At 47.3% G+C, this 144179-nt stretch overlaps 4 protein-coding genes, 1 long non-coding RNA gene and 1 pseudogene across 8 annotated transcripts in view; 4 read left to right on the forward strand and 2 right to left on the reverse strand.

The window, feature by feature from the left end:
* The window catches only part of LOC140420595 (uncharacterized), a 5009-nt gene extending 2694 nt beyond the window's left edge, over positions 1-2315 (reverse strand). The window contains exon 1 of one of the 3 annotated variants that reach the window (XM_072504595.1): positions 2184-2315. The gene's annotated coding sequence lies outside the window, so the exon portion shown is untranslated. The other 2 variants (XM_072504594.1, XM_072504596.1) reach the window with 2 other exon arrangements.
* A 28688-nt stretch (positions 2316-31003) lies between these two features.
* LOC140420596 (uncharacterized) lies at positions 31004-74849 on the forward strand. Of its 2 annotated transcripts, XM_072504598.1 has the most exons (3): positions 31004-31119; positions 33375-34793; positions 73359-74849. In XM_072504598.1, exons 2-3 carry the CDS (start codon positions 33739-33741, stop codon positions 74464-74466), a joined length of 2163 nt encoding a protein of 720 aa, XP_072360699.1. In that variant the 5' UTR covers positions 31004-31119; positions 33375-33738; the 3' UTR covers positions 74467-74849. The 2 variants fall into 2 exon arrangements, with proteins under 2 accessions (XP_072360699.1, XP_072360698.1); XM_072504597.1 differs by lacking the exons at positions 31004-31119; positions 73359-74849 and adding an exon at positions 32013-32631 and having other exon boundaries at positions 33375-43753.
* LOC140420602 (josephin-2 pseudogene) lies at positions 50347-50958 on the forward strand (annotated as a pseudogene).
* Positions 74850-89683: 14834 nt separating the features above from the next.
* Positions 89684-96795, forward strand: LOC140420610 (uncharacterized). Its single transcript, XR_011946474.1, has 2 exons — positions 89684-89781; positions 91231-96795. It is a non-coding gene; the product is annotated as an uncharacterized lncRNA (long non-coding RNA).
* Positions 96796-110821: 14026 nt separating this feature from the next.
* Positions 110822-120155, forward strand: LOC140420592 (uncharacterized). Its single transcript, XM_072504591.1, has 2 exons — positions 110822-110894; positions 113645-120155. Exon 2 carries the CDS (start codon positions 114003-114005, stop codon positions 115176-115178), a length of 1176 nt encoding a protein of 391 aa, XP_072360692.1. The 5' UTR covers positions 110822-110894; positions 113645-114002; the 3' UTR covers positions 115179-120155.
* A 22514-nt stretch (positions 120156-142669) lies between these two features.
* The window catches only part of LOC140420594 (uncharacterized), a 10530-nt gene continuing 9020 nt past the window's right edge, over positions 142670-144179 (reverse strand). Inside the window, exon 2 of the mRNA XM_072504593.1 lies at positions 142670-144179. This exon is cut by the window's right edge and continues 6759 nt beyond it. The gene's annotated coding sequence lies outside the window, so the exon portion shown is untranslated.

Consider the following 144179-nt stretch of genomic DNA (forward strand, 5'->3'; position numbering starts at 1 on the left):
GTTTCAAATTAGAAAGGGTATTGGATCCTGTCTTTGAGGCCGAGAGATAGTTTTCATCCCAGGCCTGTAATCATTCGCTTCCACAACTTGAAGATCACCAGAGGGTCCTGGAGACAGTTAAGGTGAGGTGGGACCTGGCTCCATGAGGGAGTGAGGATTTCCTTCTTTTGGCAGCCACACAAACGAAGCATCGAGGCTTCGATGAAGTTTGAAGGGAACTCAAGGCTGCGGGAGTGAATTCTGTCGCTTTATCCTGAGACCCTGTAAATTGTATCCGACAAGTCCGTCAAGTCTTTTGATAATCCGACTACTGCATCAGCCTTCATTAAATCCATGAAGGGTAAGGATTTGGAGGGATGGTTTGCAGCTCGGACTAACTAATCCAGACTCTTTCCTTATCACTGTTTTGTTGTCTGAATTTGTTATCTTTTATCCTGTTGAAGGGAGTTGTTATTCTGTGAGGGCCGATTGAATGTCTTCTTCTCCTCCCTCGAGTGTCCCAGGGACTCATATTATCTTATCTTAGTTATGGTAGATGTGCCGTGTGCTTATTATCCGTCGTCTTTCTTCTATTATCCGAACGTTAATCATGGCAGAACCGAGTGGCGCCATTGCCAACGGGTGGGTGGTGGTGGATGCAGGTTTTCACGGGTGGGTCTAAAATGTGGGAAGGACATTCGATCCCCATTCCCTTGTTGGCCCTTCTTTTCTTCTCCTCAATTTAGAGAAGGTATCCCGAGGGTAATAGTCTGGCAGTGGGGTTAATCCTCCGGGTCCTCAGTCATATTGAGGAATGTCCCCTTGAATCTGTTGTGGTCGTGATTCTTTTGTCTTTTTGTTATTATGGGAGGGTTTATGTGTTGTTGACTTATCCTACTCTGGTACAGACGAGGCTTTTATCCGGGAAAGGAGCAGATTGGGGAGATTTTGGTGCCTTTGGTGTAAAATGAGTTGGAGGAGGGGGTCATGGCGCATACCCGACTGTGGTGTGAAAATATGTTCCTGTTCTCTCTGTCGTCTAGCTAATGGCGGCAGTTAATCTGCAAATTTTCTCAGGGAATGTCAGGGGCATCCAACACCCTATCAGAAGGAAAAAAATCCTCTCCTTTCTTAAGGTGAAAGTCGACATAGCTTTATTGCAGGAATCTCATCAAGCTTAAACTCATTTGGTGCGGCAAGGTGGCACAGTGGTTAGCACAGCTGCCTCACAGCACCAGGGACACAAGTTAAATTCGGGCCTCGAGTGACTGCCTGGGTGGAGTTTGCACCTTCTCCTCATGTCTGCGTGGGTTTTCTATGGCTTCTCCCACAGGGCAAAGATGTGCAAGTTGGGTGGATTGGCCCCTTAGTGTTCAAATAGGTTAGGTAGGGTTACTGGGGGACAGTGACACGGTGGAGTCATGGGCCTAGGTAGGGTCCTCTTTCAAAGGCAGATGCGGAATCGATGGGCTGAATGGCATCCTTCTGCACTGTAGGGATTCTATGATGAGGTACACTGTAAATTGAGGCTGGATCGGTTGGGAAGGATTTTCTTTGCCTCTTTGCCATCAAGTAGCATGGGTGTGGCAATCCTTATTAATAAAAATATCCCTTTTAAGGTTGAAACCTGTACCAAGGACAAAGGAGATGGATATGTGATCATTAGAGGTTTGGTGCATGGAGATGTTGTTTCAATAATGAATGTCTTTGGATGCCCGAACGACTCCCCGGAGTTCATTGCAAAGGCTTTTCTGGATTTTGCTGTTAGCTTCGACTAACTCTTTTGTGGTTGGTCACTTCAACGGCCACATATATCCTCTGGTGGATAAGCTCCTGGTTACCTGGTTACCACCCCCCCCCCCCCCAAAGCTACAAGCTAGGGCGTTGGTCTCGGCTTGTGAGGAGGTGGGTTATGTGGATATTTGGGGAACTTTGCACCCGAGGGGCGGAGATTTTACCTTCTTTCCCGTTCCACAGCAATGTCAGACTAGAATCGCCGACTTCTTCGTGCCGAGAACGACCTGGTGTCCGCTTGCACCACAGGGAACATCATAAGTAAAGCCCACCCCCCCCCCCCCCGGTTTTCTGGAGGTTCTGCTCGAGGGCTCACCCCCAGGACGAGAAGGTGGAGGTTTGATGCCTCCCTGATCAGAGGTACTTCATTCACTGCACATTTTCAGGAAGAGTTTGAGTTCTTCCGTTACCTCGGCCCCTGGTATTTCCCGCTCCAGACGTGTAAAGCTCATGCCGGGGGCGGGGGTGATCATTTCTGTCACTGCTGATGTAAGTTGCAGAATGCTGGAGAACCAGCGGCGTCTGGAGGTTTGTTTGATGAAGGCCCAGGAGGAAGTTTCCGCCGGAGTGAAGCTCAGTCACACAAACCCCGCACTCTGATTGGCTGGAGGACCAGAGTCCTTCCGGTCCCGCAACTCTTCCCATTGGTCAATGCCTCAGCATGAAGTGAGCTCCCCCGCACATGCGCAGCATCCACTCTCCTTTAGACATGCGCAGTCTCAGGCAGGGGGGAGAACACCGAGCGGCTTCCAGCTCTGGTCGGAGCCGTCAGCCGGTTGCCTGGAAACCTTGTCTCGAGGAGGTGTGGAGGGTGGGTGGGTTGAACGGGCGGGGCTCGAACGGGCGGGGCTCCCACGTCTGCGCACTGGAACCCAGTGACGACTCCGCGGAATAGAGTAATTCCTATTGGCTGATTCAGGGAGGGCTCCATTGTGATGTCACAGCGGAAGTGAAGGTAAAACCTCATCCTGTCTCCAACATCTGTGAGTAAAACACTTTATTTTCTCCCCCTTTCCATTTCTTTTCTCATTCTCACCTTCAATTGAAAGGAAGTGAATCCAGGGAGGGTGCAGACTCTGGAAAGCTTGGCCCAGGTCTCTCTCTTTCTCTTAAAGACATTGTGTGGAGATGCCGGCGTTGGACTGGGGTGAGCACAGTAAGAAGCCTTGCAACACCAGGTTAAAGTCCAACAGGTTTGTTCTCACTAGCGCTCCGAAAGCTAGTGATATCGAAAGAAACCTGTTGGACTTGAACCTGGAGTTGTAAGACTTCTTACTGTCTTAAAGACATTGACATCCTTTGCTCCCTCAGCTTGACACATTTATTTATTTGGCTAAAAGAATGGTATGTTTCCTGAAGTTCAGAATTTAAGGGCTGCTTTCCCCAGGATTTGGCTGATAATTAAGGGGTCAGTAAATTAATATCTGACAGAGATATGTCCAGTGTTGTTATTTGGTACATATTAGATATATTGTTTATGGTTCTATAATGAAGTATATTATTATTTCAATAGTGTAATTTTGTGCTGTAGCTACGTTATATATTTATAGTCATCTCTTCCCTCAGAGGGTTGTGATTCTCTGGATTTCTCTTCCAAAGGGACCAGTGGAGTCTGGGGGTCACTGAATGCCGGTGGGGAGGGGTTGAGGGATAAGGCCCCTCATCTTGCTAACTTCCCCTTCGGATGGTTCCCCCTTGGGATTTAAATATTTGGGAATGTCAATGACCCCCCCCTTTCAGACAGCTATATGGGGCCAACTTTCCACAGCTGATGGTGACTATTAGGTGGGACCTTGCCCGGTGGTCGGATCTTTGGATTTCATGGCGAGGGAGGATCGTCTTCATTAAAATGAATGAGTTGCCCGTCAACTGCTAGGGGGGAGGGGAGGGAGTGAGGAGGGGAGGGAGGGAGGAGGGGAGGGAGGGAGGAGGGGAGGGAGGAGGGGAGGGAGGAGGGGAGGGGAGGGAGGAGGGGAGGGGAGGGAGTGGGGAGGGGAGGGAGTGGGGAGGGGAGGGGAGGGAGGAGGGGAGAGGAGGGGAGGGGAGGGAGTGGGGAGGGGAGGGGAGGGAGTGAGGAGGGGAGGGAGTGGGGAGGGGAGGGAGTGGGGAGGGGAGGGGAGGGAGTGGGGAGGGGAGGGAGTGGGGAGGGGAGGGAGTGAGGAGGGGAGGGGAGGGAGTGAGGAGGGGAGGGAGTGAGGAGGGGAGGGAGTGAGGAGGGGAGGGAGTGAGGAGGGGAGGGGAGGGAGTGAGGAGGGGAGGGAGGGAGTGGGGAGGGGAGGGAGTGGGGAGGGGAGGGAGTGAGGAGGGGAGGGAGTGAGGAGGGGAGGGGAGTGAGGAGGGGAGGGGAGGGAGTGAGGAGGGGAGGGGAGGGAGTGAGGAGGGGAGGGAGTGAGGAGGGGAGGGGAGGGAGTGAGGAGAGGTGGGGAGAGGAGGGAGTGAGGAGGGGAGGGAGTGAGGAGGGGAGGGAGTGGGAGGGAGGGGGGGAGGGAGTGGGGAGGGGGTGGGGAGGGGGAGGGAGTGGGGAGGGGGTGGGGAGGGGGAGGGAGTGGGGAGGGGAGGGGGAGGGGGAGGGAGTGAGGGGGGGAGGGAGTGAGGAGGGGAGGGAGTGAGGAGGGGAGGGAGTGAGGAGGGGAGGGGAGGGAGTGGGGAGGGGAGGGAGTGGGGAGGGGAGGGGAGGGGAGGTAGTGAGGAGGGGATGGGAGTGGGGAGAGTGGGGAGGGGAGGGAGTGGGGAGGGGGTGGAGTGGGGAGAGTGGGGAGGGGAGGGAGTGGGGAGAGTGGGGAGGGGAGGGGGTGGGGAGGGGAGGGGAGGGGGAGGGGAGGGGGGTGGGGAGGGGAGGGGAGGGGGTGGGGAGGGGAGGGAGTGAGGATGGGAGTGGGGAGGGGAGGGAGTGGGGAGGGGGTAGAGTGGGGAGAGTGGGGAGGGGAGGGAGTGGGGAGGGGAGGGGTGGGGAGGGGAGGGGAGGGGGTGGGGTGGGAGGGGAGGGAGTGGGGAGGGGAGGGGGTGGGGAGGGAGTGGGGAGGGGAGGGGAGGGAGTGGGGGGGAGGGAGTGGGGGGGAGGGGGGTGGGGGGTGGGGTGGGGAGGGAGGGGGGTGGGGTAGGGAGGGGGGTGGGGTGGGGAGGGAGGGGGGTGGGGTGGGGAGGGAGGGGGGTGGGGTGGGGAGGGAGTGAGGTGGAGAGGGGAGGGAGTGAGGTGGAGAGGGGAGGGAGTGAGGTGGAGAGGGGAGGGAGTGAGGTGGAGAGGGGAGGGAGTGAGGTGGAGAGGGGAGGGAGTGAGGTGGGGGTTGGGTGGGTTTGGGGGTTTTGTGTTGGTTTTATTTTGTAATGTTATAAGAACTTAAGAACTAGGAGCAGGAGTAGGCCATCTGGCCCCTCGAGCCTGCTCCACCATTCAGTGAGATCATGGCTGATCTTTTGTGGACTCAGCTCCACTTTCCTGCCCGAACACCATAACCCTTAATCCCTTTATTCTTCAAAAAACTATCTATCTTTATCTTAAAAACATTTAATGAAGGAGCCTCTACTGCTTCACTGGGCAAGGAATTCCATAGATTCACAACCCTTTGGGTGAAGAAGTTCCTCCTAAATTCAGTCCTAAATCTACTTCCCCTTATTTTGAGGCTATGCCCCCTAGTTCTGCTTTCACCCGCCAGTGGAAACAACCTGCCCGCATCTATCCTATCTATTCCCTTCATAATCTTATATGTTTCTATAAGATCCCCCCCTCATCCTTCTAAATTCCAACGAGTACAGTCCCAGTCTACTCAGCCTCTCCTCATAATCCAACCCCTTCAGCTCTGGGATTAACCTAGTGAATCTCCTCTGCACACCCTCCAGTGCCAGTACGTCCTTTCTCAAGTGAGGAGACCAAAACTGAACACAATACTCCAGATGTGGCCTCACTAACGCCTTATACAATTGCAGCAGAACCACCCTAGTCTTAAACTCCATCCCTCTAGCAATGAAGGACAAAATTCCATTTGCCTTCTTAATCACCTGTTGCACCTGTAAACCAACTTTTTGCGACTCATGCACTAGCACACCCAGGTCTCTCTGCACAGCAGCATGTTTTAATATTTTATCATTTAAATAATAATCCCTTTTGCTGTTATTCCTACCAAAATGGATAACCTCACATTTGTCAACATTGTATTCCATCTGCCAGGCCCTAACCCATTCACTTAGCCTATCCAAATCCCTCTGCAGACTTCCAGTATCCTCTGCACTTTTTGCTTTACCACTTATCTTAGTGTCATCTGCAAACTTGGACACATTGCCCTTGGTCCCCAACTCCAAATCATCTATGTAAATTGTGAAATTGTTATCTGCTGTAAACGTTAAAATGCTAAAATCTGAATAAAAATACTTTTATAAAAAAAATCTATCCACTACTCCAATAATGACCGGACTGAAACACTGGAGACCAACACAAACAGCAGCCCGTCATCTGCACACAGAGTGATCTTGTGCTGCCTCACCCCACCCCCCAGTCCTGATATCCGATGATCAGATCTAATATCCTCCGGCAAGGGCTCAATGGCCAATGCAAACAGCAAGGGAGACAGAGAGCAGCCCTGTCTAGTCCCTCTCTGAAGCTCAAAATTCAACACCCTTAAGCCATTTGTGAGCACCGAATGATCAATGAAAGGTTTCCACCTCCGGGTGAGCGCCTCTGCCGACCCCCACAAAGTGAACGTGACCTTCTCCAGCCGCAGGGATTCTGCCAGGTCGCTCACCCACATTCCCGCTTCCGGCCGCTCCGAGTCCCGCCAGCACAACAAAATCCATCTCCGGGCTATCAGGGAGGCGGAGGCCAAAACATCGGCCTCTCTCCCCACCTGGACTCCCGCATCCCCCGACACACCGAATATCGCCACCTCCGGACCCGGGGCCACCCCCACACCCATAACATCCAAGAACCCCTGCCAGAACCCCTTCAGCAACACCCTGCCCCCTCCCATCCCGTCTCCAGGAACACCTTCACCCATGGGGTCTCCCCGCCTCATACACACACAGACCTCCCCCAGCCCATGCACCCTCTCCCTTCTCCACCTTAGGGAACTCCAACCCATCCAGGAACCGTCTCGACCCCTCCTCCCTGGTCGGGGGCTCCGTCTCGTACAGCCCCCTATAGAAGGCCTCAAATTCCCCATTCATCCCCTCCAGATCCATTACCACATTGCCCCTCTTGTTCCTCACTGTACCAATCTCCCTTGCCACTGCCTGCTTCCTCAGCTGATGGGCCAGCAGCCTGCTCGCCTTTTCCCCACTCATACACTGCCCCTCTGGCCCTCCGCAACTGCCCCGTGGACACCAACCCAAACTCCATCTGGAGCCTCTGCCTCTTCTTTAACAACCTCTCCTCCGGGGCCACCGAGTCCCTGTGATCCACCCTCAGAGTATCCCCTACCAGCCTCGCCCTCTTCCTTCCCGTAACAGCCTCTCCGAACAGGCGCCGGAATATGGCGACTAGGGGCTTTTCAAAGTAACTTCATTTGAAGCCTAATTGTGACAATAAGCGATTTTCATTTTTCATTTCATTTCACGCTCCACCCTCTCCCTATGCACATCGATCGAAATAAACTCCCCCTAACTACTGCCTTAAGTGCCTCCCACAGCGTGATGGCTGTGACCTCCCGCGTGTCGTTCAACTGCACATAGCCCAGTGTGGCAGCCCTCACTTGCTCACACACTCCCTCATTCGCCAACAGCCCCACATCTAACCTCCACTGCGGCCACAATGCTCCCCACCCCAAAAAACAATCTCTTATTAACCAACAGCGCCACCCCCTCGTCTTCATGTCGAACCCCGAGTGGAACCCCTGCCCCACCATCCCCTTCCTCAGCCTCGTCTGATCCCCCAACTTCAGGATCGTCTCCTGCAAGAACACCACGTCCGCCTTCAGGCTCCTCTAATGCGCACAAACATGTGACCGTTTAACCGGCCCATTCAACCCAGCCTTGGGGGGGGGGGGGCGGAAGAGAGAGAGAGAGAGAGAGAGAGAGAGAGAGAGAGAGAGAGAGCTCCCCTGCCAATCAGCCAGATTCCATTTTAAGCCAGCCCCCAGCCCGGGTCACCAGGCCTGCCTTCCGATATCTTCCGCCATAACCCAATCACCACCCCCCTTCCTCCTGGCAACCGCCCACTTCACTCCCGATAACTAGCCCACCCAGCTAGCATGGTGGCCCCCGGCCAAGGCCGCTGACCTCCCTCCGCCCTTACAGTCCACCCCTCCCCCATCCTCTCAGGCACAAACAAAGAGAAACAAAAGGCACGCTCACCATCACTGCTCCCCCATCGAATCCTACGAGGGAGTCGAGGGTTATGGGGAAAAGGCAGGAAAATGGAGAGAAAGCTGAGATGAGGAGGGATTTCTTCACTCGAGGATGTGGTGAAACTTTGGAATTCTCTCCCCCAGAGACCGTGGAGCCTCAGTCATCAAGTATTTTCAAGACAGACACTGATAGGTTTCTCGATATTGAAGAGATCGAGGGAACTGGGGAATAGTTTGGGAAAATGGTGCTGAGGTAGATCAGCCAATTATCTCATTGAATGGTCGAGTAGGCTCGATGGGCTGAATGGCCGACTGTAGCTCCTATTTGTTATGATCTGTGTGTCCTGGACAGGAAGCAGTGAGCATGGATCTGTCAATCAGCCTGAATCAGCATCTTCAGGAGAATTGGGAGGGTGAATATTAGATACGGTAGAGTGAGAATGGAGGGAGAGTGTGTGGGATGGAGATTTACAGCTTTTGGGGAATGAGAGAGGAAAGAATGTTCCATAGAAATTAAAATAATCTGTTCTGAATTTCTATCCTGTACTGATTGTGATGTCTTTTGTAAACTCCTTTTACAGGATGTTAAAAGGACAGAATTTACAGACAGAAATCTCAAACATCACATCTAGATCTGACAGACTCACTCGGTTCATCGGCCATTAAATCTGGAAGGCGAAATGTTTGCCCTGATGGCTTCAAAAGATTTTAACCATCAGTGTGACTGGAAAAGCACCGAGACACGCACACCTTGTGAGAGTGTTCCAGAGCACTGACTGTGGAAAAAGCTTTAACTAGTTACACAGCCTGAAAAAACATTGCACCATTCGCAGCGGGGAGAGACCATACACGTGTTCTGTGTGTCGACGAGGCCTCAACAGATTGTCCAACCTGGAGAGACAGGAGGAGACCCAAAACATGGAGAAACGATGGAAATGTGGGGACTATGGGAAGGGATACAGATCCCCATCAGAGCTGGAAGTTCACCGACGCAGTCACACTGGGGAGAGGCCGTACACCTGCTCTCAGTGTGAGAAGGGATTCACTCAGTTATCCAGCCTGAAAAAACACCAGCGAGTTCACACCGGGGAGAGGCCATTCACCTGCTTTCAGTGTGGGAAGGGATTCAGTGAGTTATCCGACCTGAGGAGACACCAGCGAGTTCACACTGGGGTGAGGCTATTCACCTGCTCTCAGTGTGGAAAGGGATTCACTTGGTTAGAGAACCTGCAGTCACACCAACGAATTCACACTGGGGAGAAGCCATTTACATGCTCTCATTGTGGGAAAGGATTCACTCAGTCAAATTGCCTGCAGACACACCAGCGAATTCACACTGGGGAGAGGCCGTTCACCTGCTCTCAGTGTGGGAAGGGATTCTGTGTTTCCTCGTCCCTGCTGAGACATCAACGAGTTCACAATTGTTTACAGTGATGGATTCTGCTGTTATTGTTTCTGCTTCAATTACATCCAGGACTGCATTTCGTTCTCTCTTCTCTTTCTCTCTCAGGGAATCTGAGACAGGAAAAGTGATGCAACCGTGGCGAACAAGAAAAGTTAAAGATTGCATTAGATCAAAGGAAGAGGCTCATAAAGTGGCCAAAATAGTAGTGAGCCTGAGGATTGGGAACTTGTTTTAGAATTCAGCAAAGGAGGACCAAGAAACTGATAAAGAGAAAATAGAAATAGAGAGCAAACTGGGGGAAAACATGAAAACCGACTGGAAAAGTTCCGATAGGAATGTGAACAGGAAAAGATTCGCAAAGACCAATGTGGGTCCATTCCAGGCAGAGACAGGAGAGTTTATAATGGGGAATAAGGAAATGGCAGAGAAACTAAACAATGTGTGTCTGTCTTCACGGAGGAAGATACAGAAATTGTCCCCAAAACACTAGAGAACCAAGGGACCAGTGAGCACGAGGAACTGAAAGAGATTAGTATTAGTGAGAAAGTAATACTGGAGAAATTAGCGTGGTTGAAAGTTAATAAATCCCCAAAAGCTGCTGCTCTACATCCCAGAGTGTTGAAAGAGGTGGCTGTAGAGATAGTGGATACATTGGTGATCATCTTTCAAAATTCTATAGATTCTGGAATGGTTCCTGCAGATTGGAAGGTGGTAAATGTAACCCCAATATTTAAGGAGGGAGAGAAAACGGGGAACCACAGACCCATCAGCCTGACATCAGTAGTTGGGAAAATGCTACAATCTATTATAAATGATGTGATAACATACGAATTAGGAGCAGGAGTAGGCCACTTGGCCCCTCGAGCCTGCTCCACCATTCAATAAGTTCACGGCTGATCTGATTCAAACCTCAACTCCACAGAGGCCCCTCAGAAAATAAATGTTGGGAGATGGTAATAATATTCTTTATTATAATAATCTTATTATTATTGTCACAAGTAGGCTTACAATAACACTGCAATGAAGTTACTGTGAAAATCCCTTTGTTGCCACACACCGGCGCCTGTTCAGTTACACTGGGAGAATTCAGAATGTCCAATTCACCTAACAGCACATCTTTCAGGACTTGTGGGAGGAAACCGGAGGAAACCCACGCAGACACAACGAGAATGTGCAGGCTACTCACAGACAATGACCCAAGCCCTGAATCAAAGTCGGTTCCTGGTGATGTGAGCAACGGTGCTAACCACTGTGCTACTGTGCCACTTGTAGATGCTACACACTGCTGCCACTGGGTATCAATGGTGGAGATGGTCCAGGGTGATCTCTGGTGTATGGGCCGGGGAGGGCAAGGTTTCGGCAATACACCAAGAGATGAAAGAAGAGGGGGAAGCGCTACCAGAAGAGTTGAAGGGTAAATGGGAGGAGGAGCTGGGGGAGGAGATCGAGGAAGGTTTGTGGGCTGATGCCCTGGGTAGGGTTAATTCCTCCTCCTCATGTGCCAGGCTCAGCCTGATACAATTTAAGATGGTTCACAGAGCGCACTTGACGGGGGTGAGGTTGAGTAGGTTCTTTGGGGTAGAGGACAGATGTGGAAGGTGTTCAGGGAGTCCGGCGAACCATGTCCATATGTTTTGGTCATGCCTGGCGCTGGAGGGGTTCTGGAGAGGAGTGGCGGGAGCAATATCTCAGGTGGTGAAAGTCCGGGTCAAGCCAAGCTGGGGGCTAGCAATATTTGGAGTAGTGGACGAGCCGGGAGTGCAGGAGGCGAAAGAGGCCGGCATTCTGGCCTTTGCGTCCCTAGTAGCCCGGCGAAGGATCTTGCTAATGTGGAAGGAGGCGAAGCCCCCTAGCGTGGAGGCCTGGATAAACAACATGGCTGGGTTCATAAAGCTGGAGAGGATTAAGTTTGCCTTGAGAGGGTCTGCGCAGGGGTTCTACAGGCGGTGGCAACCATTCCTAGACTATCTCGTGGAGCGTTAGAGGAAGGTCGGTCAGCAGCAGCAGCAACCTGGACCGGGGGGGGGGGGGGCGGGGGGGGGATGGGGGATTGCTTGGGGTGATGGATGAGCAGGAGATAACATGAAGGGTGGGGGAAACTGGCACGTGCGGGAGAGAGCCACTGTATAAAGCTATGTAAATATACCATTTTGCCATGTATATTTCTTGCTCAGTGCGATTTCGTGTTATTTTGTTACGGGGGGGGTGGGGGGGGGTGGGGTTGTTGTTTGTAAGGGGAAAAAATTGTGCTGGTAAAAAAGTTTAATAAATATATATATATATATATATATAGATATATTTTAAATGGTGGAGATGATGAATGGGGTGCTGATCATGTGCCTACTTTGTCTTGTATAAAACAAACTCTCCGATTTGAATAAGACTGTCTGATAATCAATCACTTTAAAGAATTGATTAAAACCTAATAAATTTAAATAATCCAGTCCATTTGAAAAAAAGATTGTCTCTTCAAAGATATGTTGTTACAAATTACAGGAGATCTTTGTAGTTGCATTGAATACCTTGACTCCTTACACGGACACCTGGTTGACAAGAGGCATTAATTGGACAAGAGCTGAAATGTTTTTCTGGGAATGAAACTGTTTCTCTTTAACCCGGAATCGACTATGTGAGAGTTAAAGGCCATACCAGGCTAAATTACATTGAATATACAACATAGAAACAGCCCAACCAATCCATGCCAGTGTTTTGACTTCACCTGAGCCTCCTCTCATGCTTTCCCATCTGACTCGATCAGTGTATCCGTCTGTTCATTTCTCCCTCATGTGTTCATCCAGCTTCCCCATAAATATATCAATGTTATTCACCTCCACCAATCCCTGTGGTAGCGAGTTCCACATTCTCACCACTCTCTGGGGAAGAAATTTCTCTTGAATTCCTGATTAGATTATCTCACATTGATAGCCTCTAGTTTTGCTCTTACCCTTACAAGTGAAAACATTCTCCCTGTGTATCAAAATCTTTCATAATTTACAGCCCTCCATTAGCCCCAAAGCTTTGTATTGTGAAGAGAGCAGTGACCCGGCCTATTCATCATCTCCTGATAGGTTTAACCTCTCACACTAAAAATCTGAAGACATAAATGCTTTGTTCGCACTTGAGCTCAGCGCAGTGAGAGCAGGGATGGAGTTACAAGGAGCCTGAGCAAAGCAGATGCACTGAGAATGGGTGGGCTGGTCTGATCTGTGTGAATAAGCTGGTTAATCAGACTGTCCATGATCGGTGACTTTGTGGTCTGGGTAGTGGAGGAGCTCAAGTGTCAATCTTCAATAACCAGATTAATTTGCATTTATACAGCACATTTAATGTAATTAAATTTCCCAAGGTGATTCACAGGGACATTGTAAATCCGGGTTTCACAGATGATTTGTTAAAATTGTCCAAGCTCATGATCATGTGACAGAAAATACTGCTTCTCTCTGTCTCTGCCTCCACACACTCCCTCCCTATTGATTGTAATACTAATTCATCCCACTATCCTCCTCCTGCTTTCCCCCCAATTCTCCTCCCCTGAAGGTGCTGACTCTCGGGTTCAATTGCACTCTCACCTATTGCCCTCCCCAATATGTCACCCAGATGTCTGAAGTTAACAAAACTGTTTTCTAAGGGGGACGTCAGATTCAAACCCAATCGAACCCAGTTACATGTACTTTGTGTCCGGAATGGGGTCCCTGCCCTCCACTCCCACTTTTATCCCAGTCCCAGGGGTTTGGAGATTGGGCTCCGGATGGGTACTGGCGACTGAGTCTCCCATAGTCCCCCATGTCCAAAGGAGAGGAGATGCTGCGCATGCGTAGTGACGGTTATTCCAATTGAGGTCAAAAGGGCATCAATGATCACGTGACATCCGTTGCTTATGTTTTCAGTTGGCCAGAAACCAATGGGAAGTGTTGGAGGACCGGAAGGACTCTGGTCCTTCAACCAATCAGAGTGCGGGCGTTGTGTTAATGACGTTCCAGCTTCATTCAGACTGAAAAGTCCTGCTGTGCGCAACATCTGTGAGTAAAACACTTTCTTTCCCTCCCCCCCCCCCCCCCCCCCTCCCCCCCCTTTCCATTTCTTTTCTCATTCTCACCTTCAATTGGTCACTTGCAGCAACTGAAGGGAAAGGCAGTGAATCCAGGGAGGGTGCAGACTCTGGAAAGCTTGGCCCAGGTCTCTCTCTCTCTTAAAGACATTGACATCCTTTGCTCCCTCAGCTCGACACATTTATTTGACTGGCTAAAAGGATTCATAGAATTTCCAGTGCAGAAGGAGGCCAATTGTCCCATTGAGTCTGCACCGACCCTTGGAAAGACCATCCCACTTTAGCCCACCCCATCCCCGAAACCCAGTAACCTCACCTAAACTTTTTGCACACTAAGGGCCAATCCACCTAACTTGCACATCTTTGCACTGTAGGAGGAAACCGGAACACCCGGAGGAAACCCACGCAGACACGGGGAGAACGTGCTGACTCTGCACAGACAGGAATCGAACCTGGTACCCTGGAGCTGTGAAGCAACTGGCCTAACCACTGTGCTACCTTGCTGCCCCTGATGGTCTCTTTCCTAGTGTTCACAATTAATGGGCTGGTTTCCCCAGGAGATGGCTGACATTTAAGGGACAGTAAATTAATGTTGGATTGAAATATGTGTAGTGTTATATTGTACAGATTAGATATATTATTGGTTCTGTAATAAAGCACATTTATTATTATTTCTAGTTGTGTAATATAGTACTGTACCTACGTTATATATTTCCAGAAGAGAAAATGCTGGAAAATCTCAGCCAGTCTGGCAGCATCTGTAAGGAGAGAAAAGAGCGAATATTTTCCAGCCCAGGTAACCCTTTGTCAAAGGTAAAAAGGATAGAAAGTGGGAGATATTTATACTGTCGGGCGAGGGAAAGACAGATGAGTCAGGACCACAGAAAAAATGGAAAAAGAGTGCTAAAGGGTAGCACAGTGGTTAGCACTGTGGTTTCCCAGCGCCAGGGCCCCAGGTTCAATTCCCGGCTTGGCTCACTGTGCGGAGTCTGCACGTTCTCCCCGTGTCTGTGTGGGTTTTCTCCGGGTGCTCCGGTTCCTTCCCAAAATTCCCAAAAGACGTGCTGTTAGATAATTTGGACATTCTGAATTCTCCCTCTGTGTACCCGAACACATGCCGGAATGTGGCGACTAGGGGCTTTTCACAGTAACTTAATTGCAGTGTTAATGTAATTCTATTTGTGACAATAAAGATTATTAATAAAATAAAGATTATAATGGCAGTCCCCAGAAAGAATAAAAGTGTGAAAGACCAAACAGCAGAGAAACTAAAATCAGAGGGTAAGCTGTGACAGATGCAGATGTGGGGGGAGGGGGCATGGTTGGGAGAGAGACAAAATGAGAAGAAGGGGTGAAGGGGGAAGCAAAGAGGACAAAAGGTAAAGAAAGGGGGGATAAGATAGGGGGAAAGAGTGAGGGGCAAATATATATATGAAGAAAGACAAGAAAGAAATAAAAGGTAATAGACAGTTCAAATGAAATGGAACGAAAACAAATGGGTTGAGGTGGGGGTGAAGTTGTTGAATTTGATGTTGAGACCGAAAGGCTGTAGCGTTCCTAACCGGAAGATGATATGCTGTTCCTCCAGTTTGTGTTGAGCGTCACTGGAACATTGCAACAAGCCAAGGGCAGGCATGGGAGCAGGGTCTTGTGTTAAAATGGCGAGCAGGGACAGCACGATGGCACAGTGGTTAATCACTGCTGCCTCACGGCACCGAGATCCCAGGTTCGATCCCAGCTCTGGATCACTGTCCACGTGGAGTATGCACATTTTCTCCGTGTCTGCTTGGCGTTTGCCCCTACAACCCAAAGATGTGCAGTGTAGGAGGATTGGCACCGTAAAATTGTCCCTGAATTGGAAAAAATGAATTGGGTACTCCAAATTTATATAAATAAATAAAATGGCAAGCAACGGGAAGGTCAGGGTCCTGAATGTGCACAGACCTAAGGTGCTCAGCAAAGCGACCACTATTATCTAGAAGGACAAGAGCAGCAGATACCTGGGAACTCCACAACCTGGAGGTTCCCTTCCAAGTCACTCACCAGACCGACTTGGGAATATATCGCCGTTCCTTCACTGTCGCTGGGGCAACATCCTGGAACTCCCTCCCTAACAGCACAGTGGGTGTGCAAGGAGGCCACTCACCACCACAATCTGAAGGGCAACTAGGGATGGGCGACAAATACTGGCCTAACCAGTGACACCCAAATCCCGTAAATTAATTAAAAAAAAAAAAAAATTCAGAGTACCCAATTCCTTTTCCCCCAAATAAGTGGCAATTTAGCATGGCCAATTCACTGACCCTGCACATCTTTTAGGGTTGTGGAGGTGAGACCCACGCAGACACGGGACAATGTGCAGACTCCACATGGACAGTGACACGGGGCTGGGACCGTCAATGAATTTAAAGACAATGTAGTGAAGCTTTGGAATTCTCTACCCCAGAGGACTGTGGAGCCTCAGTCATCAAGTATTTTCAAGACAGAGATTGACTGGTTTCTCAATATTGAACATATCAAGGGATATGGGGGATAGTGTGGGGAAATGGTGCTGAGGTAGATCGGCCAATGACCCCATTGAATGGTTGAGCAGGCTCGATAGGCTTTCAGGTCGACTGCAGCTCCTGTTTGTTATGATCTCCGTGTCCAGGACAGGAAGCAGTGAGCATGGATCTGTCAATCAGCCTGAATCAGCACCTTCAGGAGAATTGGGAGGGTGAACGAACATTAGATACAGCAGAGTGAGAATGGAGGGAGAGTGTGTGGGATGGAGATTTACAGCTTTTGGGAGAACAAGAGAGAAAAGAATGTTCCAGAGAAACTAGAATTGTCTGTTCTGAATTTCTATCCTGTACTGACAATGATGTCTTTTGTAAACTCCTTTTACAGGATGTTAAAAGGATAGGATTTACAGACAGAAATCTCAAACATCACGTCTAGATCTGACAGTCACTCGATTCATCAGCCATTATCTAGAAGGAGTCATGCCTGCCCAACTTGTTGGCTTCAAAAGATTTTAACCATCAGTGTGACTGGAAAAGCCCCGAGACACACACACACGAGTGAGAGTGTTCCAGAGCACTGACTGTGGAAAGAGCTTTAACCAGTTACACAGCCTGAAAAAACATCGCACCATTCACAGCGGGGAGAGACCGTACACGTGTTCTGTGTGTGTGGTCAAAGCTTCAACTAATAGTCCAACCTAGAGAGACTCGAGGAGACCCAAAATATGGAGAAACAGTGGAAATGTGGGGACTGTGGGAAGGTATGCAGAGCCCCATCTGCGCTGGAGATTCATCGACGCATTCACACTGGGGAGAGACCATTCACCTGCTCTCACTGTGAGAACGGATTCACTCAGTTATCTCATCTGAATTTACATCAGCGAATTCACACTGGGGAGAGGCCGTTCACCTGCTCTCCATGTGGGAAAGGATTCACTCAGTTAATCAACCTGCGGATACATCAGCGAGTTCACTCTGGGGAGAGGCTGTTCACCTGCTCTCCATGTGGGAAGGGATTCGCTCACTTATCCAACCTGCGGAGACACAAGCTTGTTCACACTGGGGAGAAGCCGTTCACCTGCTCTGTGTGTGGGAAGGAATTCACTCAGTTGTCCAGCCTGCAGACACACCAGAGAGTTCACACTGGGGAGAGGCCGTTCACCTCTCAGTGTGGGAAGGGTTTCTGTGTTTCCTCGTCCCTGCTGAGACACCAACAAGTTCACAATTGATTACAGTGATGGATTCTGCTCTTATTGTTCCTGCTTCAATTACACCCAGGACTGCATTTCGTTCTCTCTTCTCTTTCTCTCTCAGGGAATCTGAGACAGGAAAATTGATGCAACTGTGGCGTACAAGAAATATTAAAAATCCATTCGATCAAAGGAAGAGGCTCATAAAGTGGCCAAAATAAGTGTAAGTTTAGGTTTGAGAATTTGTTTCAGCAAAGAAGGATCAATAAACTGATCAAAAGGAAATAGAATGAGAGCAAACTGGCGAGAAACATAAAAACCGACTGGAAAAGCTCCTTTAAGAATGTGAAAAGGAAAAGATTAGCAAAGACCAATGTGGGTCCATTCCAGGCAGAGACAGGAGAGTTTATAATGGGGAATAAGGAAATGACAGAGAAACGAAACAATGTGGTCTGTCTTCACGGAGGAAGATACAGAATTGTCCTAAAAACACTCGAGAACCAAGGGACCAGTGAGCACGAGGGACTAAAAGAGATTAGTATTAATGAGAAAGTAGTACTGGAGAAATTAATGTGGTTGAAAGGTAATAAATCCCAAAAGCTGCTGCTCTCCATCCCAGAGTGTTGAAAGAGGCGGCTGTAGAGATAGTGGATACATTGGTGATCATCTTTCAAAATTCTATAGATTCTGGAATGGTTCCTGCAGATTGGAAGGTGGTAAATGTAACCCCACGATTTAAGGAGGGAGAGAGAAAACGGGGAACCACAGACCCATTAGCCTGACATCAGTAGGAGGGAAAATGCTACAATCTATTATAAAGGATGTGATAACATACAAATTAGGAGCAGGAGTAGGCCACTCGGCCCCTCGAGACTGCTCCACCATTCAATAAGTTCCCAGCTCATCGGATTGTAACCTCAAATCCACATTCCCGCTGACCCACCGATAACCTTTCACCGTCTTGGCAAGAATCTAGCTAGCTCTGCCTTAAAAATATTCACAGACTCTGTTTCCATTGCCCTTTGAGGAAGAGAGTTCCAAAGACTCACGACCCTCGGGAGGGAAAATGTTCTCCTCTGCCTTAAGTGGGCAAGTTATTACTTTTAGCGTGACTCCAATTTCTAGATTCTCCCACAAGATGAAACAAGCTTTCCACATCCACCCTGACAAGGCCCCTCAGGATCTTATACGGTTCAATCAAGTCACCTAAACTCCATCGGACACAAGCCCAGCCTGTCCAATCATTCCTCATAAGACCAGACTCCAATTCCAGGTATGAGTCCAGTAAACCTTCTCTGAACTGCTTCCAACACATTTACATCATTCCTTAAATGAGAGCAATACTGTACACAGTGCTCCAGATGTGGTCTCGCTGATGTCCTGTATAACTGAAGCATAACCTCCCTACTTTTGTATTGAATTACAAAGAACAAAGAAATGCACAGCACAGGAACAGGCCCTTCGGCCCTCCAAGCCCGTGCCGACCATGCTGCCCGACTAAACTACAATCTTCTACACTTCCTGGGTCCGTATCCCTCTATTCCCATCCTATTCATGTATTTGTCAAGATGCCCCTTAAATGTCACTATCGTCCCTGCTTCCACCACCTCCTCCGGTAGCGAGTTCCAGGCACCCACTACCCTCTGCGTAAAAAACTTGCCTCGTACATCTACCCTAAACCTTGCCCCTCTCACCTTTACTCCTAGATCTCTTTGACTTTCAATACTCTTGAGGGTTCTACCATTCACCGTATATTCCCTACCTGCATTAGACCTCCCAAAATGCATTACCTCACATTTGTCCGGATTAAACTCCATCTGCCATCTCTCCGCCCAAGTCTCCAAACAATCTAAATTCTGCTGTATCCTCCGACAGTCCTCATCGCTATCCGCAATTCCACCAACCTTTGTGTCGTCTGCAAACTTACTAATCAGACCAGTTACATTTTCCTCCAAATCATTTATATATACTACAAAGAGCAAAGGTCCCAGCACTGATCCCTGTGGAACACCACTGGTCACAGCCCTCCAATTAGAAAAGCATCCTTCCATTGCTACTCTCTGCCTTCTATGGCCTAGCCAGTTCTGTATCCACCTTGCCAGCTCACCCCTGATCCCGTGTGACTTCACCTTTTGTACTAGTCTACCATGAGGGAACTTGTCAAAGGCCTTACTGAAGTCCATATAGACAACATCCACTGCCCTACCTGCATCAATCATCTTAGTGACCTCCTCTAAAAACTCTATCAAGTTAGTGAGACAAATTCCCCCACAATAAGCAATAACATTCTATTAGCTTTCCTAATTACTTGCTGTACCTGTATACTCGCCTTTTGTGATTTATGCTCTTGGACACCCAGATCCCTCTGAGTCTCAGAGCTCTGCAATCTCTCACCATTTAGATAATAAGATTTTTTATTCTTCTGGCCAACATGGACAAAACATTTTCCCACGTTATTCTCCATTTGGCAGATTTTATTCCACTCGTTTAACATATACCTTTTTAACCTCCTTATGTCCCCTTCACAATTTACTTTCCTACCTATCTTTATATCATTGGAACATAGGAGGAGGAGTTGGCCATTCAGCCCATTGAGCCTGCTCCAATATTCAATACGATCATGGCTGATCATCCACGTCAATGCCTTTTCCGCCACACTATCCCCATATCCATTTGTGTTATTGGTATTTAGAAATCTGTCAGTCTCTGCTTTAAACACACTCAATGACTGAGCTCCCACAGCCCTCTGGGGTAGAGAATTCCAAAGATTCACAACCCTCTGAGTAAAGAAATGTCACCTCCGAGACCAGTCCTAAGTGGCTTCCTCTTTATTTTGAAATTGGGTCCCCTGGTTCCAGACTCTCCAACCAGGGGAAGCATCTCACCTGCACCTACCCTGTCTATTCCTGTCTATTCCTTTATGGGTTTTATAAGTTTCAATGAAATCCCCTCTCATTCTTCAAAATTCTGGAGAAAAGAGGCCCAGGTTCCCCAGTCTCTCTTCATAGGACAGTCCGATCTTGCTCAGAACAAGTCTAGTGAATCTTCATTGCCCTCCCTCTGTGGCAATAATACCTTTCCTAAGGTAAGGGGAGTACAACTGCACACAGTACTCCAGCTGTGGTCTAACCAAGGTTCTATACTATTCATAGAATCATAGAATTTACAGTGCAGAAGGAGGCCATTGGGCCCATCGAGTCTGCACCGGCTCTTGGAAAGAGCACCCTACCCAAGGTCCACACCTCCACCCTATCCCCATAACCCAGTAACCCCACCTTACACTAAGGGCAATTTTGGCCACTATGGCAATTTAGCATAGCCAATCCACCTAACCCGCACATCTTTGGACTGTGGGAGGAAACCGGAGCACCCGGAGGAAACCCATGCACACACGGGGAGGATGTGCAGACTCCGCACAGACAGTGACCCAAGCCGGAATCGAACCTGGGACCCTGGAGCTGTGAAGCATTTGTGTAGCATCCACAATGCTACCGTGCTGCCCCAAAGCAAGTCTTCACTCCTCCCGTACTCAAATCCTCTTGTGATAAAGGCCAACATCCCATTAACCTTCCTAATAACTTGCTGCACCTGCAGGTTATCCTTCGGTGACTTATTGACAGGACGCCCGGGTCCATTCACACCCAGGTCCCTTTACCACTATTCCCACCCATGTTAACAGCACACGAAGCTCAGGTCACACAGAGGGAGACCATTCGGCCGATCGTGCTAATGCCAGATCTGTGAAAGAGCCAATTAATTAATCTCATTGTCAAGAAATGTTCTTTTCTTTTCAAGGACTAGCCCAATTCCCTTTTGAAAGAAATAGTTGAATCTGTTTCTTGCGCCCTTTTCTGAGCACTCCTGATCACAACAACTTGCCTGTGATCAGGATATTGTGTGTTTGGATTTTCATTGCGAATTTCGAAGAGAATATAAATTTTACTCAAAATTAAAGCTCAATCGGGGCAGCACGGTGGCGCAGTGGTTAGCACTGGGACTACGGCGCTGAGGACCCGGGTTCGAATCCCAGCCCTGGGTCACTGTCCGTGTGGAGTTTGCACATTCTACCCATGTCTACCCAAAGATGTGTGGAGTCGGCCATGCTAAATTGCCCCTTAATCGGAAAACAACATTTAAATCTTCATCAATCATTTTGATGAGGGCACCAAGTTTGATGAAAATATTTTTAAAATCCTTTTGTATAGTATCACAGCCCCTCCAAAAGATTTAGATTTTACATTTAGATATATTGTTAGGTGCACTGAGGTACAGTGAAAAATATTGTTCTGCGTACAGTCCAGGCAGATTGTTCCATACAAGAAAAGCATAGGACGTACAATAAATACACAATGTAAATACATAAACATCGGGTGAAGCATAATGAGTGTAGTGCTAAGTGTAGTCATTGTTGTAATGTACAAAACTGTAGGTAGGACTGGGAAATCCATTTAATTTTATAATTCCATCACTTTTGCACCATATTCATGGTTATAAGTAACAAGGTCAAGGAAGCCATTTTAAACTATAACATCTAGCTTCTTACACAGATGATGTAACATTTCTTTATTAATCACTTATTGATTTCATATTAGAAGCCAGTCACCAAACAGTTGATTATTCAATATAATTTATAATTCACGAAACAATGTAATCGATAATATTGCAATGGCTGAATTGTTCTTTTATAAATTAAGATTGTACAAACCCAAATGTTTCTAAACTGCAGAGCTAGCAGAAATCGTTTATCATATTTTGATAAATAGCGGGCTATCATATTCTACCCAAGTCTGGCTCAAGAATAAGCTTATTATTCAACCTGATCAAGATAAGTAAAAAAGAAAGATATTGCCTTCCACAAACTGTCTTTTTAAACCAGTGTATCTTGTATTAACCAAGTGTATGAATTAGATTACTGTATTAATTAGCTACCAGCCAGTAGCAATAATACCTCGGGAGCCTTCATCGAATTGCAACTAATGAAGCCATCATGAATCCGTGGTTATAGTGAAAGACAAAGTTTTATTTGCTGTAATAATGTCAAAGCTTAACTGCTGTGTATGTAAAGAATATGAAATAAAGACAAATGTTCTGGTGAGAGAGGCCTTTAAGATCAGATTAGCCTCAACATTTGAAACTGTATGAATAAGGGATTGTATAGAATCAGATAAAGGGATAGTATGTAACAGTTCTATTCTATTCCTGTCTAAGTTAATGAGAGAATGTGGTGTCAGTAATTGGGGATCCAATTAAATTAATCTAGTGACCAAATTGACGAATGATCATGTTACAACAGGCCCAACTCTGACGTGAGTTAATGGTCACTTTGGGGATAAAAGTAGAGGTTCTGAAGGTCTTCCTTGCTGGCCAAGTACTGAAGATTCCCGAGGTCGAATTCCAAGGAAATTACTATAAAAGAAGGAGCCAGACTCCCGAGGCTGAATTCCACAAGAATTACTGTCAGAGAAGGAGCCAGAGAGGGTTACGCTTCTACAGACTGATCACCCACACGAAGTTGTAAAAGTCAATGTCTTAAAGCTGTTCAGTAAATATTTTTCATTCAATAAACTTTTAAAATTTACTATCCAGAGGATTCTGAATGTGCCTCAATTGGTTAAAGTCTTGTCTGAACCAAAGTGAATTTATTAAATGGTAAGTTGGGGGTGGCTGACATCAATTAAATTCCAGATAACAAGATCAGATAACAGAAATCTTCAGTTTGCATTTCTATTGTGCCTTTCACACCCACAGGACGTCCCAAAGTGGTTTACAGCCAAAGAAGTGCTTTTGAAGTGCAGTCACTGTTGTAATGTAGGAAACACAGCAGCCAATTTACACACAGCAAGATCCCACACACAGCAATGTGATAATGAGCAGATGATCTGTTTTTAGTGATGTTGATTGAGGGATAAATATTGACCGGGACACCGGGGCTAACTCCCCTGCTCTTCTTCAAAATAGTGGCTGTGGGAACTTTTACACCCACCTGAGAGGGGTAGACAGGGCCTCAGTTTAACATCTTATTTGAAAGAAAGCTGTTGTGACAGGGCAGCACTCCCTCAATGCTGGGATGAGGAATGTTGGAACTGGCTTTTGTCCACAGGACCCTAACTGGGAATTAAACGTCTGACTCAGAGGTGATAGTGCTGCCCACTGAGCCAAGGCAGACACTAGTTAGAAAGAAAAAGTTATACTTTAAAACCCTCCACCCGTACTCACTCTTCCATCGGACAGCAGATACAAAAGTTTGAGAGCACGCAAGAACAGTTCAAAACCAGCTTCTTCCCTGCTGTTACCAGACTCCTAAACTACCCACTTGTGGACTGATCTGATTAACACTGCACCCCTGTATGCTTCACCCGATGCTGGTGTTTATGTAGTTACATTGTGTACCTTGTTGCCCTATTATGTATTTTCTTTTCTTTTATTTTCATGTACTTAATGATCTGTTGAGCTGCTCACAGAAAAATACTTTTCACTGTACCTCGGTACACGTGACAATAAACAAATCCAATCCAATCCTTTACCTCCAGTGCCTAAATCTAATACTTAAAGACCCAGTATAAATAATAAATGAATTTGACTGACAATTGTTGAGGTGTTTTAGAGCCACACGTTTTGACTTTCCACTGGCTCCTCTGGAACCTTTCTGTCTATATCTCGTGTCAATGACAGTCAGGCGATGGAGCTGAGGCTCAATTTAGCTGAGAATAATGGGGCCTGTGTCTCAAGTTGGGAAACTGTCACAGTGTGTCGCAGTAATAGGGAGGCAGGAAGGCGCTGAAGGACTGACTGGGAAATGGGCCTCCAACCAATTGTTACATCGGTCACTATTCCGATCCCAGACCAGACCCCAACAGTGGCTGAGATACTGGACCAAAACCCCAATATTTCAGTTTATTTGTGTGACTGTGCGGAATGAATGATTCGCTCCAGGAGTGATTGCATGAAGGAATAGGGCTTGGTTATTTTTAAAATAAAACTTTATTGTGGCTACAATATTAAACATTTTAACTTCACACCCAAAACAACAGCTGACAATTACCCATTTAAACATTACTACTCAATCTCCCCTTAAACAACAGGAAAAGAAAGATACAGCTCTCAATCTGTCTCACTGTGGGAGAATTATGGACCCAGATTTCAACCCATCTCTCCAATTCTTTCACCAAAAACTGCTCTTTAAAGATTTTAAAAATGTCTTTCTGCCTTCCTCGGTTGCACCCAGCAATGACCTCATCTCCCCAAGCTGGAAAACAAATGATCTCTGACGGCTGCCCCAGAGGACTGTGGAAGCTGAGTCATTGAGTGTGTTTAAAGCAGAGGCTGACAGATTTCTAAATCCCAATAACACAAGGGATATGGAGATAGTGTGGGGAAAAGGCATTGAAGTGGTTGATCAGCCATGATCGTATTGAATGGTGGAGCAGGCTCGATGGGCTGAATGGCCAACTCCTGCTCCTATGTTCCAATGGTACAAAGATAGGTAGGAAAGTAAATTGTGAAGGGGGCATAAGGAGACTAAAGTGATTTAGATAGATTAAATGAGTGGGAAAAAAATCTGCCAAACGGTGTATAATAAGGGAAAAATGTGAAATTGTCCATCTTGGTAGAAAGAATTTAAAAAGCTTATGATCGGAATGGTGAGAGATTGCAGAGCTCTGAGATTCAGAGGGATCTGGGTGTCCAAGAGCATGAATCACAAAAGGTGAGTATACAGGCACAGCAAGTAATTAGGAAAGCTAATAGACTGTTATTGTTTATTGTGAGGGGAATTGAATACAAAAGTAGGGAGGTTATGCTTCAGTTATACAGGACATTGGTGAGACCACATCTGGAGCACTGTGTGCAGTATTGCTCTCATTTAAGGAATGATGTAAATGTGTTGGAAGCAGTTCAGAGAAGGTTTACTGGACTCATACCTGGAATTGGAGGCTGGTCTTATGAGGAATGATTGGACAGGCTGGGCTTGTGTCCGATGGAGTTTAGGTGACTTGACTGAACCGTATAAGATCCTGAGGGGCCTTGACAGGGTGGATGTGGAAAGGATATTTCCCTTTGTGGGAGAATCTTGGGGTCACTTTAAAAGTAATAACTTGTCCATTTACTCTCTTGGCTACATCGAGGGCATCTTGAAACCCATCGTACAAGGTACGCCCAGCTTCTGTCGTGACACGACGGACTTCCTACAGAAACTCAGCAACCATGGACCAGTTGAACCAGGAACATTCCTCGTCACAATGGACGTCTCGGCACTCTACACCAGCATCCCCCATGATGACGGCATTGCTGCAACAGCCTCAGTACTCAACACCGACAACTGCCAATCTCCAGACGCAATTCTGCAACTCATCCGCTTCATTCTGGATCACAACGTCTTCACCTTCGACAATAAGTTCTTCATCCAGACGCACGGAACAGCCATGGGGACCAAATTCGCACCCCAATACGCCAACATCTTCATGCACAAGTTTGAACAGGACCTACTCACCGCACAGGACCTCAACCGACGTTATACACCAGATACATTGATGACATTTTTTTCCTTTGGACCCACGGCGAAGAATCACTGAAACGACTACACGATGACATTAATAAGTTCCATCCAACCATCAGACTCACCATGGACTACTCTCCAAAATCAGTTGCATTCTTGGACACACTCGTCTCCATCAAGGACGGTCACCTCAGCACTTTGCTTTACCTCATGATGCTCCACTTCTCCAGCTTCCACCCTAAACACATTAAAGAAGCCATCCCCTATGGACAAGCTCTCCGTATACACAGGATCTGCTCAGACGAGGAGGAGCATAACAGACATCTACAGACGTTGAAAGATGCCCTCGTACGAACGGAATATGGCACTCGACTCATCGATCAACAGTTCCAACGCGCCACAGCGAAAAACCGCGCCGACCTCCTCAGAAGACAAACATGGGACACAACCGACAGAATACCCTTTGTCGTCCAGTACTTCCCCGGAGCGGAGAAACTACGTCATCTTCTTCACAGCCTTCAACACGTCATTGATGACGATGAACATCTTGCCAAGGTCATCCCCACACCACCACTACTTGCCTTCAAACAACCGCGCAACCTCAAACAAACCATTGTTTGCAGCAAACTACCCAGTCTTCAGAACAGTGACCACGACACCACACAACCCTGCCATGGCAATCTCTGCAAGACGTGCCAGATCATCGACAAGGATACCACTATTACACGTGAGAACACCACCCACCAGGTACGCGGTACATACTCGTGCGACTCGGCCAACGTTGTCTACCTCATACGCTGCAGGAAAGGATGTCCCAAAGCGCGGTACATTGGCGAGACGATGCAGACTCTGCGACAACGAATGAACGGACATCGCGCAACAATCACCAGGCAGGAATGTTCCCTTCCAGTCGGGGAACACTTCAGCAGTCAAGGGCATTCAGTCTCTGATCTCCGGGTAAGCGTTCTCCAAGGCGGCCTTCAGGACGCGCGACAACGCAGAATCGCCGAGCAGAAACTTATAGCCAAGTTCCGCACACATGAGTGCGGCCTCAACCAGGACCTGGGATTCATGTCGCATTACATTCATCCCCCACCATCTGGCCTGCGAAATCCTACCAACTGTCCTGGCTTGATACAATTCACACCTCTTTAACCTGGGGTTACCCCCATCTCTGGATCTGTAAAGATTTAATCACCTGCTAATGGTCGCATTCCAAGCATTGTTTGGCATCTTTGAATTTGTCTATATATATGTTTCTGGAACATACCTCTTCATTCTCCTGAGGAAGGAGCAGCGCTCCGAAAGCTAGTGACATCAAAACAAACCTGTTGGACTTTAACCTGGTGTTGTAAGACTTCGTACTGTGCTCACCCCAGTCCAACGCCGGCATCTCCACATCATTGTCCATTTAAGGCAGAGGAGAACTTTTTTCTCGGAGAGTCGTGAGCCTTTGGAACTCTCTTCCTCAAAAGGCAGTGGAAGCAGAGTCTTTGAATATTTTTATGGCAGAGCTGGACAGATTCTTGATAAGCAAGGGGATGAAAGGTTATCGGGGGGTTTCAGGAATGTGGAGTTGAGGTTTCAATCAGATCAGCCGTGAACTTATTGAATGGTGGAGCAGGCTCGAGGGGCCGAGTGGCCTACTCCTGCTCCTAATTCGTATGTTATCACATCCTTCATAATAGATTGTAGCATTTTCCCTCCTACTGATGTCAGGCTAATGGGTCTGTGGTTCCCCGTTTTCTCTCTCTCCTTAAATAGTGGGGATACATTTCCCACCTTCCAACCTGCAGGAACCATTCCAGAATCTATTGAATTTTGAAAGATGATTACCAATGTATCCATTATCCCGACAGCCACATCTTTGGTGTTGAAAGATGACCGGCTCTCCGTGTTATTGACCAGAGGCTGAGTGTGCTGACTCAATATCTGTCAGCTCATGAGGCCGAGCTGCAAACACCATGAAGGGACTCAATGATCCAGAGGAGAGACACCTGAACGTTGAGCAAGATGCCTCCTCAGCAAGCTAAGAATTGAATCCTTGGAAAACCGGCCGAGTGATGTCGGGGACTCCTGGAGGACTTGGAGAACCGAGGGTCAGAGAAAGAACATCTAGTTGTCGGCCAGCCAGAAGGTGTGGAGGGTGAGGCTCCTGTGAGGTTCTTCGAGGACCGGCTGCCACGTTTTCTCCAGCTGAATGTGAAGACTGGGTGTTTCAAATTAGAATGGCCATCGGATCCTGTCTTTGAGGGCGAGGGATATTTTTCATCCCAGGGCTGTAGTCATTCACTTCCACAACTTGAAAGATCGGCAGAAGATCCTGGAGACGGGGACGGTGAGGTGGGACCTGGCTCCATGAGGGAGTGAGGATTTCCTTCTTCCAGGACTTTCCGGCAGCCACACAAACGAAACATCGAGGCTTTGATTAAGTTTGAAGGGAACTCAAGGCTGTGGGAGTGAATTATGTCGCTTTATCCTGTGACCCTGAAAATTATATCCGACAACTCCGGCAAGTCTTTCAATAATCCAACTACTGCCTTGGCCTGCATTCAATCCATGAAGGACAAGGATTGGAGCGATGATTAGCAGCTCAGACTAACTCAGGCTCTAATCCGAACTCTTTCCCTGTTATGGTGTTGTCTGAATTTATTATCTTTTATCCTATTGAAGGGAGTTGTTATTCTGTGAGCGCCGATTAAATGTCTTCTCCTTGAGTGTTACAGTAACTCGTATTATCTTATCTAGGGCCGTGTCTTTCAACTATTATCCGAGCGTTAATCATGGCAGAACCGCGTGGTGCCATTGCCGAAGGGTGGGTGGTGGTGGATGCAGGTCTTCATGGGTGGGTCTAAAATGCGGGAGGGACCTTCGATCCCCATTCCCTTGTTGGCCCTTCTTTTCTTCTCCTCATTTTGGAGAAGATATCCTGAGGGTAATAACAGTCTGGCCGTGGGGTTAATCCTCCAGGTCCTCAGTCTTATTGAGGTATGTCCCCTTGGATCTATTGTGGTGGTGATTCTTTTGTATTTTTGTTATTATGGGAGGGTTTATGTGTTGTTGACTTTATCCTACTCTGGTACAGACGGGGCTTTTATCCGGGAAAGGAGCAGTTTGGGGAAACTTTGGTGCTTCTGGTGTAAAGTGAATTGGAGGAAGGGGGTAATGGTGCACACCCGATTGTGATGTGAAAATCTGTTCCTGTCTCTCTGTCGCCTAACTAATGGCGGCAGTTAATCTGCAAATTTTCCCAGGGAATGTACGGGGCATCCATCATCCTATCAGAAGGAAAAATATCCTCTCCTTTCTTAAGGAGAAAGTCGACATAACCTTAGTGCAGAAAACTCATCTGGATGATGAGGAACAGTTCTGGTCAGCCTATTATAGGAAGGATATTATTAAACTAGAAAGAGTGCAGAAGAGATTTACGAGGTTGCTGCAGGACTTGATGTTCTAAGTTATAAGGAGAAGCTGGATAGGCTGGGACTTTTTTACCTGGAGCGTAGGAGGGTTAGGTGTGATATTATAGAAGTCTATAAAATAATGAGCACAGAGAAGGTATATAGTCGACATCTTTTCCCTAAGGTAGAGGAGTCTAGAACTAGAGGGCATAGGTTTAAGGTGAGAGCAGAGAGATACAAAAGAGACCAGCGGGGAAGTTTCTTCACACAGAGGGTGGTGAGCATCTGGAACGGCTGCCAGAGGCAGTGGGAGAGGCGGGTACAATTTTGTCCTTTCAAAAGCAGTTAGACAGTTACATGGGCAGGGTGGGTATAGAGGGATATGGGCCAAATGCTGGCAAGTGGGGCTAGCTTAGTGATAGAAACTGGCCGGCATGGACAAGCCGGGCCGAAGGGCCTGTTTCCAAGCTGTAAACATCTATGACTCTACCTGGAACAAAAAGAAACCTTGCCTCAAGTTTGTTAAGCTCCAATCACCAGGAGCGAAGGGAGGAGATGGTCTCCCGAAAATCAGGCTTCATCAATTGGCCTCTCGTCTTAGGTTCATAAGGGACTGGGTTAGGATGGGCCCAACATTCATCTGGCTCAATACAGAAGCAGACCAGTCAGGTCTCCCTCGATCCAAAACTGGCACAGGCTGATTATGGAATGCATCTCCATGCAATTTTTAATGTCTATAATTCATTCCGAGTCTGATGCATTGGGTAAAGTATGGGACTCCTATCTCAAATACATACGCTCCAATTTGACTGACTTGCCATGAGTGAATTCAATTTAACTTAGGCCGGGAGTAGGGCACAGTGGTTAATGCTGCTACCTCAGCGCCAGGGACCCAGGTTCAATTCCAGCCTTGGGTGGCTGTCTGTGTGGAGTTTGCACATTCTCCTTGTGTCTTTGTGGGTTTCCTCCGGTTGCTAAATTGCCCCTTTGTGTCCAAGATGTTTAGGTTAGGTGGCTTGACCATGATCAATGCACCGGGTTACGAGGGTAGGATGGGAAGTGGGCTTCAGTGAAGTGTTCTTTCTGAGGCTCACTGCAGACCTGAGGGGTGAATGGCCTTCTGCACGATAGGAGTTCTATGTCATCTATGTTGTGTTATTCATTTTAATTTGTATATGCTGTTAGTCTGTTTGTAATATTTTACAAACTGAATTGTTATCCTCTGTTTTTATATAATCTTACTCTTTTTCCACACTCACTATTTTAACCTGTTAACTGGTTGTTCAATTGATCTGGCATTTCATCTCGAGGCTCTGGTCCTTCAAATACCCTGTTCCAAATTAATTCTGCAATGTGTTGCTTGTATTTATGTTGGCAATGTCTCTTGTTCCATTCTGTGCCCATTTTGCAGCATTTTTTCTGTTACTCTGTTGCATTCGTTGTTTAAAAAATTATTTAAAAATAACAACTTATTAAAAATCTGTCCAACTCATCCGTGAATATATTCAATGAGCCCCACACCCCACTGGTCCCTGTTGAAAATAAATCCAGAGACTAACAAACCTCTGAGGGAAGAGATGACTGGAAATATATAACATAACTACAGTACAATATTACAGGGCTAGAAATAATAATAAATGTACTTTATTACAGAACCATAAATAATATATCTAATCTGTACCATATAACACGAGACATGTCTCTGTCCGGTATTAATTTACTGTCTCCTTAAATGTCAGCCATTGCCTGGAGAAACCAGCCGTTCAATTGTGAACCTTAGGAAAGAGACGCAATCTTCATTCACATAAACACGCGCTGTGAGTGGCTGGTGGACCAGAGTACTTCCGGTCCTCCAATTCGACCCATTGGTCAATACCTCAGCCTGAAGGTCAGGGGGTGGGCTCTACCCCGCACATGCGCAGTCTCCCCACTTCCTTGGACATGCGCAATCTTGGATCGAGGGGGGAGATCACCGAGCGGCTTCTCGCTCTGGCCGGAGCCGGTTGCCTGGAAACCTTGTCTGGGGCAGGTGTGGAGGGAGAACAATTGGTGGGGGTGGGGCTCTCGTGTCCGCGCGCTGGGCCTTCCCGTGTCCGCGCGCCGGGCCTTCCCGTGTCCGCGCCTTCCCGTGTCCGCGCGCCGGGCCTTCCCGTGTCCGCGCGCCGGGCCTTCCCGTGTCCGCGCGCCGGGCCTTCCCGTGTCCGCGCGCCGGGCCTTCCCGTGTCCGCGCGCCGGGCCTTCCTGTGTCCGCGCGCCGGGCCCGCGCACTGGAACCCGGAGATATGTTTGGGGCCTTTCCGCGGATGTGGAAGAATGTGCGGGGGGGGGGGGCGGGGAAGTGCGCACGCGCGGGCTCGCCTGCTGGCGGCTTCGTTTTATTGATTGTTTAGAGCTTTTTGTCTTTGGTGCAGCTGATGTGTTTTTGCATCGTGACTATTGTGTTTTGTGTGTTTACCCTGTCCTCTGCCTTGGTCTCTTGGGCAATGGAACCGCCTTTTGGGGCTGAACTGTGCCCCTCCGGGGAGGGGAGGGGTCTCTCTCGGTGTCGGTGTGTCCTTTCCTGATGGTCGGTGCTGCTCATTCTCTCTCACACACTCTCACAGACCGGCACATGCAGCATTCACTCAGATCCTCCTTCACACACGCCTGCTCTTGCTGACATGCATGTACTGCATCCACACCCATACTTTCCCACACGCACGTTGGGTCCGTTCCCACTGATGGGGGTCTACCGCTGGGAGGGGGGTCGATGGCGGCTTTGTTTTCTTGCTGATTGTTCTGTATTCAGCTTTGTCCTGTTGTATTGTCGAATTGTTAACAAACCAAAAGATCCAAAACTTCCTCCTCCAAAACATCTGGGAGGAAATCAATGTTTAACCCTTTTCTTATTCTCACCTTCAGTTGGTCACTTGCAGCAACTGAAGCAAAAGGAAGTGAATCCAGGGAGGGTGCAGACTCTGCAAAGCTTGGCCCAGGTCTCTCTCTCTTAAAGACATTGCAATGAAATGAAAATCGCTTATTGTCACAAGTAGGCTTCAAATGAAGTTACTGTGAAAAGCCCCTAGTCGCCACATTCCGACGCCTGTTCGGGGAGGCAGTTACAGGAATTGAACCGTGCTGCTGGCCTGCCTTGGTCTGCTTTCAAAGCCAGCGATTTAGCCCTGTGCTAAACAGCCCCTTTGCTCCCATTGACATCCTTTGCTCCCATTGACATCCTTTGCTCCCTCAGCTTGACACATTTATTTGTCTGACTAAAAGGATGGTCTCTTTCCCAATGTTCACAATTAAAGGGCTGGTTTCCCCAGGAGATGGCTGACATTTAAGGGGACAGCAAATTAATATAGGCCACAGATATGTTTAGTGTTATATGGTACATAATAGGTATACTATTTATGGTTCTGCAATAAAATACATTTCTTATTATTTCTAGTTGTATAATATAGTACTGTAGCTATGTTATATATTTCCAGTCATGGAGTCATTACAGCACAGAAGAAATCCATTCAGTAACTCGAGTCCATATCGACTGTACAACAAACCAGTCAGTTCCATCCCCCCGCTATTTCCCCGTTCCCCTGCAAGTTAATTTCCTTCAAATACTGGTCCAATTTTATTTTTAAATCAATATTCGTCTCCACTTCCACCTCCATCGTAGGCAGAAAATTCTTAACCACTCGCTACCAAAATTAAATCCTTCCTCAGGGTGGCACGGTAGCACAGTGGTTAGCACTGTTGCTTCACAGTGCTAGGGACCTGGGTTCAATTCTTGGCTTGGGTCACTATGGAGTCTGCACTTTCTTCCAGTGTCGACCTGGGTTTCCTCTGGTTGTCTCGGTTTCCTCCCATAATTCCCAAAAGACACTTGTTTTGTGAATTGGACATTCTGAATTCTCCCTCGATGTACCTGAACTGGCGCCGGAGTGTGGCGACTAGGGGATTTTCACAGTAACTCCATTGCAGTGTTAATGTAAGCCAATTTGTGACACTAATAAAGATTATTATTAGATCCCCCCCCCCCCCTTTTATCTAATCAAAAGACGCTTGGATGAAGATTTTCACTTCTTCAACAGTGAGCCTGGATCCCTCATGAATCAGCCCCTCAGGAGAATTGGGAGGATGAATATTAGACACAGCAGAGTGAGAATGGAGGGAGAGTGTGTGGTATGGAGATTTACAACATTTGGGGAACGAGTGAGGAAAGAATGTTCCAGAGAAACTAGAATTGTCTGTTCTGAATTTCTGTCCTGGATTGACAGTGATGTCTTTTGTAAACATCTTTTATAGGATATCAGAAGGTTAGAATCTACAGACTGAAATCTCAAACCAAACGTCACATCAAGATCTGGTGGACTCGCTCCATTCGCTGGGACTAGAATATCATAAGCTGTTAAATCTAGAAAAAGAAAATGTTTCTCTGTTCTGACGGCTTCAAAAGATTTTAACCATCAGTGTGACTGGAAAAGCACCGAGACACACACACAGCGAATGAGAGTGTTCCAGAGCACTGACTGGAAAGAGCTTTAACCAGTTACACAGCCTGAAAAAACATCATACCATTCACAGCGGGGAGAGAACATACACGAGTTATGTGTGTGGACGAGGTTTCAACTGATCGTCAAACCTGGAGAAACACGAGGACACCCAAAACATGAAGAAACCCTGGAAATGTGGGGACTGTGGGAACGGATACAGGACTCCATCTGCACTGGAAGCTCATCGACGCAGTCACACTGGGGAGAGGCCATTCACCTGCCCTCAGTGTGGGAAGGGATTCGCTCTGTTGTCCTGCCTGCGGACACACCAGCGAGTTCACACTGGGGAGAGGCCGTTCACCTGCTCTCAGTGTGGGATGGGGTTCACTCAGTTACCCAATCTGCAGACACACCAGCGAGTTCACACTGGGGAGAAGCCATTCACCTGCTCTCAGTGTGGGAAGAGATTCTCTCACTTACCCAATCTGCAGAGACACCAGCAACTTCACACTGGGGAGAGGCCGTTCGCCTGCACTGAGTGTGGGAAGGAATTCATTCAGTTACTCAATCTGAAGACACACCAGCGACTTCACACTGGGGAGAGGCCGTTCGCCTGCACTGTGTGTGGGAAGGGATTCACTCAGTTACCCAATCTGCAGAGACATCAGCGAGTTCACACTGGGGAGAAGCCGTTCACCTGCCCTGAGTGTGGAAAGCGATTCACTCAGTCACCCGATCTGCGGGCACACCAGCGAGTTCACACTGGGGAGAGACCATTCACCTGCTCTCAATGTGGGAAGAGATTCACTCAGTCATCTAGCCTGCTGATTCATCAGCGACGTCACACCGGTGAGAAGCCGTTCAGATGCTCTGTGTGTGGGAAGAATTTCATTCAGTCATCCAGCCTGCTGGTACACCAGCGCATTCACACTGGGGAGAGGCCATTCACCTGCTCTGTGTGTGGGAAGAATTTCATTCAGTCATCCCGCCTGCTGCAACACCAGCGCATTCACACTGGGGAGAGGCCATTCACCTGCTCTGTGTGTGGGAAGGGATTCACTCTATTATCAATCCTGCAGACGCACCAACGAGTTCACACTGGGGAGAGGCCATTCACCTGCTCTGTGTGTGGGAAGGGATTCACTCGATTATCAATCCTGCAGACGCACCAACGAGTTCACACTGGGGAGAGACCGTTCACCTGCACTGTGTGTGGGAAGGGATTCTCTCAGTTATCCCACCAGCAGTCACACCAAAGAGTTCACAGATGATTACACGGGGTCAAATTCAGCTGTCGATGTTGATGTTAATCACATCCAGGAGCAACCATGTTCATTCATATAATTTACAGTGCTGAAGGAGGCCATTCGGCCCATCGAGTCTGCACCGACCCTTGGAAAGGGCACCCCACTTAAACCCACACCTCCACCCTATCCCCATAACCCCACCTCACCTTTTTGGACACTCGGGGCAATTTATCAACCTGCACATCTTTGGACTGTGGGAAGAAACCGGTGCATCCGGAGAAACTCGCACAGATACAGGGAGAACGTGCAGACTCCGCACAGACAGTGACCTAAGCCTGGCTATCATACCTGGGACCCTGGAGCTGTGAAGCAACAGTGCTAATCACGGTGTTACCATGTCGCCCATTCTGACATCCTTCACTCCCTCTTTACACATTTATTTGTCTGGCTAAAAGGATGGTCTCTTTCCTAATGTTCATAATTAAAGGGCTGGTTTCCCAGGAGTTAGTGGACATTTAAGGGAACTATAACTAATATAGGCCAGAAACGTGTCAATTGCTATTTTAATAGAATTTACATTGCAGAAGGAGGCCATTCAGCCCATCGAGTCTGCACTGGCCCTTGGAAAGAGCACCCTACCTACTACCCACACCCTCATCCTATCCCCGTAACCCAGTAACCCCATCCAACCTTTTTTGGACACTAAGGGCAATTTTAGCATGGCCAATCCACCTGACCTGCACATCGTTGGACTGTGGGAGGAAACCGGAGCACCCGGAGGAAATCTACGCAGTCACGGCAAGTGCAAACTCGGTGCAATCAGTGACCCAAGCCGGGAATCAAACCTGGGTCCCTGGAGCTATGAAGCAACTACTATAGAGCCCCCCCCCCCCCCCCCCCACCCGATTAGATGTTTTATGATGTGCATTACAAACGATCTGAACTTTCAAAATACAATAATGTTTTCTTGCTCAAAGCAAAACAGCTTGCGCAGACTTAGAGTTAGAGTAGAAATATGAAAATACGAAATAAAGATAGTAGACAGCTGGGCAAATAGTATAGAGTGATTCTAGAATGGAAAATGTCTGCCAGGCCCCCTACCTTGAAGGAAAATGTTATAAATCTGAGTCCATCTGTTCCTACCCCTGTAACATGCTGATTGGTTTGGGTGAGTTCCCAATATATTTGATTGGATGATTAGTTGTAAATCATCAATATGTAACATAGGTCTGACTGTGTTGCACCTTTGGGTGTTTTCTGTGTGTGGGAATGTAACACTTATCAGGTATTTGCTGACTGCTATACTATTCATATTTTGAACAATGGTAGATTCATGTTAACTATGGTGCTCATTTTGACCTTCAGTAGAAATGTTGCGTTTGCTTCTAGTTAGACTGCAAATGTTTCAAATGAATTCTGTATGCTTTGCAGATTTCTCTGTAAGCTATGTGTTTTTTTTTAATTTTAATGAAACTGATTAAACTCTGTGGTTTAGTAGAGAAACCATTTAAAATGGTTTTTAAACTGGGTTGTATTTAAAACAAAATGGCTAAATCAGTGATCCTTTTACCTATCAGAAATAGCTGGTTTCCTTCAGTCCTCCCTTTGATAGATCGAAAGATTAAGTGAGATGTGTCATAATAAAACAAAAGGAAGGAGAAATACGATAGGATAGGAAAAGTGCAAAGAGGAACTCATTCATATTGTCTTTGATGGTTTCCTTGTTTGAAAACAGCCTTCAACAATAGAGCGGGCAAGCTTTGCATTTCAAGCATTGCAGCAAAAATTCTTTAAAAATTATTATTATTCAATAACAATTAATCAATCAATTGAATTTGATTCTGCTGATTCAGTATTAATCTTTTAGCAATACACTAGTAATTAAGTCAAATAATTGATAGGTTAGTAATGGTTCAAGAATGATATTTTAGTTCCATTTCATTAACTGGTGGTGCAGTGGGATTAATGTGAATCATTCTGATTGGTGGGGCCCTGCATTTCATGAATAGTTGGCTAACGCATTTGATCAACAGGAATGTTACGTAGATGATGAATCCTGCTACACAAAAGAAAAATATTCCCTGTACTATGGACGTTCCTGTGGCTCCCAACCACCCGCAATGTTTCTCCCAGATAGAGATATCTGAGGGTGTGTCAAGCTTTCTGACTTCTTGAATGTGTGCTGCCAGATCTTTAACTTCTTTTGAATTATCTGGAATGAAAGTTCAACACTCCGCACCAATCAGGGCGCAGGTGCCACCTTTTTCGGCTAACACATAGTCAAGTGCCATTCGATTTTGTAATGCCACGGTTCGAATGGCTCGCATTTTGTCAGATTTTATTTGGGCCTCTCACATGAAGGCCAGAGTTATTTGGGAACCCGGGACGCACAGACTGTTGAGTGTTAGCGGTCGCGGAATTTGCCGTGACAAGCCAGGACCGCCACCCTACGGGAGTGCATGATAGGTAAAAGCCTCTGAGCACAGTTGCCTAGTGCACCGGATACGCGATTGATAGATACGACACGGTTAACACATCATGGAAAAGAGAGGCACAAGGCAAAATACTCTGATACAAAAAAACAATGATCAGAGATGGGTGAGATCCCGATGCAGCCCCCGTAGAACAAAGAAACTGGTGGGATAAACAAAAGCGAGATCCGGCAAAAAAAATAAGGCAGGAGTCATCTTAGTTCACCAGTTAGAAGAGCAAATGACAGAAATGAAGTGCGTCCCTGTGCAGCGTTACGCTAATAATGTAAACAACAGATATAAAGCCTTCGCACCGTTAGAAAAACAGGCTAAATTAAAGGAATTGAGCTCTCACTCTCCCACATTCACACCAAATCATTTTAAGCATAGAAATAAAGCGAGAAAAGATAGCGGCAGTACAGATTGTACAAACCGGCAAAAGAATCACAGGAAACTGTTACAATTATGGCTGAGGACTAGGGTAAAGAAAGGGAACTGTAAACATTGCGGGAAATCAGGACACCACAGTCACAGTTGCTGGCATAAGACAGAATTCGGGAAATCTAACTCAATTAGCCCAAAAGATCATGCAGCATTCCTGGAATGGCTCAAGGAGACGGGAAAGAAACAGGCTCCCTGGGGATGGACATTTTAAATTAACTAAAGTTTAGACATGTCAGAAGGGAAAAAAATAAAAATAAAATGAAGTTAAATCCAAAAGGTCAGACCTCGTGGTCATTGAGGAATGAAGAGGGAAGGTACAATGTCCCTTTTGCTCATCCAGAAGCATTGTAACCCAATTAATAAAATGTGGAAGCCGGGTGGATTTCAATAAGACAGCCGGTGGCATAGTAAAAAAAAAAGGGGGGGCAGAAAAGCTCAATAAGCTTTTTGTTCAGAAATATCTGAGAATGACAAATCACCTCCCAAAACAAAAAAAGGGGAGTAATGTAAATACAAGATTATGGTTAGAAACTTAACAAATGGGCTCTTGTCGAGAAGAACTTCAGATCGTTTCAAATTTGCAAGATGGGATTTCCGTTTGAGATTAAGCCATTCAAGCCGTCCAGATAAATTCTGCAGTAATTCAATTCATTTGAGTTTTTAAAAAACTTGTAAGATTTCTTTCAAACACTGGTTAAATAGCGAACATTGAAAATTGAAATCAGTTTAAAGAACAAGAAAGAAATTTGAGTGAAATGAAAGGACAGAATAAATAAAGTTTTAGATCACGTAAAAGACGCAAATGGCATCGTTCCAAGTTCTCCGCCCCCTTAGGTTCCGTACAAAATTTAACAGCAAGCAGTTGATCTGTAAAAACATATATGTCTCTAAGAATAGCTAAAGCCTATAAAATCAATTAGTGGAAATTGACTTAAATGGAATAACATAGATAAAGTTTTATGATGTAGGAGAATGGAGGATCTTGTTCAGTATTTTAATTAAGTGATTGTGAAATTGCTGTCTCTTCAAGAATCTGTAGCCATGAGAAAGGGCTAACAGTTAACTATGATATTTGCGAGCTGTGATAATGTGTGTGTTTGGTTTATGAATGTTCATATATCTCTGCTAAGATTTATCTTCTGAGAAGTAACCTTGAGTTTATAATTTGGAACTTTAGAATAGGAACCATAAGGATTTTTACCTAACTAATTTTGGTTAAAGCACTGAAGTGCTAGGTTTCCTTTGTGAGTGTGGTGATATTTGTGTGTCATCTGACATTGTGATTTAAAGATCATAGTTTGAGTGTAATTAACAAATTTATCTTTTCAAAAGTTAGCATTGACATTTTAAGGGTAATTTTGATACACAAAGAATTTTAATCAGGATATAAAATCACGTGTGTAAGAATAAGAAAATATTAGTTTTATGGTGTTCATTGGAAGTTAGGATAGTTGAAATACATTTGACCAATCCGGTGTTGGATTAGTCCAGCGTTATAACTTCCCTGACACAACGCAGATGTATTAATTCTGAGATTGCAGAATTAAGTGTAAAGGACAGATGGGTTAACAAAATATGTCCATGTTCATGTTTCTTGTTTAAACAAAAGAAGGGTGGTGACAAAATGACGTCTGGCAGAGAACTCTTACTCCACCCCTCTTCAAACCAGCAGAGAATTGACCCGTGCTTTTTAATGCCTGGATTTGGTATGTCACTCTTGCGGGGACCATGAATTGGATTCAATTTGAATTGGTTTTTGGAGCAGGCGAGGAGCTGGATTCAGGGTTTGCCCCTGTCCACACTCTGAGCTCTGGCTTTGTAACTCTGATAAAGCAATTTAAAAAAACAGCTGAAGATGTATTTTTAATTGGAACTTACAAATTTTAAGTTTTGAATTGTCAGATATATTCAGATTAGCTAACCCACTCTGTCCCAAGCAGAATGGATCTTTTGTGTTTTACTTTACAAGTAACTGCAAGTGGAACACGATTTGCAGTAGCTTCAGGAATTTGAGATAGTTGGGTTATAGCAAACTGGCTAACTAAACAGACACGAGCATGTCAGGGTCGGGTTCAAGCCCAACAGAAACAGGCGCGCAACCACGAGGAAAATAGATATGAAAAGATTGTAAAATATGAGAACTACTAACCCCTGGATAACAGACGTGTTCGGCCCATACAGGAACAAGCTTAATACGGACAACACCTAACACCTGGTGACGACCAGGACACTTTTCCTTTAAATTTTCAGATTAAACATCCAAAAAAGCCTGGAACGACAGCGGAGGTTGTGGGGACTCGTGATGACTCTTGAGATCTCAGAACAACTACGAGCAGATAAGAGCGCAGGAAATCATTGATTTCACAACGGAGACAGGATGAACGTAGCTATATGAACTATGGTGCTTTCTATAATTTTATTGAAGGAACATTGATCCCAGCAGCCAGAGACTGGAACAATGGTAGAACTTATTTTAATGCGTGGCTGCAGGTACATTCGGGGAAAGACAGCCGATGCGTATACAAATTGTCACTGTACTTCTCGCAGGTTCAGGTATTGTTTATAATATGAAATAAATATGCATTGTGTTTTAAGTAAGGTTGTTTTGAAGCAGGCTGCCAATGATACGGGTGCCACTAGATTTTGAGGGCATGACAACCTACACAGGGTAAGAAGAGGCATAATCAATGATGCAGTGACTTGACTTAACACAGAAACTTCTATGGTAAAGTCACTAGACATACAAGGGATAAATGCAAAGGTGGAACAAGTTAAAGTAATAAGGAAAGGAATATTAGAGAAACCAGAGAAAGGTCTACCCAGCTTGAGAGAAGATGGCCTGGATATACAATTGAATAGGACAACAGTGTTTGGGACACACACTAAGACAATCAACAATAATTAATAAACTCATCGACCGAGAAACAGAGACAGCTGGAAGGCTCTGACAGGGGCAGCTTGAATAGACAGCCCTCAACTGGCTAAGCTAGCCAAATGACAAGGGACGCTGGACAACTGTACTCTGAAGAGAGTAACCAGAGTATACTCAGCGATCCTCGACTGCAAAATGGACGAGATAACGGGGCTAGAGATGGTCCTGATGATCCCTATCATCACACCGGACTCAGGGCCATTCCCTCTCAACCAACTGGAGAACACTGGAATCGTACGGGCTAACACCTCCCTCAGGTACTATTCACCGAGACCTCTGCTATACGCAGGAATAATATATGGGATCTCCCTCACGGGGTGTAAACAGAAAGCGGACATTAAAGTGTGCCCCGACCCGGTAGGACAGGGAGAGTTGGACGAATGTGGGTTAATCAGAACTCATGGTTGTGCCTTAGAGATTACACCTGTCCCCATGCATTTTAAGTTTACGGAGGAAAAGGAAAATACTGCGTCTCCACCACCATAACCTATCGCTATAACTTTTGTTCTCCTTAGGTCCACCTAGCTACGGCCTAGCAAGGATTATTTGAGTTAGGATTATAAAGAGCCAGAGATGGTCCCACACCTTGCAGAAACTCTGAGGGAACGAAGACTCAAGATCAGCCAATCAGTTAAGCTTTACTACCAGTTAATGAAAAAAATCCATGCTTTGAAAAAAAAATACACGAGGAACTACTTCAGAGTTAAAGTTGGTGGCAGAGAGTGTGGGAGTGTAAGATGAGCTAACTTGCAAACTAGTATGAATAACATCATTTAATTACAGACAGCAGAGTTAGTCAGGGAGGCAGGCATGATTGATATCAAGGCATTAAACGTGACATACATGGGTTCATTTGAGGGGTGATCTTTGAATCACAGGCACGGTGTACGTATGGAACATCAGGGAGGTTACATGACCCAAAGGCCGTATTAAAACCCATCCTGCTGCCCTCATCGAATCATTGTGATCATCTGGGATTCAGTAAACTTCTTCCAGGACCAAAAGGAGGAATTGTTGGGGGACATTTTCTGATACTGGACTATGATATAAATTATAGTTGGCTCTGTAACTACATTTTTGCTCCGATATTACTTTTGAATAGTTCTGCTGAGACAAAAGGTACTCATTGGCTTAGATCCCTGTTCAGAAGAGGCAATTTGTAGGAATAGACCTTGGGCGCGATTCTCCGAAATGGAGGCAGAGTGTTTGCGGCGTCGTGAATGCCGTCGAGGTTCCCGATCCAGGGCCCGATAATGGGCTAGGAGCGGAGCCGCGTCATTTACACGCGCCAGGCCTTGGCGCCGCGTAAAGGCGGCGCCGCATACATGACGCAGCCGGTGCCGCATAACTGGCGTCACCCACGCATGCGTGGTGCCGGCCTCGCTGAGTCCGCCCCGCAAGAAGATGTCAGACGGATCTTGCGGGGCTGCGGAAGAAAGGAGGTCCTCCTTCAGAGAGTCCGGCCCGACGATCGGTGGGCACCGATCGCGGGCCAGACCCCATTTGAGGCCCGCCCCCCCCCGGGTGCAGGATACCCCTCGCCCCCCCCGCAGGCCGCCCCCCCCCAACGTTCCCGCGCTGTTCCCGCCGGCAGCGACCAGGCGCGTCATTCTCTGACCCATCGCCGGGTTGGAGAATCGCCGGGGGCTGCCGTTAATCCCGCCCCCGCCGGTTGCCGAAGTCTCCTGGACCGGATATTCGGCGGGGGCGGGAATCGGGCCGCGCCGCTTGGCGGGCCCCCCCGCTGGATTCTCCGGCCCGGATGGGCCGAAGTCCCGCCGATAAATTGCCTGTCCCGCCGGTGTGGATTAAAACCACCTTTTGAACGGCGGGACAAGGTGGCTTGGGCGGGCTCCAGGGTCCTGGGGAGGGCGCGGGGTGATCTGGCCCCGGGGGGTGCCCCCACAGTGGCCTGGCCCGCGATCGGGGCCCACCGATCCGCGGGCGGGCCTGTGCCGTGGGGGCACTCTTTCCCTTCCGCCTCAGCCACGGTCACCAACATGGCGGAGGCGGAAGAGACTCTCTCCACTGCGCATGCGTGAGAAACTGTCAGCGGCCGCTGATGCTCCCGCGCATGCGCCGCCCCGAGATGTCATTTCCGCGCCAGCTGGCGGGGCAACAATGCCCGTTTCCGCCAGCTGGCAGGGCGGAAATTCTTCCAGCGTCAGCCTAGCCCCTCAATGTTGGGGCTCGGCCCCAAAGATGCAGAGCATTCCGCACCTTTGGGGCGGCGCGATGCCCGTCTGATTGGCGCCATTTTGGGCGCCAGTCGGCGGACATCGCCCCGTTTGGGAGAATTTTGCCCCAGGTGTGGACGGCGCCGGGGGTAACCCGCCGTTTTGGGCATGCCGCTCGGCCCATCCGGGCCTGAGAATAGCAGGGGTGCTGGAGAATCACCATTTTGGGTGTCACGGGCGATTCTCCGGTCTGCGCCGCGCGGAACTCGACGGGGCCATTCTCGTCGCTTGGGAGAATCGCGGGAGGGCGTCAGACTGGCGTCGCGGGAAATGTGGCGACCCAGGCGGTTCTCCCAACTGTCGCGGGAGCGGAGAATCGCGCCCAGTGTATACACAATGTTTACTAATATCAGAAGGGACACAAAATGGCTGTTAGCTAAGATAGCAATACTAAAGACACAAAATGTCTGAACTAGCCACATTCCTGAACAATGGGTTGCAAGCTGTGTAGGCTACCTCATGGGAACTAGACATGGGTATTTCTAGGGAGTATGTTAACAGCCACTGATAACAACTTCAAACAATAGCTCAAGGTCTCCAGCTGCAGACAGATATCTTTATGTTGAGTCTTGAGTGACTTTTGCATGAAGTTAGGGGCGGGTAAGACAACACCCACTTTAACCATATATGTGATAACTGGGATGCCAAGAAAATTGATTGACTGCATGTAATGAATTGTGACGTGAATAGAGTTGATTGATATGTTAATGAGAATGCAACTAATTCCACCCCTTGAATCTGTATATTAACCCAATGCAAACCTTAGCTCAAGTGAGAAAGAGTGCTGCCAAGCTGGGGAGCTTTCAGATCTTTCTCCCAGAGCTCTGATATAATAAACTGCTTCTTTACTCATTCATAAAGGCCTGCGTGTGAATATTTTCACCTCTAACAACTGGGAACTCACTTCAACATATACATATAAGCATATTTACTGATTAGAGTTAACAGAAGAATCTAAGGAAGAGTTTATTTAGATATTGAGTGGCCGTGACCTGGAATTCGTTTTATACAAGGGTGATGGCAGTGGAGTGGATTTACGACTTTAATATGAAATTGGTATTTTAAGTAAATAAACTTGCAGTGGATTGGGGATATCAAGGGGGAATGGAACTGACTGGATTGTCTACAGAGTCAGCATGGACTCCAGTTGCTGAATGCACTCGTTCTGTGTCATCATGACTGGAACTATATAACACAGCCACAGTATATATTACACTGGAAATAATAATAAACATACTTTATTACAGAGTCATAAACAATATACCTAATTTATGCCATATAACAACACTTGACATCATATATTAATTTACTGTCCTCTTAAATATCAGCCCTCGCTTGGGGAAACCAGCCATTTAATTGTGAACATTGGGAAATAAACCAAAGGATGTCAATGTCTTTAGGAGAGAGAGACCTGTTGGTGGGTCGTGCCCTCAGGACCCCTGTGCCATCCATTCTTGTTCCTACACCCGACCATGCTCCAGTACTGCAAAGGATGCGACAGCAGCGTGCTCAGCAGAAGGTGGCACATGACACTCGGGCAACTGATCTTCCTGCCCTGGCGCCTGGAGACAACGTCCGCATCCACCGACCAGAGGATGGCTGGTCAGCAAGTGCCGAAGTTCTCCGCCGCGTGGCTCCCCACTCGTTCCTGGTTCACATGCCTGATGGCTCCATTCGCCTGCTTCCGCGTTCGCTACGTGATCATACACCAGTGCCACGCCCTCCTGTTGTTCCTGATGTCGACTTCGTGGAGCTTCCTGACACCATGCCCATTCCTCTGTCATCTGTGGCCAGGCCCATTCCTCAGCCGGTGGATCCTGACCCACCCTTGAGGCGGTCAACCCGAATTCGTCGCCCACCTACGAGGCTGGACTTATGAGCCTGTTTGAACATTGAACTCACTGACGTATTATGCCACAATGTTAATATGTTTCTCTTTTTGTCGTTACAGGTGTTCGTTTTTGATGTTTGATGATTACGCTTGTTTTGTTTATGGTACAACCTCGTTGCTATGTTGCACCTGACACCTTCCTATGTATATAGTTTAGCCTCATGTACATGTTGTAGATATTGCACACACACATTCAGCTGCACTCAGTACACATCTATATTTATTACCACATAGGCACATATTCTTGTAAAAAAGGAGGGATGTCATGATATTCAAATAAACATCATGGTGCAAACACACATACACACTGATGGACAGATCAACGGACCAATCAACACACACGCAACATCACAGCCAATCACAAGCAAGAGCACGCACTATAAAACGGGGAACACCACAGTTCCCGCTCATTCCAGCAGGAGACAGCTCAGGGCACAGAGCTCACAGCAAGCCACTCAGACATGGGGCAGCACGGTAGCCTTGTGGATAGCACAATTGCTTCACAGCTCCAGGGTCCCAGGTTCGATTCCAGCTTGGGTCACTGTCTGTGCGGAGTCTGCACATCCTCCCCGTGTGTGCGTGGGTTTCCTCCGGGTGCTCCGGTTTCCTCCCACAGTCCAAAGATGTGCAGGTTAGGTGGATTGGCCATGATAAATTGCCCTTAGTGTCCAAAATTGCCCTTGGTGTTGGGTGGGGTTGCTGGGTTATGGGGATAGGGTGGCGGTGTTGACCTTGGGTAGGGTGCTCTTTCCAAGAGCCGGTGCAGACTCGATGGGCCGAATGGCCTCCTTCTGCACTGTAAATTCTATGAAATACACCATGTGCTGAGTGCCTCTTTAAGATAGTGTTAGGGCTGGGTCCACAGGTTAAAGGGTAAAGAACGAACCACAGTCATAAGTTTACAGATGCTGTTATTGATAGTAATAAAACAAAGTTGTACCATCTGCAACCCTGTTGGTTCGTCTGTATAGCGGAACACCCAACACAACACTGTCTCCAACATCTGCGAGTAAAACACTTTCTTTTGTCCCCCTTTGCATTTATTTTCTCATTCTGACCTTCAATTGGTCACTTGCAGCAACTGAAGGGAAAGGAAGTGAATCCAGGGAGGGTGTAGACTCTGGAAAGCTTGGCCCAGGTCTGTCTCTCTCTTAAAGACACGACAACTATAAACCATCCATGAGTCCTGCCCCTGACCAGCCTGTAATATAACAGGGGCCGGTTTAGCTCAAGTTGTTTGGACAGCTGGTTCATGATGCAGAGGGAGGCTTCAATTCCCGGCTGAGGTTATTCATGAAGGCACCAGCTTCTCAACCTTGTATCGTGCCTGAGTTGTGTTGATCCTCAGGTTAAATCACCACCAGTCAGATATACCTCTCAATGGGGAAAGCAGCCTATGGTCATCTGGGACCTTGGCGACTTTACCTTTAATCTAACAATTGAATCCACTCGATATAATCCTCACCCATTCTGAAGCCTCGATTCGGATGCACCAGATAATTCGACTTGATCAAAAGCTTTCTCTGCATCGAAGGAGATCACCAGCCCACCCACTGTGTATTTCTGAAAAGCCTGAATCACATTCAGCAACCGTCCAACATTGTTACTGGAAAACCCAGGCTCCCCCCGCCCCCGCACAATTGTTGGAAGGATGCCTTCTCGCCAAAACTTTAGATAGTAATTTGAAGTCAAGATTTAAAACAGATATTGGCCAACAAGAGGCACACTCCTCTGGATCCTTCAGAATCAAAGAGATAGTAGCCTCCCAAAGAGTCGATGACAGCATCGACTGAGTCAAAAGAGTGACAATACATACCCATCAATGGGTCCAACAACAAATCCTCAAGCCCCCTATAAAACTCACAGCCACAGCCATCCGCTCCTGGTGCTTTACCCAACTGAGCTCCTTCATGGCCTTTGAGACCTCTTCCCTAGAAAGGGGAGCATTAAGAGGCTCACACTGGCTTTCTGAGGCCTCCATAAGCTTCAGGGAAGTGAATAAATGCTCCATATCCAGCAACACTTCACCAGACTTCAGAGACTTTATAATCCTGCATAGAATTCCCCAGATCCCTGTTTATCTCCTCTGTCCTCACAACCCTTCCTCTCTCCCCCCCCCCCCCCCCCCCCCCAAAGCCGCACAGAGGGAATTGTTCCAATGTCGGCCTTTTTCTTTGTCAAACAGGTCATGTATTTGCTCGGTTTATTCCCAAACTCGTACAACGTCTGCCTCGCAAACCTTTCTCGACCTGCTGCATCAATCATTAACCTCCTTCAGCAATAGCTTATTCGAGATCTCCTTGTAATTCTGCTCGGCCTTCGTGAAACAAACCCCCAGACATTGCTGGTTCTTCAGCATCCGAGCATAAACTTTACATGTCTTCCATAAAATGGAGGGGGGAATACCAGGGGTCGGGTTAACCCAAAGGAAGAACTCAAACTCGTTCTTACAATGCTTAGTAAATGAAGTATCTCTTATCAGAGAGGCAGCAAACCTCCACATTCTCGACCTGGGGGTGAACCCTCGAGTAGAATTCCAGAGTAACAGGGGGATGGTCCACAATCGATGGTCACGACGGTGCAAGAGGACACCAGGTGTAGGATCGTCCTTGACATAAAAATGTTGTTGATTCTAGTATGACATTGATTAGAGCTGGAAAGAAGGTAAAATCTCCTCCCCTCAGGTGCAAAGTTCTCCAAACATCCACATAACCCACCTCCTCACAAGTAAAGGCCAATGCCCTGGCTTGTGGCAGCGGGGGGGGGGGGGGGGGTCTTGGTAACCGGGAGCTTATCTACCAGCGGATTTAAGGGACAGTTGAAGTCACCAACCACAAAAGAGTTAGTTGAAGCTAACTCTGCAAAATCCACAAAGGCCTTAGCAATGAACTCCGGGGAGTAATTCGGGGATCCATAAACATTCATTATTGAAACAATATCGCCATGCACCGAACCTCTAATGATCGCATATCTACCTCCTTTGTCCTTGGTGCAGGTTTCAACCTTAAAAGGGATATTTTTATTAATAAGGATTGCCACATCCCTGCTACTGGATGAAAAGGAGATGAAAAAAACCTGTCCCTCCCAATCCCGCCTCAATTTAAAGTGTTCCTCATCATCCAGATGAGTTTCCTGTAATAAAGCTATGTCGACTTTCTCCTTAAGAAAGGAGAGGATAACCATAGATTTGAGCCAGCGAAGTGGGATTGGAAATTTTCGGAGATGGGATTGGAAAGGAATTTGGACACTAAAAGATTTATTTCTTGGGGGTCGTTTTGCAGGATTGAAGGAGCTGGGAGCGAAGTATGGGCTGGAGCAAGGGGAAATATTTAGATATATGCAGATTTGAGACTTTGCCAGAAAGGAGATACAGAGCTTCCCAGTAGAGCCAGCTTCCACATTGCTGGAGGAGGTGCTGACGACAGGGGGACTGGGGAAGGGGTAGTATTGGCGCCTTGTGTATTGATGTTTACCCTATGTATTGTTCTCATGTACGGAATGATCTATCTGAACTGTACACAGAACAATACTTTTCACTGTATCTCGATACACGTGACAATTAACAACTCCAATCCTCACCATTGAGGTGATAGTATTTCCAATCAGTAAGGCTACTCCACCCACTCTGCCATATTCTCCGTCCCTCCTGTAAACTTTATAACCGGTATATTTGGTACCCAGTCCAGACCGTCCTGCTACTTGTGTTTGGAACTGTATTGAGTTCCCCTGAGGCCTTCCCCTCCCCCTCCATTTATTAGTTTAAAGTCCTTCTGACCTCCCTATTTATCCTTTCCACGAGGACACTGGTCCTAGATCGGTTCAGGTGGGGACTGTCCCAACGGTACAGATCCCTCCTGCCCCAATACTGGTGGCAGTGCCCCTGGAACCCCTCTTTCCCGCACCACTCCTTTAGCTACGTGTTTACTTCCGTAATTTTCTCATCCCTGTGCCAAATTTGCACGTGACTCGTGTAATAATCCAGAGATTACATCCTTTGAGGACCTGTTCTTTAATTTTGTTCCTCGTTCCTGATATTCCCAAACAGGTCCTATTTCCGAGTCTTGCCGATGTTGTTTGTCCCAATGTGGACCACAGCAACTGGATCCTCCCCCTCCCTCTCCAATATCCTTTCAAGCCGGTTAGAGATGCCCCTCACCCTGGCACCGGGCAGGCAACACACCATGTGGGACTCTCGGTCCTGCTTCCAAAGGACGTTATCACTTCCCTTAATTATAGAATCATCGACAACTACCACTTCCTCCCCCCACTTGGATGGCCTCCTGTACCAGAGTGCAGTGGTCAGCTAGCTCATCCTTCCTACAGTCACTGCTCCGATACCCTGCCCCTCCGTGTCCGCTCCCTGGAGACTTGGCTGTGAATCCCCGAGATAAGGATTTTGTCCTCACAGCTCCGACACTCCATCCCTCCGAGTCCGCTCCCTGGAGACTAGGTATGGGGAATAGGTATTGGAGACGAGGTATTGGGGAATGAGAGGAAGGAATATTCCATAGAAACTAGAATTCTCTGATCTGAATTTCTATCCTGTACTGAGTGTTGACTTTTGTAAACTCCTTTTACAGATATTACAAGAGGAGGAATTACAGACAGAAATCTCAATGATCACGTCTCAGTCTTACAGAGTCACTCGATACCTTGGGACCTGAGTATTATCGGCCTTTGAACCTCGAAGGAGAAATGTTTGCCCGATCTGTCGGCATCAAAAGATTTTAACCATCAGTGTGACTGGAAAAGCACCGAGACACACACACCCGAGTGAGTGTGTTCCAGGGGACTGACTGTGGAAAGAGTCCAAGTCTCTGTCCTAGAGGAGCTCCCGCCGGTGGCCACTGTCTACGCCGCTTTCAGGGGTTTCCACGTTTTTTTGGTCTCCCCCCACCGATTTTCGGCGGCCTTTGGAGCTGTCCCGGGCGTCCAGCCGGGCCGGTTTCAGAACCGGCGACGAACCCCACGTGAGTGTCTGGCGGCCGGAGCTGAGGTGTCGGGCCCGGGACGCACGCATTTGGAGCAACGGGGGTGGAGCTAAACTGAGGATGAGGCGGCAGGCCCGAAGCCAGGACGCAATGTAGTGGAGATGTTCCACACCGGGTGGCTCCCGCCTAGAGTGTGTTTTTAAGTCGTCGGAAGTCCGGCCCCAGGGGACGTTTTGAGGAATATTTTAAAAAACTATTTTTGAAGAATTTTTTTGTTTTTAGATTGAAGAAAGAAAAATAATAAGTCGTTAAAAGATGCAAAAAGGGCTCTCCGTCCGGGCCTGGGTGGGACTGGCGCATCCTCGGGGTTGGCAGTGACTCACCCGGCGGCCTGTCCTCACTCTCCGGGTGTGGGGATGTCGGAGCCCCCCCCGGGTGTGGGGATGTCGGAGCCCCCTCCGGGTGTGGGGATGTCGGAGCCCTCCCCAGGTGTGGGGATGTCAGAGCCCCCCCCCCGGGTGTGGGGATGTCGGAGCCCCCCCCGGGTGTGGGGATGTCGGAGCCCCCCCGGGTGTGGGGATGTCGGAGCCCCCCCGGGTGTGGGGATGTCGGAGCCCCCCCGGGTGTGGGGATGTCGGAGCCCCCCCGGGTGTGGGGATGTCGGAGCCCCCCCCCTCCGCTGTACCACGAGCGGCAGCGCCTAGAGCTCTGCGCCCTCCACGCCCTCAACAACCTCCTGCAGCAGCCGCTCTTCACCCAGCAGCAGCTGGACGGGCTGAGCGGCCAGCTGGCTCCCGACTCTCTGGTGAATCCACATCGCAGTTTGTTAGGAACCGGGAACTATGATGTCAACGTCCTCATGGCCGCCTTGCTAACTCAAGGCCTCGCTGCGATTTGGTGGGATAAACGCAAGTCGCTCAGCAGCTTGGTGCTGAGCCGGGTCCATGGCTTCATCCTCAACATTCCCTCCAACATGACGCTGGGCTTTGTCTCGCTCCCCATCCAGCGCAAGCACTGGGTGGCAGTCAGGCTAATCAACGGGGCCTACTACAACCTGGACTCCAAACTAAAGGCCCCGGTTCCAATCGGGAATGAGGAGGAACTGAGGAAGTTCCTGCAGGACCAGATTGCCCAGGATCCCTGTGAGCTGCTGCTGGTGGTGCCGAGGGAGGTGGAGGAGGACGGAAGCTGGCTGCTCGCTCCCTGAACGCGAGACACGGGAGATCGGACAGCGGGAGCGGGAGGGGGGAACGTCTCGCCGCCGATAGCGGGCTGACTCAGACCTCCAGCTGTAATGGATGAAGCCAGCGCGTTGGGGAGGTGGAAAAAATAATTGGAAACTCTAAATGTATTTAAAAAAGAACTTGAAATGTTTAAAGAGACAATATCAGCAGGACTGTTATTGAATCATTGCCTCTATCATTTCCTATATTGCTCCATCGTCACATAGTTTAAGTTCATTGATCAGACTGAAACAAACAGGAATGGGGTTTTAATACATAATATTATGCAATGTTGCTTGATGGTACGGTTAGAACTCAGCTCAATTCCTCGAGGTCGCGCTCTCATTGGGAATATCACATCATTAAATAAAAGAATTACAATGTTAGGGGTGAAAATATTCACACAATGACCTGAGTATAAGTAAAAAAAGCAGTTTATTATGTCAGAATTTTGGGAGGGAAGGTCTCAGACTCCACAGCCTGTGACAGCACCTTCTCTCACTTGAGCTAAAGCTCACATGGGATAATATACAGATTCAAGGGGCAGAATTAGTTGTTTTCTCATTTACAGACAATCAATCAACTATATTCACGTCACACTTTTTACATGCAGTCAATCAATTTTCCTGGCATACCCAATTATCACATATATGGTTAAAGTGGGTGTTGTCTTACCCGCCCCTAACTTCATACAGAAGTCATTCAAAACTAACAATGATGTGCCCTGTCTACAGCCTTAGACCTTGAACTTATCAAGGATACATTGCAAGTCTTGTTCTGTGAAGCTGTTATCAGCGGCTGTTGGGACACTCTCTATACATACCCACGCTTGGGTCTCATGAGACAGTTTACAGGGAATGTGGCTTGTTCAGCCATTTTATATCACAAAATAGCTAACAGCCATTTTGTGTCTTTTCTGATGTTAACAGCATTGTGTATACACTATCTATTTCTACAAATTACCTCTTCTAAACAGGTATCTAAGCCAATGAGTACCTTTTGTTTCATCAGAACTATTTAAAAGTAATACGGGAGCACAGATGTAGTTACAGGGCCACCTATAATTTATATCATAGTCCAGTATCACAAAATGCCCTCCAACACTTCCCCCTTTTGGTCATGGAAGATGTTTACAGAACTCCAACCATATTCGGGTGTCCGACCAGCCAGGGTTGGAAACGGGTGCGGAGGCAGATGTTGTAGCCTTCGCCTCGTTGATCGCCCGAAGACGGATCCTGATAGGTTGAAGAGCAACCTCTCCACCCTGTGCCCTGGCGTGGCGGGGGACCTGTTGGAATACTTGACCCTTGAGAAGGTTAAGTTTGAACTGAGGGGAAGGATGGAGGGGTTCTACAATTCATGAGCATTATTCATTATGCATTTTCAAGAACTGGATAAGATCGAACATTAGTTGGGGCGGGTGGGTGGGAGGGTTGGGGGAGGGGGGCTGTGTGTGTTAATGGCGACTATGGGTGATTCCTGATTCCTTTTTGTCATTTGTTTATGTGAACATGCGAGCTAATGTTTGGGGTTTGGTGGGAGGATGGGATCGTTGTTATTGATATGGGGATTGACATATTTGTTACTGATTATTGTTGGGTGTAAATTTGGGAGAAAATGTGAGAAAAGAGGAGAATAAAAAAATATTTTTTTTAAAACTGACTCTCAACATTTTTTTATCACCCAAATGTACTGGGGAGTTAAAATTGGATTGCTGCCAAACTCGTCTTATCTTTGTTTTGGAACAGACTGACCTAAACATGGGTTACTTACTTTCAAACCTATCTCTTAAATCCAAGCGGTTGGAATTTTATTTAAATCAGAGTTTCACATAAGATGAAGTTTAGTTTCCTATCCAAACTAATTATAAACATTTTTTTAGAACTAAACACAAAAAAAAACATCTTATTAGCATCTCAAATAGAACAGTAAATTCATTTGTTACATTTTTAACTATAACTGTTGCTAACTCGCCAGAACAAGGGAGGGGAGAATATATGACTGTAATGTTTAGGGCAGCCTCCCCCTTGGTAATCGCAGGAGGAGCTGTACTTGTCCTTATCTACTTGCTCTGAAAGGCCTTGGTTTAAAGTTTGCAAAAATGCTTTTTCACAGACGGAGTTTTCCTTTGAGACACAAGCCTGTATTTCATTTCCAGCTGAATTGTTTCATTTTATCGCTCAGTTTCCTGTGTCTTCAGGCAGGTAAAGTGACACCAATGCCATTCCTCAGCAAATTTGTGTTCCTTCAGGATTAGTCTTACCCTGTGGGTTTACTAAATGTCTCTCCTTTTCCTTCAATTCCCAATATCTATTGGTTCTGGCCACAGGGAGATGAGGCTCAGTATCCTCGGCCCAAGGGCGATTGGTGATTGTGTTTTATCCACTGGGGCGGCCCCACCCTATCTGCCCAACTGTGTTGCTGCAAACTGCAGCCACCGGCTGGACTGGATTGTCTCATTCCTTTGTCTAATTATTCACTAAATATAGGCTGCTCAGAATTATTACCCCTTTTGTTCTCTAGCCTTCTTCTGACCCATCCACCAGCTTTCCTGTTCCCCAGCCGTAAGGTGTGGGTCCCAACCATCTTTCTGCATTAACTGAGATTGATGTTCCGCTGTGAACCCTGTGATGGAGCTCACGGCTCCTCAATCAGAACCCGGAACATTCTCTTTCTTTTTGTATTCGGCAATATCTATTTATTTATTTTCTGATGCGATGGAGAAAGAAATCTAACAAATAGACGAAGGGAAAGAAAATGCAGTGAACTATGCGGCTTCAACTAGACACTCGAGTGAGCATTGGCCCACTTGCATGGCTTCAACAACCTGTGCAGCTTCAACCAGACGCTCGAGTGAACGTTGGCCCATCTCCACGGCTTCAAATCCGGCAGTCACGTTAGCGTGGCTTCAACCAAAATGGTCCGCCTGCGTTCATTCCCTGGTGCGCGGTTTCAGATAGACACTTGAATGAGTGTCAGTCACGCCTGTGCAGCTTCGTCGACATTGGTCACAGCCAGACATAGTGTTAGAGCTAGGAGGGCCAGGCACGTCGAGGATCATTGAGGGTACTGGGTGCAGGGGTGGGGGGGCACCACGCCACCAGGAGTGGGATAACGTACAGCACAATAAATACCTCTTTGCACAAACATTATGATGCCTCTGTCACTTTCTTCTGCAATGTGGGCTGACCCCTGATCCCTTTGCCCATCTCTCCACGCATCCCCCCTCCCCCCCACCCCCACCACCACCTGATGTGGCACCCACCCACCCTCTGGCCGTGGGCATGTCCCTGAGGCTCTGTCCCATCCCCTGGGTGTGCGGATGCTGCGTGTATGCTCTTGTCCCCCGCAGTGTTCAGGCGCAGTGTCCAGGCATCAAGGTTTGATTGCAATGCTGGGCAATGACTCCCACATGCTACAAGGCCTACCCACCCACGGGAATCCACTTGGCATCTGTGAAGGGCTCACAATTGCCAATTCCCTATCAGCAATAGCCTTCAGCCACACAGCCAGAGGCCTCAGCAGTCGGTGGGGGTTACGGGTGGCGGTTGGGGCAGATGGGCAGGGACAAGGGTTGCCCCCGGAACTGGAACACATGATCCAGGGGTTGGCATGGTGGTGCCCGAGTGGTTGTCACCCCCAGAGTCTCCCCCCGCCGCCCCCCAAATACTGGGGCAGCATGCCCAGTGCCCCCGGGCTCTTTGCCTGTGAGCAAAGATGGCTACTCACCTCCTCGGCTCACCACAAGAATTGTTCTGCCTGGTTCAAGCTTTTCAAAATAAATACTAATCGCCGCCAGTGTGAGCACTTGCTGGGGAGGCCGCTGAATGACGGGAGGCCATTGGATCTGGGGTAGCTCTCGTTAATTGAATGGAAATGGGGCTGAAGAGGTGATCATTGGTTTCTCACCTCGCTACGGCGAGATCCTGATTTCACCAAGGGGAGTGGGCTGGTTGCATCGCAAACTGTTTGGCGCCTGGCACGGATCTCGTTTTTGGCATTTCCCGCTATTCAGTGGCCTCGTTACTCTTGATCGAGAGCGCAACGAGGCCGGCGAATCGGGCCCATAGTCTATAGTGTCAGTCGTGGCTCAGTGGGCAGCTCTCTCACCTCTGAGTCAGAAGGTTGTGGGATCAAATCCCAGTCCAGAGACCTGAGGACAAAAATCACATCCAACATTCCTGGCCCCAGCACTGAGGGAGTGCTGCACTGTCAGAACAGCCTTCTTTCAAATATGATGTGAAACTGAGGCTCTGTCTGCCCCTCTCAGGTGGGTGTAAAAGATCCCACAGCCACTATTTTGAAGAAGAGCAGGGGAGTTATCCCCGGTGTCCCGGTCAATATTTATCCCTCAATCAACATCACTAAAAACACATCATCTGCTCATTATCATTTGCTGTTTGTGGGATCTTTGGACACTGAGGGGCAATTTAGCGTGGCCAATCCATCTAACCTTTGCACAACTTTGGACAGTGGGAGGAAACTGGAGCACCCGGAGGAAACTCATGCAGGCACAGGGAGAACATACAAACTCCACACATGTCTCATTACTTTAGACATGAATACAACAGAACTGTTTCTTACTATCCCTTTATCTGATTCTATATAATCCCTTATTTATGGTTTCAAATGTTGAGGCTAATCAGAGTTTGAAGGCCTCTCTTGCCAGTACATTTATCCTCGTTGCACATTCTTTACAGACACAGAAAGTAAGCATTACAGTTTTACAGCAATTAAAACTGTCTTTTAACATAACAATTGATTCATTAACTGTAACTCAATTAAAGCTCACTACTTATTCAATCATCTATTTCTGACAGATTGCTAACTAATACAGTAATCTTCAATTGATACAGTTGGTTAATACAGGACACAGTAGTTCAAAGACAGTTTTGTAGAATACAATAGCTTACTTTCTTACTAATTTTGATCGGATGGAAAAATGAATCTTATTCTTGAGCCAGATTTTGGCAGTATATGATGACCAGTAGCTTTTCAAAATTTTGGAATTAGTAGTTTAAACAATTTCCACTACTTCAGCAGTTTCTGGAAACATTTTGGTTTATACAGTATTCATTTTTAATTAGAAGTCCACTCATGTACTGGAGTTTAACATGGCTTCCTTGACCTTGTTACTTATAACAGTGCAGATGGATGAAGATGATTTTAAAATTACATTTTGTTACTAAGGCATACCTATCGTTCCCCACATGACAGCAGTGACGACACTTCAAAAGCACTTCACTGGATGTAAAATGTGTGAGGAGATCCTGTGGTCATGAAAGGTGCTATAGAAATGTAATTTCATTTTAGAAATAGTCCCCAGACTTGGACATATCATACTCGGCCCACTCACCATGATCAAGAATAAAGATTGAGTCGTGGTTTTGTGTAACAACCATGCCTTTCACTCCATTTCAAATACCTTGTGAAAAACCAAACACAGGATATTGTGAAATTATTTAATTTAAAACAGAACAAGTTATTCTGATTTGAGATTCACAGTCTGACAATTGTGCAGGAAGTAAATTCAACTATAGCTTTCAAAATGGAACTGGACAGACTCTGGAAAGAAGTATAAACTTTCAGGGTACTGGGATTAATTAGATAGTTCATTCAAAGAGACAGAATGGGAACGATGGGCAGAATGGCCTTCTTCACTCTCTGAAATCCGTTTGCATTTAAAGAAATTGGTAAACATCTGGAGCCCATTCCCTACGATGGGGGTAGAAGCAGAGATGATGGAATGTTTCCAAAAGAAAATTGGATGGGGACCTGAGGGAAATAAAATGACAGGGATAGAACAAGGAGATGGTTAGATCTATAGAGAGCCAGCATGGACTCAATGGGCCCATTGGCCCCATTCCCAACCCTAATTCCGACATAGTCGGGGGCAACTTCCCCCTTTCCCTGGCCTCATTAAAGGTTCTCGTCAAAAGCGGGGCCAGTAGGTCTATATATTTCCTATAAAATTCCACCGGGAACCCATCCGGTCCCGGGGCCTTCCCCGCCTGCATGCTCCCAATCCCCTTTACCACCTCCTCCACATCAATCTGTGCTCCCAGTCCCGTCCTCTCCTGCTCCTCCACCTTCGGGAATTCCAGCTGATCCAGGAAATGCATCATTCCCTCCTTCCCTTCCGGGGGCTGAGCCTTATACAACCGCTCATAGAATGTCTTAAACACCCCATTCACTTTCTCCGCTCCCCGTTCCATTTCTCCCTCCTCATCCCTCACCCCACCTATCTCCCTCGCCGCTCCCCTCTTCCTCAATTGTTGGGCCAGTAACCGACTCGCCTTCTCTCCATACTCATACTGCACTCCCTGTGCCCTCCTCCACTGTGCCTCTACCTTACCCGTGGTCAGCAGGTCAAATTCCACATGTAACCTTTGTCTTTCCCTGTACAGTCCCTCCTCCGGTGCCTCTGCATATTGCCTGTCCATCCTCAGAAGTTCTCTCAGCAATCGCTCCCTTTCTTTACTCTCTTGCTTCCCTTTATGTGCCCTTATGGATATCAGTTCCCCTCTGACCACCGCCTTCAACGCCTCCCAGACCACTCCCACCTGAACCTCTCCATTGTCATTAACTCCAAGTACCTTTCGATACACCCCCTCACCCTTAGACATATCCCCTCATCCGCCAACAGGCCCATATCCATTCTCCAGAGTGGGTGCTGTTCCTTTTCCTCTCCTACCTCCAGATCTACCCAGTGTGGAGCGTGGTCCGAGATGGCTATGGCCGTGTACTCTGTCCCTGTCACCTTCGGAATCAGTGCCCTTCCCAGGACAAAAAAGTCTATCCGTGAATATACCTTGTGAACATGGGAGAAGAATGAGAACTCCTTACTGCTCGGTCTGATAAATCTCCAAGGGTCTACTCCTCCCATCTGCTCCATGAAGTCCTTCAGCACCTTGAAGGGCTGCCGGCCTCTTCCCGGTCCTGGACCTCGACCGGTCCAGCCCTGGATCAAGCACTGTATTGAAATCTCCCCCCATTACCAACTTTCCCGCCTCCAGGTCCGGGATACGCCCCAACATACGCATCATGAAGTTTGCATCATCCCAGTTCGGGGCGTACACGTTCGCCAGAACCACCGCCTCCCCTTGCAGTCTGCCACTCACCATCACGTATCTACCCCCATGTCCGCCACTATGGTCTTTGCCTCAAACAGTACCCATTTCCCCACTAAAATAGCCACCCCCCTATTCTTCGCATCCAAACCCGAATGAAACACCTGTCCCACCCATCCTTTGCGTAGTCTGACCTGATCTGTCCATTTCAGGTGCGTCTCCTGCAACATAACCACATCTGCTTTTAATTTCTTTAGGTGTGCGAGTACCCGCGCACTTTTAATCGGCACATTCAGCCCTCTCACGTTCCACGTGATCAACCGGGTTGGGGGGCTCTTTACCCCCCCCCCTTTGTCGACTAGCCATCCCCTTTCTTACCCCAGCTCCTCACCCGGTTCCCACGTACCCGTATATCCCACCGACGGTGCCCTCCCGCCTCGACCACCCCGCCCCATAACAGCTCCCCCTTCCCTTAGCAGCAGCAACCCAGTTAGCCCCCCCCCCCTCCGCTAGATCCCCCTCTAGCGTAATTACACCCCCATATGTTGCTCCCAGAAGTCAGAGAACTCTGGCTGACCTCGGCTTCCCCGTTTGCCCTCGGCCTCTCACTGTGCGAGGCCCCCACCTTCCTGCGTCCCTGTTCCCGCCATAATTACCATAGCGCGGGAACGAGGCCCGCATTTCCCACTCAGCCCCGCTTTCCTACCCACCGGCGCCCACAGTTCCTCTGCCTCTTCTGCCGTCTCAAAGTAGTGGTGCTTCCCTTGGTATGTGACCCACAGTCTCGCCGGTTGCAGCATTCCAAATTTCACCTTCTTTTTGTGAAGCACCGCCTTAGCCCGATTGAAACTCGCCCTCCTTCTCGCCACCTCCGCACTCCAATCCTGGTATACGCGGATCACCGCATTCTCCCACCTGCAGCTCCGAGTTTTCTTCGCCCATCTTAGGACCATCTCTTTGTCATTATAGCGGTGAAACCTCACCACTGTGGCTCGAGGTATTTCTCCTGCCCTTGGTCTTCGCGCCATAACTCGATAAGCTCCCTCCACCTCCAAAGGGCCCGTCAGGGCCTCCGATCCCATTAGCGAGTGAAGCATCGTGCTCACATATGCCCCGACGTCCGCCCCCTCTGCGCCCTCGGGAAGACCCAAGACTCTTAGATTCTTCCTCATCGAATTATTCTCCAGGGCTTCCAACCTCTCCACACACCTCTTGTGCTGCGCCTCGTGCGTCTCTGTCTTCACCACCAGGCCCTGAATTTCATCTTCATTTTCAGCATCCTTTGCCTTCACGACCCGAAGCTCCAGCTCCTGGGTCCTCTGCGCCTCCTTTAGCCCTTCAATCGCCTGTAGCATCGGGGCCAACACCTCCTTCTTCAGCTCTTCCACACAGCGCCGCAGGAACTCTTGTTGCTCCGGGCCCCATATCGAACGGCCACCTTCCGACGCCATCTTGCTTCGAGCTTCCCTCCCTTGCCGCTGCTCCGAAGGATCCACTGCAATCCTGCCGCTATCCTCTCCTTTTTCCATCAATATCCGGGGGGATTCCTTTCTATTTCACCGCACAGTGATTTTGGCCGTTTAAAATTGCCGTTGGGGCTCTTATCAAGAGCCCAAAAGTCCGTTCCAACGGGAGCTGCCAAAACGTGCGACTTAGCTGGTCATCGTCGCACCCGGAAGTCCTTGCTGCCCGCTTTCTCAAAGCAGCGGGAGGTATAGACAGAATCAATGGATGGGAGGCGGGTTTGTGTGATGGACTGAGCTGCGTTCACGACTCTCTGTAGTTTCTTACGATCTTGGGCCGAGCAGTTGCCATACCAGGTTGTGATGCAGCCAGATAGGATACTTTCTATGGTGCAGCTGTAAAAGTTGGTAAGAGTCAATGTGGACATGCCGAATTTCCTTAGTTTCCTGAGAAAGTATAGGCACTGTTGTGCTTCCTTGGTCGTAGTGCGGACGTGGGTGGACCAGGACAGATTGTTTGTGATGTGCACACTAGGAATTTGAAGCTGTAGTCAATGAATAAGTGTCTGATGTAGGAGTCCTTGTTGTCGAGATGCTCCAGGGTTGAGTGTAGGGCATGGGAGATGGTGTCTGCTGTGGAGGATATAATGAGAGGAATGCATCCAGCGGAGAAAACACACGCAGAGACGGGGAGAACATGCAGATTCTGCACAGACAGTGACCCAAGCCGGGAATCGAACCTGGGACTCTGGAGCTGTGAAGCAACAGTGCTAACCACTGTGCTACCGTTCCGCCTGCGTGGGTTTCCTCCAGATGTTCCGGTTCCTCCCACAATTCCTGAAAGATGTGCTGTTAGGTAATTTGGACATTCTGAATTCTCCCTCTGTGTACCCGAACAGGCGCCAGAATGTGGCGACGAGGGGATTTTCTCAGTAACTTCATTGCAGCATTAATGTAAGCCTACTTGTGACAATAAATATTATTATTATTACGAAAAAGCCAACGGTGACCGAAAACTCTTCACGCAGCAGTTTCATTTCATCTGAAAGTAAAAGTAACTAAACAAGAGCATTCGAAAAAGAAACCGCCAGAAATGGTCACAGAACCCGAGGAAATTCTATGATCTAATATCTGTGAACCCAATTTTGTAACTGATTCAGAATCCTCGGAATTCTGTCGCGACTCTGGTGGAGAGATTAGAATCATAGAATTTACAGTGCCGAAGGAGGCCATTCGGCCCATCAAGTCTGCACCGGCTCTTGGAAAGAGCACCCTACCCAAGGTCCACACTTCCACCCTATCCCCATAACCCAGTAACCCCACCCAACACTAAGGGCAATTTTGGACACTAAGGGCAATTTAGCATGCCCAATCCACCTAACCTGCACATCTTTGGACTGTGGGAGCACCCGGAGAAAATCAACGTACACACGGGGAGAATGTGCAGACTCCGCACAGACAGTGAGCCAGTGGGGAATCGAACCTGCCACCGTGCTGCCCAAGTCAGGAGAGGAGACACTCCAAAAGAAAAAAAACAGTTGCGAAGGACTCACGGCGTACGGTTAGCACCTTTAAAGTCAAAACGGTCTAAGACCGAGTCAGTAAGAACAGTTTCTTCGGACGGGGAACAAAGAGTTACCCGAGGCAAGAATGTCCAATGGAGGCCCATGAAGCAGCTGATCAGGAAAAGATTGATAGATGGTCTAAAGAATGGCCTAATCCCAAGAAAGGAGGAATGGGAACATGGGAAGGGCTTGAGCGAATACGACATATTTACAATCTCCACCCATTGGACGGAGTCCAGGTTTTGTCAGCAATGAACCCGAGACTGGACAGCGGCCAGCTTTCCAGAGATGTTAAAGAAGCACGAGGGACCGACGAACAACAGTTAGAAGAGGGGTGGACTGTAGTTAAGCAGTGGCTGTTAAAATACAACCCACCAAAACCTGACTGGACAAAGGTCACCGCTTGTATTCAGAAGAAGACAGAGGAAGTAACAGAATCTGAAGAACCGTTTAGGAAAGTATGGAAGGAGCACTCAGGAATGGAAATGCCGGAAGGGCAGGAGACTTCGGACACAAGTATTTTTGGCTGTTGAAGGCTGCCTTTGTTGCTGGTTTGTGAACAGATTTGTCTAATACATTAAAACTGGTGCTTCCTGAGTGGGAACGAGTATCAATGACATACGTGATATTAATAGGTCGATGTATTTAAATTGACCGGGATATGGGAACTAAGATTCACGCTCTCCAGACTGGGTTACAGCCTAAATATTTACCATTTCAGTCAACAACAAATGCCCTATCTAATTCAAATGCTCCATGGGAGCCGAAACCGCCACGGGGAAAATGCCAGAATTGTGGAAAGAACGGGCATCGGGCCAAGTCATGCCGGAAGAAATGATAGGGACTCAGCAGTCAATATTGATGAGAAGATACAGGGTAACATATGGGACTATGGCTGGTGAAATTTTGATTTGCAATAAAAGGAAGGAGGCCCGGTTGAAAATACTACCAGCCTTCATTTGACACCTAGTCTTAGACACAGGTTTGATCCTACTATATTCCCTATGTGCCTAAAGTGCCTGGCAGTCGAGGGTGATGACATACATTCTCCATGGAACTGCATCAAGATTCAATCCTATTGGTCAAATGTAGTCAGGGAACTGGAGAGAATTTTTGATAGAGCCTGACCCTGTATTCCTGATCCTGTGTCTCCCAAATGGGGAAATCACCGATTCTAATGAAAAAAGGCGATTATAATATCCCGATGTTTGTCACTGGTAAAAATATCCTCGCTCCTGGATTAGCAGCAACTTCCCCTCCATCCAAAACTGGCATGGGCTGATTATGGAATGCGTTCCCACGGAATTTTTAACATCTGTTCTCCATTCTAAGTCTTATGTTTTTTATAAAGTATGGGACCTCCGACCTCAAAGGCATCAGCTCCAATTCGCCTGACTTGCTTCTCCTGGACTTTCCATGAGTGAATTCAATTTGACTGATTCATTTGAACATGACCATGTTGTTAGTATGTTTTGCAATACTCTGTGTGTGCAACTGGCATTGTTATCCTTACCCTCTTTCTTCACTCACTGGGTGCGATCCAGTGGCCATGCTGCACTGGCAAAGCAGCTCGCCGCGTCGCAGCATGGCCGATGAAACCGGGGAGACCCCGCTCCTGGAATCTACTCAGTTTGTTACGCCTCGCGAGATTCAACGCGATCTCGCGAGACGTTGTGCTGTAAATATCACCCATTGTGGGTGGGATTACATTTTGGCAAATCTGCATATTAGAGCGAGGCAGTTAGCCCCACTCTAATGTGCATGTTCCCCAGGTACCTGAGGCTTTGGGATTCATTCCCTTCACCTCAGGGAACTTGGGCGAGCGCCATTCAGCACTGATCCCCGCAAACAGGGACGAAACAGAATGGCACTCACGGGGGTCTCCCAGAGGATCGGAGGCCTACAAATTGCATGCCCTTTGAGCAGGGTGGTGCCCTGGCACTGCTGGTGCCACCTGGGCACCCTGGCAGTGTCAGCCTGGCCCTTGGCAGTGCCACTTGGGTGCTGGCCTGGCACTGCCAGGCTGGCATTTTTTGCATATGCATGTGATCGGGCAGGGTGTGCACAGTGTGTGTCTTGAGAGAGGTTCGGGTGGCTGGCAACCCTTCCATAGTGCGATCGGGCTGGAGGGGGTGGGGTCGGGAGGTCAGGGCTCGCTTCTGGAGCCTTGGAGATTGAGACATCATTTAAAAATGGCCTCACCATCTCTCGCTAAACTGGGGAGTTCCAGCCAGCGAAGCTCCTCACAGTAGAAAACGGGCTAAGTGCAGCCTTGGCTGTGCGTCCCCATTCCAGTCCGCTATACAATGCGTGTCACGTTGAATAGCCATGTGTTTCTCAGCGCTGAGAGTGGCATGAAACACGCAGCTAAACGTGCTCGCTAGGGGACTTTGTTTCCTCTTCGGAAAATCGCGCCCACGATGTTAACTTGTTATCTGGTTGTTCTATTGACCCGGCATTTCATCTAGAGGCCCAGTTCCCTTAAATATCCTGTTCTGAATTAATTCTGCAATATGTTGTTGTATTGTTGCTGGCAATATCTCTTGTTCTGCTCTGTACCCATTTTCCACCAATTTTACTGTTATTCTGTTGTGGTTATGCTTAAAAAAATGTTTTTAAAAAATATAATAATAAACAGATTTAAAACAATCTGTCCAATTTATCCGTAAAAAACATTCAATGACCCTCCCAGCCTCCACTGGTCACCATGGATAAGAATTCCAGAGACTAACGACCTTCTGAGGGAAGAGATGACTGGGAATATATAACATAGCTACAGAACAATATTACAAGACAAGAAATGATAATAAACCAAAGAGAAAATGCTGGAAAATCTCAGCAGGTCTGGCAGCATCTGTAGGGAGTGAAAAGAGCTAACGTTGAGTCCAGATGACCCTTTGTCAAAGCTAAAAGGCAGAGAAAGTGGGAAATATTTATATTGTGGAGTGAGAATGAAAGATGAGTCATAGCCACAGAAACCAAGGGAAACGGGGTGCTAATAGCCACAGAAAGCAAGGGGAAAGAGTGCTAATGGCAGTCCCCAGAGAGAACTAAAGGTGTGAAAGGCCAAACTGCAGAGAAATTAACATCAGAGGGTAAACTGTGAAGTTGTAGATGTGGGGGGAGGGGAAGGGGGAAGCAAAGGGGAGAAAGGGTAAGGAAACGTGGAGAAGATGGGGGGTAAATATATATAAAGAAAGGCAAGAGAGAAATAAATGGTAAAAGACAGTTAAAATGAAATGGGATGAAAACAAATGGGTCGAGGTGGGGTAGAGCTGATCATCTGAAGTTGTTGAATTCGATGTTGAGACCGGAAGGAATTAGCGTGCCTAACCGGAAGATGAGATGTTGTTCCTCCAGTTTGCATTGAGCTTCACTGCAACACTGCAGAAGACAAGGATAGACATGCGGGTATGGAAGCAGGGTCTTGTGTTAGGCAAGCGTAGCTAGGACCCATGCGGGTACCCATTGTTACACATTTCATTTGGAGAAAATGGGATGATAATAAATGTACTTTATTGCAGAACCATCAATAATATATCTGCTCTGTGCCATATAACAACACTGGACATTTCTCGTCTGATATTAATTTACTGCCCACTTAACTGTCAGCCATCTCCTGGGGAAAAGAACCCTTCAATTGTGAACATTAGGGAAGAGACCATCCTTTTAGCCAGACAAATAAATGTGTCAAGCTGAGGGAGCAAAGGATGTCAATGTCTTTAAGAGAGAGAGACCTGGGCCAAGCTTTCCAGAGTCTGCACCCTCCCTGGATTCACTTCATTTCCCTTCAGTTGCTGCAAGTGACCAATTGAAGGCGAGAATGCGAAAAGAAATGGAAAGGGGGAGAAAAGAAAGTGTTTTCCTGACGGATGGTGGAGACCGGAGGAAGTTTCAGTCTGTGTGAAGCTCAATCATTCACACAAAGCCCACGCGCTGATTGGCTGGAGGACGAGAGTCCTTCTGGTCCCACAACTCTTTCCAATGATCAAAACCTCAGAAGGAAGGTCAGGAGGCGGGCTCTCCCCTGCACATACGCAACTTCCCCTCTTCCTTGGGACATGCGCAGTCCCGGGCCAGGGGGAGCTCACCGAGTTGCTTCTCGATCTGGCTGGAGCCGTCAGCCGGTTTTTTGGAAACCTTTGTCTCGAGGAGGTACAGGGGGAAACTGGTGGGGGTGGGGCTCCCGTGTCCGCGTGCCGAGCCTGCGCACTGAGACCCGAAAACGGCAGTTGAACAGAGTGATTCTTATTGGCTGATTCAGGACGGGTTCTCGTGACGTCACAAAGCGGGCATTGGAAGTGAAACTTCCTCCTGTCTCCAACATCTGGGAGTAAAACACTTTCCTTTCTCCCCCTTTCCATTTCTTTTCTCATTCGGACCTTCAATTGGTCACTTGCAGCAACTGAAGGGAAAGGAAGTGAATCCAGGGAGGGTGCAGACTCTGCAAAGCTTGGCCCAGGTCTCTCTCTTAAAGACATTGACATCCTTTGCTCCCTCAGCTTGACACATTTATTTGTCTGGCTAAAAGGATGGTCTCTTTCCCAATGTTCACAATTAAAGGCTGGTTTCCCCTGGAGATGGCTCACATTTAAGGGAACAGTAAATTAATATCAGACGGAGATATGTCTAGTTTTTAAAAATGGTACAGATTAGATATATTATCTATGGTCTGTAATAAAGTACATTTATTATTTCCAGTTGTGTAATATTGTACTGTAGCTGCGTTATATATTTCCAGTCATCTCTTCCCTCAGTGGGTTGTTAGTTTCTGGATTTCTCTTCCACGGGAACCAGTGGAGTCTGAGAGGCAATGAATATATTCATGGATGAGTTGGACAGATTTTTAATATTTCTTTTGTTATTTTTAAAAACTTTTTAAAAAAATGAATGCAACAGACTAACAGAAAAATTGGTGGAAAATGGGTACAGTGTAGAACAACTGATATTGCTGCATAAATACAAGCAACATATTGCAGAATTAATTTGTAGCAGGATATTTTAGGGACCAGAGCCGCTATATGAAATGCCAGATCAATTGAACAACCAGTTAACAGAGTGAGTGGGGAAAGAGGGTAAGATTATATAAAAACAGAAGGATACCAATGCACACCCCAAAACAGACTAACAGCATAGTCAAATTAAAATAACATAGATGACACAGAATCTCTATAGTGCAGAAGGAGGCTATTCGCTTCTTCAAGTCTGCACTGACCCTCAGAAAATGCACTCACCGAGGCAGACTCCCCGCCCGATTCCCATAATCCGGTGCATTGATCATCGTCAACCCACCTAACCTAACACCTTTGGACACTAAGGGGCAATTTAGCATGACCAAGCCACTTAACCTGCACATCTTTGGACTGTGGGAGGAAACCTGAGCACCCAGAGGCAACCCACACAGACACAGGGCGAATGTCCATGTCCACACAGATAGGCATTCAAGGAATCAAACCTGGTTCTCTGGCTCTGTGCCAACCACTGTGCCTCACTGTGCCCTACTCTGGGCTCAGTTGAATTGAATTCACTGATGGAAATCCCTGGAGGAGCAAGTCTGTCAAATTGGAGCACATATATTTGAGACAGGGGTCTCATTATTTAACAAATGCATCAGACTTAGAATGAAGTACAGACATTACAATTGCAATGGGATACATTCTGTAATCAATCTGTGCCAGTTTTGGATAGAGGGAGAACTGATTGGCCTGCTTCCATATCGAGCCTGATGGATGTTGGGTCTATCGTAACCAAATTCCGTGTGAAACTAAGATGAGAGGCCAATTGATAAAGCCTGATATTCCGGAGACCCCACCTTTAGCTCCTGGTGATTGGAGCTTAACTAAGTTGAGGTGAGGTTTATTTTTATTCCAGATAAATGTACTAATCATTCCATTAATTTCCTGAATGACCATGGTTGACAGCAGCATAGGCAGCATCTGCAGAGGGTACAGCAGTCTGGGCAACACATTCATTTTAACGAAGGTGATCCTCCCTCGCCATGAAATCGGAAGAGCCGACCACCGGGCAAGGTCCCACCTAATAGTCACCATCAGCTGTGGATAGTTGGCCCCATGTAGCTGTCTGAAAAGGGGGGGGGGGTCATTGATATTCCCAGATATTTAAATCCCAAGGGGGGAGCATCTGATTGGGAACTTAGCAAGAGGAGGGGCTTCCCCTTCAACACCCCCCCCCCCCCCCCCCCCTCACCAGCATGGCCTCTGACTCAGTAAAATTCATCTTATAACCAGAGAAGGAACTAAATCTATCCACAATCGGGTACAGCTGGTTAAGATGAACATTTTGTGGTTTTTATTTTTATCTCGGTGCCTAATGGTCTTTTTGCCAAAATTGGTCTTTATGGGGGTGGATTGGTTGGTTTAATCGTTTGTGTGGGCAGATAAGGTGGCAAGGATTCGGAAGACGGTGATTCAGAGAGGGCGACAGTCAGGGGGCTTGGCCCTGCTGAACCTGTTGTACTATTATTGGGCGGCGAACGCAGAGTACGTGTGGGGTTGGAGCAGGGAAACGGAGGCTTTGTAGGCTTACATTAAAGGGTAGGTGGGGTTAATGGGTTACAGGGATAGGGTGGAGACATGGGCTTATGTAGGGTGCTCTTTCAAAGAGCCGGTGCAGACTCGATGGGCTGAATGCCCTCCTTCTGCACTGTACGGATTCTATGTTCTATAATTTCAAGGAACTGCTAGGTGGGAGGGGAGGGAGGTGAAGAGTTTGGTTAGGGAGTTGGGGTGGGTTTAGGGGTTTTGTGTTGGTTTTACTTTGTAATGTTATGTGTTGCAAATGTTAAAATCTGAATGAAAATACTTTTTTAAAAATCTATCCACTACTCCAGTAATGTCCAGGACTGAAACACGGGTTCAACACAAACAGCAGCCCGTCATCTGCACACACAGTGATCTTGTGCTGCCTCACCCCACCCCCCAGTCCCGATATCAGAGACTCCGATCTGATAGCCTCTGGCATTGGCTCAGTGGACAAGGGGGACAGAGGGCAGCCCTGTCTAGTCCCTCTCTGAAGCTGAAAATTCGATGCCCGCAAACCATTGGTGAGCACCGCCGCTGCCGGTTTGTGATGTAACAATTGAATCCACTCAATATAATCCTCACCCAACCCGAAGCCTCGCAGCGGATACACCAGATAATTCCACTCAACTCAAGCAAAAGCTTTCTATGCATTGAAGGAGATCACCAGCCCATCCAATGCATATTTCTGAACAGCCTGAATCAAATTCAGCAACCTTCCAACGTTGTTACTGGAAAATCTTCCGCGTATAAACCCAGTCTGGTCCTCCCGCACGATTGTCGGAAGGATGTCCTCCAGCCTTATCGCCAAAACATAAGATCGCAGTTTCAAGTCAACATTCAAAAGAGAGGGAACTTGTGACGGGGATGTGCTGAGTAGTCACACATCAGGTGGCTCTCCTCCATACAACAGAAAAATAGGCACTGTCGGCTGAATTTAGCCGCAAAATCAGACTTCAACATCCCCTCACCCTCAACAATAGTGCGGACAACAAAATGCTAGGAAGCAACAGCTCGAAAGGCTGCAGGGTCACAGAAACTGCAGCAAGGGACAGGAGCGGCGAGCAAGCGGGTCGGCGGCCCCAATCGACTACGTGGCCCAAATGCTGGGCAATCTAATTGGGAGGGACAGCTTCCCCAAACCGCCAGACATCGACAGGGCGTCACCTCGCACTGAACAGGGGAGCCAGCTCATAGGAGGGAGGGGGCGAGGTCAGCAGAGCGCAGGAGAGGGTGAGGAGGAGGCAGCAGGGACACAAGCAGAGCGGGTGTAGGATGGGGGTCAGATTGATCCTGGGTGGGGGGGGGGGGTGGGGGGGGGGGGGGGGGGGCCCACACCAGCGGGAAAGCTAGTGCCAGGAAGTACGGGAGAGAGAGGGCCCGTGGCACATCTCCCACTGGGAAGAGAGCGTCTGTGTGTGGGGGGGGGGGGGGGGAGAAAGAGAGGATAGAGGAGGGGGATACGGTGGGGTGGGGGGCAGAATAGAAGAGGGGGGGATACAGTGGGCTGGGAGGGAGATAGAAGAGGGGGGATACGGTCTGATCATGAGCGGGGGAACTTCACACCTGTTTACAGGATCCATTTACTGACAGATCAGTCCCAGAACAGGGAAAATGACAGCCATGGCGAGGGAACTGGGAACGTTCATGGAGCAGACGGGGGCAGTGGATCCCTGGCGGTTCATGGAGCAGACGGGGCAGTGGATCCCTGGTGATTCTTACACCCGGATGAGAAGGAATTCTCGTTCTTCTCACCAGTACACAAGGTCTACACTCACATCGGCTTCTTTGTTGTGGGGAAATCGGTGCCTCCAGAAATAGTCAGAGCGGAATAATCCATGATTGTAATCTCAGACCACGCTCCACATTACATGGATGTGAGGTTGGAGACGGGACAAACCCAATGCCCCACATGGAGGTTGGACACGGCCCTCTTGGCCGACAAGGTCTTCTGCCAGAAAACATCACCGGCCATCGGCAAGTACATCACTAACAGCCAGAACGGGGAAGTCTCACCTTCCACATTCTGGGAGGCACTGAAGGCTGTGATTCGGGGAGAAATAATCGCCAATAGGCTCGTAGAGACAGGGAAGAGAGAGCGGTTAGGTAGCAACTGATTGACTCCATTCTGGAGGTTGACAGACGATACTCCGAGGCCCTGACCATAGAGCTTCTGCTGGAGAGGAAGAAGCTGCAAAAGAACTTTGACCTGCTCCCCACCAGGAAAGCAGTGACCAACTCCACCAGGCACGGGGGACCTTTTATGAGCACAGAGGGCTAGCCGCCTGCTGGTTCACCAGCTGAGAAAGAAGGCAGCCACGAGGGAAATAGCCCAGGTAAAGGATAACAGAGGCAGACTGGTAGAATAATCTTTATAATTGTCACAAGTAGGCTTACATTAACACAGCAATGAAGTTATTGTGAAAATACCCTAGTCGCCACACTCCGGCACCTGTTCGGGTACACTGAGGGAGAATTCAGAATGTCCAAATTACCTAACAGTATGCCTTTCGGGACTTGTGGGAGGAAACCGGAGCTCCCGGAGGAAACCCGCGTAGTCATGGGGAGAATGTGCAGACTCCACACAGACAGTGACGGGAATCGAACCTGGGACCCTGGCGCTGTGAAGCAAAATTGCTGACCACTGTGCTACCGTGCCGCCCAACCATAGCCGTCCCGTAGCCCAACCAAAAAAGGTCAACCAAGCGTTCAAGGCCTTCTACCGGGGACTGTACACCTCCGAGACAAACCCCCCCTCCCTCCCCCCCTCCCCGGAGAGAGTTCGGCATCTTCTTGGGCTACAAACCCAACCTGGGCAAAAACAAAGATTTCCCGGTAAGGGGGAGGGGCAGAGCTGGAGGGCCTCCCAGTTAAAATAGCCCAAAACAAATCCCGCTACCTGGAGATCCAGGTTTCCCACGAGTGGACACGGATCCACAAGTGGAAGCTGACCAGTCTGGCGGAGGAAGTCAAAAACGACCCACAGAGATGGGATGGATTCCTGCTTTCCCTGGCGGGAAGGATGCAGATGATCAAGGTGAACGTACTGCCCAGGTTCCTCTTCCTGTTTAGATCCTTACCGATCTACATCCCCAAGGCCTTTTTCCATTCAATAGATAAGGTGATTATGGCGTTTGTGCGGAGGGGCAAGAATTCAAAAACAGTACTACAATGGAGAAGAAACATGGGAGGCCTGGCCCTCCCGAACTTGCAATACTGTCACTGGGCAGCCACGGCCGAAAGAGTGAGGAGATGGGTAAAGGACCCAGACATGGAATGGTTGATGATGGACGAGTCCTCATGTACAGGAATGACCCTCCGGGCCCCACTCCCATCCCCGGCAGCACCAGTCCAGTGGTGGTAGCTACCCTGAGAACCTGGAACCAGATGTGGCAGCATTTCAGTCTGACCGATGTGTCCATCATGGCCCCCATCTGCGGCAACCATAGGTTTGCACCAGCCATTCTCGACACCACCTTCAAGAGGTAGAGACAGGACGGGGGAACACTGATGGTTAGGGACTTTTACACGGGAAATAGACTAGCGACCTTAGAGGAGCTGATGGAGAGACTGAACCTACCAAACAGGGATGAGCTCCAGGTCAAACACTTTCTCCGCAAGGAGGCACCAGCATACCCAGGAACCCTGAGAAGCACAATGCAAGAGGAGTTACTGGACGCAGACAGTCTGGGGAAGGGAAACTGTGGGGACCTATACGGACAACTCTTAATAAGGATACGCTCCTTACTTGACGAAACCCAGGAAAAATGGGCAGAAGAGCGAGGGACGGAAATAGGGTGGGGACTCTGGAGCGAAGCACTGAACGGGACCAACTCCACCTTCTCCTCCGCAAGGCTAAGCTTCATGCAGCTGAATGTTGTGCACAGAGCGCACCTGACAAGAACCCGAATGAGCAGGTTCTTCCCGGAGATGAAGGACAAATGTGAATGGTGCCAGCGGGGCCCGGCAAACCATGCCCACATGTTCGGGGTATGCCCCAGACTTGTCGAATTCTGGACAGCCTATTTAGAGGCAATGTCCATGGTTATGAAGGTGGAGCCGTGTCCACAAATGGCAGTCTTCGGGGTATCGGACCAGCCAGAACTATTCATGGGGAAGAGGGTGGACGCCCTTGCCTTTGCTTCTTTAATCGGCCGCTGGAGAATCCTGCTCGGCTGGCGATCAGCAGCACCACCCACAGCTGCAGACTGGCTGGCAGACCTATCGGAATTTCTCCACCTGGTGAAGATCAAGATCACCGTCCGAGGTTCAGAGGATGGTTCCCACAAAGTGTGGAGGCCATTCACCAACTTGTTCCTGTTTGAAGCCAGCGGCCAATGGAACACTGGGGAGGGAGGTGGGTGTACGGGGGCCAACGGGATCACAGGGAGCAGGCAGGAAAAGAGGGGGGGGCTACTGGGACAAGGAGGGAGAACCAGAAACCAACTGACACAGAGACCAGAGAGCCGAGAACAAAAACACTAGAGGAGGAACCCCCCAAGGGAAGGTTTAAAACAGGACAGGGAGTGCGCGGGGTGGAAGGGGGGGGGCCCATCAATGGGGGGCACCGTCCACTTGTAAATAATAGATAACTCCCATTGTACAGTGAAGGGCCCAGGAAAGGACCCAGAAACGACGAGTGAAGGGGCGGAGGGGAGGGACGGGAGATGGGGGGACCGGCACAAAGGAAATTGACATGCACATTGTAATCGGTAGAGTTACCCTGACTGCTTGGATAGTGTATAATAAGCATTGCCACAAGTCTGTTACTGGATGAAAAAGAGGTGAAAAAAACTTCCCCATCCAATCCCGCCTCAATTTAAAGTGTTCCTCATAATCCAGATGGGTTTCCTGTAATAAAGCGATGTCGACTTTCTCCTTTCGAAAGGAGAGGATCTTTTTCCTTCTGATAGGGTGATGGATGCCCCGTACATTCCCTGAGAAAATTTGCAGATTAACTGCCGCCATTAGTTAGGCGACAGAGAGACAGGAACAGATTTTCACACCACAATCGGGCGTGTGCCATTACCCCCTCCTCCAACTCACTTTACACCAGAGGCACCAAAGTTTCTCCAAACTGCTCCTTTCACAGATAAAAGCCCCGTCTGTACCAGAGTAGGATAAAGTCAACAACACATAAACCCTCCCATAATAACAAAAATACAAAAGAATCACCACCACAATAGATCCAAGGGGACATTCCTCAATAAGACTGAGGACCCGGAGGGTTAACCCCACGGCCAGACTGCCGTTACCCTCAGGATACCTTCTCCAAAATGAGGAGAAGAAAAGTAACTTTTGTAAATTGTTTTTACAGGATATTAGAAGAGGAGGAATTACAGACAGAAATCTCAAACATCACGTCTCAATCTGACTGAGTCTCCCAATTCCTTGAAACTGAATATCACCGGACTTTGAATCTAGAAGGAGAAATGTTTGTCTTTTCTGTCGGCTTCAAAACATCAGTGTGACTGGAAAAGCCCCGAGACACACACACCCGAGTGAGAGTGTTCCAGGGCACTGACTGTGGAAAGAGCTTTAACCAGTTACGCAGCCTGAAAAAACATCTCACCATTCACAGCGGACAGAGACTGTACACGTGTTGTGTGTGGACGAGGCTTCAACTGATCGGCAAACCTGGAGAGACACGAGGAGACCCAAAACATGGAGAAACGGTGGAAATGTGGGGACTGTGGGAAGGGATTCAGGGTCCCATCTCAGCTGGAAGTTCATCGGCGCATTCACACTGGGGAGAGGCCGTTCACGTGCTCTGTGTGTGAGAGGGGATTCGCTCAGTTATCCGACCTGCGGAAACATCAGCGAGTTCACACTGGGGAGAGGCCGTTCACCTGCTCTCAGTGTGAAAAGGGATTCACTCAGTTATCCACCCTGCTGACACACCAGCGAGTTCACACTGGGGAGAGGCCGTTCACCTGCTCTCAGTGTGAGAAGAGATTCACTACTTCATCGGGACTGCTGGCACATAAGCGAGTTCACACTGGGGAGAGGCCGTTCAGCTGCTCTCAGTGTCAGAAGGGATTCACTCGGTTATCCGACCTGCAGAGACATCAGCGAGTTCACACTGGGGCGAGGCCGTTCACCTGCTCTAAGTGTCAGAAAGGATTCGCTCAGTTATCCGACCTGCGGACACACCAGCGAGTTCACATTGGGGAGAGGCCGTTCACCTGCTCTCAGTGTGAAAAGGGATTCACTCAGTTATCCACCCTGCTGACACACCAGCGAGTTCACACTGGGGAGAGGCCGTTCACCTGCTCTCAGTGTGAGAAGGGATTCACTACTTCATCCGGCCTGCTGACACACCAGCGACTTCACACTGGGGAGAGGCCGTTCACCTGCTCTCAGTGTGAGAAGGGATTCACTACTTCATCCGGCCTGCTGACACACCAGCGAGTTCACACTGGGGAGAGGCCGTTCACCTGCTCTCAGTGTGAGAAGGGATTCACTACTTCATCCGGCCTGCTGACACACCAGCGAGTTCACACTGGGGAGAAGGCGTTCACCTGCTCTCAGTGTGAGAAGGGATTAACTACTTCATCGGGTCTGCTGGCACACCAGCGAGTTCACACTGGGGAGAGGCCGTTCACCTGCTCTCAGTGTGAGAAGGGATTCACTACTTCATCTGGCCTGCTGACACACCAGCGAGTTCACACTGGGGAGAGGCCGTTCACCTGCTCTCAGTGTGAGAAGGGATTCACTACTTCATCCGGCCTGCTGAGACACCAGCGAGTTCACACTGGGGAGAAGGCGTTCACCTGCTCTCAGTGTGAGAAGGGATTCACTACTTCATCAAACCTGCTGACACACCAGCGTGTTCACACTGGGGTGAGGCCGTTCGCCTGCTCTCAGTGTGAGAAGGGATTCACTACTTAATGGAGCCTGCTGGGTCACCAGCGGTTTCACACTGGGGAGAGGCCGTTCACCTGTTCTCAGTGTGAGAAGGGATTCATTTGGTTATCCAACCTGCGGAAACACCAGCGAGTTCACACAGGGGAGAAGGCGTTAACCTGCTCTTAGTGAGAGAAGGGATTCAGATATCCATACACCCTGCAGGAACCCTAGTGAGTTAACACCTGGAAGAGGCCATTCACCTGCTCTGAGCAGGGGAGACATTCAATGATCCGTCCCAACTCCGGAGACACTAGCGAGTTAATTCTGGGGAAAGACCATTCTTCTGTTCTCAATGTGGGGAGGGGTTTTGTGATTCATCACACCTGTTGTGACTCCAACAAGTTCACAATAAATTACAGATGTTGGCTCCGTTGTATTGTTTCTGCTCTCACTGACATCCAGGACTGCATTTTGTTCATTCTGACATCTGGTGAATGGTGATGATTGGAGGGTTTCTTTCTGCTGGACTGGCCGGTCTAACACCTCTGCCTCCGGTGGGCTGACCATTTTTGAGCCTCGTTGCGATTACCTGGTTCCAAGTTTGACGAGGAGCACAGAATGAAAAGGTGTTTGCACGTCGGAAGATATTTAGTTCCCAAAGCAGCCACGTTGCCATGAAGATGGGCTATGGTGGTTACAGGGTTCTTTTGTCTAATTTATCTGGGTGTTTCTCACAGAAGGAAACTGTCATGGTATGAGGCGCAAGTTGTCTGGGGTCGATTGGGAAATTACAATAAACATATCACTGAAAGTGGCAACGCAGGTGGATAAGGAGCTAAGAAGGCAGGCGGCATGCTTGTCTTCATTGGTCGGGGCATTGAATATAAAAATTGGCAAGTCATGCTGCAGCTGTACAAAACCTTAGTTAGGCCACACGTGGAATATTGCTGACAATTCTGGTCACCACGTTACCAAAAAGATGTGGAGGCTTTGGAGAGAGTACAGAGGAGGTTTACCAGGATGTTTCCTGGCCTGTAGGTTATTAGCTATGAGGAGAGGTTGGATAAACTCGGATTGTTTTCACTAGAGCGACGGAGTTGAGGGACGACCTGATAAAAGTTTACAAAATTATGAGTGGCACGGACAGAGTGGATAGTCAGAAGCTTTTTCCCAGGTTGGAAAAGTCAATTACCAGGTGGCATAGATTTAAGGTGCGAGGGGCAAAGTTTAGAGGAGATGTGCGAGGGACATTTTTTACACAGAGGGTGGTGAGTGCCTGGAACTCGCTGCCGGAGGTGGTGGTGGAAGCAGGTACGACAGTGACGTTTAAGAGGCATCTTGACGAATCCATGAATAGGATGGGAATAGACGGATACAGACCCTGGAAGCACAGAAGGTTTTAGTTTAAACAGACATCATGATCTGAGTAGGCTTGGTGGCCGAAGGGCTTGTTCCTGTGCTGTATTGTCCTTTGTTCTTTGTTGTTCTTTGTATGACGATAGACAATAGATAGGCAACCACTCGCATTTTATTTACATAAAATATAGATTCCTTTCAGAAGCAAAAGTGAAGCTATCGTGGCGAACAAGAAAAGTTAAAGATTCCATTAGATCAATGGAGGGGACAATATAGTAGGGAGCCTGAGGATTGGGAACTTGTTTTAGAATTCAGCAAAGGAGGACCAAGAATCTGATAAAGAGAAAATAGAATATGAGAGCAAATTGGGGAGAACTGGAAAAGTTCCTATTGGAAAAGGAAAAGATTAGCAAAGACAAAAGGGTCCATTCCAGGCAGAGACAGGAGAGTTTATAATGGGTAATAAGGAAATGGCAGAGAAACTAAACAACAGTGTGTCTGTCTTCACAGAGGAAGATACAGAAATTGTCCCAAAAACACGAGAGAACCAAGGGACTAGTGAACACGAGGAACTGAAAGAGATTAGTATTAGTGAAAAAGCAGGACTGGAGAAAATCATAGATTATCTTAGAATTTACAGTGCAGAAGGAGGCCATTCGGCCCATCGAGTCTGCACCGGCTCTTGGAAAGAGCACACTACCCAAGGTCAACACCTCCATCCTATCCCCATAACCCAGTAACCCCACCCAACACTAAGGGCAATTTTGGACACGAAGGGCAATTTAGCATGGCCAATCCACCTCACCCGCACATGTTTGGACTGTGGGAGGAAACCGGAGCACCCAGAGGAAACCCACGCACACACGGGGAGGATGTGCAGACTCCGCACAGACAGTGACCCAAGCCGGTATCGAACCTGGGACCCTGGAGCTGTGAAGCAATTGTGCTATCCACAATGCTACCCTGCTGCCCATAATGGGATTGAAAGTTAATAAATCCCCAAAAGCTTCTCTCCATCCCAGAGTGTTGACAGAGGTGGCTGTAGTGGATACATTGGTTGTCATCTTTCAAAATTCTATAGATTCTGGAATGGTTCCTGCAGATTGGAAGGTGGGAAATGTAACCCCACTATTTAAGGAGAGAGAGAAAACGGGGAACCACAGACCCATTAGCCTGACATCAGTAGGAGGGAAAATGCTACAATCTATTATAAAGGATGTAATAACATACAAATTAGGAGCAGGAGTAGGCCACTCGGCCCCTCGAGCCTGCTCCACCATTCAATAAGTTCCCGGCTGATCTGATTGAAACCTCAACTCCACAGAGGCTCCTTAGAAAATAAATCTTGGGAGATCGTAATAATATTCTTTATTATAATCATCTTTATTATTGTCACAAGTAGGCTTACATTAACACGGCAATGAAGTTACTGTGAAAATCCGCTAGTCGCCACACTCCGGCACCTGTTCAGGTAACGGAGGGAGAATTCAGAATGTCCAATTCAACTGACAAGCACGTCTTTTGGGACTTGTGGGAGGAAACCGGAGCACCCGGAGGAAACCCACTCAGTTTTGGGGAGAACGTGCAGACTCCGCACAGACAGTGACCCCAGCAGGGAATTGAACCCGGGTCCCTGGAGCTGTGAAGCAACAGTACTAACCACTGTGCCTCCATGCCACTGTGTCAGTTATGGGGAACAAGGAAATGGCAGAGGAGTTAAACAGATATTTTGCATCAGTCTTTACGGTGGAAGATACTTCGAATATCCCATTAATACTAAAGAATATGGCGGAAGCAATTAAATACCATCGTTGGAGAAGTTGTATTGGACAAACTAATGGGGATAAGATAAGTCCCCTGGATGGCTGAATCCTAGGATCCTAAAAGAAATGGCTACAGAGATAGTGGGTGCATTGATTGTAATTTTCCCAAAATCCTTGGATTCTGTAGAAGTACCAGAGGATTGGAAAACTGCCAATGTGACAGCCCCCCAATTCAAAATGGGAGGGAGGAAAACAACGAGACATTCTAGGACGAATAGCCTAACATTTATTATTGAAAAAATGTTGGAATCAATTATTAGGAAGTAACAGCAGCACATTGAGAAAATCATAATCTAATCAAGCAGAGTCAGCATGGCTTTGTGAAAGGGAAACAGTGTCTGATTAATTTATCAGAGTGTTTCAAGGAAGTCTCAACCAGAGTGGATAGAGGGGGACCAGTAGATGTGTTGTATTTAAATGTCCAGAAGGCCTTTGACAAGGTATCTCAAAACGTTAAGGCATGAGATAAGAGCCCATGGTGTTGGCATGGATAGAGAATTGGCTAATGAGCAGGAAACAGAGAGTGGGGATAAGGGGTTCTTTTTCAGGTTGGTGACCTGTAACCAGTGGGGTTCCACAGGGATCAGTCCTGGGATCGCAACTGTGTACAATTTATATTAATGACTTGGAGGAAGGAAGTGAATGTACTGTGCCCAAATTTGAAGACAAAAATAGGTGGAAAGGCAAGTTGCAAGGGGGATATAAACAGTTTGCAAAGAGATATTGAGAGGTTGAGCAAGTGGACAAAAAGTTGCCACATGGAGCATAATGTGGGAAAATGTGAAGTTCATTTTGGAAGGGAGAACAAAAGAACAGTATTACTTAAATGATGAAAAACTGCAGAAAGCTGCAACACAAAGCGACTTGGGAGAACTTCTGCACGAAACATAGAACTGCCTGCCTCTGAAGTTGATGGTAGCAGTGATTTAAAAATATGTTTCTGGAACATACCTCTTCATTCACCTGAGGAAGGAGCAGCGCTCCGAAAGCTAGTGACATCGAAACAAACCTGTTGGACTTTAACCTGGTGTTGTAAGACTTCTTACTGTGCTCACCCCAGTCCAACGCCGGCATCTCCACATCTTAAAAATGAAAAACATTCAGAGTATCCAGTTTTTTCCAATTAAGGGGCAAATTAGCATGGCCAATGTACCTACACTGCACATCTTTTTGGGTGTGGGGGTGAGACACACACAACATGGGGGGGAATGTGCAAACTTCATGCGGTCAATGACCCGGGTCCTTGGCGCCGTGAAGCAGCAGTGCTAACCACTATGCCGCCCTGACGATAGCAGAGATGATTAACAATTTCAAAAGGAAATTAGATATGTACATGAAGTAAATAAACTTTCAGGGGAACAGGAATATCAAGGGGAAATGGTACTGATTGTATCAGTCTACTGAGTCGGAATGGACAAGTTACTGAATGGACCTGTTCTGTGCCATAATGACTCTGGGCGGGATCCTCCGTTTCGCCGGCAGCGCACTCACGCCCGCGGGTTACCCAATGGCATGGGGGTGCTCACAATGGGAAACCCCATTGGCCGTCTGCCCGGACAGAGCATCCCGCTGCCAGCGGGGGTGCACCACAGCAGAAAACGGGTGTAGCGGAACAGAGAATTCAGATTCTATGTCTGGAAATATATAACATAGCTACAGTACTATATTACAATACTAGAAATATTAATAAATATACTTTATTCCAGAATCCAAAAAGAATCTGTACCATAACAACACGAGACATATCTCTGTCCGACATTAATTTACTGCCCCTTAAATGTCAACTATCTCTTGGGGAAAGCAGCCCTTTAATTGTGAACATTGGGAAAGAAACCATCCATTTAGCCAGACAAATAAATGTGTCAAGCTGAGGAAGCAAAGGATGTCAATGTCTTTGAGAGAGAGAGAGACCTGGGCCAAGCTTTCCAGAGTCTGCACCCTCCCTGGATTCACTTCCTTTCCCTTCTGTTGCTGCAAGTGACCAATTGAAGGTGAGAATGAGAAAAGAAATGGAAAGAGGGAGAAAAGAAAGTGTTTTACTCACAGATGTTTGATACAGGAGGAGATTTCAGTTTGTGTGAAGGTCAAGATTTCAGTCTGAAGTCAGAAGGCGGGTTCTTTCTGCACATGCGCAGTTTCCCTCCTTTGAACATGCGCAGTACCGGGCCACAGGCCCGCGCAGCCGATTGAGCGGTTTCCAGGGCGCGGCGGATTGTGGGAGCCCCGGGCGCCATTACTCATCCAGAGCCCAGGCTCCAAACGCCTGGTACTGGGATGGAACGGGGGCGAGCGGAGTAACATGTGGGTAGTCCCCTCACCCCTTCCCAGAATCCCCCCATCCATTTCCTCTTGTAAACACCTCACCCAGTATCGATCCCCTCCCCCCACCATTCACAACTCCCAGGTCCATTGAAACCTGTTTGACCAGGCTCCCATCACACTCCCGTTCACTAATCACCCTACATTTCCTCGTGTAGTAATCCCTGCCACAGCCCCCTCCTCGCCACCCCCTCCTCAGTTACCAGTTACCCAGCCCCACATGCCCAAAACCCACCTCCCTGAAACCAAGAAACAATACAGAACCGCACCCGTAAGGAACCCCCCCCCCCCCCCCCCATTCAAGAGTCAGAAACAAAGCCCCAATCAAACAGAAAACCCTCAATAAGAGAACACAATCCCCATCCCACCAACCAAGACCAAATCCCAACTCTCATCTCAGTCTCAGTCCTTCAGCCTTAACAAACGCCTCCGCCATCTCAAAATAAAAGTCCTTCGAGTTATGAGTGACTCTCAGCTTTGCTGGGTAGACCACTCCAAATCTCACTCTTCTGCCGTCCAATGTCCCCTTCACCCGTCCAAAGACCACCCCCTTCTCGTCAACTACTCCGTCAGATATTGGTATCTGCATCTACCAACACCTTCCCACTTCATATCCATTAACTAATGGCATTCTGCTCTTTTACTGCTCTGGTGGGGAATGCCACCCGCGGCTGCACTTAGCATTATTCCTGCACTAAGGATCTCCTCAGTGCAGGATGATATTGGGATGCCATTTTTAAATGGTGTCCCGAGCTCTTGACCACCTGACTCGACTCCTGGAACCCCCAATGTCCCAACTCACCTATAAGGGTTCCTCGGGCCTCCCCACACCACCACACATGGGCAGTGCACCCCCAGGCTTGATCCCCGGTGCGAGCAAAATGCCAGCCTGACACCTTGGCACTGCCCGTGTGGTACCCTGGCAATACCCCTGCCAACCTGACAGTGCTACCTGGGAACTCCAGGGTGCCAGGCTGGCACCTGGGTGGCACTGCCAGGGTGCCTACATGGCATTGCTAGTGTGCCTAGCTCAAAACCTTCTCCTTCACGTGGTAGCTGTGGAAGCAGACTATAACCGCCCTTGGTGACTCATTCACTCCAGACTTTAGCCTGAGTGACCGATGTGGCCTGTCCCACTCAGAGCGGAGGGTTCTCCCCCCTCCCCCATCAACACAGCAAAAATCTTTGCAAAGTACTCGGTTGGCCTCAGGCCCTCCGCCCCTCAAGCAGGCCCACCATTCCCAAAAATTCCCTCCTTGACCAGTTCTGCAGGTCCCCTACCTTAGCTCTGAGCCTTTTGTTGACTTCCGTCACCCTCCACAGCTCCTCACCCATCGAGGTGAACTGGTCACTGTGTTGCAACAGTGTTCCCTCCACCCTCTTCAACTTCTGTCCTTGCTCCCGCACTTCGACAGACGTCTTCATCTCTGCCGTCTTTACCAGGGCAATCGCCTCCTTCACCCACTCTAAAGTGAAGCTGTCATCCCCCTCCGAAGCACCTTTAAATGCTTGGCAAACAGCCTTTCCAACTCCACTGTAGCGATAAGACCCTGTTTGTGCTAAAATGACTGATTGCAGCCATGATGGGAAGCTTTTGGTCAATTTGAAATGAGGCCTGGTACCTGTTGACTGGTGACCTATTTAGAGTCTGCAATGCACTGATGGAAAAGATGGTGAAATGCCGAGCAGAACCTGAGTTGACACCTTTAACTACAATGTCTGAAGAATGGATCTATGGTTAGAAGAAAGATGACATGCAACAGTTCGAAGTAGAATAAATTTGACCTGTCTGGGACACTGGTCAGAAGGAGTCTAAGAACCAAGCATCGAAGATTCCGTTTCAGCGACGACCGAGGATTGGTCGGGACAAATGGGTGATGGCTCAGAGAATAGAACAGACCTCCAAGAGGAATGTGGCCAATTCAGTTCAAAGGGGTAATATCTACTTATGTCTTAAGCTCTGACATCACCTTGGTCAGAGTTTCCACGGTGAGGGGAGCGGCCCCACCCGATGACCCAGCCCCGGCCATCTTCCTTCCTGCAGGACTCACAGCAGCACTCGCCGGCGCACTTTCGCTCGCCCCCTTTTTTCCAGCACCTTTCCTCTGGGACTTCGACATTCGTCAGCCTCCTTATGACTTCCCTCAACAACTCATCTAAAAACGGTCCCTAAACTGGACATAAATGTCCAAAAATCCGAGATTCTCGCAGGAGCCACCTAACGTGTGCCATCCACCTACATGTTGTCACCGGAAGTCCCCGGAATGAACAATATCAATATGACACCAGCATCTCCATATTAACGACAGGCCATTCATCTGCTCTGTCTGTGGACAGAGCTTCTCTCAGTCAGGCAGCCTGCTGGCACTGGGGAGAGGACATTGAAAAATGTTCCAGGAGTGGGATGGAATTCAGCCAATCCTCCAGCCTGTTGACACACCAGCGAGTTCAAACTGGGGAGCTGCTGTTTCCATGTTCTCTGTGCGGATAGAGAGTCACTCACTCATCCCACTTTCTGACACACCAGCGACTTCATGTTTGACTGCAGGGGTTGGGCTCTGCTGAGGGAAATATTCACTCTATGTGAGCCCCTCAGAATTACAGACAACTCAATTCAATCTCCCCTCAGCCTCCTCTGTTCCAATGAGAACAACTCCAGACTCTCCAATCTTTCCTCATAGTTAAAATTCTCCATCCTGGGTAACATCATCATAAATCCCCTCTGCAGCCTCTCTCGTGTGATCACATCCTTCCTGTAATGTGGTGACCAGAACTGTCCACAGTGCTCCGGCTGTGGTCTAACTGGTGTTTGATCAGTTCCAGCACAATCTCCCTGTTCTTTTATTCTTGGCCCTTGGCTACCAAAGGAAACTATCCCACCTGTCTTCCGAGGCACTGATCACAGAGTGAGAGGCAGCTGAGAGAGACAGAGGGAGAGAGAGGCACCAGAGAGAGAGGGGAGCACCAGAGACAGAGAGGTGAGAGGAGAGAGAGTGGGAGAGACCCTAGTCAGTAACAAAAATAAGTAATGAAATAAGACAGATTTGCATGAACTGACACCACTTTGTTCACAGATTAACAGAGTAATCACTGTACCTGAATCAATGTTATTCACTTTTGGAATTGAATTAATTAAGGGTCAGATTATCTATATCACCCCCAGTATCAGATAGGTCTGTTTAATACAGAACAGGGTTAAACCCAGTGTCCAATATTACAGGTCTCTCTGGCTGTTGGATGCCTGCTTTCACTGTACAGCTGATACGCCCACAGCTTCAGTGAACTCGTCTACCCAGGGTCTGTTTCTAAACCCTCATCACAACATATTACCTGGTTAGCTATTTATATATGGTCATCATGGTCAGACAGCTAACGCAAAGCTCAACCAGAAACTATGGTTCTTCTTTCTACTGATTCCAGCTCCTACGAGGAGTGACGGCATCTCCAGCCCTCAGCTCTGTTGCTGGGCTATCATGACATGAGCAATAGAGAGACAGAAGTTGCCTGAGGCATAATGGGAAGTTGAAACTTGTAGCTCTAAGTCAACTGTGTAAGATTTCTGAAAAGATCAGTAACTTTAAAAGATAAATTCTAAACCCAGTGAACAAAATGAAGACTCATAAGGCAAAAACTTCATGTTTTATGACTTTTACTGCAAAAAAACTAGAAGCAACAATGCCTACACATTATTTTTATTAAGAATGTATCTCTTAAACTATAAACATCTTTGCCCTTTTACTTAGAGTACCCAATTTATGTTTTCCAATTAAGGGGCATTTTAGCATTGCCAATTCACCTACTCTGCACATCTTTGGGTTGTGGGGGTGAAACCCACGCAAACATGGGGAGAATGTGCAAACTCCACACAGACAGTGACCCAGAGCCAGGTTTGAACCTGGGATCACTGCGCCACCGTGCTGCCACTTTGCCCTTTTACTTTCAAAAAAAAATGTAAGAGTACCCAATTATTTTTTCCAACTAAGGGGCAATTTAGTGTGGCCAATCAACCTATCCTGCACATCTTTTGGGTTGTGGGGGCGAAACCCACGCAGACACGGGGAGAATGTGCAAACTCCACACGGACAGTGACCCAGGGCCGGGATTGAAACCCGGGTCTTCAGCGCCGTAGGCAACAATGCTAACCACTGTGCCACCATGTTGCCCTCTTTGCCCTTTTACTTTAATGTGACAATGTCGGCATTGGACAGGGGTGAGCACAGTAAGAAGTCTGACAACACCAGGTTAAAGTCCAACAGGTTTGTTTCGAATCACCAGCATTCGGAGCACAGCTCCTTCCTCAGGCGAATGAACAGATGGGTTCCAGAAACATATATGTAGATAAAGTCAATGATGCAAGACGATACTTTTGAATGCGAGTCTTTGCAGGTAATTAAGTCTTTACAGGTCCAGACGGAGTGACTGGAGAGAGGGATAATCACAGGTTGAAGAGGTGTGAATTGTCTCAAGCAGGGATAGTTGGTAGGATTTCGCAAGCCCAGGCCAGATGGTGGGAGGGTGAATGTAATGCAACATGAATCCAAGGTCCCAGTTGAGGCTGTACTCATGTGTGCGGAACTTGGCTGTAAGTTTCTGCTTGGCAATTCTGCATTGTCGCATGTCCTGAAGGCTGCCTTGGAGAGGCTACTACCTCTTAATGATAATAATCTTCATTTTTGTCACAAGAAGGCTTACATTAACACTGCAATGGGGCAGCACGGTGGCACAGTGATTTGCACTGCCGCCTCATGGGGCCGAGGTCCCAGGTTCGATCCTGGGTCTGGGTCACTGTCCATGCAGAGTTTGCACATTCTCCCCTTGTTTGTGTGGGTTTTGCCCCCACAACCCAAAGATGTGCAGCCCAGGTGGATTGGCCACGCTAAATTACCCCTTAATTGGAAAAAATGAATTGGGTACTTTAAATTTTTTTTAAAACAGGGCAATGAAGTTACTGTGAATCTCGCTTCGTCGCCACATTCCGGCACCCGTTAGGGTACACAGAAGAAGAATTCAGAATGTTCAATTCATCTAACAGCACATCTTTCAGGCATTCGAGAACTAGAGGTAATAGTCTTAGGGTAAGATGGGCAGCATGGTAGCACAGTGGTTAGCACAGTTGCTTCACATCTCCAGGGTCCCAGGTTTGATTCCGGCTTGGGTCACTGGCTGTGTAGAGTCTGCACGCTCTCCCAATGTCTGCGTAGGTTTTGTATGGGTGCTCCGGTTTCCTCCCGCAGTCCAAAGATGTGCAGGTTAGGTGGATTGGCCATGATAAAATGTAGATTGGCAATGATAAATTGCCCTTCTTGTCCAAAAAGGTTAGGTGGGTTTACTGGGTTACGGGGCTGGGGTTGGGGCGTGGGCTGGGGTGGGGTGCTCTTTCCAGGGGCTGGTGTAGACTCGATGGGCTGAATGCCCTCCTTCTGAACTGTAAATTCTATGATATCACCGGACGCTTCGATTTCCTCCCACAAGCCCTAAAAGACATGCTGTTAGATAATTTGGACATTCTGAATTCTTCCTCCGTGTGCCCGAACAGGCGCCAAAATGTGGCGACTGGGGGGGGGGGGGGGGGTGTCTTTTCAGAGTAACTTCATTGCACTGTTAATGTAAGTCTACTTACATAAGAACATAAGAACTAGGAGCAGGAGTAGGCCATCTAGCCCCTCGAGCCTGCTCCACCATTCAGTGAGATCATGGCTGATCTTTTGTGGTCTCAGCTCCACTTTCCGGCCCGAACACCATAACCGTTAATCCCTTTATTCTTCAAAAAACTATCAATCTTTATCTTAAAAACATTTAATGAATGAGCCTCAACTGCTTCACTGGGCAAGGAATTCCAGATTCACAACTCTTTGGGTGAAGAAGTTCCTCCTAAACTCAATTCTAAATCTACTTCCCCTTATTTTGAGGCTATGCCCCCCTAGTTCTGCTTTCACCCGCCAGTGGAAACAACCTGCCCGCATCTATCCTATCTATTCCCTTCATAATCTTATATGTTTCTATAAGATCCCCCCTCATCCTTCTAAATTCCAACGAATACAGTCCCAGTCTACTCAACCTCTCCTCGTAATCCAACCCCTTCAGCTCAGGGATTAACCTAGTGAATCTCCTCTGCACACCCTCCAGTGCCAGTACGTCCTTTCTCAAGTAAGGAGACCAAAACTGAACACAATACTCCAGGTGTGGCCTCACTAACACCTTATACAATTGCAGCAGAACCTCCCAAGTCTTAAACTCCTTCCCTCTAGCAATTAAGGACAAAATTCCATTTGCCTTCTTAATCACCTGTTGCACCTGAAAACCAACTTTTTGCGACTCATGCACTAGCACACCCAGGTCTCTCTGCACAGCAGCATGTTTTAATATTTTATCATTTAAATAATGATCCCTTTTGCTGTTATTCCTGCCAAAATGGATAACCTCACATTTGTCAACATTGTATTCCATCTGCCAGACCCTAGCCCATTCACTTAGCCTATCCAAATCCCTCTGCAGACTTCCAGTATCCTCTGCACTTTTTCCTTTACCACTTATCTTAGTGTCGTCTGCAAACTTGGACACATTGCCCTTGGTCCCCAACTCCAAATCATCTATGTAAATTGTGAACAGTTGTGGGCCCAACACTGATCCCTGAGGGACACCACTAGCTACTGATTGCCAACCAGGGAAACACCCATTAATCCCCACTCTTTGCTTTCTATTAATTAACCAATCCTCTATCCATGCAACTACTTTCCCCTTAATGCCATGCATCTTCATCTTATGCAACAACCTTTTGTGTGTCACCTTGTCAAAGGCTTTCTGGAAACCACATCCATTGGCTCCCCGTTATCTACCGCACTGTTAATGTCCTCAAACAATTCCACTAAATTAGTTAGGCACGACCTGCCCTTTATGAACCCATGCTGCGACTGTCCAATGGGACAATTTCCATCCAGATGCCTCGCTATTTCTTCCTTGATGATAGATTCCAGCATCTTCCCTACTACCGAAGTTAAGCTCACTGGCCTATAATTACCCACTTTCTGCCTACCTCCTTTTTTTAAACAGTGGTGTCACGATTGCTAATTTCCAATCCGCCGGGACCACCCCAGAGTCTAGTGAATTTTGGTAAATTATCACTGGTGCATTTGCAATTTCCCTAGCCATCTCTTTTAGCACTCTGGGATGCATTCCATCAGGTCCAGGAGACTTGTCTACCTTTAGCCCCATTAGCTTGCCCATCACTACCTCCTTGGTGATAACAATCCTCTCAAGGTCCTCACCTGTCATAGCCTCATTTCCATCAGTCACTGGCATGTTATTTGTGTCTTCCACTGTGAAGACCGACCCAAAAAACCTGCTCAGTTCCTCAGCCATTTCCTCATCTCCCATTACTAAATCTCCCTTCTCATCCTCTAAAGGACCAATATTTACCTTAGCCACTCTTTTTTGTTTTATGTATTTGTAGAAACTTTTACTATCTGTTTTTATATTCTGAGCAAGTTTACTCTCATAATCTATCTTACTCTTCTTTATAGCTTTTTTAGTAGCTTTCTGTTGCCCCCTAAAGATTTCCCAGTCCTCTAGTCTCCCACTGATCTTTGCTACTTTGTATGTTTTTTCCTTCAATTTGATACTCTCCCTTATTTCCTTAGATATCCACGGTCGATTTTCCCTCTTTTTACCGCCCTTCCTTTTTGTTGGTATAAACCTTTGCTGAGCACTGTGAAAAATCACTTGGAAGGTTCTCCACTGTTTCTCAACTGTTTCACTATAAAGTCTTTGCTCCCAGTCTACCTTAGCTAGTTCTTCTCTCATCCTCTTGTAATCTCCTTTGTTTAAGCACAAAACTCTAGTGCTTGATTTTACCTTCTCACCCTCCATCTGTATTTTAAATTCCACCATATTGTGATCGCTCCTTCCGAGAGGATCCCCAACTATGAGATCCTGAATCAATCCTATCTCATTACACAGGACCAGATCTAGGACCGCTTGTTCCCTCGTAGGTTCCATTACATACTGTTCGAGGAAACTATCGCGGATACATTCTATAAACTGCTCCTCAAGGCTGCCTTGACCGACCTGGTTAAACCAATCGACATGTAGATTAAAATCCCCCATGATAACTGCTGTACCATTTCTACATGCATCTGTTATTTCTTTGTTTATTGCCTGCCCCACCATAATGTTACTATTTGGTGGCCAATAGATTACTCCTATCAGTGACTTTTTTGCCTTACTATTCCTGATTTCCACCCAAATGGATTCAACCTTATCCTCCATAGCACCGATGTCATCCCTTACTGTTGCCCGGATGTCATCCTTAAATAACAGAGCTACACCATCTCCCTTACCATCTACTCTGTCCTTCCGAAAGGTTTGATACCCTTGGATATTTAACTCCCAGTCGTGACCATCCTTTAACCATGTTTCAGTAATGGCCACTAAATCATAGTCATTCACGATGATTTGCGCCATCAACTCATTTACCTTATTCCGAATACTACGAGCATTCAGGTAAAGTACACTTATGTTGGCTTTTTTACCTCTGTTCTGAATCTTAACACCTCAATCAGTAACCTCTCCTAAGTTATATTTCCTCTTAACCTTTCTCCTAATTTTCCTTGTCGTCAAACCCATATCTTCCTGTAACAACCTGCCGCGTCGCTTACCATTAATGTTTTCACTTCCCGTTTTATTTCTTTTAGTATTCCTGGTCCTATTCACTGAGCTCCCCTCAGTCACTGTACCTTGTACTGTCGCCCTTTTTGATTTTTGACTATGGCTTCTCTGCCTTACACTTTCCCCCCGACTGCCTTTTATTTCTGTCCCTGTTTTACTACCTTCCAACTTCCTGCATCGGTTACCACCCCCCTGCCACATTAGTTTGTGACAATAAAGATGATTGAAAAAAAGAGGTAGCAAATTCAAAACAGAGTTGAGGAGAAACTGCCTCTCCCAAGGGCTGTGAATCTGTGGAATTCACTACCCCAGAGTGCGGTAGACCTGGGACAGTGAGTAAATTTAGGGAGAAGTTAGACAGATTTTTAATTAGGTTGATGGGTTATGGAGAACTGGCAGGACGGTGGAGTTAAGGCCTGGATGAGATCAGCGATGATCGAATGGCGGAGCAGACTCGATGGGCCAAATGGCCTAATTCTGCTCCTATATCTTATGAACATATGAAATGATGTGGAGATGCCGGCGTTGGACTGGGGTGAGCACAGTAAGAAGTCTTCCAACACCAGGTTAAAGTCCAACAGGTTTGTTTCAAACACGAGTTTTCGGAGCGCTGCTCCTTCATTCACCTGAGGAAGGAGCAGCGCTCCGAAAGCTCGTGTTTGAAACAAACCGGTTGGACTTTAACCTGGTGTTGGAAGACTTCTCAATGAAGGAGGAAATTTTAGTCTGAAACCCATTCTCGAACCTCCGCATAGCGACATCACAAAGGAACTCGTCCTCTAAATCAGCCAATAAGAATACATCCGCTCCGCGTTGACGTCACTGCCCAGCGCGCTGACACGGGATTGCCCCCACCCATTGATCCCCTTCCCCCACACATCCTCGAGACAAGGTTTCCAAGCAACCGGCTGACAGTTCCAGCCGTCTGTGATCTGCCCTGACCCGGGACTGCGCATGTCCAAGGGAAAAGGGAAGCTGCGCATGTGAAGGGGAGCTCACTTCCGCTCACCTTACTGCTGAGGTGTTGACCAATAGGAAGATTGAAGAACCGGAAGGACTCTGCTCCTCGGCCAATCATAGCTCCCCCATTGTCTCAATGCGGAAGTTGGACATGGAGGTTACTGCCGAGCAAAGCTGTTGTACCTCCAACCCTGAATGAGCTTGAGCTGCACACAGACTCCAGTCTCCAACATCTGTGAGTAAAACACTTTATTTTCTCCCTCTTTCCATCTATTGTCACATTCTGACCTTCAATTGGTCACTTGCAGCAACTGACGGGAAAGGAAGTGAATCCAGGGAGGGTGCAGACTCTGGAAAGCTTGGCCCAGGTCTCTCTCTCTCTGTCTGCCTTAAAGACATTGATGTCCTTTGCTCCCTCAGCTTGACACATTTATTTGTCTGGCTAAAATGATGGTCTCTTTCCCAATGTTCACAATTAAAGGGCTGATTTCCCCAGGAGATGGCTGACATTAAAGGGAACAGTAAACAGGTAAATCAAACCCAGCCAATGACTTCCCTTTCAGAATACTCTTCATCATCAGCAAAGTGATGGAAGGAATCATGAACAGCGCTATCAAGTGGTACTTACTCAGCAAAACCTGCTCACGGATGCTCAGTTTAGGTCCCACCAGGGTCACTCAGCTCCTGACCTTATTACAGCTTTGGTTCAATCATGGACAAAAGACCTGAATGCCAGAGGTGATGTGAGAGTCACTACCCTTGACATCAAGGCAGCATTTGACCGAGTATGGCATCAAGGAGCCTCAGGTAAACGAGTCAGTGGGAATCGGGGAAAACTCTCTGTTGGTTGGAGTCATACCTGGCACAAAGGATGATCGTAGTAAGAAGTTTTACAACAGGTTAAAGTCCAACAGGTTTGTTTCGATGTCACTAACTTTCGGAGCGCTGCTCCTTCCTCAGGTGAATGAAGAGGTATGTTTCCAGTCATAGTCATTGCAGCACCGACCGAATCCATTTGGTAATTCAAGTCAATACTGACTCTGTCCAGCAATCCAGTCAGTACCATTCCCCCTCGATATCCCTGTTCCCCTGCAAGTTTATTTTCTTCAAGTGACCATCCTATTTTATTTTGAATTATTGATCATCTGGACTTCCACAATCCTTGTGGGCAGTGAGTTTTAGTCATGACCACTCCATGACTAAATAAAATTCTTCCTCAGAATCACCCCATCTCTAATCAGTAAATATACTTAGATGTAGATTTTCTACTCTTGTACAGGTTGTAATGAGTTTAGATTTGTTGATCAGCATCAATCAGCACCTTCATGAGTATTGGGAGGGAAAGGAAGTGAATTCAATCTGTATATTACACACATTTTCCGTCCAGTAACAGAGACATATATCTGTCTGGCAGCCTGCATGAAGATTTTCAGGTCTCTGTGTCCAGGACAGGAAGCAGAGAGCTTGGATCTGTCAATCAGCCTGAATCAGCACCTTCAGGAGAATTGGGAGGGTGAATATTAGATACAGCAGAATGAGAATGGAGGGAGAGTGTGTGGAATGGAAATTTAGAGCATTTGAGGGAAAGAGAGAGAGCAAATAATGTTCAATATAATCTAGAATTGTCTGTTCTGAATTTCTATCCTGTACTGACAATGATGATTTTTGTAAAATCTTTTTGCAGGAAGTTAGAACGAGAGGAGTTTGAGGTGGATATCTCAAACTAAATATCACGTCAAGAACTGACTGAGTCACTCAATTCTTGGGAACCGAATATCATCGGCCTTTGAATCCAGAAGGAGAAATGTTTGCCTATTCTGACTGCTTCAAGAGATTTTAAACATCAGTGTCTGGAAAAGCACTGAGACGCACACACACACCCCCGTGTGAGACTGTTATAGAGCACTGACTGTGGAAAGAGCTTTAACCAGTGACACAGCCTGACAAAATACTACACCATTCACAGCAGGGAGAGACTGTATAGGTGTTCTGTGTGTGGACAAGGCTTCAACTGATCATCCAACGTGATGAGACACAAGATCACCCGGACCATGGAGAAGCCATGGAAATGTGAGGACTGTGGGAAGGGATTCAAAGGCCCCTCCGGGCTGGAATGGCATCAACACAGTCACACTGGAGAGAGGCCATTCACCTGCTCTGTGTGTGGGAAGGGATTTAGAGCCCCACACGAGCTGGCAAGGCATCAACGCAGTCACACTGGGGAGAGGCCTTTCACCTGCCCCCAGTGTGAAAAGGGATTCACTGACATTGGCCACCTGCGGAGACACGAACGAGTTCACACTGGGGAGAGGCCATTCACCTGCTCTGACTGTGGGAAGGAATTCACTCGGTTATCCAGCCTGCAGAGCCACCAGAGAGTCCACACCAGGGAGGGGCCATTCATCTGCACTGTGTGTGCTAAGGGATTCGCTCTGTAATGCAACCTGCAGAGACACCAGCGATTTCACACCAGGGAGAAGCCATTCACCTGCACTGTGTGTGGGAAGGGATTCACTCAGTTATCCAACCTGCAGACACACCAGCGACTTCACACCGGGGAGAAGCCGTTCATCTGCTCTGTGTGTGATAAGGGATTTGCTCAATTATCCGGCCTGCGTAGCCACAATGTCACTCACACCAAGAGCAGGCCCTTTAAATGCTCTGACTGCAGGATGGGTTTCAAAAGCTTACAGCTACTGATGTCCCACCAGTGCATTCACTCTGAGGAGAGACGGTTCAGCTGCTCTCACTGCGCAAAGAGGTTTCAAACATCATCCATATTGCTGAGACACCAGCGAGTTCACACCAGGGAGAGGCCATTCACCTGCTCTCACTGTGGGGAGGGATTCACTCAGTCGTCCAACATGCTCAGACACCAAAGGGTTCACAAGCGATGACGGGTTAGATTCTGCTGTTATTCCTGCTGTTAATCACATCCAGGACTGAACCTGGAGTGGGTGGAGGGGTTTGCCTCCTCGTCAACCCCTCCTGGTGCTCGGACGTGGTGACCCTGGCCAACTACTGCTCCCCGGACCTGGAATACCCGACTGTGAAGTACCGTCCATACTACCTTCTATGGAGTTCACTTCTGCCATCATCACGGTGGTCTACATCCCACCCCAGGCGGAAGTGAAGAAGGTGCTTGATGAATTGTACACCGCTATAAATAACAATGAAACAGAATACCCGGAGGCCTTGTTCATCGTGGCCGGAGACTTTAACCAGGCCAACCTCAAAAGTGTACTACCAAAATTCCATCAACACATCTCCTGTCCCGACAAGGGCCCCAACATTCCTCACCATTGCTACACAAACATCAAGGGTGCCTGATGATCCATCCCCGGACCGCACTTCAGAAAATTGGACCACAAAATGGTGCTCCTTCTCCCGGCATACAAGCAGAAACTTAAGCGGAGAATCAGGTTAAGAAGGTCGTGCAGTGCTGGTCCGAGGCTACAGAAGAGCTCCTGCGTGATTGCTTGGAGTCAGTGGACTGGTCCATATTCAAGAACTCAAGCAGCCAAGCTAGACGAGTATGCCAGCACCATCACAGACTTCATCAGTAAATGTGTAGAAGATTGCGTGCAAAAGAAGGTAGTCTGTACATTACCCAACCAGAATCCATGGTTTCATTGGGAGATTCACTCCCGACTGAAGGTATTCAAGGCAGGCAACCCTGACCTATTCAAGAAATCTATGTATGACCTCCGCAAAGCCAACAGGTACTCCAAATGACAATAGCAAACTAATCTAAAGTCGCAGACTAACGACAGGGACTCTCGTCGGTTATGGCAAGGCTCAAACAACATAATGGGCTACAAAGCAAAGCCGAGTAGAATCTTCAGCAACAGCGCACCCCTTCCCAACAAACTCAATGCATTCGATGCTTGTTTCGAGCAGTAAACCAACAAACCGTTGTCAACTGCCCCAGCAGCCTTGGACACACCCATGCCCACCATCACAGCCTCTGAAATCAGATTGGCCTTCTTGAAAGTGAACCCTCGGAAAGCGATGGGTCCTGACGAGATCCCAGGTCGTGCACCCAGATCCTCCGCTGACCCACTGGCAGGTGTGTTTGCGGAAATCCTCAACCTCTCCCTACTCCGTTCCAAGGTTCCCATCTGCTTCAAGAAGACCACCATCATAGTGCCAAAGAAGAATCGGGCAACGTGCCTCAATGACTATCATCCGGTGGCCTTGACATCGATCATTATGAATTGCTTCGAGATGTTGAACACCAACTCCATACTCGCAGCATTCCTTGATCCACTGCAATTCGCATACTGCCACAACCGGTCCACAGCAGATGCCATCTCCCTGGCCCTATACTCGCCCCTGAAGCATCTCGACACCAAGGACTCCTACGTCAGACTCCATTCATTGACTACAGCTCCGCCTTCAACACCATAATCCCAGCCAAGCTCATATCAAAACTCCAAAACCTAGGACTCGGCTCCTCCGTCTGCAACTGGATCCTCAACTTCCTGACCCATAGACCACAATCAGCAAAGATAAACAACAACACCTCCTCCATGATAGTTCTCAATTCAGGAGCCCCGGAAGGCTGCACTGCCTGTACACGCACACGACTGCGTGGCAAAATTTGGCTCCAAATCCATCCACATGTTTGCTGATGACACGACCGTTGTGGTTCGGATCTCGAATACTTCCTCCATGATAGTCCTCAAAACCGGGGCCCCACAAGGCTGCGTACTTAGCCCCCTACTACACTCGTTATACACACACGACTGTGTGGCAAAATCTGCTCCCGCTCCATCTACAAGTTTGCTGATGACACGACTGTAATGAGTTGGATATCAAACAACGATGAGTCAGAGTCCACAAAGGAGATAGAGAACCTAGTGGCATGGTGTAATAACAACAATCTCTCCCTCAATATCAGCAAAACTAAGGAGCTGGTCATTGACTTCAGGAAGCGAAGTATCGTACACACCCCTGTCTGCATTAATGGGGCTGAGGTGGAGATGGTTAGCAGCTTCAAATTCCGAGGTGTGCACATCACCAGCATTCTGTCCTGGTCCACCCACATCAACGCTACAACCAAGAAATATATATTTTCTCAGGAAACTAAGGAAATTCAGCATGCCCACACTGATTGCCACATGGGCGGCACGTAACACAGTGGTTAGCATTGTTGCTTCACAGCGCCAGCGTCCCAGGTTTGATTCCCGCTTGGGTCATTGTCTGTGTGGAGTCTGCATGTTCTCCCCGTGTCTGCGTGGTTTCCTCCGGGTGCTCCGGTTTCCTCCCACAAGTCCCGAAAGACATGCTTGTTCGGTGAATTGGACATTCTGAATTCTCCCTCAGTGAACCCGAACAGGCGCCAGAGTGTGGCGACTAGGGGATTTTCACAGTAACTTCATTACAGCGTTAATGTAAGTCTACTTGTGACAATTATAAAAATTATTACCATTGATTTTTACCAATTTTTACAGGAGCACCATAGAAAACATCTTATCTGGCTGCATCACAGCTTGTGTTATGGGCCAGGGTTTAGAAAACTCCAAAGTATATCATGGAGTTCACCTGACCTACAATTGTTTATTGATTTTGGTTCCGATGAGCACAAGGGCCTGCCTTTCAGGGGTTATTCAACAGAGGCCTTAAGCACTTTTAATCAAAACAAGCTTTATTCTACGAATTTAGTCAACATTTTTATAAACACACACAGTAAGCATTTTTCTCAATTACAAACATAAATACCCCACACAGCTACAGTAATCTATGTATAACCCTGAATGAATTCCCCCCTTTAACTGTTCCAATTTAATAACAAGATCCCATAAACCAGTACCTCCTTTTCAAAGGTGTGGTCCAGCGCACAGCACTCAAGACCTGGTATGGATGCTCTTGTTTCCTTTCCAAAACAGTAAGTTTAAATTCCTTCCAGAAAGCAATTATTTCTTTTCAAGTTATCAAGCAGTCTGGAAACAGCTTTTAAAATGAAGATAGAGAGACAGGCCAAAATACTCCTCTTTCTGAGTACAGCAGCCGAAAATGTGAAAACGAAAGCAAAAGACTCAGAGCCACAAAACAGCCCCAAACCAAAGCGGAAGTAAAACCAACTCCCAGAGCCACAGCCCAGCTCCATCCACACAATGACATCACTGAAGCCATGTGTTAAGACAAAAACATTTCTTAAAGGGACACTCCCATGACACTCGGTATGGCAACTGCTCAGCCCAAGACTAAGAAACTACACAGAGTTGTGAACACAGCCCAGTCCCTCACACAAACCCACCTCCCATCCATTGACTCTGTCTACACCTCCCGCTGCTGTGGGAAAGTCGGCAGCAAAATCAAAGACCCTCCCACCGAGGTTATTCTCTTTTCCAATCTTTTCCGTTGGGCAGGAGATACAAAAGTCTGAGAACACGCAATAACAGATTTAAAACAGCTTCTTTCCGCTGTTACCAGACTCCAGAAATACCCTCTTCTGGACTGAACTGATCTCTCCACACAGCTTCTCTACTGAGTAGCACAACACTCCGTATGCTTCACCCGATGTCTCTGTATTTATGTGTATTTATCATATGTCCTATGTTTTTTCTTGTATAAAATGATCTGTCTGTATTGTACACAGAACAATACGTTTCACTGTACCTCAGTGCACGTGAATAAATTTAATCAAATCAAACTTTGTTCATTCTGACACTTGGTGAAGTGGGAGGGTCGGAGGGTTTCTTTCTGCTGGATTGGCCGGTCTCACGACTTTGCTTCCAGTGGGCTGATGCTCTTTGAGTCTGGGGGAGAACACATTTCCACTGGAATGATCCACAAAGGCTGAAGTACATTTATTTTATCCTGGATAGTAAATAGTGTTATTCCCCCACTACAGGTGGATCTAAAAGAAATCAGATGGGTTTTTACAACTATCGACAATGCTTTCATGGTCATCGATGACTTTTAATTCCAGATTTTTAATTAATTTAAATTTCACCACCTGCCGAACCTGGATCCCTATTGCATTATCCTGGGTCTCTGGATTACTGGTCTGGCTATTGTTTTCCGAGATGTATTGTGTGAGAGATGAAGTCACTATAGCCAATAAGTGAGCTATTTTCGAGTTGTTTCCTTGACGTCCTGTACTTTCCCACTAACTTACAGACAAAACAGCTGCAACTGTACTGTGTATAAACGTGTGTTATTGTAACTACTCCCAGAGATGCTTCGGTTCGCTGAAGCATTCCCTGCATGTTTGTAATAAAGATTCACAAACTTTAACCAACTCTAGACTCCGAGTGGCATTTGTCCCACAACAGTCTGGTGTCAGGAACAGGATCCATTGACGGCTCTGATTAAAGGAAAGTCCCCGTGGAAAGCAGATACCGGGGTGAGTGGACAGCAGATACCGGGGTGAGTATTGTTTGTTTTATAGCACCCGTGTTTAGCTCAGTCTGACTGACCACTGGGGACACCTCAGAACCTCAGGGAGCTGTTTCTGGTCTGTTTCTTTGACATTCATTCAATGTAATTTCAATAACTGGAACATTTCAGGCAGGGAATTGTCGGTTTTACACCAAGGATATGTTTGGGGGGGGAATGCTGAAGTCCCCGTGATCAAGAGGGTTTTGTAGCTGCCGAAAAATGAGGGGATAAAGGCGTACGGGAGGCTAAACAGCAAGATTTGGTAGTTGGACAGAGTTTGGCGTGTGTTCAGAGAACCCAGATAGGGGTCAGCCAGCATCAACACATCGATGGATCTGCACAGAAAAGGTCCAACCGGATGGCGCTTAGAAGGCCCAAGGTGAGGTTAGTGGCGCGGGGATTTGAAGAAGCTTTGGGAGATAAAGAGGTCAGAGTGGACTCGCCCACAGTGGGAAAGGTAATTTTGAAATTTCTTTGGCCCTTTTCGTGACATTTTCCCGGAACTTTGAGTCAAGAAACATAAAAGCTGCATTTGCGCTGGGGTGTCACCTCCAGAGGGCAGTGTTTCTGCAACCTCCTAAGGTGCCAGATGTATGGAAGACTTTGGAAGTTCAATAAGTTTGTCTATGTTTGGAACAATGTTTTGAACAATGTTTCAGAGTGTATGGTACTTCTCAGGTCAGTTTTGTCCAAGTCGGGTTGTCCCTACCTGAAGGCAGAAGCTGCCGTGCTTTATTGGTACCATGGCAGGAAACTCTCGGGCAACTTTATGATGCATGTTGATGACTGCCTATGTGGTGGTACTAGTGAGTTCCAAAATAATGTTACTGACAGGATCAGAACAACATTTAAGGCTGGAGTCAGGCTTCTGGGACCTTTAAATAAATTGGATTGGAAATCGGGCAGTGTGGGTCTGACGTGACTTTACATCAACAATCTCAGGGAGACAGTATGAACCCTGTCACAGTCAATGGGGCCGGGGCCTCACAGAAAGATGAAGATGTTTCCAAAGCTGGGACTGAGCTGCTGCAAAGTTGAATTGACGAATGGGGCACACAGGCAAGGCCGGATACAAGTTTTGATGTCTTCGAGCTGAGTTCTGTAATGAAACGTCCAGAACTCGAGGATATTTAACGGGTGAACAAAACATTAAAAAATACAAGATGGAGAAATGTGTGCTGAAATTTTCATCTTTGGGTGAGCTGCAAAATATAAAATGGATTTTTTTAGTGATGCCTCACTCGGATGAGCCTGGCTCAGTGTCTGTACACTGAGTGATGTTTAAAAATCTCTTTCAGCAGAAGAACAGACAAACATTTCTCATTCTAAATTCAAAGGTCGATGATATTCAGCTCCCATGAATCGAGTGACTCTGTCTCATCTTGATGTGATGTTTGGTGTGAAATTTCTGTCTGTAACTCCTCCCCTTCTAATATCCTGTAAAAGGACTTTACAAAAGCCATCACTGTTAGTGCAGGATACCCAAATGAAATGTGAAATTCGATCCTATTGTAAGATCTGGGTTTGGCTCCACAATCTCAATGGTAACACTCAAATCAATTACACGTCAGACTGTGTTGTGAAAGTTACCTGCAGATCCTGACTAGTTGCAGACCATTCCGGATACAAGAATGTTGTCACAGAATTTATTAAGTTAATTGTAATAAGTACAAAATCACAATAATTAACAAAGGCAGTGGATCAGTCCGTTCACTCTGGATCACCAGCTCTCAGCTTCCAGGTGACTGTGGAGCTGTCTCTTGTTCTATTGGCTGAAGTCTATCCTCTTTCTTCATGTTGTGTTGTGCACCGAGCTCCAGAAAATTGTAGCTCATTAACCCTTTCTAGCACCTACCTCTACGCATGGCTGGTAGTATCCTGTGGTTCTGATTGGCCCAAGTAGCCCATGATCAGTCCCTGATTGGTTAAATGGGGTACGATCAATGTCTGATTGGTCTCTGAAGGATATCGGTCACCGTGCTGATGTGTGATGTCACTTTCTCATTGTGGTGTCACTTCCTCATGATTAACATTCGTCAGGCTCATCGTCCTAACTGATACCATAGCACCACTGAATCTCTAGAGTGCAGAAAGAGGCCATTCAGCCCATCAAGTCTGCACCGGCCCTCTGAAAGAGCACCTTATCTAGGCCCACTCCCCCACCCTATCCCCATAACCCCACCTAACCTGCACACCTTTGGAATGTTGGAGGACACTGGAGCACCCAGAAGAAACCCACGCAGATACAGGGACAACGTGCAAACTCCACACAGACATTGACGCAAGGCCAGAATTGAACCCGGGTCCCTGGCGCTGTGAAGAGGTTGTGCTCGCCATTGTGCCACCGTGCTGAGATGATACATCTTCAGGTGTCATGTGTAACTTAGTGATTGCCAATGACTGAAGCAAGTTACTTAAATACAAATAACTGAAAGTGCACAAGATACACAAACTTAAACTAATACAGCAATTCCTACTGAACACAAAATAAATTTGTAACGGTGATCGGTGTGCTACAGTTCAAGTAGCAAGATACACGTTACAAAATATCATTTTCTGTTCATAAATTACATGTTCACAAGAAATTAAAGTCACAGAAACGACATAACTACAACACCATTACAGGAACTGATAAAACAACAATAATGCAGAAAATCTGTTGTACAATTTGAAGGAAAGTGACTCTTTTGCAATAAGTTAAAAAGCAAATACAATTTAAGACAGCATTTCTCCAGCATCGACACGTAGTAGTAATAATAATAATTGCTTATTGTCACAAGTAGGCTTCAATGAAGTTACTGTGAAAAGCCCCTAGTCGCCACATTCCGGCGCCTGTTCGGGGAGGCCGGTACGGGAATTGAACCCGCGCTGCTGGTCTTGTTCTGCATTACAAGCCAGCTGTTTAGTCAAATCCTGCAATAACAGAGATTCTCATTCATCATTAGTCTTGTGGTAAAACCATAAAATTAAACCTACTTTGGCCGAAGACAATATGGCACAAGTCACTTGTCAAGGACGAGTGCACCTGAATACAGAGACTCAGAGTGAGATACCGTATTGAGTGAATTGATTCATACACTTTGATTCTGCGATAACTGAACATAACTAAAACAAAACTATTAAAATGAATAAACATTGACTTACATAATAATCTTTATTGTCACAAGTAGGCTTGCATTAACACTGCAATGAAGTTACTGTGAAAAGCCCCAGTCACCATATTCCACTGCCTGTTCAGGTACACAGAGGGAGAATTCAGAATGTCCAAATTACCTAACAGCACGTCTTTCAGGACTTGTGGGAGGAAACCAGAGCACCCGGGGAGAATGTGCAGTATTATGATCACTGTTACATAGATGCTCCATCACCACATATTTATTGATTAAGCCTGTCTCACTGCACACGGAGGTCTCGGATTGACTGCTCCCTGGTTGGCTCCAGAAAGAAGTGCTCCAAGAAATTCTCCCCACAAAATCTTTATTAACCGATGTTCCAGGCTATCTCTGCCTATCTGACTCTCCCAATCTATATTCGATTAAAGTCACCCATGATTATTGTTGTACATTAATTACAAGCCTTATTTAATACTTCCTGTACACTCTATCTACAATGTAACTACTGTTAGGAGGCCCATTAACTACTCACATGAGACCTTGTAACGTATTATTTCTTATCTCGAGCAAAGCTGATTCCACACCCTGAACTTTCAGGCTAAGTTGATCTCTCAGTAATGAACTAATGTAATCCTTAATGAACAGGAGCAATCCCATCATCTTTTCCGAGCTTCATGCATTCCAATATGTCAAATACCCTTCAGCATTTAGATTCCAGCCTTGATCACCTTTCAAACAAGTCTCTGTAATGTCTATCAGGACACACATTTATCTCTATCCGTGCTGACAATTCTTTTTTTTATAATTTAGAGTACCCAATTCATTTTGTCCAATTAAGGGGCAATTTAGGGTGGCCAATCCACCTAGTCTGCACATCTTTGGGTTGTGGGGGTGAAACCCACGCAAACACGGGGAGAATGTGCACACACATGTCAGTGACCCAGAGCCAGGATCGAACCTGGGACCTCAGCACTGTGAGGCAGTACTGCTAACCACTGCGCCACCATGCTGCCCCATCTGCGCTGACAATTCATCCAATCTCTGTCAAATGCTGCGTGCATTTTCAATCCATTTTCAGGGGTTCAATAATCCAATAGGGATTTCAAGTGAAACCTCTTTACCCAGCGAGTGGTGAGAATGTGGAACTCACTACCACAGTGAGTGGTTGAGGTGAACAACATGAATACTCCTGTATCTTGACAAGGGAGAAAGGAATAGAAGGATATGCTGATGGGGGAGATGAAGAGGGCTGGGTGGAGGCTCATGTAGAGCATAAATACAGACAGAGACCAATTGAGCCGACTGGCCTGGCCCTGTGCTGTAGACTCAATGGAACCGAGACAAATGTATTTATTTTGGATCTACCTGTAGTAGTATGATAAAACTTTTTTCTTGGGATGTAGGCATCACTGGCTGGGCCAGCATTTGTTCCCAAATCATAATTGCCCTTGAACTGAGTGGCTTGCTAGGTCATTACAGTGGGGGACAGTTAAAAGTCAACCACATCTGTGTGGCTCTGGAGTCACATGTGGGCCAGACCGGGTAAGGATGGCAGATTTCCTTCACTGAAGGACATTAGGAAAACAGATGGGTTTTTACAACAATCGATAATAGTTTCATGGTCATCATTAGACTTTGAATTCCAAACTTTTATTGAATTCAAATTTCACCATCTGCCCAGGTGGGATTCGAACTCCAGAATAATACCTGGGTCTTTGGATTATTAGTCCAGCGGCAATACCACTAGGCCACCTCTTCCCCCATACTATCCAGGATAAAATAAATGCAAAGTCATGAGACTGTCCAGAATGTACCTGTTGTGTAGAACCTTGGTCAGGCCGCAGCTGGAGCACTGTGTGTAGTTTTACTGCCCTTGTCGCCAGAGGGAAAGGGCAATAAAGGTTCACCAGACTTGTTCCGGGGGTGGCAGGACTGCCCTTAGAGGAGAGATTGGGGAAACCTGGCCTGTGTTCTCTAGTGTCAAATAATGAGAAGTGATCACAATGAAACCTACAATATCCATAAAGGAATAGACAGGCGAGATGCAGGTGAGATGTTTCCCCTGGTTGGGGAGTCTAGAACCAGGGGACACAATTTCAAAATAAGGGGGAAGCCACTTAGGACCGGTCTCAGAGGAGACATTTCTTTACTCAGAGGGTTGTGAATCTTTGGAATTTTCCACCCCAGAGGGCTGTGGGAGCTCAGTCACTGTGTGTGTTTAAAGCAGAGGCTGACAGATTTCTAAATCCCAATAACACAAAGGGATATGGGGATAGGGTGGGGGAAAAGGCATTGAAGTGGATGGTCAGCCATGATCGTGTTGAATGGTGGAGCAGGCTCGACGGGCTGAATGGCCAAGTCCTGCTCCTATGTTCCAATGTTGCAAAGGTAGGTAGGTAAGTAAATTGTGAAGGGGACATGAAACTACGAAGGGATATAGATAAGTTACGTGAGTGGGAAAAGATCTGGGAAATGGAGAACAATGTGGGAAAATGTGAAATTGTCCATGTTTGAGAAAGAATAAAAAATCTTGTTATCTGAATGGTCAGAGATTGCAGAGCTCTGAGATTCAGAGGGATCTGGGTGTCCAAGAGCATGAATCACAAAAGGCGAGTATACAGGTACAGCAAGTAATTAGGAAAGCTAATAGAATGTTATTGTTTATTGTGGGGGAATTGAATACAAAAGTAGGTTATGCTTCTGTTCGCATGAATGAATCCAAAAGAATCCCTCGACATTCAGGTCTGCTTCAAACATCACAGTTTATTGTTGTAACACCGGCGGGGAGTAAGCCTCTGGGCAAAGGCAGATACCTCTCCACTGAACAAAGAGAATCATCATCATTTATACAATTTCAAATAGTTAGTCAGCCCAACTCAGCCGGACACGATCCAATCACAATGATTGTAGGTTGCACACATTGACTGGTAGATCCAATGAAAGTGGTTACTGGGCAGCAGGGAACTGGGTGATCAGCTCATGGACAGCTAGAGGGTTACTCATGAACTCATGATGCCTTCCAGACCCCCTCATCGACCGTCCTTGGGTCTTGAGTATACATAACTCCCTTATCTTAACCTTGTTACTGGCTGGTACCACTGTCAGAATTTCGTAAGAGCATTCCCTTTGTGAGAAACAGAGAGAGAGCTGACTGGTGGTGATTTAATCTGAGGGTCACCACACCTCAGACGAGGGGCAATGTTGAGGAGGCAGGGCCTTCTTGGATGACCTCAGCTGGTACGGAGTAGAACGCACGCTGTTGGTGTTGCTCAGTATCACAAACCAGCCATCCAGCCAACTGAGCTAACCAATCCCCTGTAATATTAGTTATTGCCTGTCTCCCATCACACCATTTAATGTTGTTTCTCAGTCCATGTCAGACAACCTGCCCCATAGCTTGATAATTTTATTCTGCGAGAAACACCGAGATAAATTAAACAAAAGATCCATGTACCCTCCATTGCCCATCTCCATGGCAAGGTGGCATGCTTTAGGGAGATCCAAACAGAAATGGGAAGGAAACAGCTTCCAACTTCCAAACCAACTTTCAATCTGTGATCCTTATCAAATTTGAAACCAGGTATTCGCAACAAGGCTCAAAGAGCGTCAGCCCACTGGAGTCAAAGTTGTGAGACCAGCCAGTCCAGCAGAGAAAACTCGACAACCATCCTCATTGACCAACTGTCAGAATGAACAAAATGCAGTCCTGGATGTAATTGAGAGTAGCAACACTAACAGCAGAATCCAACCCCTGTAATCACTTGTGAACTTGTTTGTGTCTCAGCAGCTGCGATGAATCACGGAATCCCTTCCCACATTCAGAGCAGGTGAACGGCCTCTCCCCAGTGTGAACTCGCTGATGTGCCTGCAGACAGGCTAACCGAGTGAATCCCTTCCCACACGGAGAGCAGGGGAACGGCTTCTCCCCAGTGTGAACTCGCTGGTGTCTGTAGGTTGGATAACCGAGTGAATCCCTTCCTACAATGAGAGCAGGCGAATGGCTGCTCCCCAGTGTGAACGCGACGGTGTGCCCGCAGGTTGGATAACAAAGTGAATGTTTTCCCACACTGAGAACAGGTGAATGGTCTCTCCCCAGTGTGAACTCACAGGTGTGTCTGCAGGCTGGACATATGAGTGAATGTCTTCCCACACTGAGAGCAGGTGAATGGCTTCTCACCAGTGTGAACGCACTGGTGTGTCTGCAGGTGGGATAAGCGAGTGAATCCCTTCCCACACTGGGAGCAGGTGAACGGCCTCTCCCCAGTGTAAACTCGCTGGTGTGACTGCAGGTTATCGAACCGAGTGAATCCTTTCCCACACTGAGAGCAGGTGAACAACCTCTCCCCAGTGTGAGTTCGCTGGTGTATCTGCAGGCTGATCAACTGAGTGAATCCCTTCTCACGCTGAGAGCAGGTGAACGGCTTTTCCCCAGTGTGAACTCGCTGGTGTATCTGCAGGTGGGATGTGGAAATAAATCCCTTCCCACACTGAGAGCAGGTGCCAAAATGTGGAGCGTAGGGGCTTTTGAGAGTAACTTCATTGCAGTGTTAATGTAAGCCTACTTGTGACAATAAAGATTATTGGACTTCCGGTTGCGGCGATGACCAGCTAAGTCGCACGTTTCGGCGGCTCCAGCTCTGACGGACCTTCGGGCTCTTTTTAAGAGCCCCAACGGGACATTTTCGCGACAAAACCCGGTGTGGGGTGAAGCAGCAGGGAGTGTCCCCCCCCCCCCCCCCAGTGTGAAAGAAAAAGATCGGCGTCGGCGGCCAGATCACGGAGGATCCTCGAGGGCAGCGGCAGAGGAAAGAAAGGAACAAGATGGCGTCGGAGGGAGCCCAGGCGACATGGGGACCGGACCAGGATGAATTTTTCAGACGGTGTGTGGGGGTGTTAAAAAAGGAGGTGCTGGCCCCGATGTTACAGGCAATCGAGGGGCTTAAACAGACACAAAAGGCCCAGGCGATAGAGCTCTGTGTGGTGGAGCAGAAGGTAACTGATAACGAGGACGAGATCCTGGGCCTGGCGGTCAAAATGCAGACGCACGAGGCGATTCATGAGAAGTGCATCGAAAGAATTGAAGTCCTGGAAAATAGATCAAGGAGAAAGAACCTCCGGATCCTGGGTCTTCCCGAGGGAGTGGAAGGAGCTGACGGCGGGGCTTATGCGAGCATGATGTTACGTTCGCTAATGGGAACTGAGGCCCCCTCGGACCCCTTGGAAGTGGAAGGGGCCCACCGGGTCCCTGCGAGGAGACCAAAGGCTGGAGAACCACCAAGGGCGATGATTGTGCGATTTCACCGCTTCAACGACAGAGAGGTTGTTTTGAGCTGGGCCAAGAAGGTACGAAGTAGCAGATGGGAGAATGCGCTGATACGAGTGTATCAGGACTGGTGCGCGGAGGTGGCGAGAAGGAGGGCGAGTTTCAATCGAGCCAAGGAGGTGCTGCATAAGAAGAAAGTAAAGTTCGGGATGTTGCAGCCGGCGCGATTATGGGTCACGTACTAGGATAGACATTACTATTTTGAGACGTCGGAAGAAGCATGGACCTTCATCCAAAAAGAGAAACTGGACCAGAACTGAGGGACTGATGTGGGAGGGGAAACGACAATGTTGATGTATAGAGATGTAAATTGGGGAAAGGGAGGTTCATTGTATCGGGACGGTCTTTGACGGGGGACACACTGAGAAATGTGGGCGCCGGTGGGGGGGAAAAAGAGACACAGGCGGGGGATGGGGAATGGGAACGGGGCTGTAAGGGGAGCTGCGCCATAGGGGGCGGGATGATTCTAGGAAAGCGCGGTTTTTTTTCCCGCGCCAGAGAGATGATGGCGGGAAGATAGGTGCAAGGAGGATGGGAGTTCCACACACGGTGGGGCGGTGGGGGGGGGGGGGGGGGGGGGGGGGGTCAAGGAGAGAGCAGGAGAAGCCGGGGTCAGTTGAAGTCAGCTGACTTTCGGAAGCAATATGGGGGGAGTAACCATGCTAGATGGGGATAACTGGGTTGCTGCTGCTGAGATCGAAAGGGAGCTGGAAAGAGAAAAGGTGGTCGGGGCGGGAAAGCGCCGCCTGGGGGACGGGTGGGTGCACGGGACCGGGACGTGGGACTGGCCCAGAGAGGGTGATGGCTAGTCGACAGGGGAGGGGTCGGGCAGCCCCCCAGTCTGGCTGATCACGTGGAACGTGAGAGGCCTAAATGGGCCGATTAAGAGGGCCCGAGTGTTCGCGCACTTCAAAGGACTGAAGGCAGACGTGGCCATGCTTCAAGAGACGCATCTGATGGTGGCGGACCAGATTAGGTTAAGGAAAGGATGGATGGGACAGGTGTTTCACTCAGGGCTGGACGCAAAGAATAGAGGGGTGGTCATATTGGTGGGGAAACGGGTGTCGTTCGAGGCTAGGAACATTGTATCGGACAGCGGTGGCAGATACGTGATGGTGAGTGGCAGACTGCAGGGAATGGAGGTCGTGCTGGTCAATGTATATGCCCCGAACTGGGATGATGCGGGATTTATGAAGCGGATGCTGGGACGTATCCCGGACCTGGAGGTAGGAAACCTGGTAATGTGGGGGGACTTCAACACCGTGCTAGACCCAGGGTTAGATAGATCTCGATCCAGGACCGGAAGAAGGCCGGCAGCGGCCAAGGTGCTTAGGGGGTTTATGGACCAAATGGGGGGAGTGGATCCGTGGAGATTTGCTAGGCCGCTGGCCAAAGAGTTCTCCTTTTTCTCCCATGTCCATAAGGTATACTCCCGGATAGATTTCTTCGTTTTGGGAAGGTCACTGATTTTGAGGGTGGAAGAAATGGAGTACTCGGCCATAGCTGTTTCAGACCATGCCCCACATTGGGTGGATCTGGAACTAGGAGAGGAAAGGGAACAGCGCCCACTCTGGCGACTGGATGTGGGATTATTGGCGGATGAGGGAGTCTGCGGAAGGGTGCGGGGATGTATCGGAAGGTACCTGGAGGCCAATAATGATGGGGAGGTCCGAGTGGGCGTAGTATGGGAAGTGCTGAAGGTGGTGGTCAGGGGAGAGTTGATCTCCATCAGGGCTCACAAGGGGAAAACAGAGGCCAAAGAGAGGGAAAGATTACTGGGGGAGATTTTGAGTGTGGATAAAAGATATGCGGAGGACCTGGACGAAGGACTATATAGGGAGAGGCGAAGACTCCAGATGGAGTTTGACCTGCTGACCACAGGGAAGGCAGAGGCACAGTGGAAGAAGGCACAGTGGATGAGATATGAATATGGGGAAAAGGCGAGTCGCCTGTTGGCCCACCAGCTTCGTAAGAGGACAGCGGGAAATAGGGGGAGTTAGGGATGAAACGGGAACTACGGTGCGGAGAGCAGGGAAGGTAAATGAGGTGTTTAAGACCTTTTATGAGAGGTTATACAGGTCCCAACCCCCGGAGGGAAAAGAGGGGATGCAGCAGTTTCTGGACCAACTAAGGTTCCCGAGGATGGAGGAGCAGGAGGTGGCAAGCCTGGGGGCGCCAATTGGGGTGGACAAGGTGACCAAAGGGCTGGGGAACATGTAGGCAGGGAAGGCCCCAGGACCTGACGGGTTCCCGGTGGAATTTTACAGGAAATACATGGACTTGTTGGCCCCGCTGCTGGTAAGAACCTTTAACGAGGCCAGAGAAGGGGGGACTCTACCCCCGACAATGTCGGAGGCGATGATATCACTAATCCTGAAGCGAGATAAAGATCCACTGCAATGCGGGTCTTATAGGCCTATCTCGCTCCTGAATGTGGACGCCAAGTTGTTGGCAAAAGTGCTGACAATGAGGATAGAGGATTGTGTCCCGGGGGTGGTGCACGAAGATCAGACAGGGTTCGTAAAGGGGAGACAATTGAATGTCAACGTGTGACAGCTATTGGGGGTGATAATGATGCCCCCAGCAGAGGGGGAGGCAGAGATAGTGGCGGCAATGGATGCAGAGAAGGCATTTGATAGGGTAGAGTGGGAATATTTATGGGAGGTGCTGAGGAGGTTTGGGTTTGGGGAGGGGTTTGGCAGCTGGGTTAAACTCCTCTATGGGGCCCCAATGGCAAGTGTAGTCACAAATCGGCAAAGATTGGAGTATTTTCGGTTACATCGGGGAACAAGACAGGGGTGCCCTCTGTCCCCATTACTGTTCGCGCTGGCAATTGAACCACTGGCCATAGCACTGAGAGTCTCCAGGAAATGGAGAGGGGTGGTTAGAGGGGGAGAGGAACACCGAGTGTCACTCTATGCAGATGACCTACTGCTGTATGTGGCGGATCCAGTGAGGGGGATGACAGAGGTTATGCAGGTATTGAGGGAGTTTGGAGATTTCTCGGGATATAGGCTTAACATGGGAAGAGTGAGCTTTTCGTAATACACCCTGGGGACCAGAGTCGAGGGATAGATGGCCTGCCGCTAAGGAGAGTGGAAAGAAACTTCCGATATCTGGGGATTCAGATAGCCAGGAGCTGGGGAACCTTACACAAACTCAATCTGACTCGGCTGGTGGAGCAAATGGAAGAGGATTTCAAAAGGTGGGATATGCTGCCGCTGTCACTGGCGGGCAGAGTGCAGGCGATTAAGATGATGGTCCTCCCGAGGTTCCTATTTGTGTTTCAATGTCTCCCCATATTGATCACTAAGGCCTTTTTCAAGAAAATAGATAGGAGCATCATGAGCTTCGTGTGGGCAGGGAAGGCCCCGAGGATAAGGAGGGGGTTCCTGCAACGTAGCAGGGACAGAGGGAGACTGGCATTGCCGAACTTGGGCGACTATTACTGGGCCGCCAATGTGGCGATGATCTGCAAGTGGATGATAGAGGGAGAGGGGGCGGCGTGGAAAAGGCTGGAGATGGCGTCCTGTGAAGGAACGAGCTTAAAAGCGCTGGTGACAGCACCACTACCGCTCTCCCCGAAAAGGTTTACCACAAACCCAGTGGTGGCGGCAACATTAAGTATCTGGGGGCAATGGAGGCGACAGAAGGGTGTGTTGGGAGCCTCGGTGTGGTCCCCGATCAGGAACAACCATAGGTTTGCCCCAGGGAGGTTGGATGGAGGGTTCCGGAGCTGGCACCGGGCAGGAATTAGGAGAGTGGGAGACTTATTTATAGATGGGACGTTTGCAAGCTTGGGAGCGCTAGAGGAAAAGTATGAGCTGCCTCCGGGGAATATCTTTAGGTATATGCAGGTGAGGGCGTTCACGAGACAACAGGTGAGGGAATTTCCGCTGCTCCCGACACAGGGGATCCAGGAGAGAGTGCTTTCGGGGGGGTGGGTCGGGGAGGGCAAAGTGTCCGAAATATACCGGGAGATGAGAGAAGAGGGGGAGGAGCTGGTAGAAGAGCTGAAAGGAAAATGGGAAGAAGAGCTCGGGGAGGAGATTGAGGAGGGTTTGTGGGCTGATGCCCTAAGTAGGGTAAATTCCTCTTCCTCGTGTGCCAGGCTTAGCCTGATCCAATTTAAGGTGCTACATAGAGCACATATAACGGGAGCGAGGTTGAGCAGGTTCTTCGGAGTGGAGGACAGGTGCGGGAGGTGCGGGGGAAGCCCGGCGAACCACACACATATGTTTTGGTTGTGTCCAGCACTGGAGGAGTATTGGAGGGAGTGGCAAGAGTGATCTCGAAGGTGGTGAAGGTCCAGGTCAAGCCAGGCTGGGGGTTAGCTATATTTGGGGTAGCGGATGAGCCGGGAGTGCAGGAGGCGAAAGAGGCCGATATTGTGGCCTTTGCGTCCCTGGTAGCCCGGCGAAGGATTTTACTCATGTGGAAGGAAGCGAAACCCCCCGGCATGGAGGCCTGGATAAATGATATGGCAGGGTTCATAAAACTGGAACGGATGAAGTTTGCACTGAGAGGATCGGCTCAGGGGTTCTCCAGGCGGTGGCAACCATTCCTCGACTATCTAGCAGAACGTTAGGGGGAAAATAGATGGCCAGCAGCAGCAGCCCAGAAAGAGAGGTGGGGGAGCGGTAAATTGTTTTTGTTCCAGATGGGGCGGGGGGGGGGGGGGGGGAGCACTATTTTGTGTTATTTTGTTAGTTCACTACTTTATTTAAACAATGTTATCTATTAGTTATCGTGTTACCGTTTTTGTTGATTTGTAAGGGGGGAAAATTGTGTTTGAAAACTTTAATAAAATATATATTTTTTAAAAATAACAATTATTGAAAAAAAGAGGTAGCAAATTCAAAACAGAGTTGAGGAGAAACTGCTTTTCCCAAGGGCTGTGAATCTGTGGAATTCACTACCCCAGAGTGCGGTGAAGCTGGGACAGTGAGTAAATTTAGGGAGGAGTTAGACAGATTTTTAATCGGGTTGAAGGGTTCTCTCGATGGGCCAAATGGCCTAATTCTGCTCCTATATCTTATGAACCATTGATTTGCTCCCAGATGTTGCCCAGAGGAGAATGTTTTAGTCTGAAACTCATTGTCCAACCTCCACACTGTGACATCTCAAAGGAGCTCGTCCTCGAAATCAACCAATAGGAATAAACCCGCTCCGCGGTGACGTCACTGCCCAAAGCGCAGATGCGGGAGTCCCGGCCCCACCCACTGTTTTCCTTCCCCCACATATCCTTTGTGACTCGAGACAAGTTTCCAGGCAACCGGCTGACAATTCCGGCCGTCGGTGAAAGCCCTCCCCCACCCCTGATACGGGACTGCGCATGTCTAAGGGAAGGGGAAGCTGCGCATGTGCAGGGGAGCTCACTTCCGCTGACCTTTCTGCTGAGGTGACCAATAGGAAGACTGGAGGACCGGAAGGACTCTGTTCCTCCCCCAATCAGAGCAAAACTGTTGTTCCTCCGACTCTGAATGAGCTTGAGCTTCACACAGACTCCTGTCTCCAACATATGTGAGTAAAGCACTTTCTTTTCTCCCTCTTTCCATTTATTGTCTTCAATTGGTGATTTGCAGCAACTGAAGGGAAAGGAAGTGAATCCAGGGAGGGTGCAGACCCTGGAAAGCTTGGCACAGGTCTCTCTCTCTCTCTCTCTCTCTCTGAAAGGCATTGACATCCTTTGCTCCTTCAGCTTGACACATTTATTTGTCTGGCTAAAAGGATGGTCTCTTTCCTAATGTTCACAATTAAAGGGCTGGTTTCCCCAGGAGATGACGGACATTTAAGGGGACAGTAAACAGGGCCAATCCAACTCAGCCAATTACTTCTCTGTAGGTCTACTGTCCATCATCAACAAAGTGATGGAAGGAGTCATCAAAGTTGCTATTAAGTGGCAATTATTCTGCAATAACCTGCTCCTGGACACTCAGTTTGGGTTCCGCCAGGGTCACTTAGCTCCGGACCTCATTACACCCTTAGTTGAAACTTGGACGAAAGAGTTGAATGCCAGAAGTGAGGTGGGAGTAACCGCCCTTGACATCAATGCAACATTTGACCGAGTATGGCATCAAGGAGCCCGAGCTAAACTGGAGTCAATGGGAATCTCCACTGGTTGGAGTCATACCTGGCACAAAGGAAGATGGTTGTCGTGGTTGGAGGTCAATCATCTCAGCTCCAGGACATCACTGCAGGAGTTCCTCAGGACAGTTTCCTCAGCCCAACCATCTTCAGCTGCTTCATCAATGATCTCCCTTCCATCATAAGGTGAGAAGTGGTGATGTTTGTGGATGACTGCACAATGTTCAGCACCATTCTCAACTCCTCAGATAATGAAGCAGTCCATGTCCAAATTCAGTAAGACCGGGACAATATCCAGGCTTGGCCTAATAAGTGGCAAGTTACATTGGTGCTACAAAAGTGCCAGGCAATGTCCATCGCCTACAAGAGAGGATCTAACCACCACCCCTTGACATTCAGTAGCATTTTCATTGCTGAATCCCCCACAACCAACATCCTGGGGGTTACCATTGATCAAAACTGAACTGGACTAGCCATATTAATACTGTAGCTCCCAGGGCAGGTCAAAAGCTGGGAATCCTACAGCGAGTAACACACCACCTGATGCCCCAAAGCTTGTCTACCAGACATCTACAAGCACAAGTCAGGAGTGTAATGGAATACGCTCCACTTTGCTGGATGAGTGCAGCTCCAACAACACTCAAGAAGCTCAACACTATCCAGGACAAAGCAGCCTGATTGATTGCGTCACCTTCCACAAACATTCAAACCGTCCACCACCGACAAACAGTAGCAGCTGTGTATACCATCTACAAGATATACTGCAGTAAATCATAACGGTTCCTCAGACAGCACCTTCCAAACCCACAACCACTACCATCTAGAAGGACAAGAGCAGCAGATACCTGGGAACCTCACCACCTGGAGGTTCATTTCCACGTTACACACCACCCTGACTTGGAAATATATTGCCGTTCCTTCACTGTCCCTGGGCAACATCCTGGAATTCCCTCCCTAACAGCACAGGGGATGTAGGACAGCATGGTGGAGCAGTGGTTAGCGCTGCTGCCTCACGTCGCCGAGGTCCCAGGTTCGATCCCGGCTCTGGGTCACTGTCCGTGTGTAGTTTGCACATTTTCCCCGTGTTTGCGAGCGTTTCGCCCCCACAACCCAAAGATGTGCAGGGTAGGTGGATTGGCCACACTAAATTGCCTCTTAATTGGAAAAAAATGAATTGGGTACTTTAAATTTATAAAAAAACAAATTTTAAAAAAGCAGCACGGGATGTACCTACACGTCAAGAACTGCAGCAGTTCAAGAAGGCAGCTCACCACTACTTCGGAAGGGCAACTGGGGATGGGCAGTAAATGCTGTCCTAACCAGCATTGTCCACATCCCGTAAATTAATTTTAAAAAATTTAATACCGGACAGAGATATGTCTAGCGTTATATGGTATGTATTATATATATTATTGATGGTTCTGTAATAAAATACATCTATTATTATTTCTAGTTTTGTAATATAGTACTGGACCTACATTATATATTTCCAGTCATACAGTCATTGCAGCACTGACAGAATCCATTTGGGAACTCAAGTCAATGCTGACTCTCTGTACAGCAATCCAGTCAGTCCCATTCCCCCTCGATATCCCTGTTCCCCTGCAAGTTTATTTTCTTCAAGTGACCATCCTATTTTATTTTAAATTATTGATCATCTCGACTTCCACAACCCTTGTAGGCAGTGAGTTCCCTGTCATGACCACTCCATGACTAAATAAAATTCTTCCTCAGAATTTCCCCATCTCTAATCAGTAAATGTACTTGTCTGGAGATTCTCTACTCTTGTACAGGTTTTAGTGAGTTGAGATTCGTTGACCAGCACCTTCAGGAAAATTGGGAGAGAAAGTAAATGAATACAGTCTGCATATTACACACATTTTTCATCCAGTAATATAGATATATACCTGTCTGGCAGCCTGCATGAAGATTTTCAGGTCTGTGTGTCCAGGACAGGAAGCAGTGAGCTTGGATCTATCAATCAGCCTGAATCAGCACCTTCAGGAGAAGTGGGAGGGTGAATATTAGATCCAGCAGAGTGAGAATGGAGGGAGAGTGTGTGGGATTGAGATTTAGAGCATTTCAGGGAAAGAGAGAGGAAAGAATGTTCGATAGAAACTAGAATTGTCTGTTCTGAGTTTCTATCCTGTACTGACAATGATTACTATTGTAAAATCTGTTTGCAGGAAGTTTGAACGAGAGGAGTTTGAGACCAATATCGCAAACTAAATATCACGTCAAGAACTGACTGAGTCACTCAATTCTTGGGATCATCGGCCTTTGAATCTAGAAGGAGAAATGTTTGTCTATTCTGTCTGCTTCAAGAGATTTTAAACAACAGTGTGTCTGGAAAAGCACTGAGACACACACACCCCCCGTGTGAGACTGTTACAGAGCACTGACTGTGGGAAGAGCTTTAACCAATGACACAGCCTGAAAAAATACTTCACCATTCACAGCAGGGAGAGACTGTATAGGTGTTCTGTGTGTGGACGAGGCTTCAACTGATCGTCCAACACGGTGAGACACAAGATCACCCAGACCATGGAGAAACCATGGAAATGTGAGGATTGTGGGAAGGGATTCACAGCCCCAGACGAGCTGGCAAGGCACCAACGCAATCACACTGGAGAGAGGCCGTTCACCTGCTCTCAGTGTTTAAAGGGATTCACTGACACTGGCAGCCTGCGGAGACACGAACGAGTTCACACTGGGGAGAGACCGTTCACCTGCTCTGACTGTGGGAAGGAATTCACTCGGTTATCCAACCTGCAGACACACCAGCGAGTTCACACTGGGGAGAGGCCTTTCACCTGCTCAGTGTGTGGGAAGGAATTCACTCAGTTATCCAGCCTGCAGCGACACCAGCGAGTTCACACTGGGGAGAGGCCATTCACCTGCTCTGTGTGTGATAAGGGATTCGCTCGGTTATCCCACCTGCAGACACACCAGCGAGTTCACACTGGAGAGAGGCCTTTCACCTGCTCTCAGTGTGAAAAGGGATTCACTGACATTGGCAACCTGCGGAAACACGAACGAGTTCACACTGGAGAGAGGCCATTCATCTGCACTCAGTGTGAAAAGGGATTCACTGACATTGGAAACCTGCAGAGACACGAACGAGTTCACACTGGGGAGAGGCCATTCACCTGCTCTCAGTGTGAAAAGGGATTCACTAACATTGGCAGCCTGCGAAGACACGAACGAGTCCACACCGGGGAGAGGCCATTCATCTGCACTGTGTGTGATAAGAAATTCACTCGGTTACCCCACCTGCAGACACACCAGCGAGTTCACACCGGGGAGAAGCCGTTCATCTGCACTGTGTGTGATAAGGGATTCACTCAGTTACCCCACCTGCAGACACACCAGAGAGTTCACACCGGGGAGAAGCCGTTCATCTGCACTGTGTGTGATAAGGGATTTGCTCATTCATGCAGCCTGCTGAAACACAATGTCAATCACACCAAGAGCAGGCCCTTTAAATGCTCTGACTGCAGGAGGGGTTTCAAAAGCTCACAGCTACTGATGTCCCACCAGCACGTTCACTCTGAGGAGAGAACGTTCAGCTGCTCTCACTGCACAAAGAGCTTTAGAACCTCCTCCAACCTGATGAAACACGAGCGAGGTCACACTGGGGAGAGCCCGTTCACCTCTCCGACTGGGAAAAGATTCACTCAGTCATCACTTGCTGAGCCACAATGTCACTCACAGCAATGAGAGACCCTTTAAATGTTCCGACTCTGGGAGTGGGTTTAAAAGCTCTCAGGTACTGGAAGTTCCACAAGCACATTCACACTGAGGAGAGACCGTTCAGCTGCTCTCACTGCACAAAGTGGTTTCAAACATCATCCACATTGTGGAGACACCAGCAAGTTCACACTGGAAAGAAGCCATTCACCTGCTCTCACTGTGGAGAGGGATTCACTCGGTCGTCCAACATGCTGAGACACCGAAGGGTTCACACGTGATGACTGGTTAGATTCTGCTGTTATTCCTGCTGTCAATCACATCCAGGACTGAACATTGAGTGAGTGGAGGGATTTGTCTCCTCGTCAACTCCTGGTGCTCGGACGTGGCGACCCTGGTGAACTACTGCTCCCCGGATCTGGAATACCCGACTGTGAAGTACTGTCCATACTACATTTTGTAATTTTCTTTGTTCTTTCTTGGAAAATAGGTGACAGGTTTAGATAAAGGATCTGGATCGGCGCAGGCTGGGAGGGCCGAAGGGCCTGTTCCTGTGCTGTAATTTTCTTTATTCTTACCTTCCACGGAGTTCACTTCTGCCATCATCACGGCGGTCTACATCCCACCCCAGGCGGAAGTGAAGAAGGCGCTTGATGAATTGTACACCGCTATAAATAACAATAAAACAGAATACCTGGAGGCCTTGTTCATCATGGCTAGGTACTTCAACCAGATCAACCTCGAGTGTACTACCAAAATTCCACCAACGCATCTTCTGTCCCAACAGGGGTGCCAACATCCTTGGGAACCTGAATTGTAGCTCCAGTATACAGGAGGTTGAGTGTAGTGAGGTCATGAGTAAGGTTTCAACGTTTCTAGGAGTGTACCGGCAGGCAGGAAGGTGGTTTAAAGTGTGTTTACTTCAATGCCTGGAGCATCTGGAATAAGGTGGGTGAACTTGCGGCATGGGTTGGTACCTGGGACTTCGATGTTGTGGCCATCTCGGAGACATGGATAGAGCAGGGACAGGAATGGTTGTTGCAGGTGCAGGGGTTTAGATATTTCATGAAGCTCAGGGAGGGTGGTAAACGAGGGGGAGGGGTGGCATTGTTAGTCAAGGACAGTATTACGGTGGAAGAAAGAATGTTTGATGAGGACACGTCTACTGAGGTAGTATGGGCTGAGGTTAGAAACAGGAAAGGTGAGGTCACCCTGTTAGGGGTTTTCTATAGGCCTCCGAAAAATTCCAGAGATGTAGAGGAAAGGATTGCAAAGATGATTCTGGATAGGAGCGAAGGTAACAGGGTAGTTCTTATGGGAGACTTTAACTTTCCAAATAGTGACTGGAAACGCTATAGTTCGAGTACTTTAGATGGGTCCGTTTTTGTCCAATGTGTGCAGGAGGGTTTCCTGACACAGTATGTAGATAGGCCAATGAGAGGCGAGGCCATATTGGATTTGGTACTGGGTAATGAACCAGGACAGGTGTTAGATTTGGAGGTAGGTGAGCACTTTGGTGATAGTGACCACAATTCGATTATGTTTACTTTAGTGATGGAAAGGGATAAGTATATACCGCAGGGCAAGAGTTGTATCTGGGGGAAAGGCAATTATGATGCGATGAGGCAAGACTTAGGATGCATTGGATGGAGAGGAAAACTGCAGGGGATGGGCACAATGGAAATGTGGAGCTTGTTCAAGGAACAGAGGATGTGGGTCGAGCGAGGGAACCGTGGTTTACTAAAACAGTTGAAACACTTGTCATGAGGAAGAAGGAGGCTTATGTAAAGATGAGACGTGAAGGTTCAGTTAGGGCGCTCGAGAGTTACAAGTTAGCTACGAAGGACCTAAAGAGAGAGCTAAGAAGAGCCAGGAGGTGACATGAGAAGTTTTTGGCAGGTAGGATCAAGGATAACCCTAAAGCTTTCTATAGTTATGTCAGGAATAAAAGAATGACTAGGGTAAGAGTAGAGCCAGTCAAAGACAGTAGTGGGAAGTTGTGCGTGGAGTCCGAGGAAATAGGAGAGGTGCTAAATGAATATTTTTCGTCAGTATTTGCACAGGAAAAGGACAATGTTGTCGAGGAAAATACTGAGATACAGGCTACTAGACTCGAAGGGCTTGAGGTTCAGAAGGAGGAGGTGTTAGCAATTCTGGAAAGTGTGAAAATAGATAAGTCCCCTGGGCCAGATGCGATTTATCCTCGGAGTCTCTGGGAAGCTAGGGAGGAGATTGCTGAGCCTTTGGCTTTGATCTTTAAGTCATCTTTGTCTCCAGGAATAGTGCCAGAAGACTAGAGGATAGCAAATGTTGTCCCCTTGTTCAAGAAGGGGAGTAGAGACAACCCCAGTAACTATAGACCAGTGAACCTTACTTCTGTTGTGGGCAAAGTCTTGGAAAGGTTTATTAGAGATAGGATGTAGAATCATCTGGAAAGGAATAATTTGATTAGAGATAGTCAACACGGTTTTGTGAAGGGTAGGTCATTCCTCACAAACCTTATTGAGTTCTTTGAGAAGGTGATCAAACAGGTGAATGAGGGTAAAGCAGTTGATGTGCTTTATATGGATTTCAGTAAAGCGTTTGATAAGGTTCCCCACGGTAGGCTATTGCAGAAAATACGGAGGCATGGAATTCAGGATGATTTAGTGGTTTGGATCAGAAATTGGCTAGCTGGAAGAAGACAAAGGGTGGTGGATGATGGGAAATGTTCAGACTGGAGTGCAGTTACTAGTGGTGTACCACAAGGATCTGTTTTGGGGCCACTGCTGTTTGTCGTTTTTATAAATGACCTGGAGGAAGGCGTAGAAGGATGGGTGAGTAAATTTGCAGATGACACTAAAGTCGGTGGAGTTGTGGACAGTGCGGAAGGATGTTACAAGTTACAGAGGGACATAGATAAGCTGCAGCGCTGGGCTGAGAGGTGGCAAATGGAGTTTAATGCAGAAAAGTGTGAGGTGATTCATTTTGGAAGGAATAACAGGAAGACAGAGTACTGGGCTAATGGTAAGATTCTTGGCAGTGTGGATGAGCAGAGAGATCTCGGTGTCCATGTACATAAATCCCTGAAAGTTGCCACCCAGGTTGAGAGGGTTGTTAAGAAGGCGTACGGTGTGTTAGCTTTTGGTAGAGGGATTGAGTTTCGGAGCCATGAGGTCATGTTGCAGCTGTACAAAATTCTGGTGCGGCCGCATTTGGAGTATTGCGTGCAATTCTGGTCGCCGCATTATAGGAAGGACGTGGAAGCATTGGAAAGGGTGCAGAGGAGATTTACCAGAATGTTGCCTGCTATGGGGGGAAGATCTTATGAGGATAGGCTGAGGGACTTGAGGCTGTTTTCGTTAGAGAGAAGAAGGTTAAGTGGTGACTTAATTGAGGCATACAAGATGATCAGAGGATTGGATAGGGTGGACAGTGAGAGCCTTTTTCCTCGGATGGTGATGTCTAGTATGAGGGAACATAGCTTTAAATTGAGGGCAGATAGATATAAGACAGATGTCAGAGGTAGGTTCTTTACTCAGAGAGTAGGAATGGCGTGGAATGCCCTGCCTGCAACTGTAGTGGACTCGCCAACACTAAGGGCATTCAAATGGTCATTGGATAGACATATGGACGATAAGGGGATAGTGTAGATGGGCTTTAGAGTGGTTTCACAGATCGGCGCAACATCGAGGGCCGAAGGGCCTGTATTGCGCTGTACTGTTCTACGTTCTTAAGATGTATGGGTTGGGGTGTTTGGCCCTGATAAATTGTCCCCCCAGTGTCCAGGCATGTGCAAGTTAGGTTATGGGGTTATGGGTGAGTGGATATGGGTAGAGTGCTCTTTTGAAGGGTGGGTGCAGACTCGATGGGCTGAATGGCCTCCTTCTGCATTCAAGGGATTCTGTATCTATTTCTATAGCACCTTTCGTGACCACACGATCTCCTAAAGCATTTTACAGCCTTTGAAGTACTTTTGAAGTGTAGTGACTGTTGTAATGTCGGAAATTCTGGGTACGCCTCATTAATAATCTTTTAAAAAATCAATCACTCGTCCAACTTCACTGTTGTAAGTAACAAGGTTAAGGAAGCCATGTTAAACTCTGAAACGTGACTGGACCTTTATTTTAAAAATTCATTCTGTATAAACCAAACAGTTTCAAGAAACTGCTGAATGAGGCGAAATTGTTCAAAGTAACAAATTGTTCCAGAATTTTGTAAAGCGACAGGGTATCATATCCTGCCAAAGTCTGGCTCAAGTGTAAGACTCATTGTTCAATCCAATCAAAGTTAGTAAGAAAGAAAGTGATTGTCTTCCATAAAAGTCTTTTCCAACCAGTGGATATAGTATTAACCGAATGTATTAATTAAAGATTACGATATTAATTAGCTACCAGTCAGTGACAGATGACTGATTAAGTAATGTGCCTTAATTGAGTTACAATAAAATAATCAACAATGAATCAGTAGTTCTAATAAGAGACTGAGTTTTATTTGCTGTAAAAATGTAAAAACTAATTGCTGTGTCTGTAAAGAATGTGCAATGAGGATAAATGTACTGGCAAGAGAGACCGTCAAGCTCTGATTAGCCTCAACATTTGAAACTCTGAATAAGGCATTGTATAGAATCAGATAAACGGATAGTATGAAACAGATCCATTGTATTCCTGTCTGAGATAATGAGAGAAGGTGGTGTCAGTAATTGGGGATCCAATTAAATTAATCCAGTGACCAACTTGACCAATGGTCATGTTACAACAGGCCCAACTCTGATGTGAGGTAATGGTCACTTTGGGGATAAAAGTAGAGGTTCCGAAGGTCTTCCTTGCTGGCCAAGTGCTGAAGACTCCTGAGGCCGAGTTCCAAGGAAATGAATGTCAAAGAAGGAGCCAGACTCCCGAGGCTGAATTCCACAGGAATTACTGTCAAAGAAGGAGCCAGAGTGGGTTACGCTTCTGCAGACCGATCACCCAAATGAAGTTGTAAAAGTCAATGTCTTAAAGTTTCTTTGAATAAACTTTTAAAATTTAATATAAAGCAAATTCTGTCTTTGCCTTAATTGCCTTGTCTGAACCAAAGAGAATTTATTCAATGGTAAGTTGGGGGTGGCTGAAATCAATAAAGTTCCAGACAACAAGATCAGAAAACATAAATTTTAAAACTTGCATTTCTATAGCGCATTTTACAGCCACAGAATGTCCCAAAGTGCTTTACAGCCAATGAAGTACTTTTGAAGTGCAGTCACTGTTGTAATGTAGGAAACACAGCAGCCAATTTACACACAGCAAGATCCCACACACAGCAAGGTGATAATGAGCAGATGATCTGTTTTTAGTGATGTAGATTGAGGGATAAATATTGACCAGGACACCGGGGATAACTCCCCAGCTCTTCTTCAAAATAGTGGCTGTGGGAACTTTTACACCCACCTGATAGGGACAGACAGAGCCTCAGTTTAACATCTTATTTGAAAGAAGGCTGTTCTGACAGTGCAGCATTCCCTCAGTGCTGGGACGAGGAATGTTGGAACTGAATTTTGTCCTTGGGTCCCTGGACTGGGCTTTGAACCCGCAACCTTTGACTCCGAGGTGAGAGAGCTGCCCGCTGAGCCACAGCTGACACTATAGACAGCACAAAGTTAGAAAGGGAAAGTTACCCTTTTAAAAACCCCACCCTTTGCCTCCAGTGCCTAAATCTAATAATAGAAACCTCAGGATAAATAACACGGATTTGACTGAATAAAGTCTTGGTTTAGAACCACAAGTTTTGACTTTCCATTTGCCCTCGGGCACTTTACTGTCTATTGCTCATGTCAATGACAGGCAGGAGATGGAGCTGAGGCTGAATTTGGCTGAGAATAACGGGGCCTGTGCACCAGATGGGCATCGCACTAACAGAGAGACAGGAAGGTGCTGGAGGACTGACTGGGAAATGGGCCTCCGACTGATTGTTATATCGGTCACTCAGAGCTAAAGAGAAACCCATCTCTTTAAATACATATACAGGGAAGAGGCTGCAATGAAATCTGTCCCTTTTAACCTGCACAAAAGCAGGAGGCTCAGATTCACAGGCTGCAGGAGGAGACCATTTGACCCATTGTGTCCCTGCTATCTCTTTGAAAGGTCTCTCTGATTCGTCCAACTACTCTGATCTTTCCCCAGAACCCTGCAAATTCTTCCCATTCAAATATTCACCCTTTGGAAAGATACCATTGAATCTGCTTTCAAACAGATCAGAACAACTCGCTGTGTCAAATAAAATAAAATCTCATCTCCCCCCCTGGCTCCTTTGCCAATTATCTGAGAGGGATTCACTTTCTGTTAAAGAGCCTGTCAACCCCTCACCCACTTTCCCTAAAGTACATCAATCTAATTATGAAAAGTCCAGAAAAATCAAATGTTTTTACTGATAAAAGTTTATTAATGAAGCAGAACACGGGAAATAAAGTCCAGAAAATGACTTGAGGATCATAGACAACCAGAGTAAAAGGATATTCACAATATTCTGGACACAAATGGTTTCTCTTTAATTCATCTGGAGCCTGTTCCCTGCCCTCTTTGTGGAAACCTCCGCTCCGTCCACAAGCATGACCCTGACCTTCCGCTTGCTGCCAGTAGAATTCACCACCTTGCTCTCAGGCTCACATTTCCTTCCTCGGCCTGCTGCAATGTTCCGGAGAAGCCCAACACAAGCTGGACCAACAGCCTCTCAGACAGAGCTGTCCTTTATTTTGCCATTAACACTTACGTTGGACCAATGCTTTGATTCTTTACTACAACCATTACCTCTCCCTTTCCGTTTTGTTCCAGGACATTTTTGACATTTAATCTTACCCACCCTCCAACCAATCCCTGACTTTACCTTTTGTTCTACCTGACCCTCTGAAAGAAACTAACTATTTATTTTAGTTAAAAGAGGGTTAATTAATAAATCGAATTAATAATTGACTTAAAAAGCTCAATCAGAAACTATGGAAAATGGATTCCATCATGACTGTGCAAAATGGATATTGCTTGCCTTTGCAAAATGGATATTGCTTGCTTCTGCAAAATGAATATCTGTTGGCAAGGAACAGCTGGCAACAAGCTGAGCAAGTGCAACATTTCTATTGAAGGTTAGGTTGACATTAGAGTTCATATAAGCCTTCCATTGGCCGAAAGAAGGAATCATAAAAGACAAAGCGCAGACCAGTGCAATGATCAGAACAGATTTTGCACACCAACACACACTAAAACATTTGAATATGCAACAAGACTGATAATGTTGCATATTGAAGATTGACAACCCAATCATCGAACCAAATGTATTGAAGACCCATCCAAACTAATCAGCATATTACAGGGGCAGGAATAGATTGACTTAGACTCAGAACAAATTCCTTAAAGGTAATAGTTTTAGGGTATTCTATTCTAGAATCATCCAATATGTTTTGCCTAAGAAGTGATCTATTATCTTTGTTTCATATTTTCCATCTCTATTTCTAACCTATGTGGCTGTTTGCTTTGAGCAAAGAAACCATTACATTGTATTTTGAATTCAAGTCATTCTGTAAGTTACTAAGGATAATCTGATTCTCAAAACAGTCTTTTGCAGGCAAGGGCTGAACTGAGAACCTTGTAAATTCTGGAATAAGAATTTCTGTTATAATCAATCAATAGATACCAAATAAAATTACATGGCACCCGAAACGGTCGGCGTTACTTAATATATGCAACAACAGGAAAGTGTAGATCTTACACCCTTCCCCCTTTCTCACCAGCTTCAAACCCATCACATTTCTCCCTCTCTTTAGTTCTGAAGTAGAGTTTCATTGGACGTGAAACGTTAACTCTGTTTCTCTCCACAGATGCTGCCAGACCTGCTGTGTTTTTCCAGTTCTTCATGTATTTATTTTAGATCTACCTGTAATGGGGGAAAAACGCTATTTACTATCCATGATAAAATACATGTCCTGCATCAGCTTTTGTGGATCATTTCAGAGGAAATGTGCTCTCCCAGGCTCAAAGAGCACCAGCCCACTGGAAGCAAAGTCGTGAGACCGACCAGTCCAGCAGAAAGAAAGCCTCCGACGCTCCCACTTCACCAAGTGTCAGAATGAACATGGCTCAGTCCTGGATGTGATTAACAGCAGCAAAAACAGCAGAATCCAACCTTTGTAATGACTTGTGAATGCGTTGATGTGTCTGCAGATGCGGTAACTGAGTGAATCCCTTTCCACACTCAGAGCAGGTGAATGGGCTCTCCCCGGTGTGAACACACTGGTGTCTCAGCACGTGTGCAGACCAAGTGAATCCTTTCCCACACTCAGAACAGGAGAACAGCCTCTCCCCAGTGTGAACTCGCCTGTGTTCCTGCAAGCTGCATGAATGAGTGAAAGCCTTCTCACACTCAGAACAGGTGAAAGGCCTCTCCCCAGTGTGTACTCGCTGGTGTGTCAGTAGAGTCGGTAAAGCACCGAATCCCTTACCACACACGGAGCAGGTGAACGGCCTATCCCCAGTGTGTACTCGCTGGTGTGTCAGTAGAGTCGGTAAAGCACTGAATCCCTTACCACACACGGAGCAGGTGAATGGCCTATCCCCAGTGTGAACTCGCTTGTGTCGCAGCAGTTTAGATGAATCACTGAATCCCTTCCCACATTCAGAGCAAGTAAATGGCCTTTCCCCAGTGTGAATTTGCTCATGTTTATACAGGTCTGATGAATTACTGAATCCCTTCCCACACTCAGGACAGGTGAATGGTCTCTCCCCAGTGTGAATTCGCTGGTGTTTATGCAGGTCTGATGAATTACTGAATCCCTTCCCACACTCAGGGCAGGTGAATGGTCTCTCCCCAGTGTGAATTCGCTGATGTCTCAATAGGTTGGATGACTGAGTAAATCCCTGCCCACACTCAAGGCAAGTGAACGGCCTCTCCCCAGTGTGAATTCGCTGGTGGGATTGCAAGGTGGATAAATGACTCAAACCGCTTCCACACTCACGGCAGATGAACGGTCTCTCCCCAGTGTGACGGCGGCGATGAGCCTCCAGTTATGACGGGTATTTGAATCTCTTGCCACAGTCCTCACATTTCCATGGTTGCTCCATGCAATATGTGACTCTCTCCAGGTCTGATGATCAGTTGAAACCTTGTCTTCACAGCGAACACGTGTATGGATTTTCCCCTCTCTGAATGGTGTGATGTTTCTTTGGGCTGTGTGGCTGGTTAAAGCTCATTCAATATCTGCACTGGGACACTCTCACTCAGGTGTGTGTGTCTCGGTGCTTTTCAGGTTGCAAAGTTGCTGAAAATCCTTTGAAGCCAACAGAGGAGACAAACTTTTCTTCTCCTAGATTCAAAGTCTGATAATATTCAGTCCCAAAGAATCGAGTGACTCTGTCAGATCGCGTCGTGACGTCTGCGATATCTGACTGGAATTCGTCCTCTTCTAATATTCTGTAAAAACTGTTTACAAAAGACATCACTGTCAGTGCAGGATAGAAATTCAGAACAGACAATTCTAGTTGCTATGGAACATTCTTTCATCTCTTGTTTCCCAAAAGCTGTAAATCTCCATCGCGCACATTCTCCCTCCATTCTCGTTCTGCTTTTCCCAGTAAACACTCAATAATACCGCACTAAAAATGTGTGTAATATATAGGACTTGATGACAGGAGGGGAGACTGATGGGGCTGTGAAGGAGATAGTTATTTCAACAGTGAGATGCGAGAGATCTGCAACTCGCTGCCTATGAGGGTGGAGGAAGCACAGACAATCATCATTTCAAAATAAAAGTGTGAGGAAATAAACTTGCAGAGTAACAGGGATATTGAGGGGGATAGGACTGATTTGCTTTCTCTACAGTCGGCATGGATTGGGCTGCTGAATGAAATCCAAGTGTCGTAATGTGTCAAGCTGAGGGAGCAAATGTCTTCAAGAGATGATATGGAGATGCCGGCGTTGGACTAGGGTGAGCACAGTAAGAAGTCTTACAACACCAGGTTGAAGTCCAACAGGTTTGTTTCGATGTCACTAGCTTTCGGAGCGCTGCTCCTTTCTCAGGTGAATGAAGAGGTATGTTCCAGAAACATATATATAGACAGATTCAAAGATGCCAGACAATGCTTAGAATACGAGCATTAGCAGGTGATTAAATCTTTACGGATACAGAGATGGGGTAACCCCAGGTTAAAGAGGTGTGAATTGTGTCAAGCCAGGACAGTTGGGAGGATTTTGCAGGCCAGATGGTGGGGGATGAATGTAATGCGACATGAATCCCAGGTCCCGGTTGAGGCCGCACTCATGTGTGCGGAACTTGGCTATAAGTTTCTGCTCGGCGATTCTGCGTTGTCGCGCGTCCTGAAGGCCGCCTTGGAGAACGCTAACCCGGAGATCAGAGGCTGAATGCCCTTGGCTGCTGAAGTGTTCCCTGACTGGAAGGGAACATTCCTGCCTGGTGATTGTCGCGCGATGTCCGTTCATTCGTTGTTGCAGCGTCTGCACGGTCTCGCCAATGTACCACGCTTCGGGACATCCTTTCCGCAGTGTATGAGGTAGACAACGTTGGCCGAGTCGCACGAGTATGTACCGCATACCTGGGTGGGTGGTGTTCTCATGTGTAATGGTTGTATCCATGTCGATGATCTGGCACATCTTGCAGATTTTGCCATGGCAGGGTTGTGTGGTGTCATGGTCACTGTTCTGAAGGCTGGGTAGTTTGCTGCAAACAATGGTTTGTTTGAGGTTGTGCAGTTGTTTGAAGGCAAGTAGTGGGGGTGTGGGGATGACCTTGGCAAGATGTTCATCTTCATCGATGATGTGTTGAAGGCTGTGAACAAGATGTCGTAGTTTCTCCGCACCGGGGAAGTACTGGACGATGAAGGGTATTCTGTCGGTTGTGTCCCATGTTTGTCTTCAGAGGAGGTTGGTGCGGTTTTTTGCTGTGGTGCATTGGAACTGTCGATCGATGAGTCGAGCACCATATCCCGTTCGTACGAGGGCATCTTTCAACGTCTGTAGATGTCTGTTACGCTCCTCCTCGTCTGAGCAGATCCTGTGTATACGGAGAGCTTGTCCATAGGGGATGGCTTCTTTAATGTGTTTAGGATGGAAGCTGGAGAAGTGGAGCATCGTGAAGTTATCCGTGGGTTTGCGGTAAAGCGAAGTACTGAGGTGACCGTCCTTGATGGAGACGTGTGTGTCCAAGAATGCAACTGATTTTGGAGAGTAGTCCATGGTGAGTCTGATGGTTGGATGGAACTTATTAATGTCAGGCGGCCTTCAGGACGCGTGACAACGCAGAATCGCCGAGCAGAAACTTATAGCCAAGTTCTGCACACAGGAGTGCGGCCTCAACCGGGACCTAGGATTCATGTCGCATTACATTCATCCCCCACCATCTGGCCTGCGAAATTCTCCCAACTGTCCTGGCTTGACACAATTCACACCTCTTTAACCTGGGGTTACCCCATCTCTGGATCTGTAAAGATTTAATCACCTGCTAATGCTCGTATTCCAAGCATTGTCTGGCATCTTTGAATCTGTCTATATATGTTTCTGGAACAGACCTCTTCATTCACCTGAGGAAGGAGCAGCGCTCCGAAAGCTAGTGACATCGAAACAAACCTGTTGGACTTTAACCTGGTGTTGTGAGACTTCATACTGTTCTTACTTTAAGAGAGAGAGAGAGACCTGGGCCAACCTTTCCAGAGTCTGCACCCTCCCTGGATTCACTTCCTTTCCCTTCAGTTGCTGCGAGTCGCCAATTGAAGGTCAGAATGAGATAAGAAATGGAAAGAGGGAGAAAAGTAAGTGTTTTACTCACAGATATTGGAGACAGGAGGCCGTTTCAGTCTGTGTGAAGCTCAATCTTCATTCTCACAAAATCCGCCCTCTGATTAGCTGGAGGGTCAGAGTCCTTCCGGTCCTCCAAATTTTTCTATTGGTCAATATCGTAGCAGGAAGTTCAGGGGGGTGGGCGCCACTCTGCACATGCACAGCTTCCCCTCCCTCTTGAACATGCGTAGTCCTGGGCCGGCGCGGTGGATAGAGCGGTTTCACCAGCGCTGGGGATTGTGGGAGATGCGGCCGCAATTACTTACCCAAAGTCGAGTTTCCAAACTCCTGGGTGTAAAGTAGGGGTGGGAGGGCAGTGACCCCACAGTGATACAAAGTACACGTAGATAGTCACTGGATTTGATTGCGAGCCCCCCTTAGCAAAACTCCAGGTGTAAAGATTTAGACACATGGGTGACATATTGGGGAGGACAATAAGTGAGCGTGAAACTGAACCCGAGAGTCAGAACCTTCAGGGGAGGAGAATTGGGGATAAAGAACAAAAGAACAAAGAACAAAGAAATATACAGCACAGGAACAGGCCCTTCGGCCCTCCAAGCCCGTGCCGACCATGCTGCCCGACTAAACTACAATCTTCTACACTTCCTGGGTCCGTACCCCTCTATTCCCATCCTATTCATGTATTTGTCAAGATGCCCCTTAAATGTCACTACCGTCCCTGCTTCCACCACCTCCTCCGGTAGCGAGTTCCAGGCACCCACTACCCTCTGCGTAAAATACTTGCCTCGTACATCTACTCTAAACCTTGCCCCTCTCACCTTAAACCTATGCCCCCTAGTAATTGACACCGCTATCCCGGGGAAAAACCTCTGACTATCCACTCTGTCTATGCCCCTCATAATTTTGTAGACCTCTATCAGGTCGCCCCTCAACCTCCTTCGTTCCAGGGAGAACAAACCGAGTTTATTCAACCGCTCCTCAGAGCTAATGCCCTCCATACCAGGCAACATTCTGGTAAATCTCTTCTGCACCCTCTCTAAAGCCACCACATCCTTCTGGTAGTGTGGCGACCAGAATTGAACACTATACTCCAAGTGTGGCCTAACTAGGGTTCTATACAGCTGCAACATGACTTGCCAATTCTTATACTCAATGCCCCTGCCAATGAAGGCAAGCATGCCGTTTGCCTTCTTGACTACCTTCTCCACCTGTGTTGCCCCTTTCAGTGAACTGTGGACCTGTACTCCTAGATCTCTTTGACTTTCAATACTCTTGAGGGTTTTACCATTCACTGTATATTCCCTACCTGCATTAGACCTTCCAAAATGCATTACCTCACATTTGTCCGGATTAAACTCCATCTGCCATCTCTCCGCCCAAGTCTCCAAACAATCTAAATCCTGCTGTATCCTCTGACAGTCCTCATCGCTATTCGCAATTCCACCAACCTTTGTATCGTCTGCAAACTTACTAATCAGACCAGTTCCATTTTCCTCCAAATCATTTATATATACTACAAACAGCAAAAGTCCCAGCACTGATCCCTGTGGAACACCACTGGTCACAGCCCTCCAATTAGAAAAGCATCCTTCCATTGCTACTCTCTGCCTTCTATGACCTAGCCAGTTCTGTATCCACCTTGCCAGCTCACCCCTGATACCGTGTGACTTCACCTTTTGTACTAGTCTACCATGAGGGACCTTGTCAAAGGCCTTACTGAAGTCCATATAGACAACAGCCACTGCCCTACCTGCATCAATCATCTTAGTGACCTCCTCGAAAAACTCTATCAAGTTAATGAGACACCACCTGCCCTTCACAAAACCATGCTGCCTCTCACTAATACGTCCATTTGCTTCCAAATGGGAGTAGATCCTGTCTCGAAGAATTCTCTCCAGTAATTTCCCTACCACTGAAGTAAGGCTCACCGGCCTGTAGTTCCCTGGATTATCCTTGTTACCCTTCTTTTTTTTTTTTTTTAATATATTTTATTCAAGATTTTTTGGCCAAACATAACAGTACGTAGTGTTTCTTTTAAACAACAATAAAGCAATATAAATAAAAGTGGCCAGTTTTAAACAAATAAATAAATAATATATGAACAGAAACAAAAACCAAACTAAATGGCAACTGCCTGGTCAAAAATAAATACTCTCCAAAGATACAATCCAACAGTCCAATATACATTACCTAAAACAAGTGCCTATACATATACAATAACATCCCTGAGAGTCCGTCCGATTCCTCCCCGCCCCCCCCCCCCCCCCTCCCCCTCCGCCCACCCCCCCCTCCCCCCTGGGTTGCTGCTGTTGTCTTCTTCTTTTCCATTCCCTCTATCTTTCTGTGAGATAGTCGACGAACGGTTGCCACCGCCTGGTGAACCCTTGACCCGAACCCCTTAGTACGAACTTAATCCGTTCTAACTTTATAAACCCTGCCATGTCGTTTATCCAGGTCTCCACACCCCGGGGTTTGGCTTCCTTCCACATTAACAATATCCTGCGCCGGGCTACTAGGGACGCAAATGCCAAAACATCAGCCTCTCTCGCCTCCTGCACTCCCAGCTCTTCTGCAACCCCAAATATAGCCAACCCCCAGCTTGGTTCGACCTGGACCCCCACCACCTTCGAAAGCACCTTTGCCACCCCCACCCAAAACCCCTGTAGTGCCGGGCATGACCAGAACATGTGGGTATGATTCGCTGGGCTTCTCCAGCATCTCGCACACCTATCCTCTACCCAAAAAATTTTACTGAGCCGTGCTCCAGTCATATGCGCCCTGTGTAACACCTTAAATTGTATCAGGCTTAGCCTGGCACACGAGGACGATGAGTTTACCCTACGTAGGGCATCAGCCCACAGCCCCTCCTCAATCTCCTCCCCCAGCTCTTCTTCCCATTTCCCTTTCAGCTCATCTACCATGATCTCCCCCTCGTCCCTCATTTCCCTATATATGTCCGACACCTTACCATCCCCCACCCATGTCTCTGAGATCACTCTATCCTGCACCTCCTGCGTCAGGAGCTGCGGGAATTCCCTCACCTGTTGCCTCGCAAAAGCCCTCAGTTGCATATACCGAAATGCATTCCCTTGGGGCAACCCATATTTTCCCGTCAGCGCTCCCAGACTCGCAAACGTCCCATCTACGAACAGATCTCTCAAATGTGCTACCCCTGCTCTTTGCCATGCTCCAAATCCCCCATCCATTCTCCCCGGAACAAACCTATGGTTATTTCTTATCGGGGACCGCACCGAGGCTTCCGTCTTTCCCCTATGCCATCACCACTGCCCCCAAATTTTCAATGTAGCCACCACCACCGGGCTTGTAGTGTATTTCTTCGGTGAGAACGGCAACGGTGCCGTCACCATAGCTTGTAGGCTAGTCCCACTGCAGGACGCCCTCTCCAATCTCTTCCACGCCGCTCCCTCCTCTTCTCCCATCCACTTACACACCATTGAAATATTGGCGGCCCAGTAGTACTTGCTACCCTTCTTAAACAGAGGAACAACATTGGCTATTCTCCAGTCCTCCGGGACATCACCTGAAGACAGTGAGGATCCAAAGATTTCTGTTAAGGCCTCAGCAATTTCCTCTCCAGCATCCTTCAGCATTCTGGGGTAGATCTCATCAGGCCCTGGGGACTTATCTACCTTAATATTTTTTAAGACACCCAACACCTCGTCTTTTTGGATCTCAATGTGACCCAGGCTATCTACATACCCTTCTCCAGACTCAACATCTACCAATTTCTTCTCTTTGGTGAATACTGATGCAAAGTATTCATTTAGTAGCTCGCCCATTTCCTCTGGCTCCACACATAGATTCCCTTGCCTATCCTTCAGTGGGCCAACCCTTTTCCTGGCTACCCTCTTGCTTTTTAAGTACGTGTAAAAAGCCTTGGGATTTTCCTTAACCCTATTTGCCAATGACTTTTCGTGACCTCTTCTAGCCCTCCTGACTCCTTGCTTAAGTTCCTTCCTACTTTCCTTATATTCCACACAGGCTTCGTCTGTTCCCAGCCTTTTAGCCCTGACAAATGCCTCCTTTTTCTTTTTGACGAGGCCTACAATATCACTCGTCATCCAAGGTTCCCGAAAATTGCCGTATTTATCTTTCTTCCTGACAGGAACATGCCGATCCTGAATTCCTTTCAACTGACACTTGAAAGCCTCCTACATGTCAGATGTTGATTTGCCCTCAAACATCCGCCACCAATCTATGTTCTTCAGTTCCCGCCTAATATTGTTATAATTAGCCTTCCCCCAATTTAGCACATTCATCCTAGGACCACTCTTATCCTTGTCCACCAGCACTGTAAAACTTACTGAATTGTGGTCACTGTTCCCGAAATGCTCCCCTACTGAAACATCTACCACCTGGCCGGGCTCATTCCCCAATACCAGGTCCAGTACCGCCCCTTCCCTAGTTGGACTGTCCACATATTGTTTTAAGAAGCCCTCCTGGATGCTCCTTACAAACTCCGCCCCGTCTAAGCCCCTGGCACTAAGTGAGTCCCAGTCAATATTGGGGAAGTTGAAGTCTCCCCTCACCACAACCCTGTTGTTTTTACTCTTTTCCAAAATTTGTCTACCTATCTGCTCCTCTATCTCCCGTTGGCTGTTGGGAGGCCCGTAGTAAACCCCCAACATTGTGACTGCACCCTTCTTATTCCTGATCTCTACCCATATAGCCTCACTGCCCTCTGAGGTGTCCTCTCGCAGTACAGCTGTGATATTCTCCTGAACCAGTAGCGCAACTCCACCACCCCTTTTACATCCCCCTCTATCCCGCCTGAAACATCTAAATCCTGGAACGTTTAGCTGCCAATCCTGCCCTTCCATCAACCAGGTCTCTGTAATGGCAACAACATCATAGTTCCAAGTACTAATCCAAGTTCTAAGTTCATCTGCCCTACCCGTAATACTTCTTGCATTAAAACATATGCACTTCAGGCCACCAGACCCGCTGTGTTCAGCAACTTCTCCCTGTCTGCTCTGCCTCAGAGCCCCACTGTCCCTATTCCCTAGTTCTCCCTCAATGCTCTCACCTTCTGACCTATTGCTCCCGTGCCCACCCCCCTGCCATACTGGTTTAAACCCTCCCGTGTGACACTAGCAAACCTCGCGGCCTGGATATTTATGCCTCTCCGGTTTAGATGCAACCCGTCCTTCTTATATAGGTCACACCTGCCCCGGAAGAGCTCCCAGTGGTCCAGATAACGGAAACCCTTCCTCCTACACCAGCTGTTTAGCCACGTGTTTAGCTGCTCTATCTTCCTATTTCTAGCCTCACTGGTACGTGGCACAGGGAGTAATCCCGAGATTACAACCCTAGAGGTCCTGTCTTTTAACTTTCTGCCTAGCTCCCTGAACTCCTGCTGCAGGATCTCATGCTCCTTCCTGCCTATGTCGTTAGTACCAATATGTACAACGACCTCTGCCTGTTTGCCCTCCCCCTTCAGGATGCCCTCTACCCGTTCGGAGACATCCTGGACCCTGGCACCAGGGAGGCAACATACCATCCTGGAGTCTCTTTCACGTCCACAGAAGCGCCTATCTGTGCCCCTGACTATAGAGTCCCCTATTACTATTGCTCTTCTGTGCATTGACCCTCCCTTCTGGACATCAGAGCCAGCCGTGGTGCCACTGCTCTTGCTGCTGCTGTTTTCCCCTGATAGGCTATCCCCCTCCCGACAGTATCCAAAGGGGTATACCTGTTCGAGAGGGGGACAACCACAGGGGATTCCTGCACTGACTGCCTGCCCTTTCTGGTGGTCACCCATTTCTCTGCCTGCACCTTGGGTGTGACCACATTTATATAACTGCGATCTATGACGCTTTCCGGCACCTTCATTCTCCTAAGTGCATCCAATTGCTGCTCCAACCGAACCATGCGGTCTGTGAGTAGCTCCAGTTGGGTGCACTTTCTGCAGATGAAGCCATCCGGGATGCTGGAAGCCTCCCGGACCTGCCACATCTCACAGTCAGAGCACTGCACCCCTCTAACTGACATTGCGTCAATTAATTAAAATTAAAAGTTAAAAAAAAAAGATTTATATATATTTTTCTTTAAAGTTACTGTTAACTATCTGTTTCCTAGCACTAGATTTCTAATATAAATGCGAAAGCTAAATATAGTACTCTCCGATCTCTGGCTTAGATACCCCTCTAAATTATAATTAAGTAATTATGTTTAATTAGTTACCAATGCTTAATTTTTTTAATTTAGTGTAGATTCCCAACCAGCCACTCAGGTCACAGCTTTTCTGTGATGTCACTTCAGTTTCCCCCGACACACACAATTTGAAAAAGGTACAAAAGTAAAAATGAGTAAAAATCACTTACTTACCTTCTTACCTTCTGAGTGTCTTAGATGTTCTCAGGTTCTATCCCTGACAGAGACAGCTCCTCCTCCTCCGAACGGCTCCCGAAACTAGGCCGCGATCTTTTAAAATCTCCGTTCTGACTCGCAGCTCCCGCTCTTTTTAAATCTCCCGTGCTTTTTAAATCTTTTTAAATAAGCAGTGGGAGAAATCCTGGTGGGAGGATAGGAGACAAAATTGTCTGTTCTTAATTTCTATCCTGTACTAACAGTGATGACGTTTGTAAACTCATTTATCAGATGGGTGGATTTGAAGACAGAAATTGCAAGGCAAGCACCTCGTTGTAATCTGACAGATTCACTTAATTCATCAGGATCTGAATATCATTAACCATTGAATCCAGAAGGAGAAGTTATGATCTGTCAGCTTTAAAATAATTTAAATATTACTTTCACTGGAAAGGCACAAAGACTCATCCAAGTGAGAGTTCCACTGCACTGACTGTGTAAAGCCTGAAATATTATCACAACATTCACATTGAGGAGAAACCTTCCTGGTGTTCTGTATGTGGATGAAACTTCAACTGAGCATTGAACCCGAAGAGACACAAGGACACACACCATCGGAGGAACAATCATCAAGGTCCCCGATAATTTTAATGTCGATTAAGAGAATCAGATTCGCAAAAATAGCCTTAAAAATGGGTTCAGAGTCTTTTTGGAACAATTTCTTAGAGCCGTACATTCTAGAGCCAACCAGGAGGCAGACTATCCTCGACCTGGTAATGTGCAACACGATTATTCAATAACTTCATAGTGATGGACCCTCTAAGCCACAGTGATCATAATATAATAGAATTCCACTTTCAGTTTAAAGGTGAGAAGTGCTGGTCTAAGGGCGGCACAGTGGAGCAGTGGTTAGCACTGCTGCCTCATGGCATTGAGGACCTGGGTTCGATCCCGGCCCCGGGTCACTGCCCATGTGGTGTTTACACATTATCCTCAAGTCTGTGTGGGTCTCACCCCCACAACCCAAAGGTGTGCAGTGTAGGTGGATTGGCCACGTTAAATTGCCCTTTAATTGGAAAAAAAGAATGGGGTACACTAAAGACTGGTCTAAGACCAGTGTTTTAAAAACTAAATAAAGATAACTCTGAAGGGTATGAAGGGAGAACTGGCTAAAGTGAACTTGGGAAACTAGGTTAAAAGTTGGGACATCAGTACGGAAGTGGATGACTTTGAATAACTCTCAGCAAAGATTTATCCCAGAGAGAAAGAAAGGCTCTTTGAGAAGAATGCATCATCCATGGTTAAATAAGGAAGCCAAGGATTGTATTAAATTGAAAGAAACACCGTCCAAATTTGCAAAGGTTAGTGTTCACTTAAAGGTTGGACAGATTTTAAGAATCAGCAAAGAATGACCAAAAAGATAAGAAAGAGGCAGAAATTAGAGTATGTGGGTAAACATTATCGGACTATAAAAGGAGATAGTAAAGGTTTCTGCAAGTATTTGAAGAGGAAAATAATGATTAAATCCAGGTTGGTCCTCTTGAGAGTGAGCCTGGAAAATTGATCATGGAAAAGAAATAAATGATGATTTAAACAGGTATTTTGTGTCTATCGTCATGGCTGCAGACTGAGAAAAATTCACAAAGATAATTGAAAATCGAAAGGTAATAGGGAGGAAGGAACACAGAACAATCACCAGAGAAAAGATGCCAGGAAAACGATTGAACCTAAAGGCTGACAAGTCCCCAGGACCGGGTGACCTGCATCCTTGGGTTTTAAAAGAAGTGGTGACAAAGAGAGTAGATGCATAGGTTATAATCCCACAAAATTCCTTAGATTCTGGAACGGTCCCAGTGGATTGGAAAAAAGAGAATGTAACACCTCTATTCCAGAAAGGAGGGAGGCAGAAAGCAGGAAACTATAGGCTAGTTAGCCTAACATGTGTGACAGGGAAAGTGCGAGAATCCATTATTAAGGAGGTTACAGCAGGATACTTAGAAAATGTAAACATGATTACTGTTCATTTATAACAAGAACTATCATAAAATATGCAGTATATGCAACTGATTAACTACACGTTAATACCTAATACCCAAGTCAACCTGCCCCACCCTCTCTCTATATATATACACACACACACACACAAGACAGACAACCACAGAGGGATGGAAAGGGGTAAAAAAAAATCAAAATTGGAGGAAAGAGCCTTTCTTCACAACAAGCTTGCAGATTAAAGTCTTTGGTTTGCAGTCTGTAATGATCTTCTTTGGAGATGTATTCATTCAGGTACTCTCTACTTTAAAAATGCAGTAGTTAAAACTTTTCTGGAGAGGCATCTTCGTTCACATCAAACTTTGCTTTCAGTTTGTAGTTTGTCTTTCAGCCCCTGTAGTCTCATGAATACAGCACCCACCAAGCTTTCTGGAGAGAGAGTCAGCCCTCACAGTGGCCTTCTGGGGAGAGTTAGCTAGTTCTTGTTGGAGAGAGTTAGATGTATCAGCGAGCTGCCAGAGTCAAAACTGATACCAAACTGGTATCTTGGGACTCAGAAAAGCATTCCAATGGAATAATATCCAATCACCACCTGTTACTGGGCAGATCACAGCTTTTTGGGCCAATTCATTGGCAACATCAAATCAATCAATCGGACGTTTCATTGTAAGGTGTGCAAGACATAAATCACAAACGTCCAATCCATCCCCATTATACAAGTTCCCTTCCTAGTCTTTATATTGGTAACTAGTCAGCCCTTAAACCCATGACAAAGCATCTGCAACCACATTATCCATTCCAGGAATATGTACAATTGTAACATTGAACTGTTGTCATAATAAACTCCAATGGAATAATCTTGTGTCCCAGGTTTTAAACTTCTCTACAAATCCAAGTAGATTATGGTCTGTGTAAACTATGCTTTGCTGATTGTCATGTTGGACATGTACTACGAAGTGCTGAAGGGTTAGTAGCAAGGCCAAGGCTGCCTCTTCAATGTTGGAATACTTTCTTTGGCACAGACTGATTTTTTTTCTAAAAATACCTCCCTGGCCTCTTTATTCCCGCATTGTTGTCCTGTAGTAGCACTGCCCCTACTCCCAGGTCACTGGCATTTGTGGCCATTTTATATGATCTGGAAATGTCTGGGATGGCCAGCATTGGTTCGCTCACCAACATGGCCGTCAATCTGTCAAACTCTACTTGGCGTTCTGTGGATCACTGCATTTTTGGTTGTTTCCGCTACATATTCAACGTGCAATTTATTTCAGTTTCTAACTGAGGAGGATGTGGCTTTATTAGAATTTCTGATGTTTACTTCATGATTTGTTAACTAAGTGCTGCTTGGTATTTCCATTCAATTCTATTCATACTCTTTCAGCACCTTTGTGACATATGCCCCTTTCTGTGTCTCGTGTAATGTAATGATGTGGAGATACCAGCATTGGACTGGAGTGGGCTCAGTAAGAAGTCTTACAACACCAGATTAAAGTCCAACATGTTTGTTTTGAATCACTAGCTTTCGGAGCACAGCTCCTTCATCACCTGATGAAGGAGCTGTGCTCTGAAAGCTCGTGTTATGTAGTCAGTCTTTTCTGATTGTCCAATGAATGTTTATCCATATTTCAAAGACTTCCTACAGTCAAACTGCAAGCACTATTGTCAATGCTGAGGGAAATATTTGGTTCATTTTTAATCAATAAACCCTCTTCAACCCCTCCAGCTTTACATGCTCTCTTTTCTTGCACATGGTTACTTTCAGAAATAAGAACCATTTTTTGATTTGCAGCCTCTACCTCCTCTTTGGCGCTGTTATCAATGCCCCCAAACTGGTGCCGTTGCATGATACCGCCTCCACACGCTCCCATACCAACCCTCCCCAACACCCACTTCCTGATCATGGCTACATTCACCGCCCAATAATAACTAAAGTTCAGCAGCACCAGCCCGCCCTTTCCCCGGCTCCGCTCAAGCATCCCCTTTTTTACTCCTGGGGTTTTACCCACCCACACAAAGCCAGTGATCACCTTATTGACCCGTTTATAGAAGGACCATGGAATAAAGATGGGGAGACACTGAAACGCAAACAGGAATCTCGGGAGGACTGTCATTTTCATTGTCTGCACACCCCCAGCTAGTGACAACGGAAGCGCGTCCCACCTTCGGAAATCGTCCTTCATTTGGTCCACTAATCAGGCCAAATTTTACATGTGTAGCCGTTCCCATTCCCGCGCCACCTGAATGCCTAGGTATCGAAAGCTTCCCCCTACCACCCTAAACGGCAGCTCCCCCAATCACCTCTCCTGACCTTTGCCTGGATCACAAACATCTCACTTTTCCCCATATTCAGCTTATAACCCGAAAACAGGCCAAATTCCCCCAGAATCCTCATAATTTCTTCCATCCCCTCCAGTGGGTCCAAAATATATAGGAGCAGGTCGTCTGCATATAGCGAGACTCTGTGTTCCACTCCCTCCCGGACCAGCCCCTTGAGGCTCTCAGTGCAATTGCCAGCAGCTCTATGGCCAACGCGAACAGGAGTGGGCATCCCTGTCTCGTCCCCGATGCAGCCTGACATAGTCCGATGTTGACCTGTCCATCCGTAGCTCGCAACAGGAGCCTGATACAACTGCCTGACCCAGTCAATAAAGCCCCGCCCTAATCCAAACCACCCAGTACCTCCCGCAGATATCCCATTCCACCCAATCAAATGCCTTCTCTGCATCCATTCGACCACTACCTTCACGTCCTTACCTTCTGGGGGCATCATAATCACATTTAACATCCTTCTTATGTTGGCCGCCAACTGCCTACCCACAACAAATCCCGTCTGGTCCTCCGCAACCACGGCCGGAACGCAGTCTTCAATCCTAGAGGACAAGATTTTGGCCAACAGTTTGGCGTCCACATTTAGTAGGGATGACCTATAGGTTCCGCATAGCTCTGAATCCTTGTCCCGCTTCAGGATCAATGAGATAGTGGCCTGTGACATCGTTGGGGGAAGCACCCCAGGTTCCCTTGCCTCATTGTATGTCCCCATCAACAGTGACCCCAATATCCCAGAGTACGTTTTACAGAACTCCACTGGGTACCCGTCTGGCCCCGGGGCTTTACCCGACTGCATGGCCTTCAGTCCCTCTGCTATTTCCTCCAACCCAATCGAGGTCCTCAGCCCTTCTCCAAACCCCCCGTCCACCTTCGGGAACTTCAGCCCCCCTAAAAAGTGCCTCATCCCCTACGGCCCAGCTGGGGGTTCCGACCCATACAACTTGCTGTAAAACTCCTTGAACGCCTTATTCACCCCTGCTGAGTCTCCGATCAGGTTCCCGTCCCCATCCTTTACTTTCCCTTTCTTCCTGGCTGCCTCCCTCTTTCTAAGCTGCTGTGCAAGCATTCTGCTGGCCTTCTCACCATGTACATATATCGCCCCCTCACATTCCTCAGCTGCTCCATCACCTTCCCTGTAGTTAACAAGCCGAACTCCGCCTGTAGCCTCCATTGCTCCCTTAGAAGCCCTGCCTCTGAGTTCTCCGCATACCTCCTGTCGACCTGCAGTATCTCCTTCATCAGTCCGTCCGTCTCTTTCTCTGTCGGCCTTCTCTGTGGGCCTGTATCAAGATCAGCTCCCCTCTAACCACCGCCTTCATTGCCTCCCAGACACTCCGCCGAAACCTCACCTGTGTCGTTGATTTCCAGGTAGTTCTGAATATATTTGAGCAAGTCAATCTTTAATAGTGAGAAATGGTTTGGGAGGAGTTTTGGCAGAAAATGTGGTCATTTGTGGAATTAGGGGTTTGTTTTGCACAGTGGGCTAAATAGCTGGCTTGTAATGCAGAACAATGCCAGCAGCGCGCATTGAATTCCTGTACCAGCCTCCCAAACAGGCGCCAGAATGTGGCAACTAGGGGCTTTTCGTTGGAATTTAGAAGGATGAGGGGGGATCTTATAGAAGCATATAAGATTATGAAGGGAATAGACAGGATAGATGCGGGCAGGTTGTTTCCACTGGCGGGTGAAAGCAGAACTAGGGGGCATAGCCTCAAAATAAGGGGAAGTAGATTTAGGACTGAGTTTAGGAGGAACTTCTTCACCCAAAGGGTGGTGAATCTATGGAATTCCTTGCCCAGTGAAGCAGTAGAGGCTCCTTCATTAAATGTTTTTAAGATAAAGGTAGATAGTTTTTTGAAGAATAAAGGGATTAAGGGTTATGGTGTTCGGGCCGGAAAGTGGAGCTGAGTCCACAAAAGATCAGCCATGATCTCATTGAATGGTGGAGCAGGCTCGAGGGGCCAGATGGCCTACTCCTGCTCCTAGTTCTTATGTTCTTATGTTCACAGTAACTTCATTGAAGCCTACTTGTGACAATAAACGATTATTATTATTATTTAGTGGTGAGAGCAGTAGTGTGCCACTATGTAAGGTATGGTGAGAGAGTTTGGTGAAAAGTGGTGAAGTGGCAGTAGGAGTAAAAGAAAAATTACCTTTTTAGGATAAGATTTATCCTAGATAATAATATAGCTGGATCACACGGGGGAGTGCAACCTACTATGGTTGAAAAGCCAGTGGAAAGTGGAACTGAGATGTTGCAAGAAATATATCCGGGAGTGTTTCCTGATTGCGTGGCAATCAGATCACAAAACCACTAGTTAAGACAGGAGGAACAGAATTTGAGGAGTGCCAAGAGGGAGGCTGAGGTTCAGTTGTCAGAAAACATGCTTGATCAGATGGTTGGTAAAAACAAGAGCAGGTGGTGGATGAAACGGATAATTTTAGTTCAAGCAAGTTGGTTCAATGGGGTGAATGTGGAGATCCGCACAGACAGTGACGCAAGCCAGGAATTGAACCTGGGTCCCTGGTGCTGTGATGCAACAGTGCTAACCACTGTGCTATCATGTCACACCGGTAGTGACACAAGAGGTGATTATACTAGTATCTGGTCAGGACTGGAGCTGTCTCACAGTTTTACAGAGAGCATCGTCTGTGGTGGAGGCTGAAGAGCTTGTACAAATGTAGCCAGAATGTTCAGCAAACATTTGCATGCACTGACTGTTGTTTTGCACTGTCCAAATGCACCAGCACTTACCCATTATTTTTGGCTATCCTCAACAGACACAGAATACAAAGCAGCTGATTAATGTGAAGAACAGATGATGAATGCTGCAGCATCGATAGCAACCTGTCTGACCATCAAGAGAAGAATTCTGCTGTCAGAGCCAGGCAACTACATATCACTGAATTGTTGTTTTTTTTTAATTTAGAGTATCCAATTATTTTTTTCTAATTAAGGGGCAATTTAGCATGGCCAATCCACCTATCTTGCACATTTTTGGGTTGTGGGGGTGAGACCCACACAGACACGGGGAGAATGTGCAAACTCCACACGGACAGTAACCCAGGGCCAGGATCGAACCTGGGACCTCGGCGCCGTGATGCAGCAGTGCTGACCACTGTGCCACCATTCTGTGCATTTATCACTGAATTGTTGATGAAGCTTTTCTTGTGTAATCTTGGGAGGCCACCCTGATCTTTGAAATCTCTCTTGCTCGAAGTAGTGGTTAAATTTATGCTAATGACTGTGACATGTGAGAAGACTAAAATGGACTATACTCACGTGTATGTTAGCCTGTTGAAAAATGTAAAATGTTATTATAGAGTATAAGTTGCATAAAATCATAAGAAATGTTTAACGTTAAAAAGTTTTTAGAAAAATAAAGCCATCTGCGTACATAGCAGGTTCATTTTTTTTAAAGGGGGAGGTGTGACAATTGGAAGATTTTAGGAAAATTTCGATCATAAATGTATTGAGCAATTTAAGTGTTAAAAGCATCGGGTTAAAGTGTGATTCACTGCAGTGGTCCTGTTTTTATTTTAAAGAAGGATCCTGTTTTGCAGGGCGTGGGTGTTTTTAGTAGCCAGAAGATGAAATTGACAAAGGAATGTGTTTTTCAGTCTGGGCTAATGGACTGTGGTTTGACTGGGAAAGTACTTGTGGAATTAATATACTTTGCAGCCGTCAGAGATAATTTGTTTTCCAGCTTGGGGAGATGAGGTCATTGCTGGGTGGAACCAAGGAAGGCAGAAAGACATTTAAAAAATCTTTAGAGAGCAGTTTTTGGAGAAAGATTTGGAGGAGTTGAATTCTCGGTCCACAATTCTCCACAGTAAGATAGATTGAGAGCTGTATCTTTCTTTTCCTGTTGTTTAATGGGAGATTGAGTAGTAGTGTTTAAATGGGTAATTGTAAGCTGTTGTTTTTGGGTGTGATGTTAAAATGTTTAATATTGTCGCCATAATAAAATTTTATTTTAAAAATAACCCAAGCTCTATTTCTTCATGTGATCACTCTTGGAGCGAATCATTCTTTCCGCACAGCCTGACAAATTAACTGAAATATTGGGGGTTTGGTCCAGTATCCTAGCCACTGTTGGGGTCTGGTCTGGGATCGGAATAGTGACCGATGTAACAATTGATTTGAGGTCCATTTCCCAGTCAGTCCTCCAGCACCTACCTGACTCTCGATTAGTGCAACATCTATTGCAGTTTTCCAACTGGGATGCAGGCCCCGTTACTTTCAGCTAATTTCAGCCCTCAGCTCTGTCACCCGGCTGTCATTGATATGAGCAATAGAGACAGAAAGGTGCCCGAGGAGAAAGTGGGAAGTTAAAACGTGTGGCTCAAAATCAATACTTCAATATTTGTCAAGTTAAATCCATGTTATTTATACTGGAGTTTTTAATTATTAGATTGAGGCATCGGAGGCAAAGAGTGGAGGGTTTTAAAGTATAACTTTTCCTTTCTAACTAGTGTCCGCCATGGCTCAGGGGGCAGCACTATCACCTCTGGATCATAAGGTTAAGACCCAGTTAGGGACCTGTGGACAAAAACCAGTTCCAACATTCCTCATCCCAGCACTGAGGGAGTGCTGCACTGTCAGAACAGCCTTCTTTCAAATAAGATGTTAAACTGAGGCCCTGTCTGCCCCTCTCAGGTGGATGTAAAAGTTCCCACAGCCACTATTTTGAAGAAGGGCAAGGGGAGTTATCCCCGGTGACCTGGTCACTATTTATCCCTCAATCAACATCACTAAAAACAGATCATCTGCTCATTATCACATTGCTGTGTGTGGGATCTTGCTGTGTGTAAATTGGCTGCTGTGTTTCCTACATTACAACAGTGACTACACTTCAAAAGTACTTCATTGGCTGTAAAGCACTTTGGGACATCCTATGGTTGTGAAAGGCGCTATAGAAATGTAACTTTTTAAATTGAAGGTTTATGTTTTCTGATCTTATCTGGAACTTAATTGATTTCAGCCACACCCAACTTACCATTTAATAAATTCACTTTCGTTCAGACAAGACTTTAACCAATTAAGACAAAATCAGAATTCTCCGGATAGTAAATTTAAAAATAAATTTATTAAATGAAAATATTTACTGAACAACTTTAAGACATTAACTTTTACAACCTCATGTGGGTGATCAGTCTGTAGAAGCGTAACCCTCTCTGGCTCCTTCTTTGACAGTAATTCTTGTGGAATTCAGCCTCGGGAGTCTGGCTCCTTCTTTGACAGTCATTTCCTTAGAACTCGGCCTCGGGAATCTTCAGTACCTGGCCAACAAGGAAGACTTTTGGAACCTCTACTTTTATCCCCAAAGTGACCGTTACCGCACGTCAGAGTTGGGCCTGTTGTAACACGGCAATTGGTCAATTTGGTCACTAGATTAATTTAATTGGATCCCCAATTATTGACGCCACCTTCTCTCATTATCTTAGACAGGAATACAATAGAACTGTTTCATACTATCCCTTTATCTGAGTCTGTACAATCCCTTATTCATACAGTTTCAAATGTTGAGGCGAATCAGAACTTGAAGGTCTCTCTTGCCAGTACATTTATCCTCATTGCACATTCTTTACATACACAGCAATTAAGCTTTTACAGCAAATGAAAATCAAGGTACGATCTAATGGCCACGATGCGCAAGGTGCAAATCCAAGTGCGCCACTTAGATCGCAGGAGAGTCTGAAATCAGGCACCTCACTAAGCGCCAATCGGTTTCAGATCTAACCGGCCTATTCCCATTGGAGAGATCTGGATACAATTAAGGCCAATCTCCATCCCATTAACGGGAAGGACACCCTATGTAAAGGCCTTGATATAAGCGACTCCCGAGTCGGTCACATGGACGCCGATTAGTATTGGCCCATACAGACAAGAGCCAGGCGTCACGGTTCCCGAGGGTTCCCGGGCCATTGGGAGGCCCCTGAGTGGTGAGGGTTAGGGCAGGGTGGCCCTCCCTGGCCCAGCCCCTGGAACGTGTGCACTTGGCACTGCCAGTCTGGCACCGCAAACTTGGGTATTTCACACTCTGCCCATTCATGAAGATCATTCATAAAGACTGAGTCTTGATTTTGTGTAACAATAATGTCTTTCTCCCCATTTCAAATCCCCTGTGAAAATCCAAACACAGAGTATCGTGAAATTATTATATTTATAACAGAACGAGTTGTTGGGATTCACTGCCTGACAATGGTGTAGGAAGTAAATTCAACAGCAACTTTCAAAAGGGAACTGGACAGATTCTGGAGGAAAAGGAACATGCCGGGCGATGGGACTAATTAGAAAGTTCATTCAAAGAGCTAGCATGGGAACAATGGGTGGGATGGCCTCTTCCTGTGCTCTCTGAGACTCATTTGCATTTGAAGAAAGTGGGAAATACCTGGAAGCCACGTCCGACAATGTGGGTAGAAGCAGAGATGTTGGAATGTTTCTAAAAGGAAATTGGACGTGCTTTTGAGGGCAGTAAACTGACAGGGATATGGGGATAGAACGGGGCAATGGTTTGATCTACAGAGATCTGCAAGTTGTAAATCTTTGGAATTCCCTACCCCAGAGGGCTGTGGGAGCTCAGTTATTGAGTGTGTTTAAAGCAGAGACTGACAGATTTATAA

The sequence above is a fragment of the Scyliorhinus torazame genome, chromosome 5 (assembly GCF_047496885.1).
Source record: "Scyliorhinus torazame isolate Kashiwa2021f chromosome 5, sScyTor2.1, whole genome shotgun sequence".
Classification (NCBI taxonomy): Eukaryota; Metazoa; Chordata; class Chondrichthyes; order Carcharhiniformes; family Scyliorhinidae; genus Scyliorhinus; species Scyliorhinus torazame.

Coding starts and splice junctions, on each gene's coding strand:
- LOC140420596 (XM_072504598.1), top strand. CDS start 33,739: ATGAAGAAACCCTGGAAATGTGGGGACTGTGGGAACGGATACAGGACT. Junction 34,794..73,358: donor TGTGGGAAGGGATTCTCTCA/GTTATCCCACCA, acceptor TGTGTGTGAGAG/GGGATTCGCTCAGTTATCCG.
- LOC140420592 (XM_072504591.1), top strand. CDS start 114,003: ATGGAGAAACCATGGAAATGTGAGGATTGTGGGAAGGGATTCACAGCC.